At 38.6% G+C, this 144,179-nt stretch overlaps 2 protein-coding genes across 3 annotated transcripts; both read left to right on the forward strand.

Moving 5' to 3' along the window:
* The first annotated feature begins 1,457 nt into the window (after positions 1 to 1,457).
* LOC132140151 (RDS/peripherin-like protein xRDS35) lies at positions 1,458 to 10,996 on the forward strand. The gene is made up of 5 exons (XM_059548963.1): positions 1,458 to 1,461; positions 2,186 to 2,325; positions 5,153 to 5,340; positions 8,713 to 8,959; positions 10,769 to 10,996. The coding sequence occupies exons 1-5, from the start codon at positions 1,458 to 1,460 to the stop codon at positions 10,994 to 10,996; spliced, it is 807 nt and encodes a 268-aa protein (XP_059404946.1).
* Positions 10,997 to 44,024: 33,028 nt separating this feature from the next.
* LOC132140790 (ribosomal protein S6 kinase alpha-4-like) lies at positions 44,025 to 101,801 on the forward strand. Of its 2 annotated transcripts, none has more exons than XM_059549772.1 (19): positions 44,025 to 44,200; positions 44,808 to 44,909; positions 45,701 to 45,772; positions 46,866 to 46,933; positions 49,799 to 49,949; positions 56,971 to 57,086; positions 57,997 to 58,104; positions 58,226 to 58,306; positions 61,636 to 61,739; positions 61,915 to 62,065; positions 64,249 to 64,410; positions 64,991 to 65,116; positions 65,212 to 65,345; positions 75,412 to 75,505; positions 75,681 to 75,851; positions 84,728 to 84,925; positions 89,235 to 89,394; positions 97,609 to 97,772; positions 101,414 to 101,801. In XM_059549772.1, the coding sequence occupies exons 2-19, from the start codon at positions 44,822 to 44,824 to the stop codon at positions 101,624 to 101,626; spliced, it is 2,361 nt and encodes a 786-aa protein (XP_059405755.1). In that variant the 5' UTR covers positions 44,025 to 44,200; positions 44,808 to 44,821; the 3' UTR covers positions 101,627 to 101,801. The 2 variants fall into 2 exon arrangements, with proteins under 2 accessions (XP_059405755.1, XP_059405756.1); XM_059549773.1 differs by having other exon boundaries at positions 44,057 to 44,153.
* Positions 101,802 to 144,179: the final 42,378 nt, after the last annotated feature.

Below are 144,179 nucleotides of genomic sequence, written 5' to 3' on the forward strand. Positions count from 1 at the left end.
GAAAAGAATGCGACTTTTCAAGATCTATGCATGTTTGGCAGGAGTGCAACCTCTATTTTTTTTTTTTTTATTTATTTAATTAAATAATTTATATTTTGCTCAGCTACATGTAATTTTCTCAGCTTTTAATCACTGAATAGACTAATAAATCCCGTGGGTGAACTCTGTGTGATTTGGGAATATACTTGATAATGTCAGATAGCACATCATTACAACAACACTTACCATTTTATCGCAGACGATGCTGTATTGCACACTAAGACTCGATTTGAGTGGGAAATGAATCATTCACGGTTGTGCGCGCACTTGTTTGCACATGAGCAAAGGTGTTTGAAGCATATGTCTGAAGCATACTTTGAAATAACACCAACAAGTTAGCCGGTGAAAGCCTCTGACATCACTACCGGCGTGAGTATAAATCAGCACCAGGAGAGAACGCCATTCTCTTCTTCATCTTCATTGACTGTTTTGTTTGAAGTGTGCATCTGAGAAAACGACCACGGTAAGAGCGATCTTTTTCTGTTTATCATGGCATCCACTGGCAAGGGGTTTAGACAGTGTGTACAACCGTGTCTGCGTTATTTGACACCTGATGACACACAAAGTCTTTGCGTCTCTTGTTTGGGTGAAGAGCACGTGCGCGGTGTCCAGGAGAGTGAGATTGTGGGGATCGCAGGCGGATCTCACTAAGGAGTTTAGAGAGGGACTTTCCCTTTCGCGCTCTTCGGTGGCAGATGAGAGTGAATTTCAGGAGGAAGATGTGTTGTCATTAACCCTTTCTGATACTGAAGTTAGTGCTCTGCTGGGTTCTACCCAGGAAGAGCAGGAGATGTCTGAGGGTGGCAAAGAAGCTGAGGCTGAGTCTTCTCAATCCTCCTGCCCTGCGTATGTGGAGCTGTTAGAGGTTATGGATCACACTACGGCAAAGTTGGATTTGCCATGGAAGCGTGCCAGCAAAGTGACGCCTCGAGGTCGCCTCGACCAGCATTATTAGTCTGATCATAGCCCTCCTGCCCAGGTGAGCTTTCCATTCTTGCCTGATTTACATGCAGAACTCAAAAAAAGAATGGAAGAGGCCATTTTCTTCTCGCATCCATCGGTTTCAGCATACGAGTTATGCCAACATCGAGGCGATGCGTGAAAACAGCTATGAGAAAATGCCCCCTGTAGAAGAGATGCTGGCTAGCTATCTCTCTGTGGGGGAAACATCCTCTCTTAAATCTCCCTCTTTGCCATCTAAGCCCCTTCAGGATACATCCCGCTTAAATGGCAGAGGATACGCAGCAGCAGGTCAGGCTGTGACTTCGTTGCACACGGTGGCAGTGCTTCTTCAGGCTTATCAGACTGATCTGCTGAAGGACCTGGATAAAGGCGAGGGCTTTTCAGCTGACCAGGTAGCCGAGCTGCGCCACACCACAGACCTCTTTCTCCATGCTACCAAGCAGGCCGCCTCCGCCATGGGTAGGTCTATGGCGGCCATTGTATTAACGGAGAGACATGTGTGGGTGAACATGGCAGACATCGGGAGGAAAGAAAGGGGCTTTCTTCTCGATGCTCCGGTCTTGTCTTCCGAACTTTTCGGTACCTCCGTCAAGACGGTGGTCAAGAAGTTCAGTGGGGCAAGGGCACGGTCAGCTACCTTTAAATCCTTCATTCCACGAAGGTCCAGGTCCAAGCCCGAACAACATAGGGGTCCTGGCCCGTCTTGATCTGAGGATAAAAGACAGGTGATCGCGCTCCTCCCCCGCCTACAGGCAGGGGTTAGAGGAATCGTGGGTTACGAGGAGATAAGCAGGACCTGAGGTATGTGATTTAGACCAGGCAGCGTTTTCGTCTGAATCAGAGCGATACCTAGGTAGCTACTCATTCCCTTTGGGTGTTTTTAACTTCTGATTTTATCCCTCTCCTCTTAATTCCCCTGTAACCACCAGCTCTCCACCTGATCGAGGTTAGGGGGAAAATTCTTGCATATCAGTCTCCTATGCTGGACCTATTATGTTTTTGGCTGGTTCTATGTTCATAGCAACCACTTTACTGATAGTCCGGACTAATAGGAGGCGCCCCTTGAGCGGTGCTCCAGTGCAGGAGGGTGGTTGAGTATGTAACCCTTTCTGTACGTACTTATGTGTATTAAATTGCTAGTGGTTATGTGTCTACTAACAAACTCTGTGCATTTTCTTTACAGTGCTCAGTTACGGCGTTTACACCGGCCGTCCGGCCCTGTGCTCTGGTATTAGGCGAATGAGATCACAGGCTTCTTTGGAAGCCTCGCTGATCATCAGAACTGGCACAGCACTGCAGGGAATCTCATGGATGGCCGGCCAGGTCACCCTGAGGGTTGACGGAAGTTACGGAAGTCTTCCTGTATATACTGCCTCAGGTGATGCTCCCCTCGCCAGAGGTTGGCAAAATTTGAGCTTGCCTCTCCCGTGCGGTTCAGCACCTCTGCGATGCTTAGGAACCTTTAAGTAAACATGCAAAGCTCTGTGTACTTTCTAAAATCCACGTTAAGTGATAAGTGTGCACGCAAGAATCTGCGCACTTTTCTGAAATCCTGTACAGTAAGGTTTCCCTTTTCGAGATTGTTAGACCTTGGTTCCTTGGGCACCATTCAGCAAGAGTGTATTTGTTTATACACTTCAAGCATCACTTCCCTCAACATGAGGGGCTATCTGGGCGACTCTTGTGGTAGTTTAGCAGCGCTGACCTTTTCCAGAAAGGGTCGCCTATGAGTGCACTACTCTGAATTCGGAGTTCTCCTCTCATATAAGACTGAGTTCTCTGTTTTGCTCCAGCATTATTTCCACAGATCGAGTTGATAACTCTCATGCATATTGTTTGAGATGCACCATTCCATCTAGGAGCAGCTCGATCAGAGTGCTACGACAGTCCCTACTTAGAACAGTATTTAAAAATCCATGTTATGGTTAGTGTGCACGTGAAGGCTTTGCACACTTTCTGAAATCCACACTGTGGTGAGTTCGCACGCTACTGTTCTGCGTTCTTTCTAAAAATCCTTTATGATGAGGGCTTCACACAGTTGCTTCATGCCCTTTCTTGAGTTGGTAAAACTCTCCGTTCATCTTCGGCACCACTCCATTTATGTATCCTTGGATACCTATCCATCTAAACAGGGTGTTGCTACAAGGGATTGGTTGAGACAGCTCCTTCAACAAGCTTATGCGAGAGCAAGCGGTAGCCCCTGTGTGACAGGCAAGACCTTGTATAAATACTGGGTTCTTAGCCGTTATCCCATTAAAGGAATCCTTCCTGATTCCAAGCCTTTAGCTCGACCCCGGGCCGAGGCCCTAACAAAATAAAAACTAGGTTTATAGCTTAGGCCTTTGGCCGTAAGGGATAATGTCATGGACAGCCGTTTAAACGTCCCAGGGGCAACTCTCATGAAAATGGTAGATTTGGTACTTAAAGGGATAGTTCATTGCCAATTAAATTTTGATATGTTTTAGCTTACCTCAAGTGCATCTAAAATGTACTGTAGGTGTCTTGGTTTCCGCAGTAGGTCCCATTTTGATATTTTTAGATCAAACTGTTCTTGTCTGTGACTCATATAATGGAGGTCTATGGTCACCACCTCAAAGAGCATGCACAGAGAAGTCCAAATTAAACAATTTCCTATCGTAAGTACACATTGATGACCTAAGACACGAAACGAGCGGTTTGTGTGAGAAAACGAACAGTATTTATATCGTTTTTAGCTCTTGTACACAACCACGACCAACTGATCTGAGGGTCGCGCGTGCTTCCTGTTGTGTGACATGTGCGCGCATTCTAGTTTAGTCTGCACAAGCGCGGAAAGCGCCGGAAGTGATCTCTTGCGTGTGTACATGACTCATCACTCATTGTTAACTGTTTACCACATGAACGTGCACCAATCTGCACTGTCTGAAATATAATGCAGTAATTGTAATTAATTAATTGTTTTATAAAGCACCCTATAATCGTTGCGATTATAATAAAAATACAACACATTACTCACTCTATTGACAGCATGCCATAGGGTCCCTCTGGCCTTGGACGTCGCCTCCAGTTTATACGTGGCAAACAAAACACAACGTGCAAAATGCTGCGGCTCAACAGCATAACAAATATGCTTCGGGGAAATATATCGGAGTAAATGTATACATTTTAATTAGGAAAGTAGTGAAGTAAAAGTAAAAGTTGGCAGAAATATAAAAACTCAAGAACGAATACTCCCAAAAAATACTTAAGTACTGTAACAAAGTATTATTACTTACAATACACCACTGCCTACTACACCGACAAATCATCCTACTTATAACAACTGAACAAGAATAAGATAATATTACCCACTGTATTTTTATATTCAGTAATATTCAATGAGATACTAGCAATATGTTATTGCTGTGGATACATTATAACAACCAAAGCGTCTCAGCTGGAAAAATGCTGTGCCACCAGCTGGCTGTTTTCAGAAGAGCACCTGACATTTTTTCAACTGGCTAAAACATTTTGGCGGACACACGTTATTGAATATTTAGTGGGGGTTTTTTTGCATTTATGCAATATACTGGAGCCAAACCTGAGAAAGCAGTCCAGAATATTCCACTGCGTTCCTGGACACGCAATTTGTGTAGCTGTAATTCATAGGCGGGGATTGTGCTAATTGTGAATGAGTGTGCATAAGCGAATGATTGGAATTCATTAACATACATATGTTTAACTATCAAATCAGACATTTATGAAGCGTTTGTGAACCCGGAGGAGAGTTTTTGGGAAGGTCTGTTTTACACTCAAATTACTCAGAATTATTCCTATATTTACGAATGTTTTATGAATGGTACCCTCTAAACACCGCTTTAAAACAAAAATGCACCAATATAATGGGGGCCTAAATGACGAGTCCAAAAATTAGAATGACTCTGATTTACCCTAATATATATCCAAAGGCAAGTTAATCAGTTCATTCCGTGTAAAACAGCCTTACAGCCAGGCTTAACTAAAATAAATAAATAAACCTTTGTTTATTGGGTTAGTGTTGACTTAAAATAACTGAAATAATAAATAAGGAAAAGAACGAAATCGTTTCATGAAGTTTAATAGTTTAATGACTTATTAATTTGTTTACTACAGTCCCAATGGAAGATTAAATTCACCTTAATCAAAAAAAAAGATCGGCTTGAAGAATGGCATCCACTTCTACAAGGACACCGACACTCCGGGCCGGTGCTTCCAGAAGCAGACCATTGATCACCTTCAGATGGAGTTCCAATGCTGTGGTAATAACGACTACAAGGATTGGTTTGAGATGCAGTGGATCAGCAACCGTTACCTGGATTTCAGCTCAAAGGAAGTTAAGGAGTTATTCAATGGGAATGTCAATTCAAAGTATCATTTTCAAGTAACATTTTCATTTTGTGTTGGAGTATCTCTTTAAGACACCCAAGGACACTTGAGGAGAACTTAAAGGGTTAGTTCACCGAAAAATGAAAATTATGTCATTAATAACTCACCCTCATGTCGTTACGAACCCGTAAGACCTCCGTTCATCTTCGGAACACAGTTTAAGATATTTTAGATTTAGTCTGAGAGCTCTGAGTCCCTCCATTGAAACTGTGTGCATGGTATACTGTCCATGTCCAGAAAGGTAATAAAAACATCTTCAAAGTAGTCCATGTGACATCAGAGGGTCAGTTAGAATTTTTTGAAGCATCGAAAATACATTTTGGTACAAAAATAGCAAAAACTCTGACTTTTCTGGCTACACATCAGCTGCCTGACACCGTTGCAAATCCGATGATGATTGGCTGGGTGGGCGGTGCCCTGCTCACGCTGTCTCACTGCACGCTCTGACAACCACTAAACACAAGACGGCGTCAGCGATAATGGTGTTCTCGAACTGGAAGTACCGGAAATGAAAGGCAAGAATGTTTCTGTAACATGAACGCTATGCCCAGGAAAAAATACTTTATCCACGTCTGCCTCAAGCAACTCAAATCTTATGAACCACCTCACATCAACACATGGTAACATATTACTGTACTGAATATTTAATGCTGTGTTTAAACCAGCCGCGACTTGCATGAAAAAAATTTGCTATTCGCGCGTAGTTGGAAGCTTGAACATTTTGAGTTCATACGATTCATTCGCGCGTGAAATTAACTTCACAACAGGCGCAAATTTGCGTCATGGGGGGGCTTCTGCCAGTTGAGTTCACACAGCATTTTCAACCACCATTTTTATTAAGATCATTTTCTAAATATTACTGTTATCGTGTCATGAAATGTAGGTTTAAAAGTATTTCATGCGAGAATGTAGTTGTTTTAAACTGAAATATGCGGTTTATTTAAAAATGTGTTTAGCTGTTTTCGGAGGCTGTCTATTCGCGTCTTTGCATTGACTTAATATTGAAATCACTCGCTCCAGACGCTCTATTTGGTGCGTGTGTGAACGCACCATAAGAGTTGGATAGTGTTCTGTTTATTGTGCAGTAACTTTAGGCCTAATATACAGTTACAGAGATTTGCACTAATGGCCAGGTTTTCCTTTGTTTCTTTTTACCCAAGTTTAAATTAGTTTGTCTTGATTTTGTACTTGAATTTTATTTTCAATATTTATTTTTGTTATATGTTTTTATTTCTATGCATATCATATGGCATGCTCCAATCTATTGAGTTCAGATAAATACAACATTTTCTAAAATACTTAGTGTTTTTATTCTTCAATCAGTTAATATAAACATCTTATATATTAAAGATTTTATAGGACGTAATAGCGTTATAGAACATAAAAAAATAACGTCACAGTTACTTTGCTGAGTAACTAATTACTTTTACAATGTGGTAACTTAGTTACGGACTCAATTACATTTTGGGAGAACTAATTTGTAACTGTAACTAATTACTTTTTTCAAGTAAGATGACCAACACAACACAGTTCAATGATATCCGGTTCGCGAACGTATCACTCAATGTAACCGGTTCTTCTTGAACCAGTTCACCAAATCGAACTGAATCGTTTGAGACTATTCTCATCTCCAATAAGCATTAATCCACAAATGACTTAAGCTGTTAACTTTTTTAATGTGGCTTACAGTCCCTCTGAGTTAAAACAAACCAATATCCCAGAGTAATTCATGTACTCAAACAGTACACTGACTGAACTGCTGTGAAGAGAGAACTGAAGATGAACACCGAGCCGAGCCAGATAATGAACAAACGATTGACTCGTTCTCGAGTCAAGAACCGGTTGCATCAGTTTTCGGATCACCAGTAGTGATGGGAAGTTTGGTTCTTTTCCGCGAACCGATTCTTCCGGACATTTCAATTCAATAAACCAGTTGAAGAAAACGGTTCACTGGTTCTTTTGCACTCGACGTAATGACGTCATTGGCGATGATTGCCCTTCATTCAAGCCTTAGGTTTACCCGCGCTCATAACATTAGCACAGAATCAGTTCAGAATCAATCACCAAAAGAACCAGTTCAGTTCAGACGCAAACAGTTTAGTTCAGACGCTCTGTGTGTCAGTCTGCTTCATGCTGAATCACACATGCGCAGTATCATCAGCTCCTCGGTTCTTGAATCAGACACGTCCGACAGAAACGGTTCTTGACTCGAGAATGAGTCAATCTTTTGTTCATTATCTGGCTCGGCTCGGTGTTCATCTTCAGTTCTCTCTTCACAGCAGTTCAGTCAGTGTACTGTTTGAGTACATGAATTACTCTTGGATATTGTTTTGTTTTAACTCAGAGGGAGTGTCAGCCACATTAAAAAAGTTAACAGCTTAAGTCATTTGTGGATTAATGCTTATTTGAGACGAGAACCATCTCAAATGATTCAGTTCGATTTGGTGAACTGGTTCAAGAAGATCCGGTTACATCGAGTGATTCGTTCACGAACCAGATATCATTGAACTGTTGTGCTTTGTACTCGTTCACAACAGACACGGAAGAGAAGTCAATGCTGAATAAAGTCGTAGTTATTGCTATTTTTGTACCAAAATGTATGTTTGATGTTTCAAAAAATTCTAACTGACCCTCTGATGTCACATAGAATACTTTGAAGATGTTTTTATTACCTTTCTGGACATGGACAGTATACGTGCACACAGTTTCAATGGAGGGAATGAGAGCTCACGGACTAAATCTAAAATATCTTAAACTATGTTCCAAAGATGAACAGAGGTCTTACGGGTTTGGAATGACATGAGGGTGAGTTATTAATGACATAATTTTCATTTTTTGGTGAACTAACCCTTTAATACTTCATACATCCATTTTAAATCACTTTCAGACAAATATGGCTAAGTTAGTTTTGCTAAAGGCTCTAGCATAATTTATTAGACATTCTAATGCAGTGGCATTCATGATTTTAATCAATGAGTGTCTTTAAAGAGTGTCCAAAACCATTCATATGCAGTATAGTCACAAAATCTGAAACCATCCACAAATACGACCAAAAGTGTTTACAAAAATGCATTTAAGAGTCATGTTAATATATGGTGTGAATATTATCTTGGCTGATGACTTATCGTATCGCAAAAGAAAAATTCTAATACCAAGTTAAAATATGGTATATGTATATACAACAATCTTTGGGGGAAGTACATTGAAATTAAAAGCATGAAGTAAGAAAGTTTTAAGTATACTATTGTTAACTTTATGAGCAACAATCTCATAACAGTTTGCAATGATTCAAGGTTCTTTTCTTCCATTTCCTTCTCAATCTTCCAGCCGCATTAAGAGCAATGTGGATGGCCGTTACTTGGTTGATGGTGTGCCCTTTAGTTGCTGTAACCCTAGTTCTCCCAGACCCTGTATCCAGTACAAAATCACCAACAACACCGCCCACTACAACTACGACCACCAGACCGAAGAACTCAACATCTTCATTCGTGGTTGCAGAGAAGCCCTGGTCAACTATTACATGGGGCTGATGAACACCATTGGAGCTGTAGTTCTGTCTGTCTTCCTGCTTCAGGTACACTGTTAAAGGTTTGCGTGTAATGGACCTAATCAGGGTATACCTGTTTGTTTTCATTCTATTGAAATATACTACCCTGACTAAGATCAGATAGTTTGTTGACAATTTAATTTGCCAATTCAGTTCCCTTGAATTCCTTGTACCATGTATCATATGCAACAAAAGCTCAATTTGGGAACACTTTACAATAAGGTTCAATTTGTGAACATGAGTTAACTACATTATATAACATGAACTAACATTGAAAATAGTGTCACACTTTATTTTAAGGTCCAATTCTCTCTATTAACGAACCATTATCTACAACTTTTGCCTCAATAAACTCCTAATTTTCTGCTTATTAATAGTTAGAAGGGTAGTTGTTAAGTTTAGCTATTGGGTAGGACTAGGGATGTAGAATATGATCATGTAGAATAAATACTAATAAACAGCTAATATGTTAATAACAGTCATGCTAATAAGCAAGTAGTTAATAGTGAGAGTTGGTCCCTATACTAAAATGTTACCAAAAATAGTTATACGCATTTATTAATCTTACTTTCTTAATATCAACATTTACTAACACATTATTAAAATCAAAATTTGTAGTTGTTAATATTATTTAATGGATCTGATCTAACATGAACTAACAGAACAGTTGTATTTTTTATTAACTAACATTAAAGATTATATAACATACACAGTTTTACCTAATCTCATGTTAATCTTGAGTACCTATAGAGTAGTACTGCATCCTTCATATATCCAAAAAGTCTTAAGTTGTATCACATTTGTAAAAGAACAATACAACTTTCCGATTCTTTCTGGAAAAAGCCGAGCTCCTGGAGGCGTGCCGTAGTCGGAGAGATATAATACTGTTGTTTTGTGTTGTTCCCATTAACATATATTCACTTATGTGCTGATTTCCGAAAAAATACAGAAATCTGATGCAATTGTACTTACATGAATGGGGTCTTTTATCACAGGGACGGCTCCATGTTTTAATAGCAAAAGATGTGCAAATCCAGCGTCGACTTGGGCCTTGTTTATAAAACATTCGTCACTCAAATGACCAGAACATACAAAGGCACTTGATACACTCCGTTGCTGCCATGGAAAAACAAACTGCATCCACTGTTCATGTAACTCTGGGTTCTTGGGGAAGCTGAACATGGTAAACTTTCCCTCACATTCAAAAATGCACTTATTTGGAGGCATTCTCGAACAAATCCTACGCAACACTGCCATGTGCGTGGGTGGGCTTTTCCGACATAAATGCTCATACAAGGAGTTCTGGTCTATGTTCCGCTCTTGTCTACGTCATTAGATCCACAATCGAAAAAAAACAGCCGAAACTTGTACCAACCCAGAAGTAAGATTTTCGGCACAGAAATTCTCAGTCTTCTTCTCAGATTTAGCATAATTTATTGCATACCATTGGTTACAGTCACTGAAATGCATTTTTGCCAACCAGGTGGAAAAAACAGTTAGGGGAAGGGGAAGGGGAAGGTGTATAAAATAGAATTGGGATTGGGCCTAAATCCAAAATATGGGAAATAACCCCCCAAAGATTCATATCTTACATAAATTTCCACATGCATGTATATTTAGTTGTATTTTGTTGTAGGCTTGTATATGTAACTTACATTTACATTTGGGCATTAAACGGACACTTTTATCCAAAGTGAATAACAAAAACGATTCATCAAAGAGCGAACAAAATTTAAAATATTAAATGACAGGTTTATTAGACCAGATTTTACTTCTACAAACCAGCTATTTTTACCCATTTTGTCATATTCTATGTCAATTGCATTTATTCTACAGAGCTCAGTGTTGGCCAGTGTGCGCCTCCTTCAGACGTCTATGGAGGCTCTCGCTGGACAAGAGAATGTGGAGATTGAAACCGAGGGCTACTTGCTTGAGAAGGGAGTGAAGGAGACCTTCATGGAGTATGTGGATCCTGTGCTTAATCTCCTATTGCTGAATCGGGTAACACCTCCTGAAGCCAAATCGGAAGCAGGGGCCACTGGAACAGCCACCACCACCAGCTAAAGAGTCAGATTTATCTGACCACTGAAATGTTTCCATTTAAGGGCTGAGAGTGCTGACAATTTATCAAATAATTCATGTTTTGGTCTTAATGCTCTACATCTCAAAGAGTTGTATACTTTATTAATACACTAAAATGGTGGTTTCTAAAATAAATTAACATTCTAAAATAAATTAATAAATGATTTATGGCAAACATATGATATTGTTAGTTTTGGGGTGAGTGAACGTCTGTTCATTCCTGTCAGGGGGAGCTTGGTGCAGCTATGCCTGGGAAATGACTAGCACTATGCTTATATTTCCACCATGAATGGTTTAATATTGGAATGACTGAGCAGTTTCTTAAAAGAAAGTTGTATTTTATTTCTTCCCATTTACAAAATCATGTCACACAGCTAAAAGAGGCTGAATGTGTAATATAGCCTATGTTGCATTAGTACGCTACCACATGGATGTATGTAAATGATTGGAATAAAATCAATACCCTTGTGAAAAAGAAGTGCGCGTAACTGTAGTGAATATGCCAACCTGTCCTCCAACCAATACGCTCGTATAGGTCGTTTGTCCAAATCCCTGAAATATGACCCATAAGAGCGTATCCTACAATTGCGCCCCTATCGGCAAAACGTCGTTTTCATATTAATGTTTTGTATTCTTTTATTTGCACTCTGGTTTGTGTTTCGTGTAGCTCAGTTGGTAGATTATTGCGTTATACCTTGATATGTAATCATGCTATCATGGGTTCGATCCCAGGGAACGGATATGCACAAAAATGTATACGCTCAATAAATCATAATTTAGCATGATTTCTGTGAGGGTTAGGTTTAGGGGTGGGGTTAGGTGTGGTCATTCGAATGAATAAGAAACCTAGTAAAATATGTAGGAAATACTGTGAGATCGGTGTAAAAAGCCCACACATTGCATTTAAATAAACGTACGTTTTGATTGGTAATGACGTGATACGTCATTTCATGACGACAGACGCAACGGGATACTGTCATTATTTTTACGCCCGCTAGAGGGCGCTTAACTTTAAAACGTAAATATAGGTCGTAATAAGGTGCTTGCACAAACAACCTATATGGTCGTTTTTTGTTGGAGGACAGGCTCTAACATTAATAAAATAAAAGGCCACTTAAGTGTACTTAGTCAATTTTTATAACAACGTTTCTTAAGTACACTTTTAAAAAGTGCACTTTGTTATAATGTCAGTTTAGGTTTTTTCATGCTTTACCAAGGTACACTTATTTTGATGCATTGACTAGCCTTCTGAAATGTGTAAAGTATTTGATCTTAATTTCATCATTACAAGAATGTAATTACACATAAATTTAAATACATTGACATATGTGTTTTAATAGAAATTTTATGAAAGTATATTTTAGTTTTCCATTAATATTTGTCAGTGCATTTAAAGGGATAGCTCACTCTCAAATTAAATTTTGGTATGTTTTAGCTTACCTCAAGGACATCCAAGATGTAGGCTTCTTTGTTTCCGCAGTATTTCCCATTTTGATATTTTTAGGTCAAACCGTTCTTGTCTGTGACTCATATAATGGAAGTCTGTGGTCACCACCTCAAAGAGCAGGCACAGAGGAGTCCAAATTAAACAATTCCTCATCATAAGTACACACTGATAACCTAAGACACGAAATGAGCGGTTTGTGTAAGAAAACTAACAGTATTTATATCGTTTTTTACCTCTTGTACACAACCATGTCCAACTGATCTGACTGTGACGTGCACGCGCGCTCTGGCTTAGTCTGCGCAAGCGCAGAGAGCGCCGGAAGTGATCTCTCGCGCATGAACGTCAGTCATTGTTTACTGTTTACCACACGATACACCACCAATCTGCACTGTCTGAAATATAATGCAGTAATTGTAATTAATTAATTTGTTTATAATGCACCCTATAATCATTGCAATTATAATAAAAATACAACACATTACTCACTCTATTGACAGCGAGCCATTGGGTCCCTCTGGCATTGGATGTCGTCTCCAGTTTATACGTGGCAAACTAAACACAACGTGCAAAACGCTGCGTCTCAACAGCGGATAAAACTCAGGATTTTCAGTCAGACAGGTGTGTGATGCGATACTGTCAATGTCCTTGTCGTCGTCTTGTAGTTGTTCCATTCATGACAACATATGCTCTCCACTTCTGTTGGCATCTCACAACACTTGCTACTAAAACACCACCAATTTTGAAGAAATCTCTGTCTCTCTGAGGCTTGAAGACGTGTTGCTGCAGCGGATCGCTCCTGAGTACTTGGTCTGTGTATTCTGGTTCAAATAAATATGGTTGTGAAAAAAAATGTAACGTTGTCTATGGATATATTGAAATCGTCTTCCATTGCAATTTCCTGTACGTCTAAATATGTTTAGATCTCTGTGTAAACCATAGACAGTAAGTGTAAACAATGAGTGATGTACACGCGCGAGAGATCACTTCCGGCGCTCTCCGCGCTTGCGCAGACTAAGCCAGAGCGCGCGCGCGCACGTCACATCAGGAAGCATTCGCGCCCACAGATCAGTTGAATGTGGTTGTGTACAAGAGGTAAAAACTATATAAATAATGTTCGTTTTCTTACACAAACCGCTCGTTTCGTGTCTTAGGTCATCAGTGTTTACTTATGATGGGGAATTGTTTAATTTGGACTCCTCTGTGCATGCTCTTTGAGGTGGTGACCATAGACCTCCATTATATGAGTCACAGACAAAAACGGTTTGACCTAAGAATATCAAAATGGGAAATACTGTGGAAACAAAGAAACCTACATCTTGGATGTCCTTGAGGTAAGCTAAAACATACCAAAATTTTATTTAAGAGTGAACTATTCCTTTAACACACTTTAACCATGAACAACTCTATGTAATTATGAAATTACAAATAATGAAGTGGGTCAAAAAAAGCAGCTGTAAGTGACTAATTGCACATACATTTAAAATATATTTTCATTTAATTGTAAATAACATGCATGTAATTATCCAAAAACATTACATTTGCACAAGTAAATTTAAGTATATTATTTCTGTAATAAGTACTCTTTTTAAAAGCATACTGAAGTGAACTTCTTTTTCACAAGGGTAAGCTCCTTCTAATTATCTGAATCTTACATTTTATACTACCCAGGCGTGAGAAGATAAAACTTTCTATTCCAATACAAAGTTTTTGTTTTAACCAGTCACGACCTTCACAAATGCTAGGACACATTTTTACTTGGTTTCTATGTCTTTGACTTTACACTGGGTAGCCCCGCCCATAAAGAAATCTTACTGGCCTAAAATCTATCTCCACATTTCTGTACGGTATATTCAGTATGTTTTAATAGGTTTTGATTGCACTGTATTTTTGCTTTCAGTGTGGATAAGCAAATTATTTGATGCTGGGAATTATTCATTAAAAATTCATATATTATAAAATATGTGGTCCCACTTTATATTAGGTGGCCTTAACTACTATGTACTTACATAAAAAAATAAGTACAATGTACTTATTGTGTTCATATTGTATTGTAAAACACTTTTGCTGCTATTGAGGTGGGATAGGGGTAAGGTTAGGGAGAGGGTTGGAGGTATGGGTAAGTTTAAGGGTGGGTTAAGGTGTAAAGTATGGGTCAACAGTGTAATTATAAATGTAATTAGAGAAATTAAATACAGATGTAATTACATGTAGTTTTTTTTTTTTTAAATATAAGTACAATGTAAAAACATGTATGTACACAATAAGTACATTGTACTAAATTATTAATTAAAATGTAAGTACATAGTAGTTAAGGCCACTTAATATAAAGTGGGTCCAAATATGTAATATATCTCAAGATTTTCATATTCTCCATTATAATTTTCTCATCCAATGTTAATTGCGTGTTGTAAACATAAATACTTCACTGTCATTAAGCCTTTTTTTGTTTTGCATTCAGCATGGAATTAAATGCAATGTCAGTGTTAAAAGACGGTATAGATGATGCTCAGTGCTCTGCTATGAAACACTGTACTGCATTCGCAGAATTGTCAGAAAACTGTCAGGTCTAATAAAATCGGACATTTTGACTGCATTGTTGTTAGTGATATTTTGTGGAACTAGATGCATACTGTCAGGGGCGCTGCACAAGATCCCGGGGCCTATGCATAGGCAGTCCTAATGGGCCCCCCACCCCTTATTAAATATATATATATATATATATATATATATATATATATATATATATATATATATATATATATATATATATATATATATATATATATATATATTAAATATATGTTCCTGACTTTTCAAGGGCCCTCTCTTCCTTTGGGGTCCTGGTAATCAGTACTGGTTTTACCCCCAGTCCGGCGCCCCTGCATATTACCCCGGTTCTGTCTTTTTATTAATTCTTTCTTTCAAACTTCTACATATCTACACATTAGCATTCAAGTACATTTATGCACATAGTAAGCAAGCAGAAAGATCAGCAAAATCGCAGGAGCCAGGTAAACATGAACCAATTTTCTTACATACATAAATAGAGGGTTATCCGATACAGATAATGAAGGATGATGATTGCTGGCAGCATGTACAGTGACAGCCAAGTGTGTCTGCGTCCTTTATCCTATAACCTGTGCTAATCTCTTAATATGCAAACTGCTGTACAAGCACTCAAAGTCCCTGCATCCTATTATATCTAACAAAACATGTTAATACATAAGGGAAGATGAATATGCAGATAAATGAATATATGTCAAGTGATCATCTACAATTTATGAAATGTAAAAACACTTTTAACAGACCAATATTATATATTAATATTTTCAATATAATATAGGAGTCATAGGTTAGATGGCACAAGGGCTGTATCTCAGTAGTTAGAACATTTTGAGTCGAAGGTCCAGCTATATACAAATCTGTGGCTTCTCTAGAAGTGGTTATCATTGTTGGTTTTTAAAATGTCCTTCAAAACTGTAAGACCAAAGAATAGGTTCCTGTCATTCAATATGAAAATTCCAGTTTCACTATATACACTGACCGGCCACAATATTAAAACTACCTGCCTATGCCTATATGGTATAGGTCCATCTCATGTTGCCAAAACTGATGCATGAAGGCATGGACTCTACAGGACCTCTAAACATATGTGGAATGTGGCACAAACATATTAGCAGCAGATCCTTTAAATCTCGCAAGCTCCGAGGAGGAGCTTCCAAGGATCGAATTTGTTGGTCCAGCACATTCAATAGATACTGGGTAATTTTAAGGCCAAAGCAACACAATCTTAAAACTTTCCTGAACAATTTTTGCTGTTACAGATGGTGCATTATCAAGGAATATCATTGCCATGAAGGGGTGTACGTGGTCTGAAACAGTCTGTAGGTTGGTGGGTCGTATCAAAGCAACATCCACATGAATGGCAGGGATCAAGGTTTTCCAACAAGACTGTCTTTTTCAAATAGTGCATCCTGCTGCCATCTCTTGCCCAGGTAAACAATGCATGTACCCCCGGCCATAAACCTGATCACCAAAATGTGATCCATAAGACCAGGTAACCTTCTTCCATTTCTCCATGGTTGAGTTCTGATGCTCACGTGCTCTTTGTAATTGCTTTCAGTGGTTGTGACGAGTGGGGCGGGGCCGAGGGATGTGGGAACACAAGCGAGGCCGGTGGAGTGATTGGGAAATCAGCGACACCTGTGACCCACCACCGGTCTTGAGTCCCACAGAGGAGATGGAAGGATATAAAACTGGAGCGACGACAGTGAAGGACGAGAGAGGACCAGGCCTGGGCTTTATTTTATGTTTTGGTTTTATTTTGTGCACATCAGTCGTCCGTGAGGGGCTGATGCGCTGTTTTGTGTTTATTTTGATCATTAAAGTTTTCCGTTGATTGTGCGAAGGTTCCCGCCTCCTTCTTCCCGATGATTATTAAGGTTTAATTCATTACAGTGGTGCCGAAACCCGGGAGAAGGATGGACGCCCTGCTGAAGATAACTCACCGCTGTGGTGAATCCGCAGTGCCGTCGAGCAGGCGAGGAGTGTGCCGCCATGGACGCTCGAGGCGGTGGACTGGAGCGAGTTGCCGGGGACGGGCGAGCTCGCTACTGGCCGCCCGCGATGTGGAGGGGCGGTTGCCATCCGTGAGGGAGCAGAGGAGTCGGCGCCGTTCGCCAGAGAGCCGGAGCCTGCTGCCGTCTACCTGAACGGGGAGGAGCAGGGAACGGGGGACTCCTGCTGGCTGCCCAAAACCGGAGGAGCCGTCGCCGTCCACCGGGCGGCGGAGGAGTGTCGTGCTGTCTGCCGAGGGCCATCCAGTGCCACCGCCAGGCACCGCGGAGGAGATCACCCAGCTGGTGGAGGGCTGAGCAGCAGTGCGTCTGGGAACCGGAATTTTTTTTTTTTCTCTCTCCCCTCTCTCGTCTCTGTCGCTCCTCCTTCCATCTCCTTTTCTCTCGCCTCGTCTGTCCTACCCCCAGGTTCCCGCAGGTCACTGTGAGCGGTCCCCCCCGGAGGGAGGGGGGGGGGGGGGAGTAGAGCGCAGTCTCGAGGGTACCTCCCGGCCTGCGAGGGGCAATGGGGGTATGTGACGAGTGGGGTGGGGCTGAGGGATGTGGGAACACGAGCGAGGCCGGTGGAATGATTGGGAAATCAGCGACACCTGCGACCCACCACTGGTCTTGAGTCCCACAGAAGAGATGGAAGGATATAAAACTGGAGCGACAACAGTGAAGGACGAGAGAGGACCAGGCCTGGGGCCTCATTTATAAAGCGTGCGTACGCACAAAACGGGGCTGGAAACGTACGTACGCCAGTTCCCACGCAAAGGTTGTGATCTATAAAAAACAAACTTGACGGGAGAATGTGCGCACCTTTAAGCAAACTTTGAGCCGTGCGTACGCACATTCTGGAGACAAAGGGAATTGGCGACACCGATGGTGAGGTCGTGAACTGAAGTTAGATTGTAGAAAATAAATGTGAGAAGAACGATTATAAGAATGAATGACATTTAATTTTCACTCCATTTCATACGTTATATCCACATTATCATGAAGATTAAATCCAACAGTGTTATTTGTGCCGATTGTTTTAGGCTATATACATCTAGTAAAATCCAAACGTAATTCAAAATGTATTAAAAGTAAAATAAAATAATAATCAGCGCTGCCTTACAGTCACATTGTCCACAACGGGAGCACAGGAGGACATGGCGCGATACATGTGATAGCCTACAGAATAGCATGAAATACCCTTTTATTAGAGAACTGCAGAACACAGTGTAAAAAGGAAATATTTTCCTTAATGTACATAGCCTATATCATAAAATGTCAAAGTCTGCAAATACAGTCATGAAGCACAATCGCTACTCATCATCGGTCCTAACTATTACGGTGTTCATTACAAAACCGTCAAGAAGCATGTGTTCACTATAACATTTTCGTCTTAAATTTTCGCCCACAAATTAATTAAGTGATTTTGTCAAGGTGTTAACGATCAGTCTATTTGCTAGAAACATATAAATTCTCCGGTGACCCGGGTATGTAATGCTTCATGATGGCACTCCTGGCACTGTTGGAGGATTACGCTAATGGCAGAATAAGGAGAGAACGAGTTTTCAGGCACCATGATGATTTCCTGGCCCATGATGATGACTGGCTAATAAGCCGATTTAGATTCCCTAGAGCTGTGCTCTTGGATCTATGTGCTGAATTGGGTCCAGTATTAGAGAGGGCAACACGCCGGAACCATGCCATCCCAGTCCAAATACAAGTCCTCACCACTCTGGGGTTCTTGGCAACCGGCTGTTTCCAGCGGGAATTGGCAGACAGGTAAATTAATAATATAAAAAAACAATAAGTAATCCTCAAATTTGTCTCTAAGACCTTTTTGTATATGAAATAATTCTATTGGAATCTATCATCTCACCCTATAGGTCTGGTATATCACAGCCGTCCCTGAGTGCCATAATATCTGTCGTTTTAAATGGTATACTTAATATGGTTAGTCGATACATCAGGTTCCCCTACACTGTGCGAGAACAGGCCGAAATTAAAACGCAATTTGCAGCAATGTCTGGTTTCCCAAATGTAATCGGCGCAATTGACTGCACTCATGTTGCTATAAGGGCACCATCTGAAAATGAATTTGCTTATGTTAATAGAAAGCATGTGCATTCTATTAATGTGCAAATCATATGTGACTCCAACATGACCCTCACAAACATTGTGGCACGCTGGCCTGGTTCAACACATGATTCCTTTATCTTGACACATAGCAGTGTAGGGAACAGACTAAATGCAGGCGCAGTACGTGATGGCTGGCTTCTTGGTGAGTTTAACAATATTAAAAAGTAGAAACTGTAACAATTTTGTTTTTAATATAATTATAACCTGCAGGCGACAGTGGCTACCCCCTGAGACGCTGGCTCCTCACCCCATTTTTAAACCCGCAGAGCGCAGAGGAAACTCATTATAACGAGGTCCACTCTCGTGCCCGCGCAGTTGTGGAGCGTGCCATCGGCATCCTGAAATGCAGATGGCGTGCTCTGGATGCCTCGGGTGGCAGACTTTTATACCATCCAGCAAAAGTGTGCAAGATTGTCAGGGCGTGTGGTGTTTTGCACAATATAGCACTGAGAAACGGTATTCCTCTCCCTCCTGATCTCCCTCTACCCCAGCATTACGACCCCGAGCCACAGCCCCCTGGCCGACAAGAGGGATATCAACGAGGTGCAAGAATCCGTGAGGATGTCATGCGGCGTTTGTAAAGAAAGACAAAACTCAAGGTTCATGTTTTAACTGCATCTTTTAATGATTGTGCAATTTCTTGCATCACTTCTCTCATCTGCCGTAGCTCATCTGCAACCCTGTTGACAGCGTTTATTGTCTCTCGCTGTAACTGCAGGACTGCGTCAGTGAGTACCCGACCACTTTTGGACGTGCCAGACGCAGAAGGGGCACTGCTTTGAGCCGGACGCTGTGCATCTGCATCTGAGAACCCCTCACCCTGAACCTCCTGTTCATTTACAGCTTCAGACTCCGGAAGGACTGGAGGACAAACAATTGGCAACATTTATCCATTTATCACCCCACACACTCAAATGTACAGCGTTAATGATTAAAAATCGGTTTAACCTTGCTCCTCTGTGGTTTCAGTCACGTCAGTGTCTCCCTCCTTTTCCGACACAATACCACACACGCTGACCTCCCCAATTATAGCTGCGATTTTGCTGTCCACTGATGTGAGATCAGCTGTACATGGGCCCCCACCAGTTGCAGCCACGCTCTGGCGGTGGGAGGACAGTTTTCTCTTTGCCTCCACCTTGAATGAATGAGAATCTTTATTTCACATATTTTGCATACTGTAAGCACATGTAAATAAAACTTTTTGAAAATCAATATTGCTATTTATATAGGTATATAGCCTAATAAAACACAAATGTAATATGTTGGTAAAAAAAAAATTTGTATACCTTCAGGTCGGACCATTTTTTCTTTAATTCTGCAACTGTCCGTTCTGTCCCACTGACACAATTGACGGCAGAAGCAATACTTTGCCACTCGCACTGCTTCTTTTTATTAGTGACCCCACTGCTGTGGCCACCAAATAACACAGTTTTCCGAGCCTCCACCTCCCCTACAAGTGTTTCAATTACGTTTTTTTCCTCTTTTCTCACCTGTCGCCATTATTAAAATTAGGCTAACAGAAATGCACGTTTTCACTTTCTTGGATTAATTAATTGGCGGGTCGCATGCCAGTTTTCCAGGTATATATGGGATTCCACTCTCATTTACATGCTGATCAGCAATCATGAGGTGATTTGCATTGACTATTTATGGTTAAAAATGGGCGTGTACAGGGCGGGATATGAGGCTGGTTCACGTACGCACATCTGCGGGTGATCTGTGATTTATAAAGGGAACATTGCTTACAGGTGTGCGTACGCACGGTTTTATAAATCGGAATATTTTTTGGCGTACGCCATTTTTGGCTTTTGGGCGCACGTAAACTTTTAGTAAAGATCCTACGCATAGTTTTATAAATGAGACCCCTGGGCTTTATTTTATTTTATGTTTTGGTTTTATTTTGTGCGCATCAGTCGTCCGTGAGGGGTTGATGCGCTGTTTTGTGTTTATTTTGATCATTAAAGTTTTCCGTCGATTGTGCGCCGGTTCCCGCCTCCTTCTTCCCGATGATGCATGTTCCTGCATACTGGGAACATCACAGAAGTCTTACCATGTTGGAAATGCTGTGACTCAGTCATCTATCAATTCAATTAAAGTTTATTTGTATAGCGCTTTTTACAATACAATTTTATGTAAAGCAACTTTAAAGAAAATTAAGTTTCTACATTATTTAGTAGTAGCTTATCAGTGGTGACTGTCAGTTTATGTGCATATGGCAGAAATGTACAGAAAAATCAATAAAAGACGTAATCAAACAGACGATGAACACTATTAACAGCAATTATTATATGATGCAATAAAACTTATAAAACAATAAAACAAAATTTGGTAGTTATGTATGTTGTTTCAGGGTTAGCATCATCACCTCTGTTAACACCTCTGTTTATCAATTTGCACTGGCTTCCAATAGCTGCTCGCATAAAATTCAAGGCATTGATGTTTGCCTACAAAACTACCACTGGCTCTGCACCCATTTACCTAAATTTGTTACTTCAGACTTATGTGCCCTCTAGAAGCTTGCATTCTGCAAGTGAACATTGCTTTATTGTGCCATCCCAAAGAAGCACAAAGTCACTTTTATGGACTTTTAAATTAAATGTTCCCTCCTGGTGGAATGACCTCCGCAACTCAGTCTGAGCAGCTGAGTCCTTAACCATCTTCAAGAATCTGCTTAAAACCCATCTCTTCCATCTTTATTTGACCCTCTAACTTTGACACTCACTATTCTAATTCTATTCTTTAAAAAAATCTAACTACCTTTCTAATCTTTTTTTGTATTCTATTTTCTTTTCATTTATTATGCAATTGTGTGTGTGTGTGTGTGTGTGTAAAGACCTCTAACACTAGCTCGCTTTATTCTTTTTTTATTCTATCTGTTTTCTTTTTATTTATTATATTATTTAAAAGTCCATGCTACGTGTACTGTGTTAACCTAACTGAGACTTGTTATAGCACTCATATATCATTGCTCTTTTTGTTGTTTTTGATTGCTTCCACTGTCCTCATTTGTAAGTTGCTTTGGATAAAAGCGTCTGCCAAATGAATAAAATGTAAATGTAATTTAAAATTTAATCTGAGATCCTCTGAGGGGTTGGCATAATTTAGTATATAATAATAGACTGGAGCTTGTGTGGCAAAACAGAGAAACAAATAGAGACATAATTAGCATAGCTGCTGTTCCAGCCTAGTAAAATTAATTAGTTTAACCCAAGCTAAAAAAATAAATAATGTGTAATAATTTTGATTAGATATAACTGCAGTCCAAAATTATGAGATACATTATTTGAATGCTTGGCCAAACAGATGTTTTTAATCTAGATTTAAACAGAGAGTGTGTGTCTGAACCTCGAACATTATATCAGGAAGGCTATTTCCAGAGTTTGGGAGCCAAATGCCAAAAAAGCTCTACCTCCTTTAGTGGACTTTGCTATCCTAGGTACTACCAAAAGTCCAGCGTTTTGTGACCTTAGGGAGCATGATGGACTGAAGCGTGGTAGAAGTCTAGCTAGGTACGCAGGAGCTAAACCATTAAGGGCCTTGTAAGTAATAACATTTTGTAACTCATAAGGAACTTAATAGGTAGCCAGTGCAGAGACTGTATAATTGGGGTAATATGATCATATTTTCTTGACCTGGTAAGGACTCTAGATGCTGCATTTTGGACAGCCAGTAGCTTGTTTATTGAAGATGCAGGACAACCACCTAGCAGTGCATTACAATAGTCCAGTCTAGAGGTCATGAATGCATGAACTAGCTTTTCTGCATCAGAAACAGGTAACATGTTTCATAGCTTGGCAATGTTTCTAACATCGAAGAATGGTGTTTTAGTAATATGAAAAGCATGGTTTTTAAAAGACAAGTTGCTGTCTAATATAACAGCCAGACTTTTGACTGTAGAGGAAGTAACAGTACATCCATCTAGTTGCAATTTGGTCCATTAAGTAATATCTCTGTCTTATCAGAATTTAATAGGAGAAAATTATTGGTCATCCAGTCTTACATTTTTAACACACTCTGTTAGCTTAGATAATTTAGAAGTTTCAACTGGACTTGTTGAGAAATATAGTTGAGTGCCATCAGCATAACAGTGGAAACTAATCCCATATTTTCTAATAATATTACCAAGGGGCAACATGTATATTGAAAATAGCAGAGAACCTAGGACAGATCCTTGTGGCACTCCATATTTTACTGGTGATAAATTATATGACTCCCCATTTAAACAAAGTTGTAGCGATCAGACAGACAAGATCTAAACCATATTAAATATACCTGTAAAGTTTTGTAATCGATCTATGAGTATGTCATGATCTATTCTATGGTGTTGAAATCAGCACTAAGAACAAGTAAAACTAGCAATGAGATGCAGCCTTAATCTGACGCAAGCAGCAAGTCATTTGTAATTTTAACAAGTGCAGTTTCTGTGCTATGGTGGGGCCTGAAACCTGACTGAAATTCTTCATACAGATACGTTTTTTGCAAGAAGAATGTAACAAGGAGTCGGAGACGTTCGGATCCATATGCAGCATTTATTCCACAGAATGGTAATACAGGCAGAGATCAGGAATGGCGTCAGGTGTGTCAGGGATAACCAGAATCGTAGCCAAAAACAAACAGAGATCGGGACCATCTTGTGCAGCGGCGCTGGGCTGGTGGCCATCTTGTGCAGCAGTTTTGGGGCTTTAAAGTCCTCTGCCTCTCCCACCGTGAAAGGAGAACCACCTAACAAGAGTGCATAGTCCATTGTGTCCCTTAAGCTGCAATTAAACTCCCCTCTAGGCAACCATGATTTTACTGGTTCATTGAGTCCAAAACAGAATAAATTCTTAAACCAGACTTCATCGTCTAGAGGAACTCGATAAACCAATTCACAGAACTGTTGAACATAGTCCTCAATAGATCGATTTCCTTGCTTAAGATCTAACAGCAGGTCAACTGGATCTGTGGTTAGGCTGGATTGGTGATATGCTGATATTGAAACAGGAACCGATACCTCAGTGACAAGGGGATACCGGGCTGCTGGATCCTGGTATGGCGAAGTCTTCTGTAACAAGGAGTCGGAGGCATTCGGATCCATATGCAGCATTTATTCCACAGAATGGTAATACAGGCAGAGATCAGGAATGGCGTCAGGTGTGTCAGGGATAACCAGAATCGTAACCAAAAACAAGCAGAGATCGGGACAGGCAGCAGAGAATCAGAGTCGGAATACACAGTCCAAAGGTCAAAACACAGGAATAACAAACACAAGGAAAAACGCTCGGAAATGTCAGACTGGCTGAACAAGACTTCGCATTGAGTGAGAGTGCTGCTTTTATGTGTGTGTGTAAATGAGGTGCAGGTGTGGCAAGGAAATTGGCTGATGAATGAGGTGCAGGTGTGGCAGGGTGATTGTGATGCAGTGACTCATGGGTAATGTAGTTCGGGTGTGGTGCAACAGTATGAGAGGTGCTAGTGTCCAAGTGACATCTGGTGGTTGATGGGTGGAATGGTCCTGAGTGGAGTGCCCTCTAATGAAGTTCATGGGCACTCCATCTAATAATCGTGACATAGCCCACCCCCAAAGGAGCGGCTTCCAGACGCTCAAAACAATCTAGGAGGGCGGTGGAGCGGAGGCGGAACAGGGGGAGGGATGGAGGGCCAGGTCCATGAGGAAGTGCAGTGGACTGGGGCAGAGCAGGTGGAACTGGAGCCCTTCCTGGGCCTAACTCAGGAAAACAGGAGCCCCTCCTGGGCCTGGCATAGGAAACAGGGGCCCGCCATGGGCTTAACTCGGGACCGGGAGCCCGCCATGGGCCTAACTCTGGAACAAGGGTCCACCAAGGCAGAGCAGGTGGCGTGGCAGCCCACCAGAGTGGAGCAGGTGGAGCTGGAGCCCACCTGGGAGGAGTAGAGGACCACCACAGCTGAGAAGACGGGACAGAAGCCCACCAGGGCGGTGCCAGGATAGGACGAGAGCTCTGAGATGTGACGAGGCTCTGGGAGTTCGGCTGAGATGTGACGAGGCTCTGGTAGATCTGTGGTGATTTGATTGGGTTCATGAAGATCAGCTGTGACTTGACTGTGCCCATGAAGATCGTTGGTGACTTGACTTGGTTCCTGAGGATCAACTGTGACTTGACTTAGTTCACGGAGGTTAATGGTGACTTGACTTTGCTCATGAAGATCATTGATGACTTGACTTTGCTCATGAAGATCATTGATGACTTGACTTGGTTCCTGAGGATCAACTGTGACTTGACTTTGCTCATGAAGATCATTGGTGACTTGACTTGGTTCCTGGGGATCAACTGTGACTTGACTTAGTTCATGGAGGTTAATGGTGACTTGACTTTGCTCATGAAGATCAATGGTGACTAGACTTTGCTCATGAAGATCGTTGGTGACTTGACTTGGTTCCTGAGGATCAACTGTGATTTGAGTTAGTTCATGGAGGTTAATGGTGACTTGACTTTGCTCATGAAGATCAATGGTGACTAGACTTTGCTCATGAAGATCGTTGGTGACTTGACTTGGTTCCTGAGGATCAACTGTGATTTGAGTTAGTTCATGGAGGTTAATGGTGACTTGACTTTGCTCATGCAGATCAACGGTGACTTGACTTTGCTCATGCAGATCAACGGTGACTTGACTTTGCTCATGAAGATCAACGGTGACTTGACTTGGTTCCTGAGGATCGTTGGTGACTTGACTCGGTCCTTGAAGAACACCGGTGACTTAACTCGGTCCTTGAAGAACACCGGTGACTTGACTCGGTCCTTGAAAGTCCACGGTGACTAGCCCTGGCTCTGGAAAGTCCACGGTGACTAGCCCTGATTCCGGAAAGTCCACGGTGACTAGCCCTGATTCCGGAAGGTCCACGGTGACTAGCCCTGACTCGACTCTGGAGAGTTCACTGGAACTAGCCCTGACTCGACTCTGGAGAGTTCACTGGAACCTGACTCGACTCTGGAGAGTTCACTGGAACCTGACTCGACTCTGGAGAGTTCACTGGAACCTGACTCGACTCTGGAGAGTTCACTGGAACCTGACTCGACTCTGAAAATTCAACGGTCAACTGACTCGACTCTGGAAGGCCAACAGGAACTAACCCTGACTCTGGAAGGTCAGCGAAGACTTGACCTGACTCTGGATGGTCAACAGTGACCTGATTAGACTCTTGTTCAGGACGGTCAGTGGAGACTTGACCTGACTCTGGAAAGTCGACGGGGACCTGACTTGACTCTGGAAATTCAACTGAGGCGGCCATCTTGTGCAGCGGCGTTGGGCTGGCGGCCATCTTGTGCAGTGGCGCTGGGCTGGCGGCCATCTTGTGCAGCGGCGCTGGGCTGGCGGCCATCTTGTGCAGTGGTTTTGGGGCTTTAAAGTCCTCTGCCTCTCCCACCGTGAAAGGAGAACCACCTAACAAGAGTGCATAGTCCATTGTGTCCCTTAAGCTGCAATTAAACTCCCCTCTAGGCAACCATGATTTTACTGGTTCATTGAGTCCAAAACGGAATAAATCCTTAAACCAGACTTCATCGTCTAGAGGAACTCGATAAACCAATTCACAGAACTGTTGAACATAGTCCTCAATAGATCGATCTCCTTGCTTAAGATCTAACAGCAGGTCAACTGGATCTGTGGTTAGGCTGGATTGGTGATATGCTGACATTGAAACAGGAACCGATACCTCAGTGACAAGGGGATACCGGCTGCTGGATCCTGGTATGGCGAAGTCTTCTGTAACAAGGAGTCGGAGTCGTTCGGATCCATATGCAGCATTTATTCCACAGAATGCTAATACAGGCAGAGATCAGGAATGGCGTCAGGTGTGTCAGGGATAACCAGAATCGTAACCAAAAACAAGCAGAGATCAGGCAGCAGAGAATCAGAGTCGGAATACACAGTCCAAAGGTCAAAACACAGGAATAACAAACACAAGGAAAAACGCTCGGAAATGTCAGACTGGCTAAACAAGACTTCGCATTGAGTGAGAGTGAGTGTGCTGCTTTTATGTGTGTGTGTAAATGAGGTGCAGGTGTGGCAAGGAAATTGGCTGATGAATGAGGTGCAGGTGTGGCAGGGTGATTGTGATGCAGTGACTCATGGGTAATGTAGTTCGGGTGTGGTGCAACAGTATGAGAGGTGCTAGTGTCCAAGTGACATCTGGTGGTTGATGAGTGGAATGGTCCTGAGTGGAGTGCCCTCTAATGAAGTTCATGGGCACTCCATCTAATAATCGTGACAAAGAAGCACAATTGAGCAGACACAACGCTTTCTAAAATTTTAGACATAAATGGAAGATTTGAAATGGGCCTATAAATGGCAGTTCACTAGGATTGTGGTTTCTTAATAAGAGGCTTAATAACCGCCAGCTTGAATGGTTTTGGGACCTGACCTAAAGATAACAATGTGTTAATAATATTGAGAAGCAGTTCTTCTGCTACAGGTAACAGCTCTTTTAGTAATTTAATGGGTACAGGATCTAATAAACATGTTGTTGGTTTAGATGGAGTGATAAGTTTATTTAGTTCTTCCCGTCCTGTAGTTGTAAATCACTGCAGATTATCTTTGGGTGCAATGGATGAAACTGAAGTATTATTAGACTCTGAAGAATCTACATTTGTTATTGTATTTCTGATGTTATCTATTTTATCAGTGAAGAAATTCATAAAGTCATTACTATTAAACTATGAGGGAATATTTAAATCGGGTGGTGTCTGCTCCTCCTTGAACTGCCACCTTAACGTGGTGGAGGGGTTTGAGTACTCGAATGACCCTAGGAGCTATGTTGTCCGGGGCTATATGCCCCTGGTAGGGTCTCCCAAGGCAAACAGGTCCTAGGCGACGGGTCAGACTAAGAGCGGTTCACCAACTCCTTATGAAAAGATCACATAAAAGGACCGTGACATCGCCCGGTATGGCGCAGCCGGGGCCCCACCCTGGAGCCAGGCCCGGGGTTGGGGCTCGTATGCGAGCGCCTGGTGGCCGGGCCTCCCCCCACGGGGTCCGGCCGGGCTCAGCCCGAAGGAGCGACGTGGGGCCGCCTTCCCGTGGGCTCACCACCTACAGGAGGGACTGTAAGGGGCCGGTGCTTAGAGAATCGGGCAGCAGTCGAAGGCGGGGGCCTCGACAGCCCGATCCCTGGACACGGAAACTAGCTCTAGGGACGTGGAATGTCACCTCACTGGCGGGAAAGGAGCCCGAGATTGTGCGTGAGGTTGAGAGGTTCCGACTAGCGATAGTCGGGATCACCTCTACGCACAGCTTGGGCTCTGGAACCACACTCCTCGAGAGAGGATGGACTCTTCACCACTCTGGAGTTGCCCATGGTGAGAGGCGGCGGGCTGGTGTGGGTCTGCTTATAGCCCCCCAGCTCAGCTGCCATGTGTTGGAGTTTACCCCGGTGAACGAGAGGGTCGCTTTCCTGCGCCTTCGGGTCGGGGATAGGTCTCTCACTGTCGTTTGTGCCTACGGGCCGAACGGCAGTGCAGAGTACCCGGCCTTCTTGGAGTCTCTGGGAGGGGTGCTGGAAAGTGCTCCGACTGGGGACTCCGTCATTTTACTGGGGGATTTCAACGCCCACGTGGGCAACGACAGTGACACCTGGAGGGGCGTGATTGGGAGGAACGGCCCCCCTGATCTGAACCCGAGTGGTGTTCAGTTATTGGACTTCTGTGCTAGTTACAGCTTGTCCATAACGAACACCATGTTCAAGCATAAGGGTGTCCATGCGTACACGTGGCACCATGACACCCTAGGCCGTAGGTCGATGATCGACTTTGTGGTCGTTTCATCCGACCTCCGGCCGTATGTCTTGGACACTCGGGTGAAGAGAGGGGCGGAGCTGTCAACTGATCACCACCTGGTGGTGAGTTGGATCCTGGATGCTTGTTGGAGGAAGCTTGTTGGAGGAAGCTGGACAGACTCGGCAGACCCAAACGTACTGTGAGGGTCTGCTGGGAACGTTTGGCAGAGCCTCCTGTCAGAGAGATCTTCAACTCCCACCTCCGGCAGAGCTTCGACCGGATCCCGAGGGAGGCTGGAGATATTGAGTCCGAGTGGACCATGTTCTCCACCTCCATTGTCGAAGCGGCCGCTCGGAGCTGTGGCCGTAAGGTCTCCGGTGCCTGTCGAGGCGGCAATCCCCGAACCCGGTGGTGGACACCGGAAGTAAGGGATGCCGTCAAGCTGAAGAAGGAGTCCTATTGGGCCTGGTTGGCTTGTGGGACTCCTGAGGCAGCTGATAGGTACCGGCAGGCCAAGCGGACTGCAGCCCGGGTGGTTGTGGAAGCAAAAACTCGGGCCTGGGAGGAGTTCGGTGAGGCCATGGAGAAGGACTATCGGTCGGCCTCGAAGAGATTCTGGCAAACCGTCCGGCGCCTCAGGAGAGGGAAGCAGTGCCCTACCAATGCTGTTTACAGTAGAGGTGGGGAGCTGTTGACCTCAACTGGGGATGTCGTTGGACGGTGGAAGGAATACTTTGAGGATCTCCTCAATCCTGCTGTCACGTCTTCCATTGAGGAAGCAGAGGCTGAGGGCTCAGATGTGGACTCGTCCATCACCCAAGCTGAAGTCACCGAGGTAGTCAAGAAACTCCTCGGTGGCAAGGCACCAGGGGTGGATGAGATCCGCCCTGAGTACCTCAAGTCTCTGGATGTTGTGGGGCTGTCTTGGCTGACACGCCTCTGCAGCAGCGCGTGGCAGTCGGGGACGGTGCCTCTGGGATGGCAGACCGGGGTGGTGGTCCCTCTTTTTAAGAAGGGGGACCAGAGTGTGTGTTCCAACTACAGGGGGATCACACTTCTCAGCCTCCCTGGGAAAGTCTATGCCAGGGTACTGGAGAGGAGAATCCGGCCGATAGTAGAACCTCGGATTCAGGAGGAACAGTGTGGTTTTCGTCCAGGCCGTGGAACACTGGACCAGCTCTATACCCTCTACGGGGTGCTGGAGGGTTCATGGGAGTTTGCCCAACCAGTCCACATGTGCTTTGTGGATTTGGAGAAGGCATTCGACTGTGTCCCTCGCGGCGGCCTGTGGAGGGTGCTCCGGGAGTATGGGGTCCGGGGCCCTTTGCTAAGGGCTATCCGGTCCCTGTACGACCGGAGCAGGAGCTTGGTTCGTATTGCCAGCAGTAAGTCAGACTTGTTCCCGGTGCGTGTTGGACTCCGGCAGGGCTGCCCTTTGTCGCCGGTTCTGTTCATGATTTTTATGGACAGAATTTCTAGGCGCAGCCAGGGGCCGGAGGGGGTCAGGTTTGGTGACAACACGATTTCGTCTCTGCTCTTTGCGGATGATGTTGTCGTGTTGGCTTCATCAAGCCAGGACCTTCAGCATGCACTGGGACGGTTTGCAGCCGAGTGTGAAGCGGCTGGGATGAGAATCAGCACCTCCAAATCCGAGGCCATGGTCCTCAGTCGGAAAAGGGTGGCTTGCCCACTTCAGGTTGGTGGAGAGTTCCTGCCTCAAGTGGAGGAGTTTAAGTATCTTGGGGTCTTGTTCACGAGTGAGGGAAGGATGGAACAGGAGATTGACAGACGGATCGGTTCAGCTTCTGCAGTAATGCGGTCGATGTACCGGTCTGTCGTGGTGAAGAAAGAGCTGAGCCGCAAGGCGAAGCTCTCGATTTACCGGTCAATCTACGTTCCTACTCTCACCTATGGTCATGAGCTTTGGGTAATGACCGAAAGGACAAGATCCCGGATACAGGCGGCCGAAATGAGCTTTCTCCGCAGGGTGGCTGGGCGATCCCTTAGAGATAGGTTGAGAAGCTCAGTCACCCGGGAGGAGCTCAGAGTAGAGCCGCTGCTCCTCCACATCGAGAGGGGTCAGCTGAGGTGGCTCGGGCATCTGTTCTGGATGCCTCCTGGACGCCTTCCCGGGAAGGTGTTCCGGGTGCGTCCCACTGGGAGGAGACCCCGGGGAAGACCTAGGACACGCTGGAGAGACTATGTCTCCCGGCTGGCCTGGGAACGCCTCGGTGTCCCCCCAGAAGAGCTGGAGGAAGTGTCTAGGGAGAGGGGAGTCTGGGGTTCTCTGCTTAGACTGCTGCCCCCGCGACCCGGCCCCGGATAAGCGGAAGAAGATGGATGGATGGATGGGTGGTGTCTGGTTATTTGTTAATCTAGACACTGTGCTAAATTTAAACCTCTGATTGTTTTGGTTATTTTCTATGAGTTTGTGGATATGCTCGGCCCTGGCAGTTTTTAGAGCATGTCTATAGCTGGACATACTGTTTTTCCACTCAATTCTAAAAACGTTCAAGTTAGTTTTTCTCCACTTGCGCTCAAGACTACGGCTGCGTCCGAAATCGCATACTTAATGAGTAGGTACTTAATTTCAATGAGTACCTACTTAACGAGCGTTAAAAGAGTACGCACTCTAAAGCCAAATCTCGTTGAGTATGAATGCAGTCCGCCATGTTTACGTTATCATGTGACCTATAACGTTATTACAAGCGCTACAGCTTCAAAGATATGACTGACTGCGACAGGTTTAATATTTACTATCTAAATATTTTGATGTTGATGCAATTTGCTCCTTTTGTAGTCTTGTTGAATACACAGCCATTTTATTGTTATTGTAGTTTAACCAATACATTTTGCGTTGTTTTTATATTTTAACTCTATTGAAATGACCCGCAGTTTAATCTTTAAATATTATACACCTCATAGCATCAGCAACTGCACAACCGTACCTAGTACGGGTTTCCTCAGCGTTTGCAATATTTGTAATATCTGCACAAAGGAGATGTCGATCAGCTGCTAGAAGATCTCGCCTTTGGAGAAGATTGTTGGTTTTACAATTTAAAAAATGTAAGAATTACTACTTAAAAATTAAGATGACCTCAGAATGCATTTCTAGCCCACCCCAACACTTATCAACAATAATGATAAATGGTGACTAATAATTATGTATTTTTTGTAAAACAAATTGTAATTAGTTTTTTTTTCTAATGCTAGAGCTATGCATGAGATCAAACAAGACAAATGCAGATGAATACATCTAAACATTCAGTCAAGTAATGAATGAATGCATGTGTTAATGAAACAATTAGGCTATATTTTATTTACTGACAACAACAGGAGACATTAATAAACAAGTAAAATAATAAATAAAAGTAACAGTCACAATAAATAAATTAGGGCCGGGACTCGATTAAAAAAATTAATCTAATTAATTAGAGGCTTTGTAATTAATTAATCGAAATTAATCGCATTTTAATCGCATATAAATATTTGACCTGAGAACAGTGAGAAGTAATTTTTTTCACATGGATTTATAGTATACCATTGAATAATGACTAAATACATAAGCTTAAGCAACAAAATATTGTTTATTTTTGTTCAACCAAGTCTAGCAGACCAGTGCAATTTTTGCCATTAAGTGAAGCAATAGCATATTTAGAAACAATTTAGAAACAATTTAGAAATAGTACATTTCAGAAATTCAGGTAACTTATAGGTGCTGGAAGCTTCTGTAAACTGTTTTTTAAGTAAAACACAATACTGTCAAGTACATTCAGAACATTGGAAACCCTGACTATTAGAAAAAATCTCTCTGTTGCTTCAGAGGCCATAACATACTAAGTCCAACTCTCAATAACCTTGGCCAAAACAATAAAGAGTTCAACATAAAGTGCCAGTTGCACCAACAAAATAATACATAGTTCAACATAAAGTGTACCATTTAAAATAAAATAAAAAAAGTGCCAGTGATTGACCTCAGTCCCCATTCTTCCAATATCCTGATGAAAAATAAATCTCTCTGTTGCCTAGACCACTGTTTGATCAACATTTCAGTAACAACAACCCCATTGGCCTCAGGATACCTCTATGACTATTTCTTATACTTCTCTTTCAGCCAGTTGCTGAGACAAACTAGCTTGTTCACATTTTCAGAGCTCAAGGCTGCCCTTTTCTTTTGAACTACGTTACCTGCCAGTGAGAAAAGTCTCTCGCAAGGGACAGATAACAAAATTTCCCCTCCAAGGGTTCAACCAAAGCGATCTCGTCTGCTTCTTCGTTCATGTTCTCTGTGGTTTGTTGTTGTCTGAAGTCTTGAACGCTAGTTGGTGCTCCAGTATAATCGGTCCGTCGAAACTCATCCAGTGAGAAACGTTCCGCGGTGCAAAAATAAGTTATTAAAAATGCGGAAAATTTTTTGTGTAATTAATTAATCTCAATTAAGGCGTTAAAGTCCCGGCCCTAAAATAAATATAAGTCAACAACAGATGAAACAAAGCTTTATTCAAACATTGTTCTGTTTTTGACCGTTTACAGACGGTGAACATCCTTCCATCACGACCCTCACTGCTTCAATCAGACTGAATCTGATCATGGATGAGAGAGGGACATCGAGACTGTACTTGTCTGAGTGCACAGACAGGATGAGGAAGACCATGATGAAGACCCTGAACCACACAACCCTGAACAAGAGCAGGAGAACATGTGTGGGACAATCTGACTGCTGCTGTGTCTGCTCCAAACATCTGTGTCTGCTCACCATGAGCACCACTACCTGGAAAAAAATTACACAGAGTTAAACGCTTTATATCATGTTGTCAGCATTCTATTTATTGCTAAATTTAATTTCATATTTTTAAAATTGCATGTTAATTTGATATGAACAATGGTGGGGAAGAAGTGGCCTAATGGTTAGAGTTGGACTTGCAATCGAAGGGTTGTGAGTTCGAGTCTTGGGCCGGCAGGAATTGTAGGTGGGGGGAGTGCATGTACAGTGCTCTCTCCACCTTCAATACCACGACTGAGGTGCCCTTGAGCAAGGCATCGAACCCCCAACTGCTCCCCGGGCGCTGCAGCATAAATGGCTGCCCACTGCTCCGGGTGTGTGTTCATGGTGTGTGTGTGTTCACTGCTGTGTGTGTGCACTTTGGATGGGTTAAAAGCAGAGCACGAATTCCGAGTATGGGTCACCGTACTTCGCTGTATGTCACTTTCACTTCACTTTATAGCTTCATTACTTCTGTGGTGTAATGAAGTGGACTAGTCTGCAGAAGGTTGCTGGATCAATCTCCACCATGTGTCTTTACTCCATGTGCTCCAGAGGGATTGAGGTCCTTTAATAAGAGCACTGTAAGTCACTTCAGATAAAAATGTCTGGCAAATTAATACATGTAAATGTATGTAGCCTGTGGGCTGGGTTAGGATTGGGATCCTTTAGTTCACTCTCTTTCCCTGACGCTTTACTTTCATGTTTAATTACATCACTAATTTGGGGGTGGAGTAGGTATTTAGTAAACCACTTAATGTGATTGAAGCCAGCTTATATATAGACACCTGGGGTCCTTAGACCGGAACCGTGTCAATTTACTGCTGGTTCTGGTGTGGTGAACCAGTGATTCAAGGGCTGTGTTTGAGTGTTCAGGTACGTTCATAAGCGTTTTCCTTGTTTGGCGTTTTCACTGGGGTTAAGTTACCAAGCGACTGTTTGTTTTAATAGTGAGCGGATGAGCCGACGCTGACTGAACTGCTGTGCAACATTGTTTCCCTGTGAGACCGTGATAGGGCGAGCGAACTATGGCAAAGTAATGCCAAACGACTTCCGTGGTTAACAAGTGTCGACTGGATACCACGATTACAGTGGGATGTTTACATCCAATTTAGTGCTTTCTATTTCACTGTTAATGATACGACAGGTATGTTTAATTTCCCTTCGTTGTTTTAACATATATGTATATAGGAGGGTATTTGTTTTATATGCTTGGTATATGAAGACAGTTCAATGCAATATTGACCACCTTTGTTTGAGGCTATTTTATCATGTAATGTGTGAAGATTACATCTAAAACGTGAGTTGTATTGAATGTGAATCATGATCAAACAAATATTCTTAATGGTGTGGTTGTGCTTCCAGACCTGTACAGCTACACCTGAGTTGCTGGCTGCTGTTCTCTATATTGTGTGATTTGATTGTGTGGTGCTGCTTATAGTATATATTATTCTATTTTCATTTCTTTTGCTGTTGTTTGTTTTTCCTCTAGCCTTTTGGTGGTATGTTATTGTATGTGAGTGTATGAATTGTATGTCACAGGCTAAAGTGGTTTTATTTACTTTCTTTTTTTTCCATTTGTATTTCATTTATTCCCAATTCTTTTGTTGTTTAATTTTTTTTTTTTTGTAAACGGCCTCTGTGTGGGTGGAGCCAGGGTAGTGCAAGAGACTTCACTGTAAAGTGGGTTTTTGTTCTTTTCTTTTTTTTTTCTCTTAAGACATTTGCAGTGCTGTGTAGTGTGAACCTTAATGTCTCTTAACCATACTTATTAGTGCTGTGAGTTTGCGGTGTGTGTAGACGTTGAGTTCTAGTGTGTACTACTTATAAGGCTCTGTGCCTCTGTCCACTGGTGGTAGTGAGAACTTGGCCTTCTCTTAGTGCTTTCTCAAACCGCTCTACTGGCTCCCATGCTGATGATTTGTTGACTTCTAGTTATATTTATTTTGTTTGACTTATTTATTTTTGTTTACATTTAGGCCAACCAACACCTTCAACTATTTATTAATAAAGATTGTATTTTTATACTTATCTACGAACCTGTGTTTGTACCTTTTATTGGGGCAGAGTTCTCCTTGCTCTGACACTAGATACCTGCTAAACTCAAGGGGTGGCATAGTCAGTTGTAGAATTAGGGGGCGCCACATGTATTAAGCATTTTGTGAATGCTTTTTGGTGACTTGGGCACAAATGCTCAATAAAGCTGCTTATTTCTTAAAGCTTTTTTCTTCAAGGTGCTGCTATAATAATGCATGCATATATTTAATACAGTTTCTATTTGGGGTTTTAAAGGGTCAGGTCATCTAAACATACAAATTCAGTCATTAATGGCTTGCCTCCATTTAGTTCAATCTTTTGCCTGAACATGAAAGGTGATTTTGGCCAAGTTTCTCCTGCTGGTTTTGTGTTCATACAGTATCAGTCAATGGAGCCTGACTTTCAGATTCTTCAGGACCTTATTTGATGCTTAAGAAGCTTCTTAAACTCACCTCAATGTCTTTTGGTCTTACTCTAGATGCTCTCGCTGGATCTGGGGTCATTGAGGGTGAAGAGACCACAGCAACATCCGGCTCAGATGAAGCAGTAAGAGCTGGAGAGATGGAGCGTCTCATCCATGACACTCGACCATTTCAAGGATGCTGCTGTGGTCTTCTCCATCCTCAGTGCACACAGCAGTGTGCAGACATTTCAGATCCTGCAAAGATGCACAAACAAAAAACAAAAGCAGTCATTTTAACAGCACAGTGTCATTTCATTTCTGTATTAGAAGTAACAGAATGATCTTACTTTATATTTTGGTTTCAGGTTTTTTTTCCACAGATGCTGCTGTCACCTGCTCAACCACAAAAGATCTGCATCAAATGTACTGCAACCAAGAATCAGAAAAGTGCTGTAATAACGGTTTAAAATAAACTACAACTTAAAATGTAAAATATGTTTTATGGATGACTGTAGTGTACTCGCTGAGAGACTTTGATGGCATCATTCCTTCATCAGTCTCTCTTCATCAGATAATCACGTGTGTCTCATCTATCCCTGTAACATCCAGTCAAGAGTCAGTCTCCTCTGTCTTTTATCTGTGATTATACTGTATTAACATGTTGAGCTAAATGCTGATTTGCACTTTTTATCCAACACAAGAGTGCCACAATTTATCAACAATACTAATGGTCAAATGAAACAGATAACTTATGTTTACTTAAAGGGTTGGTTCACCCAAAAATGAAAATTATGTCATTAATAACTCACCCTCACGTTGTTCCAAACCAGTAAGACCTCTTCGGAACTTATCTTCGGAACAGAGTTTAAGATATTTTAGATTTAGTCCGAGAGCTCTCAGTCCCTCCATTGGAACTGTGTGTACGGTATACTGTCCATGTCCAGAAAGGTAATAAAAACATCAAAGTAGTCCATGTAACATCAGAGGGTCGGTTAGAATATTTTGAAGCATCAAATACATTTTGGTCTAAAAATAGCAAAAACTCAGACTTTATTTAGCATTGTCTTCTCTTCCGTGTCTCTTGTGAGAGAGTTCAAAACAAAGCAGTTCGTCATATCCGGTTCGCGAACGAATCATTCGATGTAACCAGATCTTTTTGAACCAGTTCACCAAATTGAACTGAAACGTTTTAAACGGTTCGCGTCTCCCATACGCATTAATCCACAAATGACTTAAGCTGTTAACTTTTTTAATTTGGCTGACACTCCCTCTGAGTTCAAACAAACCAATATCCCAGAGTAATTTACTCAAACAGTACACTGACTGAACTGCTGTGAAGAGAGAACTGAAGATGAACACTGAGCCGAGCCAGATAATGACTCGTTCACGAGTCAAGAACCGTTTCTGTCAGACGTGTCCGATTCGAGAACCGATGAACTGATGATACTGCGCATGTGTGATTCAGCGTGAAACAAACCGACACACAGAGCGTCAGAACCAAACTGATTCTTTTGGTGATTGATTCTGAACTGATTCTTTGCTAATGTTATGAGCGCGGGTAAACCGAAGGCTTGAATGAAGGGCAATCATCGCCAATGACGTCATTACGTCGAGCGCAAAATAACAGGTGAACCGTTTTCTTCAACCGGTTTATTGAATCGAACTGTCGGAAAGAACTACTGGTGATCCGAAAACCGATGCAACCGGTTCTTGACTCGTGAACGAGGAGAGGAGATCTTGGAGAAGGGATCGCCGGAGATACTCGGGAGAGACGATGGAGGAACACAGAAGAAACTCAGGAGTCTAGGAGAATTGATCAAATAGAGGTAAGTAGCAAGGTTAGTGGAGAGTCAATGCAGGTAGCTTAGCATCAGGAATGGTTCCGCTTTGCAGCTACGAGTGATGAGCCTGACTGACTTGTGACAGTACCCCCTCCTCCAGGGCCCGCTCCTGAGGGCCAAAAACTCTGACGACGTGGTGGTCTCCCTCTGCCCCGAGGAGCTGGATGATCCGGGTGGGCTGTGTGGAATTCCTCTAGGAGTGTGGGATCAAGAATATCGTCTCTCGGGACCCAGGATCGCTCTTCCGGGCCATATCCTTCCCAGTCGACTAGATACTCCAGTCTACCACCACGCCACCGGAATTCTAGAATTTCCCTGACCTTATAGATGGATCCTTCCTCCAGAAGTAATGGGAGAGGGGGATCCTCTGTCTGGTCAGGCTCTGTGGAGACAGTAAAGGTTTTAGCAGGGATACATGGAAGGTGGAGTGAATTCTATATTGTGGAGGGAGTTGGAGCTTGGTGACAGGATTGATCTGTTCCAAGATTGTGAAGGGGCTGACGAATCTGGGACTAGCCATACCTTCTGCCCAGGCTGGTAGGTCTGAGTGTGTGCCCTACGAAGGTCGGCTGCCATCTTCTGTCTGCACACTGCCTGTTGGAGATGGTGGTGAGCCTCGTCCCAGGCTCTCTCGCTCTCCCGGAACCAGTTATCTACAGCGGGAACATCAGAGGGGTCCCCTGACCAGGGGAAGAGAGGGGGCTGGTAACTGAGTACGCATTGGAAAGGTGTCAGCCCTGTGGATGGTTAACGGAGGGAGTTCTGGGCGTACTCGGCCCAGCCCAGGAAGTGGTTCCAGGAGTCCTGGAAAAGGTCCTGAGAAAATTTCCTTTCTCCTGTATTCCACTCCGTTTGACCATTTGATTGGGGGTGGTAACCAGAGGAGAGGCTTACGGTCACACCTAGGAGAGAGAAAAAGGCCTTCCATACACGGGAGATGAACTGGGGTCCATGGTCCGACACGATGTCTTCTGGGAGATCAAACTGGTGAAATACCCAATTGAAGAGGAGTTCTGCTGTCTCCAAGGCTGTGGACAAACCCTGCAGGGGAATAAGGTGGCAGAATTTAGAGAACCTGTCTACTATTACTAGGATACAGGCGTCACCATCAGATGGAGGCAGATCTATCATGAAGTCCACTCCTAGGTGTGACCAGGGACGTTTGGGAATGGCTAATGGATGAACTTTACCAACTGGGAGATGACGGAGACTCTTTGATATGGCACACTCGGTACATCCCCGGACAAATCTTCTGACGTCTCCTGCCATGTTGGGTAAGAAGTGCCAGAAGGGGTCTTTGAGCAGCGAGAGAGTTGCGTCATCCCCAGGGTGGCCAGTGCCTAAGGTTGTATGGGTGGTTAGAATGAGAGCAGTGCATTGGGTATGTGGGACATACCGACATCCTGGGGCACAGCCCGGCGGAGCAGCAGGAGGGACTTCCACGGCGACTGGTGGAACACATTTACATTCGTCTCCTTTGCGAATGAGGATAAGATTATATGCACTGCTTAGGTCTAGCTTGGTGAATATGGTGGCTCCTCTGAGCTGTTCCAGGGTGGCAGGGACGAGGGGAAGAGGATACCTGAACTTGACTCTAATCTGATTTAGTGCACGAGGAGAGGGGATAGATTTTCCCATGAGGCACTGGCTCACTCGGAATCAGATCAATCGCACAATCCCAGGGGCGGTGAGGAGGCAGACATCATGGAATTCTTTGTAACAGGAGGGAATGTTGATGGAATGTTTTTCTAATGGGCTTTCAATTGGTATTTAGGGGTATGATCTGAGGAGGTGGTTTTGTTGGAGCTGGAAGATTGGGGAAACACAAAAGGAACCACTGGTCACCCCCGTATGATCTCACCAGATGACCAGGAGAGGGTTGGGTTATGCTGCACCAGCCAGGGACGACCCAGAATAAAATCGGCTGTTGAGCCTTCGAGGACTAGGAGATTTGCCTGCGTTAATTTGACTGGACCCATGCTTAACCGGACATGGTTTGCCTGTGATAGAGACTATTTGGTAGGTGTTTTCTGTGTTGGAGGTCAGTAGGCGGAGCTGACGGCAGAGGTTCCCGAGATGAAGTTCCTGGCTGACCCAGAGTTGAGGAGGACGGTAACTGGAAGAGTGATGTGGGCAGCAGTAAGTTGGGCAGTAGTGGTGAGTGGATTCATCTTAATAGGTGTTGGTCTTAAGAAACTCACCACTGGTTGAGGAGGACGAAGGGGACAGGTTAGGATGTGATGCCTACTCATGATGCCTTGGGTCATTCTCCTTTGATGTTCTTTGGGTGTCAAGCGGTTGGAGTCAGAATGCATGGGCTCTGGGTCAGTTTCATGAGGAACCTGGGTATCGGTTCGGCGGTAACGTGATGTTGGGCTGGCTGGTGAGCACTCCTGGAGACAAGATTGTATGCGAACATCTGGTGGCTTGCTGGATAATGGGCTGGGCCTTGGGAATCATCGAACGTCGCCAGTTGGAGGTGGAGTCTGGGTTCTAAACCTTGGCGGAAGGCGGTGATCAATGATGCCTCGTTCCATCCACTGGCTGCCGCAAGGGTTCTGAACTGTAGAGTATCCTCGTGCATAAAAATTTTGCTTTGTTTAAGATGGTAAAGTTGCTCATGGATTGATGAATCACCTTTAGTGGTACTAATTGCCTCCCGGAAGTGTGCGATGAAGTTCTCATAAGTCTGGGCTGCAGGGCCAGCTTGCGACCAGATTGTTTTGGCCCACCGGAGGGTGGAACCTGTGAGAGTCGAGATCACAAAGGCAATTTGAGTGTTCAGAGTGATATAATTGAGGCTGGATGTGAATGGCAAGAAAGCATTGGAGGAGGAACCCGTTGCATTCATCTGCTGTGCCTGCGAAGGGCGCTGGTCTGGCAACTGGGCTCGAATACACAACTCGAGGTGGGGAACCGGAAGTAGAGTGTTGTGATGGTTGAGGCCGGTAGTTAGATCTAAGGTAGTTAGATTTCTTTTAAGAATAGAATCAGAATAGTGAGTGTTAAAGTTAGAGGGTCAAATAAAGATGGAAGAGATGGGTGTGACGAGTGGGGCGGGGCCGAGGGACATTTTTATTTCAAATAAAAACCAAAACACAACTAAAAGCCCAGGCCTGGTCCTCTCTTGTCCGTCACTGTCGTCGCTCCAGTTTTATATCCTTCCATCTCCTCCGTGGGCCTCGAGACCGGCGGGTCGAACAGGTGTAGCTCATCTCCAATCACTCCACCGGCCTCGCTCCCATGTCCCTCGGCGGACCCTCGGTGGGTTTTAAGCCTATTTTTGAAGATGGCTAAGGACTCCAGACTCTAAGGTCATTCCACCAGGAGGGAACATTTAATTTAAAAGTCCGTAAAAGTGACTTGTGCTTCTTTGGGATGGCACAATCAAGTGACGTTCACTTGCAGAATGCATGCTTCTAGAGGGCACATAAGTCTGAAGTAACAAATTTAGGTAAATGGGTAGTTTACCTAGGCAAATAGTTTTGTAGACAAACATCAATGCCTTGAATTTTATGCGAGCATCTATTGGAAGCCTGTGCAAATTGATAAATAGAGGTGTGACGTGTATTCTTTTTGGCTCAATAAAAATTAATCTTGCTACCACGTTCTGGAATAATTGTAAAGGTTTGATAGAACTGGCTGGAAGACCTGCCAAGAGGGCATTGCATTAGTCCAGCCTGGACAAAACAAGAGCTTGAACAAGGAGTTGTGCAGCATGTTCCGAAAGAAAGGGCTTGATCTTCTTGATGTTGAATAAAGCAAATATGCAGGATCGAACAGTTTTAGCAATGTGGTCTGGGAAAGTCAGTTGATCATCAATCATAACTCCAAGGCTTCTAGCTGTTTTTGAAGGAGTTATGGTTGATGTAACTAACTTGATGGTGAAATTGTGATGAAACAATGACCTCATCAAATTGTGATGAAACTATGAAATTTTGACCTCACTATTCGGGGAACAGACATAGTCTTAATAGATTGGACAGCCCAAGTACTTCTATCATCTAAGCGGGTATAACAAAAGCCATCATAGCAGTTACTTGAGAATTGGTTTACTAGTCATATGGAGCATAGCGTCCGGAAGATGTTATTCGACAGGAGTTCTGCTCCAACTCTGCTGGGATGCAGGCCATCAGCGCAAAAAAGCACAGGACACCCCAGAAAAGATTCCAATTATTAACAAAGAGAAGTTTCTGTTCTTTAGACCATGACAATAACCATTAATTTAAGGCAAAAAGTGTACTGAACCTTCTGTGTCCTCATCGATATGTGGGAAGTGGTCCTGACATGATTGCCGCCGGGGGTGTTGTGCTGTGCACCGTCTCGATCAGGCTCTTGAAGTCCCTCTTCAGTGTCTCCGTCTGCCGCAGCATGGTGTTGTTAACCCTGGCATGAAGTAGGACTGCTCAGCGGCTCTCATTGACCTTCAGGATCACAGGTATCTGCACAGAAACATAGAGAACACAAGCACCAGGGAAACAGTGAGTGTGCACTTTAACTTAGGCTAACGCAGCACGGACGTCTCGGACAATGGAGTCTTGGATAAACACAGTGTGGCATTCCGTCTCGCGGAGGGGAGCGAAGGGGGTCCGGGTGGAGATCTTGAAGTCTGGAGGTGGCAGAGGGGGAGAAGTCAACGCCAACGGCCTGGCTTGCATCCTATATAATAAATAAAAAGAAAATAGAATACAAAAAGATTAGAAAGGTTTTTTTTAAGAATAGAATTAGAATAGTGAGTGCTAAAGTTAGAGGGTCAAATAAAGATGGAACAGATGTGTTCCATCAGGAGGGAACATTTAATTTAAAAGTCCATAAAATTTACTTCTTGTGCTTCTTTGGGATGGCACAATCAAGCGACGTTCACTTGCAGAATACAAGTTTCTAGAGGGCACATAATCTGAAGTGATGAATTTAGGTAAAGGGGTGCATAGCTAGTGAAGGAATTAATATTAATAAATTATAATTAATTAGTATTTAAATACTTTTAATCTTAGCATTTTGTAGGTTCAAAATACAAAAAATACTTTTTGCCAATCAACCTCTTTATTAAACTGCATCGACAAGTTTACAAAAATACTAAAAACAGAAATTACTAAGATTAAATGTATTTGAATACAAAATACATTAGACTTTTCTCTAGGGTATTTAAATACAAAATACTATTTAAAATACATGTATTTTAAATAAGGCAAGGCAAGGCAAGTTTATTTATATAGCACATTTCATACACAATGGTAATTCAAAGTGCTTTACATGAAAGTAAAATAGTAATGAAGAAAAATAATAACAAGAATAAAACAAGCAATTTTAAAACTTTTAAAATTATTAAAACTGTACTTATTTAAAATGAATTTAAAACAGTTAGAAAATGATTTTACATAAAATAAAATTAAAAAAACAGTGAAAATATATATTGCAATCAGTTCGGACATTGCACAGTGCTCATTCAATAAATGCAATAAATCAATCAATAAATACTGCCCATCCCTGCAGGAAATCAGCAGTTTAATAAGGAATTTGATACCTTATGTATTTAGAAAATTGCAATACACTGCAATTCTGAAACTAAACCAGATAGGCTAATAAAATGATTCAGACAAGCTCAGAAAGTCAAAAAGTGCTAGATGGTGCCCCGTATTGTTGTTATTATATCTGTTATATCTTAGCGATTACTCGCTTAATCGATAATTAAACGATAACAGCTCAAAACGACCTCACATATGACATAGAAATTACACAGATACAACTTGAGATCCAAAAATGGTGTGCAAGACAAAAGCCCTGCTATCGTTAGTGGGAGAGGCTGTGCTTTGTTGGCAAGTTGGATTGCACCAGCTTTTCTCTTTCGCCACCTACACAGAGAACCAACCCACCCAATCATACGTATCATACGTATGATGTACTCTGAAACTGATTCCAATAGCGGCATTCCGGCTTACTATCGTAAAGTCAGAATCATTTTAGCGAGTCGGTTCGTTCGAACTTTTAATTCTAATGAAACAAATCAAAATGAACACAACCAAGTCCACAACTTGAGTGCTTTAAAAAGCGAATCGATTCTCTCAAATCAACACAAAGAACCAGTTCAAAACACGGTTGGTTCGCTGTTCGAACAGCACTACTTCGGCTTCCGTAGCTGAAATTATCCTTACTACACTTTCTTCCAGGCATTTATCATTCAATTAATTTCCTTTCCAAAAGAAACGCATATTTTAACGCGAGTCAGGTACAACTACACCCGGAAGGAAGGAGCAAAGGAGTAAAATACGCCTGGTCAGCTTAAGTGAATCCGCTGTTAGGGACATTTTTAACGTGATCTGTCATGGTTGATAGTTAGCACGTACGCTACCAGGGTATAGCTCGCTAGAAGAGCTAATATCGTTTTATTTTTAAATTTTTTTTTTTTGCAATACAGTGGTAACGAGATCAGCTCAAATGTGAACAGTCGCATTTGATGGACCGCGATCTTCACTGCAGTTGCGGACGACCTCACGACAGTTGAGTCGAAGTTGGAAATACGGAAATAACAGCCATTTATGGCCCACTTTATAAACACTTAATGTTAGCTGTAGTGTTAAAATACCATATATCGCCGTTTTGTTTTGAAAGGTATTAAAGTGTATGGTAGTGCGCGCGTCTATCAAAAGTGGAGATTAATATCTAGGTCGTGCGCGAAGATTAGTGTTCACAGCAGGATGTCAAAGGGATTTGTGAGCTGATATAATAACAAAAACAAAAACATATCATTCTCCATGTCATAACGTGCAAAATTTCGCTTTATAAAAGAAATCAGTGTGTTGAAATTTGCCGTACATAATCTAGATGTTTGCACATTGGAAAAGCAGGCCGTCAAAATAACTTTACTGATCAAATACTCTAGAAATCAGATACATCATGTCAGGGGAAAGTAGTGGTAGTGGCGAGGACTCCGACCAAGAAACCCGCCGTAAAGTTTGCACTGTTAAACACGAGATCACTAATGGTAAGTTAGTTGACTGAAAGATTTCACCTGGTGTGTTTTGTTTTCTTTACAAAAGCGGTCGTACTAGGTCTTGGTTATGCTCATATGTATTTTGATTTGTATCATGGCATTTAATTATTAATTTATTTATTTTATTAATTTATTACATTTAATCATGTACCATGATATTTAAATGGAACTTAAAGGTACTTCAAAATCATGCTGTGCAATGGTGTGTTGTGAGCATAATATTTCTAATTTATTTTACTCTTAAGTACTGTGGATATTTAAAAAAAGAATTGGTATGGCATCAAGTAGCTTGGTATGTTATTATTATTATTTTCCTATTACTTGGTATTTCAAAGAATACCCATAAAAACATTGTAATAATGTGGTATGTTTTGTCACATTTTCTGTCAGTTTCCTTCTGAGAAACTTGGCAATTATCAGATTGCATAAAACAAAACAAAACTATTTGTTTCAAGTTGGCATATCTGTTTTTAATGATACATATCAGACAGATTATTTTTCCAGTGTAAACCAATTTCTTTTTCTGTGCTTGGTTTGAGAAAAAAAAAATATTGCACCCTTTCGTTTCTAATATCTCTAATATTGGAACTGGAAAATATATATTTGGGGTTGCGCAAATGTCTATTGCATCTGCATGTACTGTGTACTATATCAAATGTATTTGAAATAGTAGTGAACTCGTGTGTGTGTGTGTGTGTGTGTGTGTGTGTGTGTGTGTGGATTTAAGTGGTTGAGAGTATGATTTTTGTTGTTGTGTATATTCACCGTTTATCCCTTCTCAGCAAACCTCACAGGATACACTGAGAAAGTTGGCATGGAGAACTTTGAACTTCTCAAAGTACTTGGCACTGGAGGTGAGAGCACTGCTTTGAACTTACAAAAGTCTGTCTTTATTTGTTTTGTCCATCCATCCCGTAAAGGTCATTGGAAATATTTATACTTGCCTGATTCTGAAAAGAACACCTTTATGAGATTACAGTCCACAATTTCTCTGAAAAATGGGCTGTACACTTCTGTACACATCAGTTTTTCAGGGTAATAATCAGCTAGACCACTAGAGACACCAGACACCCGTAATCAGACCTAGTTTATGCTAGGGGTGGCACGGTTCGCTGAAAAAAACCCGTACCGTTCGGTTCACCCCACACGGTTCGGCACGTGCTGGGACCGCGGTTCAACTTAAATCTGACAAAGCATCTGTAATATGGTTAGCATGTAAAACTGAACGTAGGCCTGCTGTATCAGTGCATTCTCTTAAAGTGACAGTCTTTATATTAATCGAACAGCAACAACAAAGAAATCACTCACTGCTCTTGATTAAAAAGCTTCTATAACTTTAATAAAGAATAATCTTTAATTTATACAGTCCATTATGCAATGCTGTTTTACATTTGATTATTTATCCAATTTCTGTACCCAAAAACTTATGCTAGACCTGCCTAAAAAAAAGAAAAAAAAGGAAAATCACTGTTTATTGTTTGTATCTTTACTCTATTGTATTTATTTGTGCTGTTGCTTGTAGTTGGATAGAATGTTATTCTTCTTTTTTTATTAGAAAGTATAGTTTTTCATAAACATAGCACATACCGAACTGTACCGAAAACCGTGACTCTAAAACTGTGAAACAAACCGAACCGTGCCACCCCTAGTTTATGCTCAAACAGTTTGTGCATGTTTAATGTTGGCTTATTAACAACATATGAAATTACAAGAATCATTTAAGTAATAATTGTATACTTTTGCAATTCATAATAAAAAAAAATTTCTCCAGTTTACTAAGCATATGCAATTGCAATTAAGATGTTCAAATGCTGATTTGCATAATGTGTGGCTCTTTGGGGTGTTTGAAACATAGTTTAAGTGCTTTAAGCACTGAAATTACTCATGCAGCTTGGTTGAGTTGTCTCTTTAAATAGCTACATCTCTGTTTTTCCCTCTCTTTATCAGCTTACGGGAAAGTGTTCCTGGTCAGAAAAATCAGTGGCCACGATAAAGGCAAACTCTATGCCATGAAGGTTTGCGCCATTTGTTATCACACTTTAATATTTGCTTGTCCTTTAGTTAGTAAAAGCTAAAATATGCACTTAAAGGGTTAGTGACTTTCTTCTTTAAGACACATCCAGTTGGTCTTATATATGCACTTAAAGGATTAGTTGACTTTCTTCTTTCAGACGAATCCAATCGGACGTATATTGAAAATTGACCTTGCTCTTCCAAACCTTTCAATGGGTAAATGGGGTGTTTGTTTTCAACGTGAAATAAAATGCACACGTCTGTCATAAAACATTCCTCACACAGCTCCGATGGGTGAATAAAGACCCACTGTACCGAATTCATGCGCTTTTGTATAATAAATATCCAGATTTCAAACTTAATAAACACTTTTTCCTCACTACTGCTGACTGTGGGACACGGAAGACAGGTGGATGTCTTAGTATGTCATTGCTGCATGGTTAGTGATGAGTGTGGAAAGAGAACAAAGCAAAATGCAGGTCACGAATTAGAAGCCCAAAACGAGGATTTGTAAAGAAAAACGTTTGCTCCTACATTTCCCAGAGGCATGCACAAGACGCATACGTCTTACGCCTGCAAGTCTTCTGCATCCCACAGTCAGCAGATGTGAGAAAAAAGTGTTTATTACATTTAAAATCTGGATAGAATCTGGATACATTACATGTGAGGGACATTTTATTACAGATGAGCGCACTTTATTTTACATCTTCTGAACTGTTGACAACAAACACCCGCTTACCCCATTGAAAGGCTTGGAAGAACAAGGACAATTTTTAATATAACTCTGATTTGATTTCTCTGAAAGAAGAAGGTCACATACACCTAGGATGCTTGAGGGTGAGTAAAACAAATTTTCATTTTTGGGTGAACTAACCCTTTAAAGGTGTGTGGTTAAAGGGGTCATATGATGCAATTTCAATTTTTCCTTTCTCTTTGGAGTGTTACAAGCATAACTTGGTGCATAAAGAAGATCTGTAAAGTTCCAAAGACTAAAGTCTCAAATCCAAAGAGATATTCTTTATCAAAGTTAAGACTGCCATGCCTCCCTAAAACGGCTCGTTCTAACACGCCCCCACATCTCTACATCACTATGTGTAAATGTTTGCGTAATGCCTCCCAAATGTTCACGCAAAGAAAGAAGGCATGGTTTCAGTAACCGCAGTTAGTGATGAAGCAGCCATGTTAGGGAGATGCTCTAGGCCAGGGGTTGGCAACCTACGGCACGCGTGCCAACAGTGGCACGCAGAGGGATAATCGCTGGCACGCAAGCAATAAGGAAAACTGTATAATGACGTACAGTTTGATGTAATAACTTCTCATAGTCACACAGCCTGTTAGGAGCTACAAATACTATTAAAGTGTGAGAATTAACTTGCATGGATGCACGTGCAAACACTGCACATACTAGGTGCTTCAGATCAAAGCCTCGGTCTAACAGCACTCGTCAATGTCAAAATGACTGAGATGGCCAATCAGATCAAAGTAGGCGGGGTTTACTGTTCACAGAAGCAGAGCGCGAAGCGTCAGTTTAACGTTAAAGAGAGTGAGGTAAGATGAAGCTGCAAATCAATTAACATTAGTCAACTTTTAATAATACGTTTTACCATAGAAATGTTAAATGACCTAAAGCTATATCCAGTGATGAAAAATTTTCTGAAATATGGCCATTTTGAGAGAAAGAAAGTGGGGGGTGGGGGGGTAAATTGTCTCTCTCTGCAGACAATGAAGCGATTTTGCCCCTTTGTTGTTGAGAAATATAATGTAGCGATTCAGTATCGATTAATAAAAGTAGCGTGACAACACTCTGAATGCTACTTTTTGCACAGCACGATCTCAGATCTCTGTGTGCGAGTGGTGTGTGTTGTGTGTGTGTGTGTGTCTGTGTGTGCACGTTCATCAATTAAAGCAGTGCATTAACGTTGATTAAACGTTAAAAAACCGTTTTTTTTTTATCGTATAATAAAAAATTGTGTATGTACCGTTTAAATACAGAATTATATCGGGGTGTGTGTGTGTGTGTGTGGGGGGGGGGGGGGGTGGCGCTGTGTTGGCACAGTGGTTAACCATAAAAATAAAAAATGGCACGTCATGCCGAAAAGGTTGCTGATCCCTGCTCTAGGCGAACGCAAAAGCACTTTATTTGGCCTTCCGAAAGTAGATGCATTTAGGAATCTTTTAGATTACTTACAACAGAACAGCAATGCATTTTATGGATGACCGTTTCGTGAACCTAGGAAACGGTCCTAGGTTCACGAAACTGTCCGTGGCATAGGAGACATAGGAGCTTCATCATTGTTCTTTCTGAGAAGAGCTATGGGAGCTGTTCCCCAATCGGGCTTGAACTGATGGAAAAACTAAGGACATTATTCACTGTCTATACATTTATTTTGAAAGATTGCGATTATGGAAAGGGGTGTTACATTTCTGGCGAGTGCTAGTGGTGTTCGGACAATCATAATGCACTGGGTCAGTTGGCCAATCAGAGCAGACTGTGTTTGTCAGAAAGAGGGAGAAAACTGCGTTTGAGAGAGGTGGAGCATAGAGGACCTACAATAATGTACAGTATTTGAAAAATAATGTGTTTTTTTGAACATTAAAGCATACCAACATATTCTGGTACACCAAATGTACAAAATAATTATCTTTAAAAAAAGCATCACAAGACCCCTTTAATATAAAGAACTGTGGATTTTTTTAAAACACAGTTTTGCCATTGTGCCCTGATTCTTCGAATAGCAAACGCCAATATCTACTATTGGGCTAATAAAATCAAAACAAAGTGACAGTTTGAAGTTAAATTTATTTCTTTTCCATTTCTCAAAATAATTTTTTTTAATGAAATTATTTTATGATATTTTTCCCTGTAGGTTCTGAAGAAAGCAGCCATTGTTCAGAAGGCAAAGACTGCTGAGCACACTAGAACAGAGCGGCAGGTACTGGAGCACATCCGCCAGTCACCGTTTCTGGTCACCCTCCATTACGCCTTTCAGACGCAAACCAAACTGCATCTCATACTAGGTAAGCACAGGATACAGACTTCATCCTGATTCACTTGTGCGTGCTGTTTTATGGATGGCATCTGTATCATAGTTGTGTTTCAAGTAGGACTGGCGTGTGTCATCCAGCAGCAATGTTAATATTGACAGCAAATTTTGATTGAGTTTTAGTCAAAACTAAAATTTTGATTGAGTTGTAGTCAAAACTAAAATTTTGATTGAGTTGTAGTCAAAACTAAAACTAATTTTAGTCTTTGGACTTAAATGCCATTTAGTTCCATCCATTTTTTAGTCATCTGAATTGTTTTAGTCTAGTTTTAGTCAACTATACATCATAAAACTTTAGTCGACTAAATCTACAGTAGATTTAGTTGTCTAAAATCAGATGGGTTTTGTTACAGTGTGATGCATTTATTAATAATTCTTTAACATTTCCAAACTCATATGTTCTCTGAGAAAACATATTAACCTGATATATTAATGATATTAAAGTTTGAATATGGAATATAGACCCAGATTTAACTCCTGTGACACATAACATGTCTTTATCTCAAAATTAAATAAAACCACTACTCATAAAGAAACAAGAATATGGTCCTCTTTTCAATGAAAAAACAAATGGTTATATATATTATTTGCATTCTTTATAACAACTTGTATACAACATCCAGACATTTATTTATAGCAGACATATTTATTTATATACATTAAACGGTTAGTTCACCCCAAAATGAAAATTAGCCCATGATTTACTCACCCTCAAGGCATCCTAGGTGTATATAGCCTTCTTTCAGATGAATCTAATCTGAGTTATATTAAAAATTGTCCTGGCTCTCCCAAGCTCTGAAAAGGCAGTGGGCTGGTGTTTCTGTTCAACAGTCCAAAAAAAGTGCAATAAAGCGTATCCATCCATAATAAAACATGCCTCACACGGTTCTGGGGGGTGAATGAAGGCCTCCTGTAGTTAATTGATGCATCTTTATGAGAAAAAAATCCATATTTGAAATGTTATAGGCACTCTTCTCTTACTTCCGCTGACTGTCATATGTGCAAGCCGTTCTGGGCAGATGACATTGGACAGGGGTGTCCAAACTCAGTCCTGGAGGGCCAGTGTCCTGCAGAGTTTAGATCCAACTTGGCTCCACACACTTGCCGCAAAGTTTCTATTGTGCCTAGTAAGCTTGATTAGTTCAGGTGTGTCTGATTGGGGTTGGAGCAAAACTCTGCAGGACACTAGCCCTCCAGGAATGAGTTTGGGCACCCCAGATGTAGAACGTATGCGTAGTGCTTAAGTTCACTGTAGTGTTTGGCTGCTGAAAAAAATTGTCCTACAATTTAAAAAAAAAAAAAAACTTGTTTATCATTTTCAAATCCATGAGTTCACCTTCCAATGGTATGAGAGGAGCACAGCTTTCACTCTCAACCAAACTAAGGGTGTATTCACACCTGTCTTGTTTGGCTCTATTGAATCGAGCTCAAGTTGTTTCCCCCCTTGGTGTAGATCTTTTAGGCAGGTATGATTACAACAATTACACTTAGGTGCGCACCAAACAACCGTTTCCGAGACTCACCTGATGAGATGGTCTCGGTCTGCTTCCAAACGAACTCTGGTATGGTTGAATTGATAAAACAATGAATGAATGACATTAAGTACATAATATGACTTTGTTTACAGTTTCTGGTTCAGAACTAGCAGATTTTCCTACATTACTAGCCAATCAGAATTTTTTTCTCTTATAAACATGAGACGCGCATAATAGTATCCAATTGCAGAGTTGCAGCCCTTGATGCATGGAGAAGCGTGACAAAAAGCCGTGATGTGCATTTGTCAAAGATGTCCATCTAGCGCATATTTACATAGAAAACGAATTAAAAAGCAGCAGAGCTTTGTAAACAGCTCAGAGTAATCACGTCAACTCCATAAGAATGATATGATTGGCAGAACAAATTTACCGGGATTTTTGAAAAGGTTCTGTTCACTAGAGGTGTCAAAATGAATCATTTCTACAACACATCGCGATTCAGAAGAGGACGATTCGGTATTGGTTCAGAAATAGACCATAACCGGTTATAACGTACTGATACTTTTCTGACATCATTTGTCGCAGTGGCACACATTAGGCGCGTTTGGCTTGAAGCCCCGTTGCACAGAATGATCATTGTGTATGACATCAAGTACATCGAGAGCGATAAGAAAACAGATGAATCCTTCTGCTTTCAAATCGCTCTTGCGGTTGATGTCATACACTGATCATTCTGCGCAGTGCTGCTTGGAGGATGGAGACGTGAGATGCAAGTGCGAGTAATTAAAAATGTTCCAACTACTTTAAAAGCTGACATCGGGCCACAATTTGGCTTTTATGAACAACCTGGTAAGCACGACCTGGAGAAGACACAAGCTGTGTGTAAATCATGTCTCGCACAATAAAATACACAGGGGGAAATGCCACTAACTTGAGATATATCTGACTGCTTGTATTTATTGAAAAAAATGTATACACGTGAAGTAAAATGTAAAATTGAGGATGTAGTGCATCATCAATGCTTTGTGATGCATTGTGATATCGAATCGAACCGAACCGTGAGACCGAACCGTGAGACCAGTGTAGGTTTACACCCCTACTGTTCACGCATGATCTTGCGTGAAAGACTGTATGTGTGAAAGGGGCTAAACTCTTCCTCTATGTATGCTGTGAATTTGAATTGCTTAATGTTCATCTGGAAAAACAGTAGGGCTTCCCTCAACTAAGGATTGTGCTTTTCAGTATTGGCCCAGGTTCTGTTGGTGCCTTAGGTGAGATTTTATAACCGCCCCCCCCATTAAAAAAAAATTCAGAAAACTTTACAATATCATACTAAGTATAAACATAAATACGTAAATAAATTGTGATAATAAACAAATGTGACTTACAGTCACCTGAAGAATAACACAAAAATGTAATTAGAAATAATTAAATCTTTTGTGCAAAACAAAAAACAATTATAAAAAAGTTTTTTTTTTCTTTAACCCCTGGAATATGCTAGTCTTGCAAGTTTGTTTACAGGATCAAAGGAATCAAAGTTTCCTTACTTTAGCAAAGAAAAGCAAATCCTCATTTTATACTTTTGATTTGTGACTTGGATTTTGATCTCCTCCCTGCTACTGCATTCGTCACTTCTCACTGGCGCATTGGCTATGTCTACATCCTGTGTCATCCGACCTGAACTGCTTCTGCATACTTCTGCTTCTGCATCTTTAGTAGAAGTTAGAGGAAAGTATTTATTACATTTTAAATATGGATGTTTTTCTTACATAAATGCATCGTCTTGCCACAGGTTTTAGGTACAGATTCAACCCCCACGCTTTATTGCACTTTTTTTGGACTGTTGAACAGAAACACCTGCCCACTGTCATTATAAAGCTTGGAAGAGCAAGGACAATTTTTTATATAAATCCAATGCCTTGAGGGCGAGTAAAGCATGGGCTTATTTACATTTTTCAATGAGCTAACCCTTTAAATTTAGATTAATCCTTATTAATTCAGTATAAAAAAAAAGAAGTGAATGATTTTCTCTCTTTCTTTTGTTGATTAATTACTGGTAAGAATACAGGCAACAAAATTAGACTGCTGCCCCTTTAAAACTTACTGCACCGATTAAATATACTGGAGACCCATTTAAACATAACCAGGTGTGTTTTTATGTGAATACTCATCAAAACTGACAACTTGACATAATTGTGTGTGCACTTCTCCATTTAGATGTGAAAGAGAACTTAGAACTGTTTTATGGCATGTGCACGTTAAAATTTGTGTGCATCTACTCTCCCTTCCAAGCAGGAGATTCGTTCTGTCTGGATCTCTTCCCAAATGTCCTTCCCTAACATTTTCATCTCATTTTTTTATTCGTTGATGATAATGTCAGTTGATTTTCATCATTGTTTTTGTCATTCAAAAATAGTTTGTATTTTGTCATAGTCTCATTTATCAAAAAATTCATATTTTTTGTCAACGAAATTAACACTGTCCAGCAGTAGATATATGCTAACTAGGGGTGTAACGGTACGCAAAAATCACGGTTCGGTACGTACCTCGGTTTTAAAGTCACGGTTCGGTTCATTTTCGGTACAGTAAGGGAAAGAAATGCAAACATTAAACTGCAGGTTATTACTATAAACTTTTTTTAACAATTTTACACTTTTTTTTAATTACTTTTTAATAAAATATATATAAAATAAAAAAAGAATAAGAAACAAAATACTGCTGCAAAGTTCTCCACTAAATAAAATACTCTCAAACCAATATCATATAATAAAATATAATGAAAAATATAAATAAATAACTATGATTACAGTGCAGCATTACCAATCCCTTGTAGGCCTGCTCATATTTAAAACATATATATAACTTTTCCAAAGTATAAAGTGCAGCATCAACAGTTTCAGTTTATTAGACCTGCTCAGATTTCGTTATTGCGTTGGCCCGATCGGAATTAAGAGCAAAGGTCTGTTTAAAAGCCGACGGGAGCTGCGTTTGAATTACAATCATTTTTTCCTAGTTGTAGTGATGGTCACACTCGCGTGATGCCTTTTGAAAACCTTACCCCTCTTTCACACCACAAGCGTGAATGGTGCGCGAGCAGCGCGTCCGCACAACTACATCGTCACTGCAGCAGCAGACTCTCGCGAGTATTCACACTGGAAGCGTATAAGTACAGCATCACAGCAGCGGCTGCAAAGCGTGTTCGGCAGACAGTATAACCATTTCAAACAATGGGTATAATTCTTTCAACATTTGTTTTTATAACAATACACCATACTTTCACCCAGAACGATTAATTAAAAAGTTTAAATGGGTAAATACATATTTGTTATAATTAATTTACTTTTCTGGCATAATTGTTAAAACACTAGACATTGGCATTGTTGTTAAAACTCTTGACATGCTTATTCTCTGCATTTTGAGCACGTTTTGTGTTAAATCACATTTATTTTGTCCATCAAAAGTGTGCTTTCACTCTAATTGAGCGTGAGCAGCACAGCAAAAAAAGAACGGACGACGAAACCCCTGCTGCACTGCTACTCTGCTGTTCACGCGACGCTCCTGCTTGATGCTCACGCGCTGCTCCTGGTCCCGGTGTGAATGCACTAGGGATGGGACGATAACCGGTTTTATTGATAACCGTGATAAAATGTGCTGAAGGTTAGTAATATCGTTTAAAAATGAATTATCATTAAAACCGTGTTTGATTATCGCGGTTTTAATAACTCACTATTAAATCATGTCCAGCCAGCAACAGTCTGACGCAAGCGCAGCGCACAATGTTTTTTTTGTTTTTTTTTTTTGAAGGAATGGCGAAAGTCAGTGACTTTTCTATGCTTTTCTATGCTTCTACACTTTTCATTGTAAGGAAGGAAATGCCACAGAATTTAATCTTTCTTTAAATTAAGTGCATAGAGTTGCTTGTTTTATTAGTTGTTTGTTGATTATTAAATATAAAACTTGCTGAAATGTTTTCAGTGTGAGCATCAACTATTTTTGAACAGTTTCATCTCGTTTCAACAAAACCGTGATAATATTAATAATCGTGATAATTTTAGTCACTATAATCGTGATATTAAATTTTCATACCGTCCCATCCCTAGAATGCACTCATTGATTAACATGGACGCCGAAAAAAAATACGCGCTGCTCGTGGCCATCACGCTTGCGGTGTGAAAGAGGGGTTAGGCCGGTGACACATTGGCATATTGCACCTGTCAAACATAGTCTATTTTGCCGTCAATACTGTTGACGGTGTCCTTTATCAGTAGGCTTTATATTTATGCCCAACATGAAGTATAGATATTGTTGTCGTGAAGACAAGATCCTGGTCTGTCGGCGGCCTCCCTCTATGTCACCTACAGCAGCAGCGCGCCAGCACCACGTCAGGAACAATTCTGGTGTGTAAAGACAGAGAAAACGCGAGGCAGCCGTCACGCAACTGACACGCAGCAGAAACCCCATGCTCACGCCACACAGCCAGTGTGTCACCGGCCTTAGAATCAGCTGCAGGGCGGGATTTGCGCTGAACGCGGAGACTTCTGCCACTTAATATGTTCGTTTGGAAACATGAAAATGTACTTATGTTCCGCACACAAAATATTGCATTCCGTCATTCGGTACACACGTGCACCGTACCGAAAGCCCTGTACCGAAATGGTCCGGTACGAATACACGTACCGTTACATCCCTAATGCTAACTAGTAGTATTTCTACTAAACCGTGGTAAATCTGTGGCATGATTTAAAAAAAACTAATCACGCAGAACATATGGCCTTCTTGTAAGCTTTATCAATTTCATTTTACACATCTCTGGCCATTTAAGTTTACTGCTGAATCTCAAATACTTTTGTGTAAATAAGATATCACTTTTTTTTGTTTATTGAAAGCCAAGCTAAGCTAAAATAAATTTAGGAATTAAAATAAATGTAGTAAATTGGGAATGCTTCCTTGGTAAATAAATGTAATAAGTTTAAGTAAAAAAAAACTAAAAAAAAAAAAAAAAAAACTAGAACTAAAATAAAACTAAAACTGAAATAAGCTCAACTTAAATAGTAATATAAAAAGAGCAAATACAAATAAAAATAAAAATCCCAAAAGCACACATTTACAAAAATGATTTTTTTTTAAAACTGAACAAAAAAAAATAGAAGCTTAAATATTAAAAAATTTGAAATATGAATAATCGGAATAGTATATAAATGATACTAAAATAGCAAGCTACAGTACTTATTATTTATTTGTTATGAATCATATTAATTCCTGTTCAAAATAAAAATTTGAATATTTGAAATGCTATTGTTGGTTATGCCTATGACATTACTATAAAATTGGGTAAAATGTTTATTTCTTTTATTTTTTTGGTTCAGCAAAATTAACTATGTTGTGCTATTTACCATTACTGTGACGTAAACTGACTTGTACACCATAATGTAAGACACTGGTCATGCCATTATTTAGCTCTAGCTGTTTGTCTTTTAGTAAATTGGTGTTTTTGGAAAGTTTGTGTGTTTGTTTCGGTAGACTATGTGAGTGGAGGAGAGATGTTTACTCACCTGTATCAGAGAGATCATTTCTCAGAGGATGAGGTGAGGATCTATGTGGGAGAAATTATCCTGGCCCTGGAGCATCTGCACAAGGTACTAACTGGAGTATCTGCTGCCCACACTTTCATTGACAATCACTATTACTATATTATTATAGCACTCTTTTGCATCTATAAGTTAGTGGAGTTAAATTCACTTGTACAATTAAATATGCTGAAAATCATACAAATTTAAAATAATTTAATTGAATATTTTTATAATATTTTATTTGTAAATTAAATACAGGCAGGAAAATAAGTCATTTATAATTACTGTTGGGGAGAAATGTAATTATTTAGAATTATCAGTAATATTTTATTATTCGAGTTTAAAGGGTTACTCCATCTCAAATAAAATTTTTGTCATTAATCACTGCGTACGCTCTTTTGTGTCAGCCGTTACACAAGGATACATTTTCTACATGTATTTACAGTTTGATTTGAATGAAAACAGCGCTTCTGTGAAGGGCGGCTGACACAGAAGAGCGTACGCTGCTTGTGTTCAGCGGATGTTCTCCAAAATGGTGCTACGGTTATGCGGAGAGACACAGAGGAGACAAATTGTTGAATAAAGTCATTATTTTAGTTTTATTTGAATAAAAAAAGTATTATTGTCACTTCATGAAATTCAGATTGAACCACTGGTGGCAGATGGACTACTCTTATGATGTCTTATGTTTGGCAGTCAATGGGACAGTCACAAGACTCCCGGTTTTCATCCAAAATATCTTAAATTGTGTTCCGAAGACGAACAAAGATTTTACGGGTTTTGAACGAATGACATGGTGATTGATGATTAATGATTAATGATGATTAATGACATAATCTTCGTTTTGGGGTAGAGTGTCCCCTTAACAGTTCAAACTGCTGAATCTATGAAAAGAGATTATGATGATATTTATTGTTTAAATTAAGGTATGAATATTATCAGTTTTACTGTATTTTATTTGATCTTACGTTTTCAGCTTGGCATTGTATACCGGGACATTAAGCTGGAGAACATCTTATTAGACAGCGATGGCCATCTGGTTCTGACCGACTTTGGGCTGAGTAAGGAGTTTCTAGAAGAGGAGGTGAGAAAATAAAAGCTAGTAAATGATAACTGTAATTTTGATTTATGTTTTTTCCCCACATTGTATCCATGTTGTTATCCAGTGTGCAGTTCTCATGCTGCTTTGTTTTGTTCATGTGTAGAAAGAGAGGACTTACTCATTCTGTGGCACTATAGAGTACATGGCACCTGAGATTATCAGAGGGAAAGCTGGCCATGGCAAGGTGAGAGGAGAGAAAATTAGTCAACAAATCTCACAAAAGAATTTTGAGTCATATTAAAACATTTAATTGAACACAATAATGATAAAAGTGAGCTATAAATATAAATCTATATAAACAAAATGCATTGTGAAATTTCTTTTCTTGATAATTAAGCACTTTGCCAAATAAAATATCTATAATGTATTCTTATTTTTTTTAGTTTGTATTTATCATTATTTACTAACATGATTCTCATTATTGTATTTACCTACAAATGCCTTTTTCATGCATGTGAAGCTGTGAACCTTTAATCAATAAATGATATGCTATGACACACCTCAGATAAAATAAAACATTCAGATGGCATGTTATTCATGTTAGAGGAGCAAATTTATTTGTTAAAAATAGCTAATACAAATAGCTAATATGCATATCAGAGCAAAAACCAAGTCCTGAGGTCAAAATAACTGCTTGTAGAGATTAGCACCAAACCATACATTTAGAGAAGATTTCAGAAAAGCATTATGCTTCATTGAAGGTTCACAGAAACATATAGTCTCTGTTACCCTTAATGGAAGAAGTTTGAAACAACCAGGACTCTTCATAGAGCTAGCCTCCTGGCCAAACTGAGCAATTGATGGAGAAGGGCTTTGGTTTGAGTGTTGACCAAGAACCTGATGGTCACTCTAGTTGACCTCCATGATCATATGCAGAGATAGGAGAAATGTACAGAAGGACAAACATCACTGCAACACTCCTCCGATCTGGGCTTTATGGCGGTGTGGCCAAACCCAATCCTCTCTTCAATATAGAGACATGAAAACACACTTAGAATTTGCAAAAAAATAAAAATAAATTACTCCTAAAGGACCCCCAGTAGGGTTGTGCAGATAGACGATAGTATCGTGTATCGACGATAGTCACAGATATCGACATAAGCAGATTTCTCTGTCGATAATCAAGACGATATTAGGCTCATTTTCCTATTAATGTATTAGATCATAATAATAATAATAATAACTATTATTTTTATTTTTATTACACTGCTTATTATAACTCTGCTATCAAACTGCCCAGCTATATCACTTCAGCACCGCATTTTTCACACACACACACACACACACACACACTGCGTCGAGAGCAGGAGAATTAGAGCCTGTAATCGCAGTTGACCGCTTTGACTCCGATAACTTATTAAATCCATGAAATGAAAGAGATAGAAAATGAGGAGTTGGTGTCCCACACATTTAATGGCTGGTACACGACAACGCGCTCTTCTCAAACATGAGAGATTAACTCTTTCTTGGCGTTACAAATAAAGTAAAGACAAAATAATAACAAGGCGGCAGAGCAAACTTATCATCAATAGTGGTTCTCACGTAGTCCTTCTCTTAAAGACTGATAACTTAACTTATAAAGCACATTATGTGGTGATGACGTAGAAGGACTACGTGAGAACCACTATTGATGATAAGTTTGCTCTGCCGCCTTGTTATTATTTTCATGCACACCGCATTATAATGTGATGCATGCAAAATACATAGTTTGGGCCGTTACAAAGTCTTGTTCCACAAACAGACGTACATCGTCATAAGGTATTTCATTGCACTTTAACAGGTAATCTGAATGGCCTTTATGTGTGCAATATTTTAACTTGAGTTTACCTGAACCTAAGTTTAAAGCCACAGTTATGTTAGAGTGCATCTCATTCTTGTTTCTGTGGCGGTGCGTCGAGCTCGTCATGAGGTGCGCGGTCCGTAGCGCTGTATGACTGCACCTGCGCGGTTTAAAACACCAAATAGTTGTGCTATGACAAGTACAGAGAGACTCTCTCTTGCTCCACCCATGCACCATAATATCATGTATCGTCGATCTCACGGGCTGACGATATGGCGATTTGAAAAATGACCATATCACCCAACACTAACCCCCAGACTGTGAGAAACAAGATTCTCTGGTCTGATTAACCTCAATTCCAGGCATTGTGTTTGAAGGAAACCAGGCATTGCTTATCACCTGCAGAGTACCATCCCAAAAGTAAAGTGTGCTGGTAGCAGCCTCTTACTGTGGAACTGTATTTCAGCCGCAGGGACTGAGGGAATCATCAGAGTAGAAGAAACACTCAATGCACCAAAATATTGAAATAGCCTTAATGAAACCTAGTCTAGAGCATTCAGAACCTAAGACTGGGCAGAAGGTTAACCTGCCAGCAGGACAATGACCCTAAACACAAATCAAGAGTGGCTTATAGACAACTCTGTGAATGTCCTTGAGTGGCCTAGCCAGTGCCCCGGATTGAACCCAGTCCAATATTTCTGGAGAAACCTGAAAAAGAAAAAAAAAGTGCCCCCATCCAACCTGACAGAGCTTAAGAAGTGAAGAGATGAGGCGAAGGATGGCATCAAACAAAAAAGGCTTGAGGCTGTAAAGGTTTTTCAGCAAAATATTTAGCTATATGAATACTTATGCAATGTACTTATTTCAGTTTTTTTTTATATCAATTCTGTTTCTACTTTGTCAGTATGGTGTATGGAGTGTAGAATGATGTGGGGAAAAAGGTAATAAAGCAGGTTAACAAAAGGAAGCAACATAACGAAACGTGAAAAAAATGAAGGGGTATGAATACTTTCGCAAGGCACTGTAATATCCTGTTTATGATTTGGTTATTTAAATATCCTTTTTTTTTTAAAAAAAAAGCAGTTTAGTTTAAATGGTTTTGTGTCTTGCATTTTATTCTCAAAATTTTTGTCTTTTAAAAAAAAGTGGAAATGACCAGGAATAAGTTAATTCATCTGTTTAACTAGTATAATGATTAGTTGTCTAAGCCCTACATTATATAAATGTATGTAATGAATATTAAAAAAATATAATACACAATATTATGATGGGCCATTGCAAAAGTTTTTTTTTTTTTTAAACAGCTCCTACTCACTGTATTGGAGCAGTGATGTAATATTATTCTCATTAAGATTTCAGCTTTTCTGTAATAAAATAATATGTATTTAAAATGCATACATATTATCACAAAGCACTTTAGTTACCATACAGTTCTTGGTTGGCAAAAAAGATTTATAAAACAGATTTTGGACAGTCAAAACCAGCAGGTAATTTGGCTGGGAATTTTTATGCTGGTAGTGGACAACAAACACAAATATTTTGGATTCGAATGGCAACAAAAACACTGTCTGGCCCTTGTAAATGTTGAAATTACCATACACCCCCATGAGAAACAACTACTGTCTGAATAGGTCTGTTGACAGGATTTTGTGAGATTCACCAAATTCTGATTAATGAGTGATAAAGCATGACGTGTATGATAGTAGTGATAGTTCCTTCCTTCCTGTCTGTAGGCAGTGGACTGGTGGAGTTTGGGGATTCTTATGTTTGAGCTGTTGACGGGAGCGTCTCCGTTTACTCTGGAGGGAGAGAGAAATTCCCAGAGTGAGGTGTCCAAGTGAGTCTCCCCCACACATGGGCAAACCTCCATGACTCTAATGACTTTCTCCACACGTCCAGATACACAGTGTACTCACACAGTGTTTGAACTCCAAGTGATAACAACTTATGTTGTTATGGCTGCATCAGATAAGTTATTTCCCAGAATTAAATGAACTTTCTGTCTCTGACAGGCGCATCCTGCGCTGTGAGCCTCCATTCCCCTCGATCATTGGCCCCTTGGCGCAGGATCTACTGCGAAAGTTACTGGTGAAGGACCCTCATAAAAGACTCGGCTCTGGTCCCAGAGGAGCCGAGGAGATTAAGTCTCATCCTTTCTTTAAGGTTCTCTCTTCATTCCATCTGCTTACTTTTTGCTTTTCAGCTGTTTTTATTCCTCACACCTTAATTCTGAGTTTAATGTTGTTGTAATCATTGTAGTGACTAAAAATGGATTTTCAGTTTCGATCAAAACTGTTTTGTAAGGGCCCAAATCATTGATCACAATGGTGACATATCTGTTTCGTGGATACAATGTGGATAAGCTAAAACAGGTTGTAAAATTTTATAGATTGTATTAATCTCAGGAAAGCCATTCTACAGAGACCGTAATGGGGCATGTTCAGTTAATTTAGTTTTGTCGTAGCCAAGGCATATTAACTTGTGGGAATGTGATATGTCGTGGCCACGAGATCATTTTGTCGAGGTAACAAAATCCCTATGTTGTAGCCATGCAATGTGAAGTCGTGAACTTAACTGTAATATAATAATACTATAATATTCTTATAATTCTTATAATAATATTATAATAATATTAAATGGTTAGGGCTATATTTTTATATTTATTGTTATATATTTTTAGGGCTGCCCCAATGCTTGCCAACCTCAAATATGGCTTGTTATCTGAAATATGTTAGTAGCAGTAACTTTTTATGACTGCTTAACCCAGAAAAATGTGCACTATTAAAAGTGTCAGTGCAGAGTGTGGAAGCTGAATTAGCACGCCCACTCACAATAACAACAAAAGATTGTGTTTTTGTGAAATAATGAAAGCAAACCGAATGCGCTCTCTGCCATCTTGGTCTCTCTGAACTTGAGCGCGATACTCCGTGTATATATAATAAATTATTAAAATGTTAATGGAGACTTCTTACTGTTTTTCCCTCACACATTCATAATCATTACTTCTGCCGGTGCACTCTGGCAAGCTTTATGTGTACGCTTGAGCAATTACTAGGCTATGTAGGCAATTATAGACTTATTATAATTATTTAAATGGTTTATTAATAAACGTGCGATTAGGCTACAAATGCTTAAAATGAACGACTGCTAGTCAACCAGAAAAAATCTTTAGTTTAGGGCAGCCCTACCCATTTCCCCTTTTAGGCTAATTTGTGTAGTGCTTTACCTAATGTATAACCTTCTGTATAATTATGCTAGTATAATTAATATGCTACCATATATTTAGCAAATACTGTAACCACCTGACAATTGAGGTAAGCCCTGCCCCCCCCATAGTTTACTGTTGCTCCTTGGGACAAGCTGCTCACTCTCTCACAATGACAGCTGACAATTAAATTAATGTACATTTAACCATTTTCAAATGGATAGGCACTAAAATGTAGACCTTCGTTTACGTCTTTTTGACCTCCACTGTACATGATGTGAGAACAGTCCACTACCTTATTTTTCGGACTATAAGTCGCGCCTAAGTAGAAGTTGAATCAGTCCAAAAATACGTCATGACAAGGAAAAAAACATAAGTCGCACTGGACTATAAGTCGCATTTATTTAGATCCAAGAACCAGAAGGGAAAACATTACCGTCTACAGCCGCAAGAGGGTGCTCTATGTTTTCAGTGTAGACTACAGGAGCACTGAGCAACATAGAGCGCCCTCTCGCGGCTGTAGATGGTAATGTTTTCTCTTGGTTCATTTCTCTCCGTTCATGGCAAATTAATTTTGATAAATAAGTCGCACCTGACTATAAGTCGCAGGAACTGCCAAACTATGAAAAAAAGTGCGCCTTATAGTCCGGAATATATGGTATTTAGATTTGTATGTTAGCATGGACGCACTAAATGTAATGTTAGTTTTAGCCAGAGATACCTTGCTGAAACACAAGATGACATTAGCATTCTGCTTAAGCAGATTAAAAAGGTAATTTGATGAGAGTATAACAACAAGAAAATTATCGTTTTCATCTTCAGTTCTGCTCCCCATGCAACTGATACTCGACTGCCATTGTCTCATCTGCTGTTTGGGCATTAAGCTCGTGGCCACTAGAAAAAGATGTTGTTCCCTCAACATAGGAAGTCATGGCCATGAGAAATGGATGTTGTTCCCTCAACATTTAAAATGCCAACAATTTTCTTCATATAAAATGTTTGATCTGATACAATTAGAATCTTTAAAACAAACACACAAATCAAATGACACTTGATAGTTGATCTGATACAATGACAAGTGATTTAAGTATCCACATACTTTTTAAGGCTGTCACGCATCTCATCTGATTGATCTCTTCAGGGTTTAAACTGGTCCGACTTGGCTGAGAAAAAGGTTCACAGTCCATTCCGACCAGAATTACGTAATGAGTTGGATGTGGGTAACTTTGCGGAGGAGTTTACAGGAATGGAGCCGCTCTATTCTCCTGCCAGCACACCACCTAGTACAGACCGTCTGTTTCAGGTGCTCACACATACAAACGCACGTCCCAGTGCTGTTTTCATGGAGACAAACACATGCATTCAGTAAATTACATCACGTTTCCTGCCACAACCCTCCATTATTAATATCAACAGATAGTGTCACTTCACACGTATGCACAAACAGATGCAGTAATGCTTTGTAACTTAATACTCAAACACCCGATCATGTCACAAACACACAAGCACACATGCACATGCACACACTTCATTGTAACACCTTCTTTGGCATGTATACCCTGTTCCATGATGTTTTTATATGGTTTTTATACAATCCTGCTGAAAAGTAGAGTTTAAACAAACCTTAGCTGGCCAAAACAGACCAGTCTAACCAGATAAACACCAGCTTAACCTGTCTGGAAGACCAGCTAGACCATCTTAAGGAAATTATTGACTTGTATTCATATAATTTCAAATACATTTTTTCCCCCATGGAGCTTTTTTTTTTTTTTTGGAGAATAGAATATTCTTTCAGACTAGCTAAGACCAGACAAATTTTTTCAGAAGGGATCTTAGATTTTACTCTGTAACTCTATAGTGATTCTGTCCTCTCTTGCTCTCAGGGCTACTCTTTTGTGGCTCCTTCTATCTTGTTCAATAAGAATGTGGTGATGGCGGATGTTCTAGATGCTCATGTGAATGTTGACAGGCCTGGTTCTGCTACAGTTCAGCGCAGTGCTATGCTAAAGGTAAACAGCATCTCCAAAACAATATTTGAAAGATCATTTTTTTATATTTTTTTTTAGGTGGTAAAAAACAGCATTGTTTCTTCTGTCTTTTTCAGGACTCCCAGTTTTTTCATCACTATGAGCTGTGCCTGCAGGGGGCTCCACTGGGCGAGGGTAGTTTTTCTGTCTGCAGGAAGTGCAGACACAGGCAGAGTGGCCAGGAGTATGCTGTAAAAATCATCAGCAGAAGGTAGAGACATTAACCTGTTAGCCAGCACTCCCCATTATGGGACAGCTGAAAGTGCTCTTCCAAACTTATAATTGTAACAGTTTCTTACTTCAGTGTGTTACAAACATAATTTTGGTGTCTTTGGAAAGAAGACCCTTTGGGCTTTACTTTTTATCAACCAGATTTGATAATGCTCAAAAATATTAAAAGTTATAGACACTGAAGTGCCTTGAAAATTTTTTTTTCCACACTTAAATATTTTGTTATTTGATATGAAAATACATGAAATGATACCTGGAGCAATCTAGAAAGTAATGTGTTGAAAGTCACATGTCTCATGAGTTTCTATTTCAAATCTAAATAAGATATCATGAAAAATGAGACTCCTGCAAATATTTTTATGAGACTATGTCTACACACACCCCCCCCCCCCCCCCCCACACAAATTTAAGAAAAATATTTATCAACAGTATTGAAGGCTTCTACAAACTATTTAGTCATTAAACATACCACTGCATAGTTTTTTTCCATTATAAAACACTAGACAGAAACTTCATATATCATATAAGTGATTTATCTGAGCACTAGAAAAATATAATAAGAATTTTTGAGTAAGAAAAATAAGAATAACAAGAAAAAAAAAAGATTTAACTTTGTTTGCCAGTTACAGAAAATCCTGAGATTGCTAGAAATGCAGCATTTACTATGAATTACGATGCAAATAAGTGCTAATGTGCTGATGGACACTTATTCAGATGGTTATAACACAAATGTGCCATTGAAGTAAATAATCCACTCTCTCTATTCACATAGACGTGTTCACTTTGATAGCCCTGATCATACAGTAATAGCGAGCTGATTTGGGCTGATTTGCACTCAAACAGATGGTAATCATGCAGATACATTCACATTCAACATAAAACACACTCTCACATATATAAAAACTGTTGAAAAATAAAAGAAATAAAGATAAAGGCGATCGCTATAAATTCCGCCTCCATCAGCTGACAGGTGCGTCAGAGAGTGTTACGAGGGAGCGCCAGAATTCAAATATACTATCTTTCGCTTATCTTTCATTCATTCTTTTTTCTGGTGGATTGTCTCATTCTGTTTGGGACATTGTACGCTGCAAAACCATGCCGTTTTTTTACTACCAAGATGCATTTTCCGACCGTGAGTTATTTCATAACGGACTCAAACAATTCTGTCGCTGAAGAACTGAAACATAAACTAAGGAATTATGATCCATATTACAACGTTATTGCTTTGTTGGACTAAACGTGCTTCATGAGTAGGGCTGGGACAACGTGTCGAGGTCATCGATGACGTCGACGCAAAAAATACGTCGATGCAAAATATGCGCATCGATTCGTCGACCTGTTTTTATTTCTCTAAAAAACGTCTGCAAAACGTTTAACTTATGTGCGCTGAATATACGCGATGGCCGGATCAACATTCTGTCCAACGTTATATAACCAATCCAGGGGTTTTTCTGCATTGATCTTTTTTTTTGGCGGGTGTCAAAGCCTTATTTGATCGGTGAGTGACAGTGACAGAGCGCGTCAATGTCAATGTCACCTTTATTTATATAGCGCTTTAAACAAAATACATTGCGTCAAAGCAACTGAACAACATTCATTAGGAAAACAGTGTCAATAATGCAAAAATGAGAGTTAAAGGCAGTTCATCATTGGATTCAGTTGTGTCATCTCTGTTCAGTTAAATAGTGTCTGTGCATTTATTTGCAATCAAGTCAACGATATCGCTGTAGATGAAGTGTCCCCAACTAAGCAAGCCAGAGGCGACAGCGGCAAGGAACCGAAACTCCATCGGTGACAGAATGGAGAAAAAACCTTGGGAGAAACCAGGCTCAGTTGGGGGGGCAGTTCTCCTCTGACCAGACGAAACCAGTAGTTCAATTCCAGGCTGCAGCAAAGTCAGATTGTGCAGAAGAATCATCTGTTTCCTGTGGTCTTGTCCTGGTGCTCCTCTGAGACAAGGTCTTTACAGGGGATCTGTATCTGGGGCTCTAGTTGTCCTGGTCTCCGCTGTCTTTCAGGGATGTAGAGGTCCTTTCTAGGTGCTGATCCACCATCTGGTCTGGATACGTACTGGATCCGGGTGACTGCAGTGACCCTCTGATCTGGACACAGACTGGATCTGGTGGCCACGGTGACCTCGGAACAAGAGAGAAACAGACAAATATTAGCGTAGATGCCATTCTTCTAATGATGTAGCAAGTACATAGGTTGTTATGGGAAGTGTTTCCGGTTCCGGTTTACCTAATTAATGCAGCCTAAAAATCCTTTAACGGATTTGGATAATAAAAGCATATTAGTATGTTATGTGTATGCCAGGTTAAAGAGATGGGTCTTTAATCTAGATTTAAACTGCAAGAGTGTGTCTGCCTCCCGAACAATGTTAGGTAGGTTATTCCAGAGTTTGGGCGCCAAATAGGAAAAGGATCTGCCGCCTGCAGTTGATTTTGATATTCTAGGTATTATCAAATTGCCTGAGTTTTGAGAACGTAGCGGACGTAGAGGATTATAATGTAAAAGGAGCTCATTCAAATACTGAGGTGCTAAACCATTCAGGGCTTTATAAGTAATAAGCAATATTTTAAAATCTATGCGATGCTTGATAGGGAGCCAGTGCAGTGTTGACAGGACCGGGCTAATATGGTCATACTTCCTGGTTCTAGTAAGAACTCTTGCTGCTGCATTTTGGACTAGCTGTAGTTTGTTTACTAAGCGTGCAGAATAACCACCCAATAAAGCATTACAATAATCTAACCTTGAGGTCATAAATGCATGGATTAACATTTCTGCATTTGACATTGAGAGCATAGGCCGTAATTTAGATATATTTTTGAGATGGAAAAATGCAGTTTTACAAATGCTAGAAACGTGGCTTTCTAAGGAAAGATTGCGATCAAGTAGCACACCTAGGTTCCTAACTGATGATGAAGAATTGACAGAGCAACCATCAAGTCTTAGACAGTGTTCTAGGTTATTACAAGCAGAGTTTTTAGGTCCTATAATTAACACCTCTGTTTTTTCAGAATTTAGCAGTAAGAAATTACTCGTCATCCAGTTTTTTATATCGACTATGCAATCCATTAGTTTTTCAAATTGGTGTGTTTCACCGGGCTGCGAAGAAATATAGAGCTGAGTATCATCAGCATAACAGTGAAAGCTAACACCATGTTTCCTGATGATATCTCCCAAGGGTAACATATAAAGCGTGAAGAGTAGCGGCCCTAGTACTGAGCCTTGAGGTACTCCATACTGCACTTGTGATCGATAGGATACATCTTCATTCACTGCTACGAACTGATGGCGGTCATATAAGTACGACTTAAACCATGCTAATGCACTTCCACTGATGCCAACAAAGTATTCAAGTCTATGCAAAAGAATGTTGTGGTCAATTGTGTCAAACGCAGCACTAAGATCCAATAAAACTAATAGAGAGATACACCCACGATCAGATGATAAGAGCAGATCATTTGTAACTCTAAGAAGAGCAGTCTCAGTACTATGATACAGTCTAAATCCTGACTGGAAATCCTCACATATACCATTTTTCTCTAAGAAGGAATATAATTGTGTGGATACCACCTTTTCTAGTATCTTGGACAGAAAAGGGAGATTCGAGATTGGTCTATAATTAACTAGTTCTTTGGATTCAAGTTGTGGTTTTTTGATGAGAGGCTTAATAACAGCCAGTTTGAAGGTTTTGGGGACATGTCCTAATGACAATGAGGAATTAATAATAGTCAGAAGAGGATCTATGACTTCTGGAAGCACCTCTTTCAGGAGCTTAGATGGTATAGGGTCTAACATACATGTTGTTGGTTTAGATGATTTAACAAGTTTATACAATTCTTCCTCTCCTATAGTAGAGAATGAGTGGAACTGTTCCTCAGGGGATCTATAGTGCACTGTCTGATGTGATACTGTAGCTGACGGCTGAATGGTTGCAATTTTATCTCTAATAGTATTGATTTTAGAAGTAAAGTAGTTCATAAAGTCATTACTGCTGTGGTGTTGGGAAATGTCAACACTTGTTGAGGCTTTATTTTTCGTTAATTTAGCCACTGTATTGAATAAATACCTGGGGTTATGTTTGTTTTCTTCTAAAAGAGAAGAAAAGTAATCGGATCTAGCAGTTTTTAATGCTTTTCTGTAGGATATGTTACTTTCCCGCCAAGCAATACGAAATACCTCTAGTTTTGTTTTCCTCCAGCTGCGCTCCATTTTTCGGGCTGCTCTCTTTAGGGTGCGAGTATGCTCATTATACCATGGTGTCAAACTGTTTTCCTTCACCTTCCTTAAGCGTAAAGGAGCAACTTTATTTAAAGTGCTAGAAAAGAGAGAGTCCATAGTTTCTGTTACATCATCAAGTTGTTCTGAGGTTTTGGATATGCTAAGGAATTTGGATACATCAGGAAGATAACTTAAAAAGCAGTCTTTTGTGTTAGAAGTGATGGTTCTTCCATACTTGTAACAAGAAGTAGAATTTACAATTTTGGCTATATGAATTTTGCAAAGAACTAAATAATGATCTGAGATATCATCACTTGGCTGAATAATTTCAACACCATCAACATCAATTCCATGTGACAGTATTAAATCTAGAGTATGATTTCGACAATGAGTAGGTCCTGAAACGTGTTGTCTAACACCAATAGAGTTCAGAATGTCTATAAATGCTGATCCCAATGCATCGTTTTCATTATCAACATGGATATTAAAATCACCAACTATTAAAACTTTATCTGCAGCCAGAACTAACTCGGATGTAAAATCACCAAACTCTTTAATAAAGTCTGTATGGTGCCCTGGTGGCCTGTATACAGTAGCCAGTACAAACATAACAGGGGATTTATCATTAACATTTGTTTCTTTGGATAATGTTATATGAAGTACCATTACTTCAAACGAGTTATACTTGAAGCCTGCCCTCTGAGAAATCCTGAAAACGTTGTTATAAATTGAAGCAACACCTCCACCTTTGCCTTTTAGACGTGGCTCATGTTTATAACAGTAATCTTGGGGGGTGGACTCATTTAAAATAATGTAATCATCAGGTTTTAGCCAGGTTTCTGTCAAACAGAGTACATCTATATTATGATCAGTGATCATATTATTTACAAATAGTGTTTTCGTAGAAAGGGATCTGATATTCAATAAGCCAAGCTTTATCATTTGTTTATCCATATTGCTTCTGTTTTTTATTTGTTGAACCTCAATTAAATTGTTAATCTTAACTTGGTTTGGACGTTTTTTGTATTTTCTAGTTCGGGGAACAGACACAGTCTCTATAGTGTGATATCTAGGTGAAAAAGTCTCTATGTGCTGAGAATTAACTGACCTCTGTGACGGGAGGCAGCTAGCAGACGGTCGGTTTAGCCAGTCTGTCTGCTTCCTGACCTGGGCCCCAGTTAGTCAAGTATAAACACTAAGACTATTTGCCATATTTCTAGAGAGAAGAGTGGCGCCACCCCAGGAGGGATGAAGACCATCTCTTTTAAACAGGTCAGGTCTGCCCCAAAAGCTTGTCCAATTGTCTATGAAACCTATGTTATTCTGTGGGCACCACTTAGACATCCAGCCATTGAGTGATGACAATCTGCTATGCATCTCATCACCACGGTAAGCAGGGAGGGGACCAGAGCATATTACAGTGTCTGACATCGTGCTTGCAAGTTCACACACCTCTTTAATGTTATTTTTAGTGATCTCCGACTGGCGAAGTCGAACATCATTAGCGCCGGCATGAATAACAATCTTACTGTATTTACGTTTAGCATTAGCCAGCACTTTTAAATTTGCCAAGATGTCAGGCGCTCTGGCTCCCGGTAAACATTTGACTATGGTGGCTGGTGTCTCTATATTCACGTTCCGTACAATAGAATCACCAATAACTAGAGCACTTTCATCAGGTTTCTCAGTGGGTGCATCACTGAGTGGGGAGAACCTGTTTAATGTTTTGATCGGAACAGAAGAGTGGTGTTTTGACCCACGACTACGCTGCCTCACCGTCACCCAGTTGCCCTGCTGCTGGGGCTCTGTTTCCGGAACCGAACAATGTACAGGAATCCCTGAGCTAGACGCATCCAAAGCCGTATCTAGAGCCCTAACATTCTTACTGTCCTCAATTAAAGGATGCGTGTCTCTAATTCTGAAATCTTCTCTGTCAGCCTAACTATTTCCCTGCATTTATCACATGTGAATCCCTCATCAGCGACAGAGATAGATAAACTGTACATGTGGCAAGAGGTGCAAGAAACAATGATAGGAGAAGCCATTACTCACCGTGCTTGATGAAAATTCTTACTGCGGTTGTTTGATGAACTTGTGATAAAAACTGGAGCGAGGGAGAGGAGAAAAGAAAACAGCGATAGGTTCGAATGAAAACGCTAATGACAAGCTAACGAGTGCTAACGCTTTGCAGGTGTACTGCACTCACGTAAATAAAATAAAAGTGAACGATCAAAGTTAATCTGATAAGATTGATCGATAATATCAGAAATATGGTGTGAATTAAGTTATATTTTACCACTTTAAAAAACAGAGAGTGATAGTAAGATAAAGATTCTAGAGAAAAAAATAAAATAAAAACAGCTACACGGAGCTACAATTTGCTACAGAAGGCCAACAGGAAGTAGAGAAAACACTGTCCAACCAGAAAACACTGTCCAACGCGCGTACGAGAGAGAGCCCCGGCTGCGCGCGCACTCACAGTCTTCAAACAACACAAGCGCTTCTTGCTCTCTCTCTCCCTTGTGCAAAATCAAAATCATTAAACACGATAGAAAAAGGGCGAAACACCAAAGTTTCACGCGCAGTTTCACTCACAGTCTTCAAACTACACGAGCGCTCTCTCTCTCTCTTCCCCCACCCCTCGTGAATATTAACCAAAATCATTAGACACGATAGAAAAAGGGCGGAACGCCAAAGTTTCACGTGGAGCAATCGGAGATTTTTTTTTCTCCATGACAGGCTGCTGGCTCCCACTGTTAAATTTTTTTATTTTTATTTTGGAAAAGCACTCTCTGTATTAGCTTAAAGTCCTAAAGTTTACATTGGTTACTGTATTCTTTCAATTGCTCTAAACAAGTATTTTGGGTGAACTTTTTTTATTGAATGCTAGACATCAAGTTGTTGTTATTTTCATCTGAAAGAAGAACTTTTTTTCAGTAAGCTAGGCCCTATGTGTTCAGTAAGCTTGTTTCAGTAAGCTATGTGTTTTCAAGGCTTCAAGGTTTTATTGAATGCTATGCTCTATACAATTGCAAAGTAATCCATTCTTAGTCAGTCTTTTATTTTGTAATTTTAAGAGCAATAAACATATATTGCAATGTTAAGGAATTCATGTTTTTTTCATTCAGATATGAAAATCAACATGTATAAATTGTTAGTAGTCAATTAATGGGGAGATAATCGAAATCGAATCGGCCCGAAAAATTAATCGTTAGATTAATCGATGCATCGAAAAAATAATCGCTAGATTAATCGTTAAAAAAATAATCGTTTATCCCAGCCCTATTCGTGAGATGTTGTTCAGTGGACCCTTACCTTTCTAACTAAACCGGGATTTACAGCTGTGGATGTGTTTATGACTCGTTATTACGACGGATCTGGTATGTACAGCGTTTCCATTGCTCATGTTTTTATGTGTACTGCTTAAACAAATATAGCAAATAGAGTCTTTATAAGCTTTTCATTGAAAAACAGAGGTCTGTCGTCGATGCTTGAGGCTTAGATCTTTATAATGATACATAGTTTGTCAAGCTCAAATTTATCCCGTTTCATTGAATCTATTAGTAAACACTGACACGTGTAAGTTTCAGGGCATCAAAACTATGAATTAACGCATTCTCATCCCAAGGCGTCATATACTGACCCTTTTGACATTTCGTCAACATCCTACGCATATGGCACCCTCTAGCGTCAATATGAGACACAGATTATGGGTTAGGGTTAGACCGCTAGGAGGCGCCTTCTGTCCCATATTTATCTGCGTCTAATATTGACGCTAGAGGGTGCCATGTGCGTAGGATGTTGACGAAATGTCAAAAGGGTCAGTATATGACGCCTTGGGATGAGAACGTTCTGGAATTAACACATGTGGAATTATATATGGACTTATATACATAACAAAAAAGTGTGAAACAACTGAAAATATGTCATATTCTAGGTTCTTCAAAGTAGCCACCTTTTGCTTTGATTACTGCTTTGCACACTCTTGGCATTCTCTTGATGAGCTTCAAGAGGTAGTCACCTGAAATGGTCTTCCAACAGTCTTGAAGGAGTTCCCCGAGAGATGCTTATCACTTGTTGGCCCTTTTGCCTTCTGTCTGCGGTCCAGCTCACCCCTAAACCATCTCGATTGGGTTCAGGTCCGGTGACTGTGGAGGCCAGGTCATCTGGCGCAGCACCCCATCACTCTCCTTCTTGGTCAAATAGCCCTTGATGCCTTCAGTGTGACTCTACAATTTTCATAGTCATGAAAATAAAAAACCCTTTGAATGAGAAGGTGTGTCCAAACTTTTGGTCAGTAATGTGTGTGTGTGTGTATATATATATATATATATATATATATATATATATATATATATATATATATATGCGCACAGGAGAACTTCTCGCTAAAATTTCAGACTAATTCATAACACAACAACTCCCCATAGCATAGTACAGTGGGCCTATACAGTGTGTTCCCAAACACCAGCCATAAGACATTTTATTTCCAACATTGCTTTAGTCTTAGCACTAGAGGTGTTTGATATTGACAAAAAATATATATATCTTGAAATCTTTTGGGTTTTTGTCAGTAGAAAATATTTTCCTGATTGTGTTTTTGTGCTAGTATTTGGATGAATTTGGCCTGCCATGGATCACTGACTTCTAATGCTTTTCCTATTCTTCATATTCTATGTGATGGTTAGTTCACAGCAGTGACAGAAATAAACTTTTCCAAAAGTGCTCCCATTAGGTGTATACTAGTGTTGGGTGATAGGGTCATTTTTCAAATCGTCATATTGTCAGTCCGTGAGATCAACAGTACACAATATTATCGTGCATGGGTGGAGCAAGAGAGAGACTCTTTGTTCTTGTCATAGCATAACTATTTGGTGTTTTAAACCATGCAGGTGCACGAGAGAGAGCCTATGAGCATTTTTTTAATGCATTTAACCACATGAGCATCTGTACTATACTGTAAAAGCAATCCGATCAAATTTGTATTTGAGTACTTTTGTATCATCCCACATTCACATCTGTATGTACACCTGTTGTGATAGGATTGACAAAAATGATACTTAATACCATGTGTAAACAAGGCCTAAAACGGCTGATTCATTTAGAAACTAAGCAAGTAACTGTCTTTATGAATGGGTTATTGTAGGGCTGCCCCCTAATAGTCAATTAATCGTTAGTCGATTGGCCAACCAAAAATTTACTGGTGCAGTCATGCTGTCCGTAACTAACAGATCGTTAACAGCTAGTCTATGGTAATACAGTACATCGGGCAGGACATCCAAACATGGCCGTTCAATGTAATGTTAACCTAGAAATGTGCAGGACAGATGGAGGCACCGGTGTGGTCACTTACTCCTAAAATACTGGTCCTTTTTGGTCATACAGATAAGAGTAATGCATCTTTAGAATCTGTAAAGACTGTTTATTTGTGTGCACTCACAATAAAAAACAAATCGCACTTTTGTAAAACGTGTTCAAACAAAGGCTCATAATAATCTAAATGGTTTATTAATAAACGTGCAATTAGTCGACTAATGCTTAAAAGGAACAACTACTAGACAAATCCTTAGTTGATGACAGCCCTAGGTTATTGATCCATTAAGAAATGCAGATTCATTCAGTGATGAAACACCTGTGTGTTGCTCTAAGATGTCTTCTAACTGTGTTCTAATAGGCTACATCATGCAGTGAATATGTGAACTGGTTTTTGCAAAGCAAGTGACATACTCAATAATGCACATCATTAAAACAACAATTACGATTTTATCATAGATGAAACATATCATACACGCCTACTCATAGTTGTTCTGCCATTGCAGGATGGAGGCCATGACTCAGAAAGAGATAGCAGCACTACGCCAGTGTGAATCTCACCCCAACATTGTCACACTCCATGAGGCCTATACCGATCAGGTATGCCACACATACAGTACTAGCTTTCAAAATGAAGACATTCTGCTGTTTTAAGCAAAAAAGTAATATGCATATATACCTGATCACGTATGTTTACACTGTTACTTCTCTTTTTACCTGTATATCACCTACTTTCTGTTTTTTTTCCCTATAATCTCTGTTTCATCTCTCGCAGTATCACACTTATCTGGTTATGGAGTTGTTGCGTGGTGGAGAGCTTTTGGAGCGAATAAGGAAAAAGAAGATGTTTGCAGAATGGGAGGCTAGTCAGCTGATGAAGAGTCTTGTGTCTGCGGTCAGCTACATGCATGAGGCTGGAGTCGTACACCGAGACCTCAAACCAGAGGTAGAAAGACAGATACTAGCAAAAAGAATTACAAATTAGAGCTGAAGATCTTTGCCCGGACCCGATGGGTTCGGTCAGGTTCGGGCTTAATTTATATCATCTTAAGCGGGCTCAGGTTGGGCTCGGGCTTGCGCTCCGGTTTGCGAGATAAATGAGCGGTCATGTGATGTGTTTCGATTAGCACGAGAAAGATGCAAAAATGAATGCAGAGTAGGTGTAACGGAGGCTTGCCTCTGGTGATTTACGTTTTGGTTGCAACTAAAGCAGAGTCTGAGGTGTGGAAAAATTTTGGCCATGTTTATAATGAGAATATTGAGTGAATAATGACACACCATCAGTGAGCGCAGGAACGCGCTGAAGCCATCTACAGTGGATTCAATCATTTTCCTGGACAAAAACATGTAGGCTTAGCCTAATCTCTGTGAGTAATGGTTTTTCAAATGATAACAAATGAAAGCAAATCCGGCGGAGCCTTTATCTTAATTTCGTTAATGCCAAATACCCATCTTAATTTAAAATTTATCTTTATTTAATTTGTTAAAAATTACTCGTTTAAATTGGTGAGTTGGTCTATTTATAGGCTAAATGAGCCTACGTCTAGAATGCTGAGATGTTACGATGTCACAGAGGACTTATTTCTTTATTCCAACTTCCAAGTGGTCTAGTCTACGTTAGTTATGAATAAATTATGTTAAAACATGTATAAATGACTCATTGACAAAAGGCAAAAGAGTTGTGTGTGTGCGCACCTTTAGATAATGCCGGGCTGTAAACGGGTTCAGGCTTTAAAAAAGCTGTCAATCAAAATGTACTTGTCGGGCTCGGGCCGCAACCTGTCGGGCTCAGGTCCTGTCGGGCCTAACTTTTAAGGCCCGATTACAGCTCTATTATAGATATAAACTATTTTGTTTCTAGGGCTGAGGGAACTAACTAGCTACACCCGAGCAGCTAATCAAAACACTGGCAACTACGGCAGGGTGCTAAAAATAACTTTAAATGTAAAATCTAGTTTAGTCTACTTATGATGGATAGATGGAGTAAATCAGCATGAAAGTACAGCAAAAGGAATATGTCTTCTTGATGAATTGAAATGTTGTCATTATATTTACATTTTTAGCTTTGATGGAATGCCTCAATATAAATATACATATTCAAACCACAGGAAAATATTAAGGGAATACAATTTGAACTATATCTAAATTAATTTGCTGTTGAATTGGGTTAGGAAATACAGATTAAAAAAACATATTTTTCCAATTTTGATTATATTTGATCTGTTTATCAAAAATGTTCAATTGTTCTCGAGAATTGTAAAAAGGTGGTGTAGTAGTTGTTTTTTGCCCTGGAAAGAACAGCTATGGTTACAGAGTACATTACGGATCATTTACTGCAACAACAATCAACATTGTTAACAAAAATAATCAATCGTTAACAAAATGCTTATAATAAATAGTGATCACTTTTTGCTTTTTGCCAAATTAACACAAAAGGAACATTTAAAATATAAAAAAAATATGAAAATGCAAGCATAATAATAATAATTATTATTATTAGACATAATATAATATATTACTAATGTAATACAACTGCACTGTAAAATTACAAGTGCTTTATCATTTAATTACTTTTCACTACAGTATTTAAGTGATAATATTTGCATCTTAAATGATTCACTTGCAAGAGTTAAATCCAAATTATTTTGACTTCAGAGAGAACTTTACGTTTCTGTGAGGTTTATAAAAGTTTATAGTGGACAATGGACATATTTAAATAAAACTACCGGGTCTTTTGACAACACTACTATATAACTTATATACTTAATTAAAATACACACACACATCTCTGTATGCCAGTTTACTGTTAGAGAAAAGAAAGAGTAAAAAAGCAGAGCTGGAATCAATGTATCGAAACTGTATTGAAACAGTTTCTATTATTGAGAATCATTCAACGTATATATATTTTAGGGGTGTTATGGTACACGTATTCATACCGAAACCGTTTTGGTACTGGCCTTTCAGTTCGGTATGCATGTGTACCAAACAAATACAAGTTTTGTTTTTTTTTGGTGAATTATTATTTTTTTTTTACGTCTTTGTTGTAGCATGACAGATCGCTGTATAAACGCATTGGAGAGCTGCTTCTGGGATGGTTCAGAAACATGCTGGTATAATCCCGGTTCCCGTGTCTGAGCCGTGACGCACTGCAGACTTGTGCAGAGTGCAGCGCGAGTGAATGTGATCAATGTGATTTTTTTTTTTTCTGCTGTAAAGTTGGCCTTTTTAGCATGGGAGTCTATGGGACTGACTTTGGAGCCAGCCTTAAGGGGCCAGTCGATGAATTACAGGTTTAGTCACTTCTGTGTATGCTTCATGAGAGAGAGCGGGAGGTTGTCGCTTGGCTACAACGCAACATAAATTCACATCAGTGTTAACTCTGTGGTAGATTTACTCTCACGGGACATTTAACACTTATTTTCAAATACAAAAGTATTTTATATTCATCTGCTATAAAGCCTTACCTGTTAATTGTTTTATTTGCATGCTGTTCTGGCATGCGCTTTTTTTGAATGCCTACACCCAAAGCACGCAAACAAAAAAAAAACTGTAAAACAGCACTTTTATTTATTTTAATTTAATTTAATACTAATGCTAATACTGTCAAAACACAACAGGTTTATGCACAGACTTAGTTGACTGTCTAAAATGAAAGTAAAAAGTTGAGAGAAAACTGAGTGTCTGTATATTAGATGTGTGCAGGCCTTAAAGGGACAGTACTAAACATGCTGCCACTTGTCATTAAAGGGATAGTTCACTCCAAAATTATTTTCTGTTAATATTTACTTACATGTTGTCCCAAACCTGTATTAATTTCTTTCTTGTGCAGAACACAAAAAGATGATATTTTGAAGAATGTGGGTAACCAAACTGTTGCTGGTTCACACTGAATTTGATAGTAGGAAATAAATACTAAGTTACTGTGAATCAGCAGCTGTTTGGTTTCCCGCTTTCTTCAAAATAGCATTTATGTTCAGCAGAAGAAAGAAACTTATTCAGGTTTAAAACAAATTTTGAATGAGTAAATGATGGTATAAAAATAAAACCCTATGAAAACCCCTAATTTTTGTTTTTGGGTGAACTATTCCTTCAAATTTAATAAAAACAACAAAATACAATGAAAAATCACCTCACTACTCTTAACTGAAAAACTTAAATCTATAGTGTTTTATTTTTATATCATTTTATTTTATTGAATGCTCCTGCTAAATACACCTGTTGTACCTTAAAATAAAGCACTGTTGTTTTATTTGTATAATGTGTGTATTTATAATAATTTGTAATCCTATCAAATACCAAAAGAAAAAAGAAAAAAAAAATCTAAACCTAACTGTTTCTGTTAGAAATCTTATAATGGGCCGTGACTTGATCAATAATCCAAAACAAATATCCAAATCAACACAAAAATGGATCACGGAGCTTAAAATTAAGCTTCTGCCATGGCCTTCCCAGTTTTCTGAAAATAGGGGTGTGCGATAAATATCGTGCGATAATTAATGCGAATCTTATCAGTAAAGCTGGTTCTCTAATCAGCGCTAAATTCCATCAGGTGTGTGATTTCACATACAGTAGGTGGACAAGCTAAATGGGCATTGCCACCGTGCGTAACTGTTACTGTAATTCAGTCATGTGTTAAAATCATTCGCGAAACTACCGCCAGGTGGTGCAAAGGGACGGATTGTGAAATGAATGTAATTTTAAAATGGGATAAAAGGAGGAAATAGAACAACAATAACATTATTACATTGTAACATCTTTAAAAATATTAAAACATTTACAGTGAGTTAATTTCAAAATGTAGGATAATCTTAGGCTACAGTCTACTCATCAAAAATTAATTGTATCATATGCATGTTAATGTTATTAAACAATAAATAAATATAAGGCCTATATATATATATATATATATATATATCTATATATATATATATATATATATATATAAGCTAAATGTTTTCATTTCAATTTCATTTTGGTTCATTCTTGGTTTAAAAAAAATCTTCAGGTTCCATATGCAGAGCGAAATGAGAACGGTCCAGCATTTAGCAATAATTATTATTAACTCATTAAATGTCATTATTCTTGATTTTTTTCAAACTACTAACACTTTGCATTTTTGAATTATGCCTTATGTGTAGGGATGGGTATCGTTAAGGTTTTAACGTTATTACTACTCTTACCGATACTGCTTAACGGTCCGGTACTTTAACGGTGTTCTTATCAGTACTTTGTGTTTCAAAATGCACTTTTGAAAGATGCTTTGACATATTGCTTGTGTTTCCGCACTTACATGCAAAATTTATGTTGCACTTTGGAACGTTTTGTTCTCTCCGCCATCGTCACTTTTTGTATTAAGCGGTTTTCATACATGCGCGCGCGTTCTTGTTGTGTGTGTGTGTGACTGACAGCCTCCGCGGCGCGCATGAGAGATCTTGCAGATCTCACAGACAAACTTCTTAATATGATCGCACATTAGAAATGTTTGGTGAGATAAAATGTGCACGATAACATTAAGCAAAAATTATATTATTATACACTGCGATTATATTTATCAATTAGAATTATATATTTTTAATTCTTGTTTTGTTCTGATATATTTGTTAAATTTAAAGTATTTGTTGTAAAGTGAACTAAATATTTCCTGTTGGTACATTATAACATTATTAGGCCAGCCGTTATTATTTCTAAATGTAATAAAATGCAATTTATACATGAATTATATCAAAAATTAAAAAACATGCAGCAAACGAAAAAAGGTGATTAATCCGTTAAAATGCAACCTATACACGACTCTCACAAACTTTCTTTTTTAGCGTGTTTAAAATAAATTAAGAAAACGTAGCAAATGAAAATAGGCGATTAATCCGTTAAAATTTGTTACTCTGAGTTAACAGAAATTATAATTATTAGATGATTCAGAACAGAGCCTGCATGGGCCTAATCTTGGCTATCCAGGATTTCTTTTTTTTTCTTTTTTTCATTGCATCTGAAAATGACTTCATTCATCACATTCACTTCACGCGCTCTGGCGCAGATCAGCCTCCCGCGATGCTCAGCTGTGGACGATTTAAAAATGTTTGATATAAAGCTTGCTGTCCAATTTTATACAGGAGTTGTTCATTTAAAAAAATCTAATTATATTGTTAACACAAGTTCATTTAGGCTATTTAACATGCACTGTTACATTTTATCCTTTTAAACTGATAAACTCCTTGAGATTTTAAAGTTAGTTTAATAGTATTTAAATTCAAGTTTAAAAATAGGTTTTAACTGCTTAAATTATTTCTTTATGAATTAGTAATATGTTGTTTATTCTTGCAATTATCCAAAAAAAAACCAAACAAGATTTGTAATGAAGATAAAAAGAATAAGAATAAATGCTGCACATCTACCATCAGTGTAGTGCAAATCTTGCACATATTTTGTACACCTGCATTTAAATGCAGCTGCATTTTTTAAATTATATGAAAGCAAGTAGGGCTGTGTGATAAATCGATTTTTTCGATTAACTCGAATTTGTAATTTACATCGGTTTGTTTGAATGAAAATCGGTTTTCTTTTTAACATCCACCGACGCACCACTCAGGGCTCCCTGAGTAGTACCGAGTTGCTCAACCCTCCCCGCGAGTCTGACAGAGACACGCTGCTGAGCAGAGGATGATCGGAGCGGTGTGATTCTGACTGGTGCCAGGAGCGGATATTAAGAGTCTGAGCATCGGTTTTCACTCGCTTCAAGAGCCTCCATCACGCGTACAATTCATGCCAACAGCCCGTAATATAACTGCATATTCAGCAAGAATTCATGTTAAACATATTGAGCTATGGCTTGATCAGAAGGTTATAATGACTGCAAGAGTCAAGCGGGATGTTAAAGGCTAAGGAGTTTTGTCTGTTTCTTTTACTGATTATTTTCAGGTTAAAGCATGATTTAAACAGATACAGCACATTCACACGCAATCGCTTTAGCAATAATGCATTCAAACAAATGTATCAGTAGGCTGATTTTGAAATCTTGAATAAATTCATCGATCTGTTTAGATAAAATAACCGACAAAAATGTACTGTTATTTTCCTCACAAACAAAATTTGCACAGCAGAAAGCAGATTTAATGCTTACAATGTTATTAGTTTGGCATGTGATAGGGAAAAAAAGTTTACACACAATAAGCCACTTTGAAACTCTCCTGTTATTTTAATTTTTTTATAGGCTACGTTATGAACATAACATTTCAAACATACTGAAATACTTTATCCACGGAGTGAAGGCGGCGGTGTTTCTGGTATCAGTGAGCTCGGATCGGAGTGAATATTATAAATGCTCTGAGCGCGGAGGGGAAGTTGTTACTGCTTCACTCTCACAGACTCTGCTGCCAAGTGAGAGAGATGTTTCACCCGACTAAATCAAGACTACCGCAGCAGCACAAGCACAGCATATCCGCCAAAAATCAACCTGCAGCAATGCTTGTTGCTCGGCTCGCCAAGCCTTACTTTTGTAGGTCACATGGCAGTAAATAATGCGATGATATGATCATGCAGTCAATACAGATATTTAATAAAAACATTAAAAACAAGCAGGGCTGTAACATAACCCATTAAAAAAGCACGCCAGGTCTACACCGGACACAAGTGGCGTGATGCGACAAAAGACAACAGAACCCAGTGATGGATACACTGGACACGATCCCCATCAGTGAACTGATGCTCGTTCTGTTTATGACAAAATGTACTGATACTGTATTCAGATGATTTTACACTGCAGTGTGATGTCTTCAAGTTTAGACACACTTTTAGCGCAGCGGGGCACAGATGACAACTCTCGCATCCGGTGTAGATACAGACAGTGACTGCTCTATTTACAAATAAGCTTTGAAAAATTTCTTTTTCATTTGAATATTGATTTTAAAATCGTTTTAAATTATAAATCAGATTTTTTTTTTAGGCCATATGCTATCGCCCAGCACTAAAAGCAAGTAAAGAAGGCTTCCTTTAAAATCACTTATGTTGTCAGTTAATGAAGCTCTTTTTTACATTGTGTGCATTTTGTTGTTTATAATGAGAGAACTTTAGTTTAATCGTGAGGACGGTTTATTAATCCTTCCATTCTTTAGAGTTTCAAAGATTTGCAGGTTTAATTTATTCATTTCTTGTTTTAGACTAATTAGGCATAAATAATGTGAACGAAATTATACAGTGTTTCACGTTTAAACATGCAACAATTTCTTAATCAGTTTACAGACAAATGTCTTTTTCCCAAGAAGTTATCTGTCAAACTAAAGGACAGGTAACGAATAACAAAAATGCATGTTGTTTTATTAAAGGAATTTTAAAACGTTAATTAAAATATAGGCATAATAGATGAAAATATTGACATTGCATGCATGTAGCCTACCCCCCTAAAATAGGCTACCATTTTTTATGCTCCGATGCAAATTAAACCACAATTTCTTTTGAATAATATAACACATAATTCATATAATATAAATAATACTGCACACCTTTTAAATGTATCCAATCTAAAATATGGTTTAATAACATGTAGCTTAGAGAAAATATAAGCACAGGCTCAGGCACAGGCTTGACATTTATCCTGCTTGAATTCGTTCTAAGAAATTCACATAACTTCATAAGTACCAAACTTTCATCTGTGAATATTACATATTAAATATATTTAATATTTTAACTATAGTGTTTTTCTTTCATTTTCCGTGACTGAAGCCGTCAAATGTAACACATCAGCGAGGCAAAACTGACGTCTATTTGCGAAAATGTACTTTGATGCGCTTGTTTGATAACTTGTGGTTAAAGCGCCACTCAGCGGTCAAAAGCTGCAAATGCACTTAACAAACGCTGCGGCGGTGGTACGTGCGGCGGTAAAAGAGGCGTTTTCGATGTCTACCTACTGTAGAGCAGCTGTTACTTCACGGAGCCATTGTTAACTGACTAGCTGCGCAAATCCATGTTCATTATCAGCGTTGATTTGCGCAACTAGTCCGTTAACAACGGCTCTGTGTAGTAACAGCTGCTCTATGTTAAATCACACACCTGATGGAATTTACCGCTGATTAGATAACTGGCTTTTTACTGATGAGCTGCGCATTAATTATCTCACAATATTTATCATGCACCCCTATCTGAAAATGTGTGTATATATATATAATATTTTTTATTTATTTATTTTTTTTTTTGACAACACTAATATGTAGATTTGTTGATGTTTGAACAACATAAGGACGGACATCCTGATATTTGAATGCTTCAAAAGATCAACTAAAATGCAATGACAAAATGAGCAGCCTTAATGCTTTTCTCTCTCTAAATGTATAAAAAGATGCTGTCATGTGTTCAGAAAAGCATTATGCTCACATCTTTTGCACCGCTAACTGGCCGTGTTCTATTCAGTATCTCATTCTGTAATTCAAATCTCCCGTCAGCTGTGTAATCATCACTCTTAGTTTGCTTGATTTCACTCTGATATTATACATTCAGCGTTCACTCTATGCTCAGCTGTCCATGTGCTGATTTGTCTCTGTGCAGTGGAATTTTAATGTGCCTTCCACATGCAGGTAAAAGAACTGTAGACGAGAGGCTGTCGACATTCATCTTTATCAGTGGGATTCATTCCTAAATAAGATCTTTCAGCCATCGCTTAGACCAACTGCCTCCAATATGATATGCACTGCACGTTTTAATACATCGTGGTGCATCATAATTGGATCAGTAATGTCAAATCATTGTAACCCAGAACCTCTTGTGGTTATCAATGCATAGCTGTATGTCACATAGTCTCCCTTTTTCTTTTTTCTTTTTTACCTCCTCTGGCAGAATGTGCTGTTTGCTGATGAGTCAGATGACTCTGTGTTGAAGGTGATTGATTTTGGATTTGCGCGGTTGTTTCCAGCGGGGAGCGGCAGTGCACCTCTGCAGACCCCCTGCTTTACCCTGCAGTATGCTGCACCGGAGCTCTTCCACAGCTCGGGATATGACCAGGCCTGCGACCTCTGGAGCCTTGGGGTGATCCTGGTAGGTTTGAGTGTATATAAGTGTGCTTGAGGATATTTATGTTTATGGATGAAGTACTGTTTTAGACTGGACTGCCATATGTATTGTTTTATTCAGGGGAGAGGTCAGTGTTAAAAAATCAATACCTTAACTTGAATAAATAGAAAAGTAACAAAAGTTTCGATAAATTCCAAAAGTAGACTTAGAGGTCATATGACAATGCTAAAAATAACATTATTTTGTTTATTTGGTGTAATGCAATGGGTTTACATGTTTAAAATTCATAAAACACATTATTTTCCACATACTGTACATTATTGTTGCTCCTGTCTGCCACACCTTTCTGAAAGGTGTTAATTTTTTACAAAGCTCATTGTTCTGAAAAGCGAGGTGTGCTCTAATTGGCCGGCTAGCCAATGCATTGTGATTGGCCATATAACTCAAGTGTGTGATGGAAATGTTATGCCCCTTAGCATATTTGGAAACACACAGTGTATCCATGACATGGTGGCGTCAACAAAACTACAACGAGAATAAAAGTTATGCCTTCTTTCTTTGTGTAAACATTTGGGTTGTGTTATGCAAGCCATCCATCACTGACATAGATATATAGGGGCGTGTTTAAACGAGGGGTTTTAGGAATGCATGGATGAGTCTTAACTTTTATAAAGAATATATCTTTGGGTTTGAGACTTTAGTCTTTACAACTTTGTACATCTACAGCTTGTAACACTCCAAAGAGCAAGGAAAACTTGAAATTGTATCATTTGACCCCTTTAAACTAATTGACTACTTAAATCATTGGGTTAGTGTAGCATATGATCTATAAAACACTTTTTTTTTAATTGATCTGGCTTACTTTCTGTTTGTCTGTCCATCCATGCATCTATCCAATCTGATAGATTGCATGACCTTGAAACCACTTGAAACCCAAAACCTTCAAATATAATATTTTAATCTTTCAAAATACCAGGCTTTTTCAAACCAACAAGATTTGTCTGGACCATTTTTTTAAATCTAGTTTCATTTTACACTCCAGAACAAAATTATAGGACCAGGGGATACATTACAAGTATTTGCATTTCATGCTAGTGGATCGTAACCAATTTGCAAGTAAGGATGCACCGATACCATTTTGTTCTGATCCGATCCAATACTAAAAATTCTGAGTAATCAGCCGATACCATTTTTTATAATCGATGTAGAATTTCTATACCTCAGTATGTTGGTAATCCCTGATAATCACTGTTTTGTGTGTTAAACACAATCTACTAGACAACTTAATTTTAAAGAAAAATAAAAAAATATATTTATGATCATAATATATGACAAAAATACTATTATAAAAGGTTAGTGGTTAGTTAATATAGGTTAGTGGATAATTCAGCAGCAAAAGTTATTCTAGGAAAATCATGACAGCAACTTATGATAAATAGGACAAAACAAGAAAGGCTATTAATAATCTTTCATTGCGCATTATTATAACATGAAAGCCTCTAATACAGAGCGGCACAAATCACTTATGCGCATCCCATGCGAGAATGATGTGCTTGAAGCAGCATGGAGTCACAGCGCGCTGTGCTCCGCATAGAAAAGTTCAAAGCACAAAGGAAAGATATATTAATGCGTAGTGTTGTTATTCTGTGAGATAGTTTAATGATCCTTTTCTTTTAACAGTTTTACATTTCAGTTACTGCGCTCTTGGAGAGAGTTTAATCTTTTTGACTGTAGTTACTAAATGCAGCACGCAGTTTGAATGCTGAATGGAGAATGACAGACAGCCGCAGCGGAGAGAAGAGCTTACGTGAACTTGATTTAAATATTCACCTGTACTGCACATTATACTATGTAACATTTTAGAACATTTGGAATATAGTGCAAGAAAACTTTATGGTGCTTTATAATGTTTTTGTGACTTTCATGGGGCTTAACAATAACCCAGAATAATATACGCACAATATCGGATTTAGATCGGTCTTGTCTGACCGATACCCGATCCAGCAGAAAATGACCATTTTGGAGCTGATATCGATACTGTGTATCGGATCAGTGCATCTCTAGTAGTGTTGTCACGGTACCAAAATTTCAGTATTCGGTACCGATACCAGTGAAAATCCACGGTTCTCGGTACCAATTTTGGTACCAAAGCAAAACACAAAAATATGCTAATTAAAAAAAAAAACTTTTTAGCACTGAAAATAAAACCAATGCCATTGTTTATACTTATTAACAATTGTGTTTAAAGTTTTTCTACAAGTTATATAATTATGAAAAACAGTAAACAAGTTTCACCCAAATTTAATTTGTCTTTTAATTTATGAAATTTAAACATTTTATTTTTGGTAAATAAAGGGGATTTGCTATTAAAATTAAAACATGGAAGAAATATTGTGATAATATTTCTTTAAAAAATAAAGTTTTATACATTTTTTCAACAGTAGTAGCAGTATCACATACATTTTACTAAATAATAGTAATATTTCTAGCACAATGCCTTTACGTAAAAATTAACTTTTAGGCCTAATGAATGCATATTTGTCATTTTAACTGAACTTAAGACTGGTGGTGATGCTTAAGATATTTTTGGTCATTGAGGGTTTCTGTAAAAAAAATAGTAATAGATCATATTAATTATTATTAAAAGATAATACTACTACTAATTCTACTATCATACTAATGTATATACAATGAACTATGAATTGATGAGCTGCTGGGTTCATGAATATTAATCACGTTGTCTGCATTCGGTCAAACTGATTTGCTGAAATCAAAACAGGGACGGTACTAGATTAGCGCCAGCCAATGAAATTGCCATTTGTGCATTAGCTCCGCCCACTACCTGAGAAACCGGTATGTCTTCTGCTTGTTCGAAAATGAATATGAATAATTCTAAATGAACTCCATTATTTTGACAGGAGAAGACAACAAAGAATAGTTTACATATAGCGTGTCGATTCAGCATGGTAAGACTCTTACTCTCTCTCTCTCTTTGCATGTGTGAGAAACAGCGCTATCAGTAAAGCGACGGTGAGTCGTGCGCCTTCACAAAGAGTTTACAGAGCATCAAAAACAGGTGCGCTGTGCATCCATTGAGATGAACTGAAAAGTTCAGATCGCTTGATGGAGAGAGAACTCTGAAGCTCAGATGCTGAAATTAATGCAAGCGTCATGCGCTTCAGTCTATGTAGTAAACAAACCCGCACGTCTCTGCCATTTATTAATTAACACAGAGACGCACAGAACACGGATTCATTTCAAACCACTTTTGCGGCTTAACATTTACAGATACTGGTCCATATGGAGATTTGATTTGATTAATTTATATTAACTTTGACAAATTCCATGACTGTCCATATTAAAATGTAAGTTTCATTTTCATGACTGGATTTTGAGATTCCGTCCGCGTTTTCTGCTTCGCGGAAATCATAGCGCTGAACCGGGTTTGAACGGGACCTCGGTACTACCGGTACTTAAAGAAACCTGGTACCATCACATTTACATTTTTTTAGTACCGACTTGGTACCGAAGTACTGGGTCTTTTGACAACACTAATCTCTAGTTGTAAGTACTGCTTCAAAATGCCAAATGAAGAAACAGGAACAAGACACAAAAATAGTGAATAAGCTATTTATTGAAAACTGGATTTAACAGGCTGTTCATCAGCTGAATAAATGTTTAAGAACATAGCCTTAAAAAGCTAAAATCTGCACAAAAATATAAAACTGCATATCTCCTCCCATGCCACAAACTTGTCTGTTTGGAATTTGCAAGGGAGCACCAAACATGAGACATTGAAAGATGAGAAAAGAATTAACCTGGACAGTCATGATGGCTTCCAACATAACTGGCATGACAAGGATAATCCCACTGGAGATGTTTTCTATGCGGCACAGTGGAGGAGGCTCCATAATGATCTGGGATGCTTTTTCGTTCACTGGGATATTGGAGTTTCAGCCATCAGGAGGTCATGAAAATGTGACTGCCTGAAGGACAATGACATGAAAGCCATATTTTTGCACAGATTTGAACTTTTTAAGGCTATGGTCTTAAACTTTTGATCAACTGATGAATAGTCTGTTAAATGCAGTTTTAAATTTTAAATGGACTATTCTCAATTTTTTCTCTTGTTCCTGTTTCTTCTTTTGGCATATTGAAGCAGTACTTACAATCTGGTTACGATTCACCAGCACAAAATGAGAATATTTGTATTGTTTCCCCCGTTCTTAAGATTTTGTTCTGGAGTGTATAATTTTGACAGTTTGTTCAGAAAAGTTAAACCAAAAATGTAATATAAAATGCTGATAGTATTAGTGTCCTTCTTTTTCATCAGTACACCATGCTGTCTGGCCAAGTTCCATTCCAGAGTGAGAAGAAAGGAATGACATCATCGCATGCAGCTGACATCATGCACAAGATCAAGGAGGGCAATTTCTCATTGGATGGAGAAGCCTGGAAGGGTGTGTCTGAAGAGGCCAAAGATTTAGTGAGAGGTACTTTTACTGGAAAAAATCAAAACTTGCTTGGGTGTTGAAAAATCTTATTCCAAGGTAGGGCTGGGTATGTATGCCATAATCAGAAATAGCCTAGTTATTAGTATTACTATAGTAGATAAGTTACAATAACCTCAAACTTTTCTCATCTCCACACGTTACATGTTAAATTAATTTATTTGGTTATTTCAAATTAATTGCTAATTAAAGGGGTCCTATTATGCCCTTTTACAAAATCTTTATTTGGTTTTTTGAGATGTACTAGAATAGGTTTTCATTTTTGATTGTTCCAAAAATGCATTATTTCTTTTTTACATCATTGCAGCACCTCTCTTCCCAGAGTGAATGCACTGTTTAGTTCCTGTTGTGTTCTCTGATTTGTTAGTTGTGATTGTCCAACCGCTTAGAGCATGTTTTGTATCGTGTATTTTATTATTTTTTTGTGTGAGTGTGTGTCTGTGTATTCTTTGGTTGGAAATTAAGCAAGTGATTAACACTTAATAGGACCCCTTTAAGCATTACAACATAACACTAGCTACAAATAATACATATTATTGCTACTACTAGGGATGTGTTCTGAGGTGACACCAATGAAAAATAACTTAAGCAAAGAATTTTCATGATTATGTTTGAGGTGACTTCTCCTGAATTTGAACTTTATAAAAACTAGTCAAATAAGTTTTTTTTGTTGTTATTATATAATTACAACATCACTTTTAGCAGCATTTAGCATACATGTGAGAATCCATAAACAAGATGCATTTTTAATCTAGCAGCGAGTTTTACATTGACATTTATGTATTTACCAGATGCTTTTATGAAAAGACTTACAAAAGAGGTACAAAAGCAATTCTTCAAAGAGCCAACAATATTTGTAATATACAATGCCTTTGAAGTAGAGGGTCTGCACTGTGATTGGGATCCTGTGGGAGCAGGGGGTTTACCTTTACTGCAGGCAGGAATGGATGGTCAAAAAAATAGCTCAAATTTGGTGCATAACAAGAATAATGGAGTTACGTAAATACTGTGCTTGCTGTGGTAGTCTGAGTTAAATGGTGTTTGGTTGTACACAATTATATTATTGCCCACCATGGCACTGTCCCCACTGTCTTTTTGCTTTTTCATAGAAATTAAACTCATTTAGAAAACGTAAGCTACAGTTTTAAAACTGGAAATGTCTGATCAGCTCCATACAAGCCATGGCTGCCAGGTCTGTGTGACAAAACTGGCCAAATGACCAGTCATAAATAGCCCGAAGTAGAGCAACGACCATGGCCAATGGTTGCAAAACTATTATTTCTTTTTGAACATCGATTTGTACTTCAAATGTTCCAGTATCCAAGTACAACAGCAGCCTTCGTTTGAGCGAACAACTTACGCTGCTTATTTTGGTTGACTGCATTTTACTTTAATGATTAATAGGCTGCAATGTAAAGTTAGCCAGGACAGATAATGTTGTTTGTTTTTGTGCATATTTCTGGGCATTTTACAACCCCAATTACAGAGAAGTTGGGATGTTTTGTAAAAATGCAATAAAATCAAGAATCTGTGATTTGATCTCTTTAACTTTTATTTAATTAACAAAAATACGCAAAAAACATTTCCAAAATTTTACTTACGTAAATGTATTTTGTAAATATGAGCAAATTTTGATTTTGATGGCTGTAACGCACTCCAAAAAAGTTGGGACAGAGGCACGTTTAACACTGTGTCACATCATCTTTTCTTTTAATTACTATGTTTCATTGTTTGGGAATTAAGGATACTAATTGTTAAAGTTTTGCAAGAGAAAATGTTGTCCAGTCTCTCTTGAAACAAGGCTTCAGATGCTCAGCAGTCTATGTTCGTTGTTGTCTGATTCTCCTTTTCATGACTGGTCATACATTTTCAATTGGAGACAGGTCTGGTCTGATCTAGCACATTCACTCTGTTTCTACGAAACCACGCTATTGTAGCACATGCAGAATAAAAGCTGGCATTGTCTTGATCTAATAACCATGGACTTCTCATGAAAGACATCATCGTGACGGCAGTATATTTCTCTGTACAACTTCAATATATGCCTCCATGTCAATGGTACCTTTGCACATATGCCAGTCATCCATTCTGTTTGCTCTGCTGCACCCCCATACCATGATAGTCTGGATGGTCTAGTTAGTCTTTGAAACTGAGAACTTGAAATCTGATCTCTGGCCCAGAGATTCCGGCAGCATCACTGCATATAATTAGAGATGTTCCAATACCCTTTTTCTCTTCCCGATACCGATTCCGATACCTGGGCTCAGGGTATCGGCCGATACAGAGTACTGATCTGATACCTGGGTGTGTATCTGTATATACAGCTATACTACTAGCCCTGTGTAAATTGCTAGAATTATTTTATGGTGTGCTTCAGACTTATCCCTTAATAAAACATGAACAAATACATGGTGAACTACTGTATTTATTACAGTATTTTTATTATATGACATGAATTTGACAGTAATATTATTTATTTTCTTAAGCGAAAAAGAACTTCAAATGCAGCCACAAATCTAACACCGCAAACTAAAAAAGGTATTTTAGTGTAACTGTATAAAAGACTGCAACAAATAAGACTAGGAATATAAAAAAATATATATTAATCAGATAATCAGAGACGCTGGTATCATCAAATTTTTACATTTTCAGCACCGACTTGGTAGTGAAGTGCCAGTAATTGTGGCATCCCTAGTCGCCGTTTTTCTGTCTGGTTGGTCCAGTCTGAAATACTGCTAAACAGCAGACATACTGATAACCACTGATCTATAATATAGAATCAGCTTCACTGTCTGTTGGCAGTTTAGAACGCGATGAGCGATCCAGTCATATATAGATCAGTGCTGCTAGCGCGTTTTCATTTCTTCGTTGCTGCTCTAAACCGGGGTTGCTTGTGGCAACACAACACAACTTCCTGTGTTTGCAATGCATTTTGAGCAGCGAAGAAGAACCGTGCAACGGTTAAGCAAAGCTAGCAGTCATAACTAGGTCTTGTTTAAGAAAATGGTATCGGATCGGTATATGGGTTCATGTACTCGGCGATGTCAGAATTTGTTGTGGTATCGGTGATATTTCCGATACTAGTATCGGAACAACTCTACATATAATTGATATATAGCTTTCTCCTAGAGTAACAAGAGTTTCAGGTTACATTTCTTGATGCAGCAGCAGACTGTGTTAAGTGACAGTAGTTTTCTGAAGTACTCCTGAGCCCATGTGGCTATATTTAACTAGGACTGCAATATGGACAAAAAAGACCTATCGCAATTTCTTTTGATTTCAATTTTAATCACTATTTTGACACACACAGACATGCTTCGCAGTCATAAATGCATTCAGTATGAATTTGAAACCTATTTCCAAAAGAAAACCAATTACACCTTTATCAAAAAGTTGTAACATGTCTCTAGAACAGACCTAGGTCAAAGTAAAAGTGTGACAAAATGTCTAGACATATGGTAAAATAAATAAATAAATCCTGTGTCCAGGGATATTTGTTTTTCTTTTTTTGCCATGCATTGGTCATAGAGCTCATTGTAGTGGTGCCTCAGGTGTTTAAATATATTTGTTGCACCAGGTTCACACATACTCCGTCTGGAGTGCGTATACAGTATGTGTATGCGGTGCAGAAGCAGCAGCGAGAGCGCATTATTCAAAGATGCCACCTACGTCACTACAAATAGAACGCCGCCATATTTGCGACCGACTCGCCCGGTATGGCCACCCAAACTGCCCATTTGAATGAGAGAGAGAGACAGAGATACCTGGAGAAAATTTCTATTTTAGGCTCCGATCCTTATTTGTTACCCCCAGTTTTCTTTTGTCCATTATTATCTGCCCCAGACTTGCCCAAATTGGCCTTCCATGATATATATATATATCTTGTACATAACCCCTCCCCATACAGTGGGGATCGCTTGAAGGCTTTCAAGAGTACAGATGCGTATCAATATGCTGTGGCTGGATGGGTGAAAAACGTGAAAGTGCGGCACCTGGCCACCAAGGATTTATATTTAATCATGGGAAATGTAGGTATTATAAAAACAATTTCAAATGTATGATTTTGGTGGTAGTTTGCTCTGACTAGGTAGCGAGTTGTTAGCTAGCTAAGTGGCTAACAGCTGGTAGCCACGGGCCGGCACACGGCTAGCTGTCATTAATCTAGGGTGACCAAACGTCCTGTTTTCCCAGGACATGTCCTGTTTTAATGCCCTGTCCTGGCCGTCCTGGCTGGTTTTTAAAAAAGTGATGAAAATGTCCTGGTTTTCATTATTTTAAATTCACGCTTGCCTTTGCACACAAAACATATGAAACCGGCTTCGGCTTATAATCACCTAAATACAAATAGCAAATAATACAACACAAACGCATCACATGGGCTGAAGGCTTAACTTACCTGACACGAAGTGTTCATTGCATAGTAAGGAGTGAGATGTGGGTGTCCAGTGATCTCTTCGAATGGCAGCTAACCACTTCTTTCTTCTATCCTTTTCTTTAGGTATATAATAGAATAACAATTCGGGGTTCCTCTTTCGGCTGTTGTTGCAGCCAACCGCACAACATATTGCAGGCATATTCAGACCGTCGTTCGCAAAGATGGCGGCGCAAAGCTACAGTGACGTCATGTGAATCGAATGAATTGTAACGCGAAAGCACATTAAAATAATGCGTGAGCGCGAATCTCTCCGCTCGCACGCAGATTTCCTTTGCTCGGTCACAAAACCAGACTTGGTGCTCAGATACATGCTGTTCTTACCCCGGAGAGTGTGCGCACTTAAAACGTGTCTCCTCTCGCTCAAACTGCATCCTGTGCACTCACAACTCTCTCTGTGCTAATGCGCTAGATATAAGTTATTTTTGCACCTTTATATTTCTAACCTTTTCTGTTCACATCTTCTACCGTGTGCTGTATGAACGCTCTGATCCGTTTACATGGGCTCGGAAAAATACGTCCCACAGACAGAGAGTGTGAACCTGGTGTTACGTAGGCATATGCCCAGTCTGTTCTGTTCTCACGTTCCTTTTTTTTTTTAGAAATCGTGCATGTTCAAATCATGATTTTATGATGATTTTGATTAATCGCACAGCCCTATATTTAACATAGCAGCATGACGGTTTCTTATCCAATGCCATCTGAGGGCTGAAAGGCCATGCACATTCAACTGAGGTTTCCTGCCTTGCCCTACATATACGTAAATTTCTCTGAATTTCCTGAGTCTTTCACCAACTACCACACGTAATATTGTGAAAAGAAAGATCTAAATTCTTTGCGATTTTGCATTGTGAAGTGTGATTTTTGATTTGTTTGACTCTTCTCTCATGAAATATGGCACAAAGTGTTGAGACATTATCCAGTTTTGCTTACAAAGACGAAGACAAAGATGCTCCTTTTATACCCAAACATGATACCTTGACCCATTACCAATTCACTTGCTTACTGTGAACAGTTACAAAACATTTTAAAGTGGATATTCTATAACATTTTCACTTTTATTTTGCCTCTGTCCTACCTTTTTTGGAATGTGTTGTAGCCATTAAAATCAAAATTTTTGATATTTACAAAATACATTTACGTTGAAAGTTTTGGAAATGTTTTCTTTGTACTTTTGTCAATTAAATAAAAGTTTAAGAGAATGAACAAATTACATAATTAATTCTTGATTTTATTGCATTTTTACAAAACATCCTAACTTTTCTGGAATTGGGGTTGTATGTGTTTGATGTTAATTTCACTTTGAAATACATAGAGTACATAGAAAGCAGAAAAAATTTTTAATTCTTTGATGCATTCTTTTTCCTCAGTTCTTGTCCCAGTACTTCAAAATCAGTTGGAAGTTCTCCTATGATTGGATATTAAACTTACATATACAGAAAATCCATTTTTGGTAACCTAAATGTGTGTCCTTTAACCCTCTGAAGTCGATTAACGCGTATATACGTATACGTTATGAGTCATTTTCTCCTGATAACCCCGAAAAGAACTTAAATTACACTTTCAGTTTTGATCGTACAGATAAGAGCAATACATCAATCGAATCTGTAAAGGGTCTACTTTTTTGTATACAGACATAATAACAACAGAACTTTGTGCACTTATAAAATAAAGATAACAAACAAGGTGTGCTGTCTGCTCTGATCTTCATTTACAACGTCATTAAAATGAACTAACTCCGTGAATACTAAACGAAGAGACATGACAGAGATATCTATAGAAAGCCTGACATGTCTACTTTTAAACTAAACAAGTGCTGCTGAAAACAGATATTCTGTGTTAGTTATCCATTTGAAAACAACGCGATGTCCGTTTTTCACGTCTCCCTTCATTATCTTCTAATGTGACCACACACCCGCACTGAACGCGCTATTCAGATTCTAATGTATTACTGAAGCCCGCGGCTTGAATACGCCCATACAACATAAGACAACACAGCGAGACTGTTCTTCAAGTTCTTTTTGTTTTACTATTTGCTTCGCGATGACAGGAATAAGACATAATTCACCCCAAAAAGATGGGATATGGTTGAGGATTTGAAATTTGGATTTCCTCAGAAAAAAAGAATGAAGCACTTTATTCAGCAGAGATCATAAACATGAGTAAGTCTCTTTTTATTTATTTATATACTTGTATTAGCTTTCACTATTAGTATTAGTTTAACGTGTAAACATTTTACTAGTTAGACGTTTTCCAAAGACTTTTTCCAAACTATAATTCCTGACTAAATGTATAATCAAGTTAAATATTATGAAGTTTCAATAACAATATACTATAATACTATACAATTCAAAAGCTTGATGTAAATAATATAAATGTAACAAATAAATGTAACCGTAACAAATGTAACAAACAATGCTGTTCTTTCAATTTATCCCCCCTAAAAAAAAATCAGCTCTTTTCAACATTAATATTAATAATAATAATAACAATAATAATGATAATAACAATAAAGGTTTTTTTGTAGAAAATAAGATTGTTAAAAGGATTTCTGAAGGATTGTATGACTGGAGTAATGATGCAAAAAATTCAGCTTTGAAAGTCAGCTTTGAATGTTCCTAATAAACTGTTTATCTGCACTCGCAAATGGATATTAAATTATGTTGTGGGATAATTCAATATATTCTAAATAAACTACAAACATGAAATTATATAGATTTATTTTGTCTTGCATTCTGTCTAGTAACTCCTCCCGCTCAGAGACACAGCTGACTGAAAAGCTCATTATGCAGCTCATTATGCAGGCCTTAGTCTTCTCAGGTGTAAACCACAGTGATATTCATGATAGTTGACACCTGCTCACATATGACTTTTACCAACAAAAAGTGTCTTATAAAATTTAAATCAATATATTGTTTTCTGTAAGTGAATAAACAATATTTTCACATAATTTAGAAAGAAAAAGTCTAGGCTACAAGCTCCAGTTTTTAAAAGTCCCGGGAACCAATGTTCTTTATGTGTTTTATTGCCTTATTCAAGTGTTAGTTTTTCACTAACCACGCATAACATTTTTTTTCTCAAAAACACAATCATGTACATACATGCTGCTCACATTTTATTATTATAGCCAAGTTTGTGCTGATTACAGTGAGATTAGACTTTAGCCATTTAGATGTGTATAAGAAACTGAAAAAAGCACAAATGTCAGGGCATGACAAAACTTCTCCAGGCCCCAAAAATACCCTTAGACTCCAGAGGGTTAAATCAGATTTAAGATTACTGTCCAAATTGAGGGTTCAAGTTAGAAAAGCCCTTGTAACAGGATCTGCTAGTTTAGGAAATCTTCTGTGAAATAGTTGGTGATCGTCCATATTAACTGAATTGAATCTTTTATGGGTTTAGAGCTCGGAGACCTATGAAATTTACTTGTGTTCACCCAATACTTGGAGTCTCTATTGATTTACCACCTGAAATAGCAGTGAAATATGTTGTAATAGTTTTATACCACTCCAAAGCTTTTGATGATTGATTCCTGACCCAGCCGTCAGGGACCCACAGGCACTCGAACGCATTTCAGTCCAATTTCAGCACAAGTGCTTATTATTATAGCTGTCATTTGATCATCTAGATTGAGATGGACAAGGTTCAGAGCCCTGGTGGAAGGAAAGAGTGTGATGGTCCCTGAGGATGCTGCTTTATTGGCTGAAGGATGATTATATTGGCAGCCTCCAAATTAGCTTTTATCTCCCTCTTCATCTTCACAGGTTTGTTAACCGTAGATCCTGAGCGACGGCTGAAGCTCTCGGCTCTGAAAGAGAATGCCTGGCTTCAGGGAGGTGGCGTCATGTCCTCCACCCCTCTTTGCACCCCTGATGTTCTGGAGTCCACCGGCCCGACTGTCCGTACTTATGTCAATGCCACCTACAAGGTCAAGTATCTGCATTTTATACCTATATTCAGGTGTGATGCATCCAAGTAAAATCCTTGCAAGCACATATGGAATAAAACTACAGAAATTATTTATTACATGCTAGTAGTACCAGATGGAATTACAAAAATAATGACTGTTTTTTTTTATGATTGCTGATGTTTGTTAATCCTTTCATTCCCCAACATGTTAGGTAATATCTGGAATAAAATATAAAATGCACTGATGACAAAAGATTCACACGGATATTCACATTAAAAGATCAATACATTCTGTCACAATGTTAAAACATCTAATTAAAAGCAAAATATAGTATATATCATATATATTATGTATATATATATGATGCGATGTAGAAAAACCCGTCGGATGACGTGCTGGTACAATTTCAGGAAATGAAATTTCAGGAATAGAATGTCTTTTTTTTTTTGTCAAAATTAGTGTCTCATTCAATTATTATTCTATAACATCTTGTGAAGCATCTCTTAAAATATCTTGGCAAATTTCACTTGTTTAGTGTAGAAAAATAACGATTTATTGCTGCAAGCAGAAAGACTTTTTCTAATGTTAAGAAAGCTGCGGAGGTGCTTTCTCTTAACACCACAAAAACAGTTAACCTATCAAAATAAACCACGTAACATATATAATAAATGTGTATCAATGCATATTTCCTGCCAGTCCTGTGTAAACTATGGCACGCAATGTTTTTTACATTTGTTTATTAATAAAGTGAGAAGGCGGTGTGCAAGAAAGCAACAGTCCGAAGTAGCTGCTCATTTAAATGGTCTTTCTCATCTCAATCTGCTCAATCTTGGTGTTGTCAGTGCCCTAAACGATTGATTGAATGCCCCGTCTCAATTTAAACCCAATTTTCTCAAAATTCCATTCCGGAAAATCATAGCTATCAGTCAGCTTCAGATAGTCATAACTTTTGTTATGTTCAAGCTATAGACAACATGTTTCAGTTCAGGAATCAGTTTTGGAAGGGGCTTGAACCCAGCTTTCACATGGCATGGCATAACAACCTAAAAAAGTTAAATTTCACCATGTGTTGGGTACTGGGATGGACCCCCTTTTGCTTTAGAACTGCTTTCATTCTTCATGGCATAGATTCAACAAGATGTTGGAAACATTCCTCAGAGTTCATATCGACATGATAGCATCACGCAGGTGCTGCAGATTTGTCAGCTGCACATCCATGATGCGAATCTCCCGTTCCACCACATCACAAAGCTGTTCTATTGGATTGAGGTCTGGTGACTCTGGAGGCCATTAGAGTAAAGTGAACTGATTGTCATGTTCAAGAAACCAGTCTGAGATGATTTGAGCTTTGTGACATGGTGCATTATCCTGCTGGAAGTAGACATCAGAAGATGGGTACACTGTAGTCATAAAGGGATGGACATAGGCAGCAACAATACTCAGGTAGGCTGTGGTAGGGCTGGACGATTATGGCCTAAAATCAAAACCTCGATTAATTAAACATTTTACCTCGATTACGATTAATGAACAATTATTTTGTTTCTGTTTTGTTTTTTTGCCCTCATAGTTCACTGACAAGGTTTGGGGTTAGCAGGGCCCCAGTACAGGTTGTAACAGTGGGCCCTGTTTAAAAGTGTTTAATTTGTATGTTCGTTCTGTTTATTTGTTTGCGCTATTTACACAGTGTTTAAGTTTTTTCAAGCTTGTAAGTGTCCAGGTACAGAAACCGAATAATTAAATGTAAAATAGCACTGTAAAAATTAAACATAGTCAAACCAAAATTTATTCAGACACCTTCAACATTTCTCACATTATCAGTTTATTTGCTATAGTTTAGAAAATGGTAATAAAATATGACAAGAATTCATCTTGATAATTTGAGATAACTTTGTAATTCATTACATATCTTTCTATCAAACAAAACTTCAGACAACAGTCAATACTTTGTTGGCCAATTAATACCAAGCAATGATTAATTGTGTTCAGCCTGTGGTGTGAAAAGGTTGAATTAGCAATTCCGCAAAGGAGAGCTCAGTTCAGTGTTACCGTGAGACGCGTCTCTCTCTCTCCGCGTGCGCACCGAGCACAGCGTGAGTAACCAGCTGCTCAGTTCAGCTTTTCCACGTCTTATGTTTGAATGCTTTAAAGTTTTTTGAATGGTTAAATTGGCAAGTGGCAAGGCTTAATAACACATGAAAATGATACGCTTTCATGACGACACGCAGCAGTGGCCTGTCAACTGTCCTGAGCATCTTTTTAGACTGGCCTCAGACGGTTGAGATCGACTAGTAAAGGTGGGATATTTTTTCATATTGAAAGCGCGATCTGACATCATAGCTCACTATCAGCAGTTATTTTATCTATGTTAGTAACATTTCTTACAGATTATTGCTCTGTGTAGGAGATAAATAAAGATCAGATAAAGATAAATTAGCAAAGTACCAGTACGAGTGATTGAGTGTGTGAATTAGTATTACTGTCTCTATATTATTGTGAAGCTGTGGGTTGTAAATAGCCTAGTTCCTTCAAAAGTAGAAAAATATGCTATAATAAGTTTTGAGATTCTAAGCTACTTTAGTAATAAATCACAGAACAGCGCTGACAACTAGTTTTTGCGTTCCTCTGTGCGCGCGATCTTCACAGCTGTTTATATGAGTGTTCGTGCCACAATGCAGCTGCGCGAAGATGTGAGCTCGAAATAATAATAGGCTGTGGTGTTTAAACGATGCTCAATTGGTACTAAGTGGCCCAAAGTATGTCAAGCAAATATCCCCCACACCATTACACCACCACCACCAGCCTGAACCTCAAGGCAGGATAGATCCATGCTTTCATGTTCTTTACGGCAAATTCTGATCCTACCATCTGAATGTCGCAGAAGATATTGAGACTCATCAGACTAGGCAACATTTTTCCAATCTTCTATTGTCCAATTTTGGTGAGCCTGTGCGAATTGTAGCCTCCGTTTCCTGTTCTTAGCTGACAGGAGTGGCACCTCGATGTGTTTGTGTGTGTGTGTGTGTATTTGTGTATATATATGTATATATATATGTGTGTATATGTAAGACCGTATACTTAATTGGATAGTTTACACAACAATTATAATTCTCAATTACTCACTATAATGTCATTCCAAACCCATAATATTTTTATTCATTTGGAGCACATCAAATATTGTAAATGGAAGCTCATATGTGCTTTCTTGATATGTGAACAAAAGCTTAAAGTAAATTTAGTAATCATTGATTTCTTTTATGAAATATTTATGAACTTTCTGAAACAAAAGTTTTGGGTGAATAGACTTTTAATGGAGGGTCAGAAATCTCTCAGGTTTCATAAAAAAATATTTTAATTTGGGTTTTGAAAATAAATGCAATTTTATTTTTATTTTTTGGCTGAAAAATTACCTGATCTGATGTGATAATATTCTAGTGAATATTATTAATATTTGATTCAATTGTGGCTGTAGTTCATATCAATTTTTTTGATTGAGCCCGAAATGATGAGCAACTCAACTGGAATAACTATCCTGATTGGCCACTCATTAAAAACATTAAAAAAAAATTTGCTGTGAAAATTGTATACATTTTTTTATTATGTTCAAAAACTCTATGCTTTATACTAATGCTTTGCATCATGATATCTCTTTATAACCACAGGCATTTAACCGGGGGAAACGTGAGGGCTTTTTCCTTAAAAGCGTTGACAATGCACCTCTAGCAAAACGTCGGAAGATGAAAATGACCAGTACTGGTGTGGAGACGAGACGCAGCTCATCGTCCTCCTCATCTTCCTCCTCTTCTTCATCCGCTTCCCATTCCAAGACACAGAATTGCCAATCTTTGAATCCCCATGAGGGCCCCAAACTGTGACAGCATCTGTTTGACTGAAAGCTGTTTTGATGTGGTGAGAGAATGTATTGCAAAAGCATTACAGGGCGAAAAAGACCTATAAAAAAAGACTACACAAAATAATGTAACCTTGATGTGGCAAAAAATTCAAAATTAATTGAAGTCTCTGCTGGAGTAAAGCACTGTGCTGACCAGATCAACTTGGATTTTCAAGTCATTTGGAGGAAAGAGGAAGGTTTTTTTTATATATATATATGTCAACGTGGCTCTCAGTAAACACAATGCCAAGGAAATGATCTACATTTTTATATATATATATATATATATATATATATATATATATATATATATATATATATATATATATATTTTTTTTTTCATCATTTGAGACTGTAGACATTTGAATGGATGTAAAAATGTTATATCATGTGGTGGGTATATACCCACCTTTAGAGAGATCTTTTAACTGCAAGTGACGATTGAAACACAGTGAAACTGAGATCAGGGAAAGCTGAAATTTTAGGGAATAGTGGACAAGAAAGCCACAAGAGAGCAAAGCCATATGTGAGAATTAGAGTGGACTTTTATTTTAATGTATTTTAATGATCCACTGAGCAAAGCTTTATGTGAATCATGTACAGGCTATTTACATATCACTACTTTCAGAAATTATCTTGATGTTTGCATGACTATAGTATTTTGAATGTTTTACATATTTTAACAGTTGACCTATGAAGTCAGACCACACAAAGATACTGAATCACCAGTTAGAAATAAATCCTCTCCAAATTTTTGGGTGAATCTCATAAAGACATGTCAGTTGTATTTCTCCTCAAAATCAAAAATATAAATATTAAAAATTATTTAACCACAAGTCCTGCCTGCCATATTTGCTGTCATTGCAATGTGGGAAAAATTCATTCATTCAGATTTCTTTATTTTTAATTCAAATCAGCACAAATGCAGCAATATATACTGTACTTAACAATTGTACTTTAATAATGTGGGGAAAAAGTTCACATTTATTCATGTGAAATATGAAATAAAAAAACTATAGACAGAAATTTCTTGACTGTTTCTGTGAGATTCACCTTTTTTTGTCTCAATATTTTTACCCTTGTGAAGTATGTAGAGATCACTTTATATACTATCACTAACTTAGCTGATTGATTTAAAAAGGTTTGGATATGTGAATCTCTGGTTTTGAAAACCAGACGTGGCATTTGCTTTTATCAGTGTACTTGAAATGTTGTTCTTCATTAATAGTGTGCAGAGTCTTGTCTCTTCTACTGAGCTGAGGGATCCCGCCATCCACTGCATATTCAACTCTGCTATCTGTTGACCATAAGGGCTGAGGTTCACAAGACCGCAATCAATCCCTCACATTCTTAAGGGCTTTCACAATCGCACATCCACGCTATAATCGAGTGACCCTCTTGAACTGTAATGAGTGTGAGAGATGGCACTGGTATCCGTCCGTTTTTCCCTTTTTTTATTAACCATCTTCATGGCCATTAGTCTTGCAATATTTTTACTTGATGTACAAGCATTCAGACTTTTTAGTGTGGAGTCTTTCTGCTATTTGTGCGGTGTAAATCCACCGAAGGACACTTAGGATTCAGACTGTGTGTTGAGCTGACTGTTTTATTAAGATGCAAACAGGTGTCGAGGCCCAGTAAAACACCTTCAGCAATGTTATATAAACTCTGCTTTCTTTTAAGATGAGTGAAGCTGGCAGGTATGAAAAACTTAACAGTCAAATGGATTGTTTGACACTGTTTTTATTGAAATAACATTCATCATTTATCTGTGCCAAAATAATCAGTTAATGGAGGGAAATACTGTTCTGTAATATAGTTTTGCACATGAGATGCACTAGGCTGGGTTTATTGTTCACAAGCGATGCTTTTGTCAGCTTATCTTTGATGGAAACAGTGAAACAGACTGGAACAAATTCAGCACATTCAGATGCTTATCAAGGGGTTCAAATGCAGAATTTTGCTCAGCATCAGCAATCAAAGTATCTTTCAGATGCAATCAGCACAGTTACATTATGCCGTGTGATGAAAAAAGTTTTTTTACTTCAGGCCTCGACTTCAGAAATAGTTCATCCAAAAAATGAAACCTGTAGATGAGTTTGTTTCTTCATCGAAACAGATTTGAAATAAATTGATGTTGATGCAAATGAAGAAAAATGTTTTCTTCAGCAGTTTCAGACTTTCATTCTGAGGCCAAGTGCTGTGATGCTACATTTCTCCAGATTTGTTCAGATGGAGAAACAAAATCATCTACATCTTGGATGGCCTGAGGCTGAGAAAATTTACAGCAATTGCAGCAAGGGATGATTTTTCAAAGAACACAGTGATTTTACACTATTGTTTTAAGTAAATCTTAATCATTTTTATTTCTTTTGTTGCACAAGTTTGTCATGTCACTTTGTTTTGGGCTTTAAAAACAGTAATTTTTTTATGTATTTCTTTTAACTTGCTCTTTATATCTTTATTCACAGTGTTATGGCTTTTTGCTAAATGTAGTTTAGTTTATTTTTGTTTGTTTAATTTGTCAGTAAGAACAAATCGTCTGCTCTTATTAGATCATGCACTGGCTTTTTTTTCTGGAAGTTTTACAAATGTACATTTTTGATTGCAAAAGTTTTACTAGACATGATTTTGAAGTCTACAGTTTAAGGGTGAGCTTGCCGTGTCTCTTTATGGCTCGAATGTGGTCTCAGTATATTATGTTAGGTTTCTGATTTGCATGTTTTGTTTTCTTTATTAAAAAAAAAAAAAACCTTTTCCTGATAACTTAAATGTTCCGTCTCTGCCAAAAAATGTTTTGTATTAAAAAAAGAGATTTATAGAACAAAAATTAAATACACTGTTATAAGAATAAATGAGATGCATTGTTGTGCGAACATTGCTGAATCCAAAGCATAAAATATAAAAATAATCCACACTATTACTTTCTTTTCCCTTAAGAGAGTAACATTTTTACCTTTCTTCTTTTTTTTTCTTTTTTTTGATATTATGTCTTTGGTGTTGCTTTAATAGTTCTGATCCATTGCATTATCTTTTGAGTGTTATCTTAAAGGGATAGTTCACACACAAATGAAAATTTTCATCATTTACTCACCTAGATGGACAACACTTCAAAGTATGCAACTGACTGTTGGCAAAATCTGAAATAAATGAATGAAATATTATGTCCCCGGCACCTTCACAGCCATGATCCTTTATTCTGAACATCTTATTGCAGCTTTGAGAGTGTTTGCCACCAGAGGATGTAGCCACAGGCCCTTAAAGGAACATCTTTGATAGCAATGGGGAGTTTGAGGCCAGCTGAGAATGTCACAATGTAAAACATACTGGACACATCCGCAAATGTTTAATTTTATTTTTATTTTTTATCAGCAAATGTCATTTCCACCACATTTTAAATAATGTATTATGTTTGATATGTGATGGAAAAGATTTGAAATATTTGTTTGAAAAAAAAAGGCTTTTTTTAACACTTTGTACCACATTTCATAGACAATGTAATGCAAAGTGCTTTACATAAAAGAGAAGAGAGAAAAAATAAAAGAATCACAACAATAAAACAAGGAATTTAAACTTAAAAATTATTTTAAATGAATTAAAAGGTTTTAAATCAATTTAAAACGTTTAAGAATAGAAAAATGATTATACATAAAATACAGTGCAATCAGTTCAGACATTCCACAATGCTTATTCAATAAATGCACAGCTAAACAGATGAGTTTTGAGTCTGCATTTAAATTTGATTAATGTTTTAGCAAATCTGATCTCTTCTGGAAGCTGATTCCAGCTGTTTTGTGTGAACCTTTAGTATTTTTTACTGATCGATTCTAATGATCTGAGTGGTCTGTTAGGTATATATTCAGTGAACATATCTACTGTGTATTAAGGTCCTAGGCCATTGAGTGATTTATAAATGAGTAAAAGTACTTTAAAATCAATCCTAAATGTAACTGGAAGCCAGTGTAAGGACCTGAGGACTGGTGTGATATGCTCAGATTTTCTGGTTCCAGTCAGAATTCTGGCAGCAGCGTTCTGGATGAGCTGCAGCTGTCTAATGGTCTTTTTGGGAAGGCCGGTGAGGGGACCATTACAATTGTCCACCCTGCTGGTGATAAAGGCATGAACAAGTTTCTCCAAGTCTTGACTATACAGCAGCTTTTATTTTTGCATGATCTTCTAAATAGTCTATCTTCTAAAAATGCCTATACTCACAAAAGCAATTCTTCTATGAAGTAATGTTGATTACATTTATTTAAATTTAGATTGGTCTTCAAAATAATATGTATTTTTTCCTATTACTAATGATAATGTGGCAGTCCAATTTTGTTAATAACATTGTGTGTTCTCTACGAATCAAAACTAGCAATTCGTAAATGAATCACTAAATCTAATCCAAGAGTGTCAAACTAAATTCCTTCAGAGTTTAGTTCCAAACCTGCTCCAAAATGAATACCATGTAGTTTTCAAATAAGCCTGAAGGACTTTATTATTATATATATAACGACTGTGTGTGTGTATACCGGTATATATATACACACATACATACATGCATACACCCCGGTATACACACACACACAGTTTATATATATATATATATATATATATATATATATATATATATATAAAGAGTGTACAATATGGTGATCCTTTTCGATTACTGGGGTCTGTAATCAAAGTGTCATTAATCAAAGTGATGTGTAAGCGGATCATTTGCATAGGAAATTGTGATATATGGGGCATGACACAAATGGATATGAATGGATCAGTAAATCAAAGAGATTCCATCAATTATAATTGGCCCCTTCTGGCTGTGACCCAAGGTCTGGTGTCTGCTAACACGCAGCAGCGCTTATTATTTCAGAAGCTCCTTGCAATGAGGCAGACATACAAGCACATGTGCGTGCACAGACACATTTTCACATCGATGGCCAAAATGAATGAAACGTCAACTGCTACAATTCAGCCTGACCTGTAGTAAGTTAAAGTGTTTCACACTTTTAGGTTTACTAGTGTCTTCTCTCACTGGCTCTCACTGCTGAATTATTGAGCTCACAGAGAGTGAGTGTGACCCCACCAGTGTCAGTAAGAGCATTGAGCTTGATTTCATGACATATTTTCAGATTTCTGCTTGAATTTTTCATCTTGCCTTTCCAAAAAAGCTTTTCATTATTAAAAAGCCAAATATGAGTACAGCACTATGGCCCACCCGGCACACAGAGTGAAAGTGCATGATTGCTGCTTACTATGACACCTCACTATTTTAACAACATCTTCTTGAACCAAAGCCCTGGAGGAGGTATAAGCTTGATGTTTCTAGATAGTAATGGTTTAAACAGTCTCACTGTAAAAAATGCTATAGTAAAAACATAAATTGGGAAATAGTACTTTCGCTTAGTATGGTAAAAAAAAACTGTAATAGATCATGGATCTAATGGAATATTTAATGTAATTTTACAGCAAAACACTGGAATTGAAAAATAAATTGTCTTAATTTATAGTGAAAAAAAATAAATCAACATTTTCTGTATCCTGTATCCTTTTCTGTATTTTTTTTTGTTATGTACATTAACGTTTTCTTATATTTTATTTTGTTAAATTAATGTTTCTTGCATTATTTTAGGTGTCATGTACCATGATGTTTTGTATTTGTGTTTGACACAACAAAATGTCTATATAGGACCACAGCTTGTTTAAAAGCTGCTAGTGATGAATTTGACAGTAAGCTTCTTTGATGTATCGTGTGGCATAAAAAAAAGTTCTGTCAGGACCATTAGCATCATAGATGACTGTCAATTAGCATCAGAGGTGGGTAACGAGTTACATTTACTTCGTTACATTTACTTGAGTAATTATTTGGGGTAACTAATACTTTTAGGAGTATATTTAAAGATGGGTACTTTATACTCTTACTTGAGTAAATTTTTGGGGAAAAGTCTGTACTTTTACTTCGTTACTGTGGGCGACGCTCCTCTCGTTACTTTATCTTAATGCAATAAACGTTATAAATGCTTCAGTTTATTCCAAACGCGCCGTCTACTTTTCTCTGGGCAATGAGCGATGCCCATTCGCGAATGATTCATTCTTTTGAGTCAATTCTGTTCAAAGGCTTGATCAACCCAATTGGCAAACGAGTGAATTGGTTCATGAATCAGTTTGAATGAGTCGTTCAGTTCCCTGCCGCACGCGCTGAGCGTCTGAAGTGGTTCACTCGGAGTTGTAACGTTTAAAAACAGAAAGAGCGTTGAAAACGTGGCTGGAACTGCACTGAATTGAAAGCAAATCTGCAAAGGCTATTATTTGCTAGCGATGGAGATCCTTATTAGATGAACACCGCGTGTGCTGTCTACTGTTTAACAGGTAATAACTTGGGCTACATTCGATTACAGTACAAGATACCACTGTGACATTAAGTTGTATGTGTGTGGCTTAACAGAGGGGAGTCAAGTTGAATGCAGCTTCCAAAAGACAAAAAATAGCCGATTAAGATTTTATACATTTTAATACAATCACACCGGCGAGTACGTTCAGCAAGTCATATCATCAGCTGCTAAATTCAGATCTGTGATTGCTTGCTGGCGCTGAGCCAGAGATAGATGTGTTTTTACAGCATTGCGCATTATAACCAATCACACATGATTCTTTTGAGCTTATTAAAGCATTGGCCAATCAGAGGTCCGATGAGTCATCGCTAAAATGCCCGTGTGCTTCCTTCACTCGCTCACTGACTGAATACCTCTTTCTGTCGAATTCTCTCGTCAGAAACAACAAAGTGCAGATGTGTATACGAATCTTTAATTAAGATATTGATTTCACAGTGTTAACAGTTTCAGTGATTTTAATGGGAGTTTCTGAGAGTGATTGAAATCTAGACTGTCAGTGAAAATGATCTTTGATAATGTAAATGTTATTTGCCCTCTTTCTGAACAATGAAAGATTAGTACGCAATATTTATATCAAATTAACTTTCAATGTTAAATTCACATTTAATATAAAGTCAGTCGTATTAAAAATATGTTATGGCATGACACCTATATCTGTTACTTAAGTAAACAGACAGGGTTTTATAATAAATTACATAAATTGGAGTAAAGGCTGATGAAATATATACATTTATACACACACACACACATACATTACATACATTTTATCTATATATCTAAATAAAATTAGGCTCAGTATATATGACCCAAAGTAACTAGTAACTAACTACTTGAGTAGATTTTTTATCCGATACTCTTTTACTCTTACTCAAGTAACTATTCAAGACTAGTACTTTTACTTGAGTAAATATTTCTAGAAGTACTTTTACTTTTACTTGAGTACAGTTTTTGGGTACTCTACCCACCTCTGGAAAAGACTGTGCTGAAGGTGGAGCGATTCGACCAGTCAGATGAAAGGAGCGCTTCAGCGCCGCCCACAAGTGCGAATGAAATATTGAAGCCATAAACCGAAATGATCAAAACGTACACGGACCAACGGTCTTGTCCATGTTGTCTCACTTGAATCCTCTTCTTGAGATTTGAGTCTATGACCTTCTGCAAGCCCCGCCTTGTTCACGCAGAGATTGACATGGCGGGAGGGGGCGGACACGTGATCGGCTCGGAATGCATTTTCAATGTGCACATTGAATTTTGCTACATTCATTGCGGGACATTGAATGAAAATGCAATCGAAGTGTCTTGACTGTGAGTGTTAATGCATTTAAGAAATATAGCATTTAAATGATAATTTTGCCACAGTTTTTGCTTGAACATGTTATACATATCTAATCATTTCTGTAATACATTTTCATTTTAATTTTGCAACTTATAAAGCGTTAAAATTAGTATTCATTTTACATATTAAAACTGGTGTATGAAATGCCAAATGAAAATTATGTAATTTAATTTTCATTTTGCACCAAACGTTGCACAAATGTATTGGAAAATGTAAATGTAAATACAGAAATGCATTGCCATTTTACATATTGCATTGTCATTTTGCATATTACATTCCAAATTGAATATCGCTACCCATATGCTTCCATATTTGAGTTTCCCTTACATATATATATTTTTGAAAACTAGCAGAGGTCACTTACAGAGGATCATTATTATAATAGGGGGCCTTTGGTATCAAAAACCCCAGACTTGGATCTACATTGTAAAAAGTCATAAATAAATAAAGGTGACTTGATTTAACTTACTTGATGCCTGAACTCTTGAGATATCCAGACACCGCATATCCTGAATTTGGACACTGTTGAATTAATTCGCTGACCACCTTTTTCAGGTCTTCAGCTGATATCTGGGTGTATGTTTGTTTCACAGAAAGCCTATATTCCTTCATTCTTCTCTTGACAGTGCTTAAACTGACATGCAACTGGCGTGATATCTCAGGAATCATGAAGTCTAGCTCAAGGAGGTATTCCAACTGATCCATGCTGATGTCAAAGGCAGGCCGTCCCTTCTCGCCAGTATGTTTAAGCACTGGAGCTTTGTAGCCATGAGATGTGGATTCCTTTGTTGATTCAAGCAGCTCATGTGCCTCCTGTAATTTCTCCAATGCACTGTCCATGTTTCCAAAAGATGACCGGTCAGCACATTTGCCAAGCAGAGAGATTACATTCTTGTGACGAGTGGGGCGGGGTCGAGGGACATGGGAACGAGGAGTGAGGCTGGTGGAGTGATTGGAGATGAGCTACACCTGCGACCCACCACCGGTCTCGAGTCCCACGTAGGAGATGGAAGGATATAAAACTGGAGCGACGACAGTGAAGGACGAGAGAGGACCAGGCCTGGGCTTTATTTTATGTTTTGGTTTTTATTTGTGCGCATCAGTCATCCGCGAGGGGCTGATGCGCTGTTTTGTGTTTATGTTGATTATTAAAGTTTCATTTTGATTGTCCGCCGGTTCCCACCTCCTTCTTCCCGATGATTATGGAGGTTTTATTATTACAATTCTCTATTTGGTAGACCACACTATCAACACCATCTTCTGAAACTTCAGGGCTTGAAATTCTCAGTCCTAAAGACGTCAGAAACTCTGCTATGTGGGCTGCAACATCCTGAGACAGCAAAGTCCTAGAGTAAAGTTGATAGCAAATGTGTATAATTAAAAATAATAATAATTATTATTATTTAACAAATTCACATGTGACCAGTTGGAGAGATTGACTGCCTGCTAGCTTTCCACACTGAAAAAACAAAAACAAAACTTAAAATCCTCGTAACAATTTGCACAAGCATATTTTAAGTTAATATTACTGCTATAATATCAAGTACAACTCACTTGTCAATATCAAGTAAAATCTACTTACTATTGAAATAAACATACATAAAGAAATAAATTAAATATTACTTAAGAACCTTGCTTTCAGCAAAATATTAAGTAAATCTGGCTGTTTACTGTTATGAAATAAGTAGATTTTAATTTGTGTAATTTTATTTACTTAGTTTTTAACTTATATTACTCCTTATAATTATGTAAACATGACAAATTTCTTTTTTCTAATATTTCCACATAAATAATATCCTGTTCTTTACCTTTACATAAACAAAAGTATATCAGTCACATTAACATGAGCTAGTAAAGTATGGACAAGTTTATAAAGGTGCATTCACAAAAACCATGACAAGCACAACAATTGTATTTGTCACCAGAGACTGGAGTAAAATTCAATTCAATTCAATATAGTTCTATGTACTTAATGTGAGAATTAAAGCAATCACTCCTGCTATATAGTTTTAATTTTACACTCTACTGGTTCATTCTGCAGTGTATCCAAAGCCTGATCCAAATCATGTTGAAACAAATAAAACGATAAATAAAATCTTCATAAGTTTCTTTCACAACAAACAATTTACATATTGTTTGAGCAGTACAAAAAAATTAATTTGACATGACTTAGACTGCTCTCTAACCTGTAAATGATTTAATTCGGCTAACGTTGCAGCGATACCCGGATGTCTCTGTATTTTCGAGAAGGGTCTGGCTGCAGACTTGCACTTGCACTCTCAGACTTGCACTCAGACTTGAGTTGCGTTCCATTCGACAGGGTCCCTACGCAGTGTTCACTGCTCCCTACTCCCTGAGCACGGTATATCAGTTGAAGTGGACTTCACTGACAATAACCGCTCATTTGGAACGCCCTGCAAACGTCATCAAAAAAAAAGTCAACGATGGGGTCGCGCAGATTATGATATAACATAAATATATAGGACTACATTCATATTTTCATTTTTATTTACAATCACATTTTAAATATGTACACTATACAATAAAAAAAAGAAAAAACATTGAGTACTATATAATGAAAAACGTATGTTTATTATACACTTTAATTGACTATTGCTGCTATTACTTGACTATTAACAGAATTGAAGCCCTGCTGTAACTGTCATGCAAATATGAAAATAAACTTTTATTTGGTTAACTGTGTATATATGTGTTTTTAATAAATGGTCATATAATTGCATAGCGGTCTTGTGCGCCGCCTTCCCGCCCACAGCCGTATAGTAAACACTGAGGAAAATAAAGTAAACTAAAGAAAAAATGGCAGAGCCTCATCTGCTACTAGTCGCTTTTACATTATCATACCTTTTTACAATCCGTAATGAATATGAACGAAGATAACTAAGACGGCCGTTCTGAGCATAGACAGTAAAAGAAATGGACACAGCGACCCCATTGGAACTCAATTGAGACAAGTGAAGCCCATTTTTAGCGATTTTTAGCACTTCCGTTTCTGACGCGCAGACTCAAACTAAGCTTGATGACGTCAGCAACCCGTCTGACAGATGTAAATCTTCTAGTAGCTGTGCGTGCAAACTGCCATCGTTAATCTTGCAGAGATGGCGAGCTTGAGCGGGGAGTTCTTTGGCGTGAGTGAGCAGGAGTAAGTATTCTGATTAATTATTTTGTATAGTATTTTAAAATGTAACGCCAGGGCTTGTATCTATGGGCTTCTCTCTTGACATCTCCCCGATTGCCTGCGAGCTTCTCCTCCTGTCTGTATGGTAATTTATCTACTGTGTGACAGAGAGTCGAGTGGTTATGACGCAATCGTTAGCCTATTTTTACAAAAACTGTTTCTACGGGGCCATAATGTAACATAGAAGGTAATGGAGCCCTTTATACATTGTCGTGTATCTTAAGAAATAAATAATGGACAAATGGAGTCTTTAAACGCCTCAGATGTAAAGTTATTCGCTGTCAAAGTGACGCCAAAATGAATGGGAGTCAATGGGATGCTAACGCAAGTGAAGTTCTGCTACAAGATGGCTGCACGCGGCCGACTTCAACTTCCGGTCGACTTCCTTCCCGCCTGGTTCTGACTGGTGGTTACATGCTGCGCGCAATGACAGTTGGGGGATAATCCCTCTCCACTTCCTGTGAAGTGATGTATCGATGTTCCCTTATTCCCTGTGCCGTGCGCAGTGCCCTTCAAACTGAACATGTTCGCTCCCTTCGGATTGGAATCTCACTTAAGATGGCGGAATACCCTGTGAAGTCCACTTCGCAGTACACTTACGGTCAAATGGAACGCACCGTTGCACTCTCAGACACTTGTGCTTCCGCTAGCAACGTCACTTGCAGTCTTTATTTTTTTTATTTTGTTCTATTTATTGATAACTTTTTGTTTTTTATCTCTCAACATTTTACAACAGTAGTCAGGTGGTGAAGAGTTGACAAGAAAAAAGAAACTAAATTACAATGTCACTTGCAATCGCCACTTGCACTCTCCACTAACGTTACCTGTGACGTCACTTGCAATCGACACAAATCGTGCATGTTGCCAATGGAGACATGACGCTGTGGTGGTGATTAAACGATTAAAACTAAATTAGTAGACCTACTACTATAATTTACAGGGTCCTGCAAGAAAAAGACAAGACCGGCAAATCCGTGGCCACAGAACAGCTGAATATAAACGCAATGCACAAAGTCTTTCGTTAAGCGTTTTCCTCCTGTAGAAAAAACAAACACTGAATATGGCAAAATGTATTAAGATGTATTAAGTTCAATTAAAAGACCAAACTCGATATATAGTTATTATTTAATGTACTACAAAGCAAGCAGATGGCTATGAACACAATGCGCAAACTTTGTCTTCCCATACAGCAAAACGCTTAATGTGGCCTAATAACAGACTAAGATGACAAAGACAATTCAGTAGGCCTAGCCTATATGTCTTGTTGTTGACTCAAAGTATATACAGACCAGAAAATATGAACGTGCATTATGCATTAAGTGATTTTAAAAGAATCAACTCCGTACAGGCAAGCAGACGAGTACAGAACGCAGTGTGTTAAATTGTACATTAAACGTTTTCCTCCTATAGAAAATCATTATAAATAAAACACATAATGTATCTTAATGGACAAAGACAGTGAAATAAACGAGTTGTAGACAGTTTATTTTATATGGAAAAATGCTTAACACAAAACTTTGCGTGTTGCGTTTATTCTGGGCTCACCTGCTTGTATTTTAATAATTTTAATGTATTTTTAATAATGTAGAGAAGCATATTGAGTTTGGCCTTTATCATCTTAGTCCATTATGCCACATTTTGCGGTATGTGAGGAAAATACTATATGCATATTCATTAAAATAATGAACTGTATATTTCATTTGATATTTTAATAGCATCTTAATACATTAATCCATGTTAAGTGTTTATGTTTTTCTACGGGAGGAAAACGCTTAGCTAGAGACTTTGCGCAAGCGTTCATATTCTGGTGTTCTGGCCACGGATTTGCCGGGCTTGTCTTTTTCTTGCAGGACCCTGTACGTTATAGTACTAAATTAGGTTTAATCCTGTTTTTATACAGTCTATGGTTTAATCGTTTAATCACCACCTCAGCGTCTTGTCTCCATTGGCAACTAGGGTGACCACCTGGCTATTGCTCTGTTGCAGGTCAGCAGACCTGATTTTGCGGGACAATGCGGGACACGAGGGAGAGAAATTACTATTATTATACTTGGTGAATAAATATAGATTTTTTTATTAGATATCTTTTTGCAGTGATGTTAACATGTTTTAAATTGCTAAAAGGGTTTATAAAAATGTTAATGACGGCGCTGACCGGCGCTGTGAACGTCACTAATAATATTTAATAGTAATATCAGTAAAAAATTATTTTAACAGCACGTGTCTATTCAATCAAAATAATTAAGTGAAAATAATAATCCAATCGCTACAAAGCACATTTCCAAATAAGCACATAAATTCCATTAGGAAAGACTAGAAAGATTAAATGCGTTCTTAACGGATTCAGTGCATCTTGAATTTATATTTTTTGTCTGATCTGGCAGCTTTGAGTAGGGCCTTCTCATTCATTATGTGTCTGTAGAGCTCCTGGCAGGCGTAGCTGTAGTTCACTTTCACCAGGAGTTCACTTTTTATGAGGTCCACAGTTGCGCGGTTCATTGTCTCTGTCCACGCAGCAGTCATGAGTGAAAACACCCTCTCCACGAACGCATTGGTGACAGGAATGCTCAAAGCCAAAGATACCAGAGCTGTTATGTTTGGGGCACGGACGTGCTTCAACAGAACTGTCCACTTAGATGCAACAGGATTTGTTGTTGTTGCGATTTCCTTTACGTGCGGCATAAGAACACAGAATTCATCATACAACTGGTTCATGTCCAGTTTAAAGCTCATTTTTAATGCTTCAGCTGCTCCACGGAGGTCTTGGAAGCTAAATTCCCTCTTGATAGCCAGGCATGAGATGTGCTTTAGGTAGTTGCCATCAGTGAAATCAAACCACTTGTGTAGGTAAGCAAGCGCTCTTTCATAGAACATAAGAAAGTCCTGCTCTATAACAGCAACCTGTGCGGTGGGAAACTGTTGCAGGAGAGTACTGGTCTCAAATCCAAAGAATCGATCATTTTTCCTTTGCTCTAGTTTCAATTTGAGATTGGTCATTAACTCGAAAAGTTCACACACAGTTGTCTCGTCTCCCTCAACTTTAAGCACTGTGTCGAAAAAAACTTTGAGGCTATTTTGCAAAAACAGCAAGTATGCCTGGAGTTCACAGGGCACGTCTTCTCCATCCTCACAATTTGCGAGCAATTTCCAAAGTGCTGATGGACAGCGCTCTTCTCCAAGAGATAAAAAATAGCTTTTGACAGCTGGCCAGGAGTCGTGCAGACGTTTGACAGCAGGCCACAAACTTAGCCACCGTGTCGGCACATTCTTGTAAAGAGCCGTGTACTCCTCGTCCACAAACTCAAACACTTCCTTTAATTCTTGCACACGTAGCTGAAGACGAAAAGTGGTTGCAAACTTTTGTGACTATGTTCTCAATGTCAATTCTCAGCTTATCGCCTGCATACCTCCCACAGTTGTGCAGAATATGGGCGACGCAGTTGGCCTTGATAACTGATGCATTCTTGTCCGTCAGTTTTTTATACACAGAGTTATGCACACCATAATTGACGCTGGCGTTATCAGCTGAGTATACAGAGATCTGTTCTAACCCCAGGTTTCTCTCCTCGAGCCTTGAAACAACCTCGTTGAAAATTGCATCAGAGTTTTCATTGCAATCATCATAAAAGTCCAACAGTTTGCTCTGCACTCCTAGGTCGGGTGTGTAATATCTTAATGCTAACGGGAATAACTTGGTTGTTCCATGGTTTGATGCATCAGACGCAATGGAAAAGTGTGGAAGAGAATCCGGTCTATCTGCAATCATTGGCGTATTTAACTGTTTCAAACATGTTTCTAAAGATGCTGGTGCAAGCACACCTGTAACAATAGATGGTTCCCATCTTTCGGTGGAGAGAAAAAACTTGTCATGCTAGCGTTAGCATTTCTTTGTTGTGCATTTCTCTTGTGACTTTCCCCATCTCTGTGCCTCCTTACATCCCCCTCACCTCCATTCGTGATGGTGAAACTTCGGTGGCATACACTGCAATCTCCTTTCTTAGGGTCACCTATAACTGGTTCTAACCATGTATATTTTTTCTCCCATTCCTTATTATACGAACAAAGACGCTTTTTCTTCTCGGGAGATCCGGATAGATACATTTTTCTATTGCGTTTTTTTTTTTTTTTTTTTTGTCTGTGTGGGGGTTTTTTTCTCAGTGTTTATTTTCCCGCTCTGGCTAGAACCAATAATAACGGCTGCGCTGCGCATGTTCAGTGTTTTCTTATGAAATTTTTTTTTTTTTATTGTAGAATTGTAATTTAAAGGACGATGAAATAAAATGACGAAGACAAAATTAAAATGCGGGACACTACTTATGACTTGCGGGACGCGGGACAAAGCTTCAAATTTCGGGACTGTCCCGGTGGTCACCCTATTGGCAACACGCACGATTTGTGTTGATTGCAAGTCTCGCAGAGAGTGCAAGTGGCGATTGCAAGTGACATTGTAATTTAGTTTATTTTTCCTTGTCTTCGCCACCTGGCTACTGTTATACAATGTTGGGAAATTCAAACAAAAAGTAATAAAAAATTCAACTAAATAAAAAATAAATACTGCAAGTGATGTCACTAGCGGAAGTGCAAGTGTCTGAGAGTGCAAGTCTGAGAATGCAAGTCTGAGAATGCAAGTCTGCCTCTTGGTATTTTCTGTAACGTTAACCGTATGACTTCTATGATATGCAGAAAACTGTTAAAATGCACAGGGATCGACGCATTATCACAAACTACAAACTTACTTTAAACAGGAGAAAATCGAGCCACGGAGCACCGTCTCTTATGCGTGTCTTGTCCAAACACGCATGCGCGGCTTCTAATGCGTTACACTTTAAGATTAAAATGTACTTAATATTTCTAGGTTTATGTGCAGTGACTATAAAATATGTAAATATTACAAGAAAATGCAAAATAAAAGCTACTCTTTCCACCCAGTTAATTTATTCCATGAAATAAATCTGTATATAAGTTCATTTAATTTAAATTTTACTAAGTAAAAATTAAGGCTGTCAATTTAATATATAGGCCTATTACTATACCAAAAAAAAAAGTTAATTTTTAATATTATTATTTTCACCTAAAATAGGCAATACAACAGAAAAGTAAAAGGTCTAAACTGTAGTAAAATAGATTATTAAAACCTGGATAGCTCTCTTACCGCTCAGACATGATGCAGGAAACAATTTCTCAATGAGTCAAGCAAACGGCAACAAACAAAAGACCGGCCAGTCAACTTTTCTTACCACAAAGTACACCACGAGCACGTTGTGTTCTTTCCCCCGCATTGTATTCTGGGTAGTGTCCCACGAGTTGAATAATGAACGAAATAGTTATTAAACATACATTTTATTTTGCAGTTCAGTTGCAGTACTGAAATAGTTATATATTTAGGTCCTTTTTATTAGTAATAAATTATTATTATATTCAAATTGTATGGTTTCCTTATACAATAGTGAATGTGGACTAAGACGCTATAATTCACAAAAACCTGTTCAAGAGATGGTCCAAATCAAATAAAATATTTGTGGACAATACACTAAATAGCAAATGCTTCCAAGATTGATACACATTTATTGAGAATGAACAGATAAATTTAGCAATACATTACATATGAAATTTTACACAGGTTTGTTATATTTCCCCAAAACCAGCTGATCCATGAACTGCCTCTATTAGGATCTCAAGAAAATTATTCAAAATTTATTGAGAAACTCCATAAAGGTTAAATTTGTCTCATTGTAATAACTGAGATTGAGAATTGACAATGAACAGATAAATTTAGCAATGCATTACATATTAAATTAACAAGTTTGTTATATTTTCCCAAAACCAGCTGATCCATGAACTGCCTCTATTAGGATCTCAAGAAGGTCATCCTCAGAAGAAGTACCTCTTGGTAGATACAGCACTGTTGAACAGGTAGAGGCATAGGGAAAACGTTTAGATGCACTCTCTTGGTCGTAGAATTGAATTTCAGGCTGCTGTGGGAATCCAAGGGGTGGAACCGCATCTGCTCCAGTCACAAAAGCAAGCAGGTCTTCAAAGGACAGTTTTTCTGTACAATAAAGATTACAACTCAAAATGTAGTTTACGAGCTCAGTTGTTCCTTTCTAGTACTAATCTATTTATTAACTTAATGTTAATTATGCCTACACACAAACAAATGCCAAATGTATTGCTTATTATTTGTAAAGACATGCCATGGTGCAGTAGTACTTCACCAACAAACATTGAGAATGCATGTTCAGTCCCTGAAAATAAGTACATCCTACTGTTTACAAGTTATAGGCACCCCAGTTGTACACAAACAAGCAATCATACAAAATCTAAACAGGTATTATAATATTGTAAACGAAAGCTCAAATGTGCATTCACATTTTGTAGAGCATTTGGAACATGATGGTCAGCAAATGACAACAGAATATTTATTTTGTTGAAGTATCCCTTGAAGTTACTTCAAAACTATTTCTTATAAATGTACCTTCGATTGAACTGAGAAGACATTCCCAAGAGAACATGGTGTCCTCCTCTGCGTCCTGCCTGTTGGAACCCATCTCACTCCAGACAACTTTAAATAATGATCTGAATGATGTCATTTTCAGTTGCCCCTCTTTGTGGGTGAAGATTTTCCTGAAGGAATTCCAGTGCTTTTCCACTGTCTCCCACAGTTTACCACAAGAGATAACCCCTTGTTTAAACTGGTTGATCATGTTAGAAGATCTAAAGCATATGAAGACAATACATGAAAAATGTATACAGCTTATCATAAAAGTTTACATCACCATGGGGATGTCGAGGCCTAGTGGTTAGAAAGTTTGTCTCCTAAGGCACCAAACCCCCCACAGCTCCCCGGGCGCCGCAGCATAAAAAGTGTGTTCATGGTGTGTGTGTGTGTGTGTGTGTGTTCACTGCTGTGTGCGTGCACTTTGGATGGGTTAAATGCAGAACACAAATTCTGAGTATGGATCACCATGCTTGGCTGTATGTTATGTCACTTTCACTTCACTTTCAATAAAAACAATTTGGTGTAAAAAACAACATGGCATTTTGCTTGTTCACTTAAAAAAATAAATTAACACAACATCCAAATGTCTTGGGTTCTCTTTTGATAACATTTTGATAACACTATGTAGGCTATCATAATAATGTTTCACAAGTTTGTTTGCCAAGGAAACCTTTAATCTATTGAGGTTAAATGTATTTGGCTTGATGTCAGCAATGGAGGTGCTCGAGGGAGTGGCTTTGAGCTCTGATATATCGTAGGGACTACTAAAGGTTGTAAGATAAGTATGGATAGCATGAAAATTAAAAAAAATTTAACCACTAAAAGCACTAAAAAATATTTATCAGGTAACCTAAAATATGATTCATTTAGCGACGTGACATTAACTGCTTGTTTTTCAGAATATAATTTAAGTAATAGCACATTTAAATTAAAAGTTACAACTGCATGATGTTACCACTTTTTGTGGCAAAATTGCTAACCAATAGAGAAAAGTTTTGCTTTGCAAGAAATAAAAAAATAGAGGGAACATTTTTTTTCTTTTTCAACAATCTGTTTCACCCAGATGTACATCACAATAATGAAGAAAATATTTGTTACTACTTCTGTTTCATTGTGACTTTAAAACCTCAAATTTAAACTATGAAATCGGTAATAATAACTGTGAAAAATGGGGGGGTGGGGAGAGTGCGGGGTGGGGAGAGTTAAACACAAATATTCCAAACAGAGACATATAATTTAAAAATGTTTAACAAAATATGTTATTTATACCAATCTACTTGAATTTTTGGAACATGTGAAACAATTAGTAAATACCTTAAGGACATTTTCCTGCACCTCCACGTCTGGCAACACCTCACACTGGAAGTTCTCTACATCTGCATCCTGACCGCACATTAGCAAATACAAATTTTAGGCTAGTGCTTTAAGGCCTGGTCCTCCATGTATCAGAGACCAGGCAGTCAGTTTCCCTGCTGTATAGTACCTGCCCTGATCTAGAGATGACTGATCATAAGTAAAAAAGAGGTTTCCTTCCTGTCCCTCAAAAACTCCCAAGGATGATTGGACCTCCTTCATCAAAAGCCTATAACAAATTAAAGAAATTGCTTTGGTTGTAATAATCAAACAACTACATAATTTAACAATTCAATACACCCTTTACAGTTTTAAGGATAAAAAAAAAAACTAACACACAAACAAACCCACCAAATATAACAATCAGTACTCTTTACATGGACACCAGAAATCTGGAAGATTTTCAAGTGTATATCAGTGTTTAATGATACAAGTGTAATGTATATAAGTGTATATCAAGTGTTTTTTTTTTTTTTTTTCACAAGTTCATCAAACAACCGCAGTAAGAATTTTCATCAAGCACGGTGAGTAATGGCTTCTCCTATCATTGTTTCTTGCACCTCTTGCCACATGTACAGTTTATCTATCTCTGTCGCTGATGAGGGATTCACATGTGATAAATGCAGGGAAATAGTTAGGCTGACAGAGAAGATTTCAGAATTAGAGACACGCATCCAAACTTTAATTGAGGACAGTAAAAATGTTAGGGCTCTAGATACGGCTTTGGATGCGTCTAGCTCAGGGATTCCTGTACATTGTTCGGTTCCGGAAACAGAGCCCCAGCAGCAGGGCAACTGGGTGACGGTGAGGCAGCGTAGTCGTGGGTCAAAACACCGCTCTTCTGTTCCGATCAAAACATTAAACAGGTTCTCCCCACTCAGTGATGCACCCACTGAGAAACCTGATGAAAGTGCTCTAGTTATTGGTGATTCTATTGTACGGAACGTGAATATAGAGACACCAGCCACCATAGTCAAATGTTTACCGGGAGCCAGAGCGCCTGACATCTTGGCAAATTTAAAAGTGCTGGCTAATGCTAAACGTAAATACAGTAAGATTGTTATTCATGCCGGCGCTAATGATGGTCGACTTCACCAGTCGGAGATCACTAAAAATAACATTAAAGAGGTGTGTGAACTTGCAAGCACGATGTCAGACACTGTAATATGCTCTGGTCCCCTCCCTGCTTACCGTGGTGATGAGATGCATAGCAGATTGTCATCACTCAATGGCTGGATGTCTAAGTGGTGCCCACAGAATAACATAGGTTTCATAGACAATTGGACGAGCTTTTGGGGCAGACCTGACCTGTTTAAAAGAGATGGTCTTCATCCCTCCTGGGGTGGCGCCACTCTTCTCTCTAGAAATATGGCAAATAGTCTTAGTGTTTATACTTGACTAACTGGGGCCCAGGTCAGGAAGCAGACAGACTGGCTAAACCGACCGTCTGCTAGCTGCCTCCCGTCACAGAGGTCAGTTAATTCTCAGCACATAGAGACTTTTTCACCTAGATATCACACTATAGAGACTGTGTCTGTTCCCCGAACTAGAAAAAACAAAAAACGTCCAAACCAAGTTAAGATTAACAATTTAATTGAGGTTCAACAAATAAAAAACAGAAGCAATATGGATAAACAAATGATAAAGCTTGGCTTATTGAATATCAGATCCCTTTCTACGAAAACACTTTTTGTAAATAATATGATCACTGATCATAATATAGATGTACTCTGTTTGACAGAAACCTGGCTAAAACCTGATGATTACATTATTTTAAATGAGTCCACCCCCCAAGATTACTGTTATAAACATGAGCCACGTCTAAAAGGCAAAGGTGGAGGTGTTGCTTCAATTTATAACAACGTTTTCAGGATTTCTCAGAGGGCAGGCTACAAGTATAACTCGTTTGAAGTAATGGTACTTCATATAACATTATCCAAAGAAACAAATGTTAATGATAAATCCCCTGTTATGTTTGTACTGGCTACTGTATACAGGCCACCAGGGCACCATACAGACTTTATTAAAGAGTTTGGTGATTTTACATCTGAGTTAGTTCTGGCAGCAGATAAAGTTTTAATAGTTGGTGATTTTAATATCCATGTTGATAATGAAAACGATGCATTGGGATCAGCATTTATAGACATTCTGAACTCTATTGGTGTTAGACAACACGTTTCAGGACCTACTCATTGTCGAAATCATACTCTAGATTTAATACTGTCACATGGAATTGATGTTGATGGTGTTGAAATTATTCAGCCAAGTGATGATATCTCAGATCATTATTTAGTTCTTTGCAAAATTCATATAGCCAAAATTGTAAATTCTACTTCTTGTTACAAGTATGGAAGAACCATCACTTCTAACACAAAAGACTGCTTTTTAAGTTATCTTCCTGATGTATCCAAATTCCTTAGCATATCCAAAACCTCAGAACAACTTGATGATGTAACAGAAACTATGGACTCTCTCTTTTCTAGCACTTTAAATAAAGTTGCTCCTTTATGCTTAAGGTAGGTTAAGGAAAACAGTTTGACACCATGGTATAATGAGCATACTCGCACCCTAAAGAGAGCAGCCCGAAAAATGGAGCGCAGCTGGAGGAAAACAAAACTAGAGGTATTTCGTATTGCTTGGCGGGAAAGTAACATATCCTACAGAAAAGCATTAAAAACTGCTAGATCCGATTACTTTTCTTCTCTTTTAGAAGAAAACAAACATAACCCCAGGTATTTATTCAATACAGTGGCTAAATTAACGAAAAATAAAGCCTCAACAAGTGTTGACATTTCCCAACACCACAGCAGTAATGACTTTATGAACTATTTTACTTCTAAAATCGATACTATTAGAGATAAAATTGCAACCATTCAGCCGTCAGCTACAGTATCACATCAGACAGTGCACTATAGACCCCCTGAGGAACAGTTCCACTCATTCTCTACCATAGGAGAGGAAGAATTGTATAAACGTGTTAAATTATCTAAACCAACAACATGTATGTTAGACCCTATACCATCTAAGCTCCTGAAAGAGGTGCTTCCAGAATCATAGATCCTCTTCTGACTATTATTAATTCCTCATTGTCATTAGGACATGTCCCCAAAACCTTCAAACTGGCTGTTATTAAGCCTCTCATCAAAAAACCACAACTTGACCCCAAAGAACTAGTTAATTATAGACCAATCTCGAATCTCCCTTTTCTGTCCAAGATACTAGAAAAGGTGGTATCCACACAATTATATTCCTTCTTAGAGAAAAATGGTATATGTGAGGATTTCCAGTCAGGATTTAGACCGTATCATAGTACTGAGACTGCTCTTCTTAGAGTTACAAATGATCTGCTCTTATCATCTGATCGTGGGTGTATCTCTCTATTAGTTTTATTGGATCTTAGTGCTGCGTTTGACACAATTGACCACAACATTCTTTTGCATAGACTTGAATACTTTGTTGGCATCAGTGGAAGTGCATTAGCATGGTTTAAATCGTACTTATATGACCGCCATCAGTTCGTAGCAGTGAATGAAGATGTATCCTATCGATCACAAGTGCAGTATGGAGTACCTCAAGGCTCAGTACTAGGGCCGCTACTCTTCACGCTTTATATGTTACCCTTGGGAGATATCATCAGGAAACATGGTGTTAGCTTTCACTGTTATACTGATGATACTCAGCTCTATATTTCTTCGCAGCCCGGTGAAACACACCAATTTGAAAAACTAATGGATTGCATAGTCGATATAAAAAACTGGATGACGAGTAATTTCTTACTGCTAAATTCTGAAAAAACAGAGGTGTTGATTATAGGACCTAAAAACTCTGCTTGTAATAACCTAGAACACTGTCTAAGACATGATGGTTGCTCTGTCAATTCTTCGTCATCAGTTAGGAACCTAGGTGTGCTACTTGATCGCAATCTTTCCTTAGAAAGCCACGTTTCTAGCATTTGTAAAACTGCATTTTTCCATCTCAAAAATATATCTAAATTACGGCCTATGCTCTCAATGTCAAATGCAGAAATGTTAATCCATGCATTTATGACCTCAAGGTTAGATTATTGTAATGCTTTATTGGGTGGTTGTTCTGCACGCTTAGTAAACAAACTACAGCTAGTCCAAAATGCAGCAGCAAGAGTTCTTACTAGAACCAGGAAGTATGACCATATTAGCCCGGTCCTGTCAACACTGCACTGGCTCCCTATCAAGCATCGCATAGATTTTAAAATATTGCTTATTACTTATAAAGCCCTGAATGGTTTAGCACCTCAGTATTTGAATGAGCTCCTTTTACATTATAATCCTCTACGTCCGCTACGTTCTCAAAACTCAGACAATTTGATAATACCTAGAATATCAAAATCAACTGCAGGCGGCAGATCCTTTTCCTATTTGGCGCCCAAACTCTGGAATAACCTACCTAACATTGTTCGGGAGGCAGACACACTCTTGCAGTTTAAGTCTAGATTAAAGACCCATCTCTTTAACCTGGCATACACATAACATACTAATATGCTTTTATTATCCAAATCCGTTAAAGGATTTTTAGGCTGCATTAATTAGGTAAACCGGAACCGGAAACACTTCCCATAACAACCTATGTACTTGCTACATCATTAGAAGAATGGCATCTACGCTAATATTTGTCTGTTTCTCTCTTGTTCCGAGGTCACCGTGGCCACCAGATCCAGTCTGTGTCCAGATCAGAGGGTCACTGCAGTCACCCGGATCCAGTACGTATCCAGACCAGATGCTGGATCAGCACCTAGAAAGGACCTCTACATCCCTGAAAGACAGCGGAGACCAGGACAACTAGAGCCCCAGATACAGATCCCCTGTAAAGACCTTGTCTCAGAGGAGCACCAGGACAAGACCACAGGAAACAGATGATTCTTCTGCACAATCTGACTTTGCTGCAGCCTGGAATTGAACTACTGGTTTCGTCTGGTCAGAGGAGAACTGGCCCCCCAACTGAGCCTGGTTTCTCCCAAGGTTTTTTTCTCCATTCTGTCACCGATGGAGTTTCGGTTCCTTGCCGCTGTCGCCTCTGGCTTGCTTAGTTGGGGACACTTCATCTACAGCGATATCGTTGACTTGATTGCAAATAAATGCACAGACACTATTTAACTGAACAGAGATGACATAACTGAATCCAATGATGAACTGCCTTTAACTATCATTTTTGCATTATTGACACTGTTTTCCTAATGAATGTTGTTCAGTTGCTTTGACGCAATGTATTTTGTTTAAAGCGCTATATAAATAAAGGTGACATTGACATTGACATATCATTAGTGTGTAGATGTGTAGTGCAAATATTTATCAATGCCTGGCCCTCTTTAAGCATAAATGTTTAGATTTATATGAAATTCTAACACTTTATTATACCATTTTATTTGTAACATCAAATAAGGTAACAGATGTTGTATAAATACATGTAATTTTTAGTTTGTTAATTTAAACAGTGTTATGTTTTCATTCAGTATCCATTTTAAATAATATCAGTTCAATAATCTGTTATCGGCCAGTAAGATCCAACTTAGTTTTCGATATCTGTACATTTTACGACCTTTAATTTAAACTTAAGTGCATGTCTGACCCATATGTGTTCCTGTGGCTCAAGTGGTGGAGCATTGCATTAGCAGCGCAAGGTTGTGGGTTCGATTCCCAGGGAGCACATGTTAGGTATAAAATGTTAGCCTGAATGCACTGTTAGTCGCTTTGGATAAAAGTGTCTACTAAATGCATAAATGTGAATATGAACACACCTGAAAAACTCCCTTGTGGGGCCACCATGGTCTTCAGCAAGCTCACCCACAAATTCAACCTGTGGTAGTCTATGCCATGCAAAGCATGTTTTGCAAAGGGCAGTGATGGCACTTTGCAGTACACGCTTTCTTCTAACCACCACAGTTAATGTAGTTTCATGATTAATGTTTTCATTTCTGAAGTTACTTAAAACCTTAGTGGGGTCATCCTCATCCTTCATAAAACAGAACAAGACAAAGATTGGGTCAAACATTTAAAAGACTGCCTGCTAAACAAAAAGCACAGAATGACAATTCACTCACATGAGCTGGACTGTAAGGTCGAGTAGGATATGATAGCATCTCTAAATCTTCCTCTGAATCGCTATCCAGCAATACGTCTCTATAAGAAAAATTGTGAAAACAAATACTAATAAAAATACAATGATTATATAAATATACACAGGTATATACTGTATAACTTTTTATTTAAAGATAGGGTTCATTATGTAAAGTTTACATGTATCTCTGACATGCAAAGGCAGCACAAGCTATTGTAACCGATGTTAGGGCCGAGGGACAATTACCACACTCCAGAGGAGCAGACACCAGAGGGCACCAAGAGGCGGACAACAGAATGACTTTAAAAGGTAAGTTTCTTTTATTAATTTAAAACAACAAAAACAGTGCTGAGAATGTTTGTGGCTGGAACCCGGTTTGGGAAGAGGAACTGAGGGGGCAAGGGGCTCAGACTCGGCTTGTGTACGTGTTCATAGAACAGCCGATCGAATGACAGCAGCTTCCTCACCTCTCCAGAGGAACGGACAGTGAAGGGGCTCAGACTCGGCTTGTGTAAGTGTTCATAGAACAGCCGATCGAATGACAGCAGCTTCCTCACCTCTTCAGAGGAACAGACAGTGACGGGGCTCAGACTCGGCTTGTGTACGTGTTCATAGAACAGCCGATTGAATGACAGCAGCTTCCTCACCTCTTCAGAGGAACAGACAGTGACGGGGCTCAGACTCGGCTTGTGTACGTGTTCATAGAACAGCCGATCGAATGACAGCAGCTTCCTCACCTATTCAGAGGAACGGACAGTGACGGGGCTCAGACTCGGCTTGTGTACGTGTTCATAGAACAGCCGATCGAATGACAGCAGCTTCCTCACCTCTTCTGAGGGACAGACAATAACGGTAGATCAGGCAAAAACAAGTGATACAGGACTTTGGTAATTTACCCGCCTTTGCTCTCATTCCGTGCGTAGCGGAGCGGCGTCGTTTGGGGAGTTTGTGAAACTGGACTTTCGTGGACGTGAAAGACAGTGCTCGTGGAGCGTGATACTCGGAGAGCGTTTAGCGCTTTCCCTTCACACCGTCCACTCGAGTGGGAACCTGGACACCGCTTAGACAGATCAATTTGGAGGAATCTTCACAGTCACAAGTCAATTTTCATCCATCAAAGTTTCAGAAGAAACACAGTCGTTTGATTCTCACCACACTTGTGCATAAATCACTCTTGTAAATCTTCACACTTGTGCACCTCACTCTTTCAGACACTGCAAACTCACTTCACCTCCACAGTGATTAATCAACTCGTTTCTCTTCTCTCTGTAGGGTGGATGACTCAAGGAATAATGGTTTCAAAAGATCAGCATGAACACATCAGCGATCCTCCCAGCTGTTCCAATCACTACGCTTCGTTCTGTCAACAAGATCACACACACTGCCCGCAAACAAAGGTTAGTTGCACACTGGTGATGGTCAATCTTCAAATGTGGTTTTCCTCAACAGGTAATCAATGGAAGAGTGCACTTAACTTTTCCTCGGTGAGTCACTCAATATCCTGCAGTGGTTTCCCCTCTCACTTCTGTATAATCCTCTCACTTACTTTATTGCATTGCTTAAGGATGGCTGAAGCGAAACAGTCGTTCCGAAGCTTTGCGAGATCCCGAAGCGCAGATGTGTCGAAACACTGATCCGAAGAGTGATTCGAAACACCCATGTCACGTGACTATGACCAAACGAAGCCTCGAAGTGTTTCACTAATTGTTTCATCAGGTGTGGTCCGCCGAATCAGCGTTTGATTGGAACGGTCGGGAACAGACCACACAATCGCACATCTGTATAAAAGTGAAATAAACGCATTTTGACCTCGTGGGTTTTTGTGAGAGGAGTTTGACTTTGAGATAGCGGATTTTTGGTGATATAGTGACATAGTGCGATTTGATTAGTTATAGGCAATTTAGACTTACATTTAAATTTACACAACACATTGACTGAGAGGCTAGAGACAGACAGAGTATACATATAGTGACACATTAATAGATACATAGATATAAATATATATAGACAGCTAGATTAATAGATAGATACATATATAGATAGATTACAGATACATATATAAATACATATATTATAGATAGATACATATATAGATACATAGATTATAGATACATATCTAGATACATAGATCGATTCATATATAGATAGATAGATTTGGATAGATAGATAAAATGGAAGCTCCCCAGAAGAGATGCCGTACATCTGTGGTGTGGGAGCATTTCCATTTAGAAACCCCAAATAAAGTGAGATGTGTGTATTGTGATCGGCAGCTAGCCTACTGCAACAATACATCATCCATGATGCGCCATTTGAGGAGCACTCATCCTGCCATTTTGCAGGGTGCAGAGGATGGCATTCCCCCTGTACCTAGGCCTGCTACTGACACTGCTGGGCCATCTAAGCAAGGTATGCATTGTTTGGGATATAATTATAATTGAAATATAATTACAACCTTTTGGGACACTGTTTATAAAGTTTATAAGTTATATAAAGCACTGATTATAAACACTGGAATGTTTCCAAATAATGAACCAGTAGGCTATACTTTTAATAGATGTGCACTAATTGAAGCTGTATTTTTCCAATGTATTTGTCTGAAAGTATGTTTTGTCTTCTCTTTTAAAAGTCAGACAGAGGGAATTGGATGAGGCTCTTATAAACATGGTGGTGAAGGATCTGCAGCCCTTCACCATCGTGGACGATGAGGGATTCAGGGCATTTGTGAACAAGCTTGATCCAAGCTATGTCCTCCCATCCCGGAAGGTGCTTAAAATAATGGTCAGCGAAAAGTACAACAAAGCCAAGGAGAAGACAATGGAGGACCTACAAAAGGCCGAATTTGTTAGCCTTACAGCTGACATGTGGTCCTCCATTAATATGGATGGATATCTTGGTGTGACTTGCCATTACATAACACCAGAGGCAAAAATGGCAACTGTTGTACTGGGTGTAAGGAGGTTTTACCAAACCCACACAGCCCAGAATCTCATGGAGGCTAAAGCCTTGCTAATGGCTGAGTGGGGAATAACCTCCAAAGTTCAGTGCATGGTGACTGACAATGCATCTAACATGATCCTAAGTGCCCAGCTACTCCACCTTCGCAATGTCCCATGTTTTGCTCATACTTTAAATTTGATTGTGAAAAAGGCACTAGATCAAACCCCAGTCATCAATGAAATACGCCAGAAGTCCAGAAAGATAGTGGGGTTGTTCAGATCCAGCTGCAAAGCAAAGGACAAGCTTGTGGAGATGCAGAGCTTGATGGGAAGACCAACTCTGAAACTGATACAGGAGGTTGACACGAGATGGAACAGCACATTTGACATGCTACAGCGCTTGTATGACCAACGTGAACCAGTGGCTGCTGCACTTTCCAACTTAAACAATGATACTGCTCCCCTGACAAGTATTGATTATGACATTATTGAACAATCATTGTCAATACTGCAACCATTCAAACTCGCAACAACAGAGATGTCAGAGGAAAAGAGAGTGTCTGCTTCAAAGCTTATACCACTGTACAGGATGTTGCAGCACAAGCTTGCACAGAAAAAAGGAAATGCAACGCAGGAATCAACTGTTCAATTAGGTAGGCCACAATGACCGTACTACCCATGTGATTGGCCATAACTGTCATATTATTGTCATTATTATAAATATGTGTTTCTCCTGTTTTGGCTCATAGGCTCACATCTGCAAGAAGGTCTGCACTCCAGATGTGGAGGTTATGAGAGTTTTAGAGCCTTGGCACTGGCTACACTGCTGGACCCAAGGTTAAAAAATGTGGCATTTGGAAATGCTGCCAAAGCCCAGGAAGCTGAAAAGCATATCACACTGGAGTGTGCTTCACTGATGCGTTCAAACACAAATCCTGGTGAGCAGTTTCAGTCTGTGTTATGTTATGTAATCTTATTTGCCCAGAACTCATGATCCACTAACTTACTGGAAAGAGAGAGCAGTAATCTTTCCTCATTTGTATGTCCTTGCAAAAAAAAATATCTTTGTATGCCAGCAACAAGTGTCCCTTGTGAGAGGATCTTTTCAAAGGCTGGAGAAATTATCTGTAAAAAAAGAAGTAGGCCAAGTCCTTCCACAGCAGATAAATTAATATTTTTGAATAAAAATCTCTAAAAAAGTGAGACATTGTGGCTGGATTTCTTTTATTAATATTCATTTTTCATGACCAAAATAACATTATGCACAGTGAGGAGCCTATAGGTTACAAGCTTCACATATTAGAACATTATAATAATAATAAAAACACATTTTTTTAATGGCTCGTCAAGGTTGTTTCAGATCAACACCTGCAAGTGACCACTAGGTGTCACCGTTGAGACGGGTGTCGGATTGATTCGAAGCCTCGAAACAATGGCACATTTGCTTCAACGGTTTCATTGGTTCACGAGGCCTCGATTTTGCCATCACTAGCGTTGCTGTTCGTGGTTTCTCCAGAAAACTCACCAAGTGAGCATGCCTCAGGAAATCTCACAGTAGAACTCCTGATCTGGCATTAAACCTCCAGCCTTCTTGCTTCACCGCCGTTGTCAGCACACACACAACTGCCTGCCCGTCCCTGGCATTGAACCTTCAGCCTTCTTGCTTCACCGCCGTTGTCATCGCACACACACACACTACTGCCTGCCCGTCTCCTCTCACACTGCTCAAACACTCCCTTTTTATTCTCCTCTTCCAGAGCACGTGCTTCAATGAAGCGCAGCTGATTTGCTTCAGCTGGCGCTCGTTATGGCCAACACTCAACAGAGCCAGATTTAAAACAAATGAGGAATCTTTTTAGATTCACCAGGTTTTCACCCGGTGACACTATCACACTAGCAAAAAAGGAAATTAGTTGTTAATCATTACTTTTTAGTTTAAAGAGCAGAAACAACAAACCCCAGTGCTGTATACAAACACCCTGTATTTAGTCCTGCCGCATGTGGTGTCTGTTCTTCTGCCTATAAATAAAGAGTTACCATCACCACATAGTAACTAAAAAGAAAATATTAATTATTATTTGTTACAATGAAACATCTACTTGATTTCACACAGTTTCTTTAAACTATTCAGAATAATGCCGCCATAACATTTTGGATTGTAATTTACACTCACAGTTTTGGGTGATGTTGTCTGAGGACATGTATTTTCATTGTCTTCTGCAAATGTCTCCAGGTCATATCTGGGTAGAAACATGTTGAATCATATATTTTCAGAGGAAAATGTTCCTTTAAATGTGACTTTGATTTGTGAGCCCAAATAGCTTACAAAAAAGTAACCGCAAAAATAAATTTTATTGCAATATTGCTATTGACTACTTACTCTTCCGTTTCTGACACTGAAGCAGATGAGTCTATACTTGCATCTTTAGGTTCAGTGCGGTCCACTACTGTGCTGCAAGTCCTAAATCAATAATCAAACTAAATTTAAATTTTATCTAAATACATTTGTTGCTTTGGCCAAAAATAAAGTTAAGCATTCTGCATCAGTTTCTTAATTCTGTTAAAACATACCTTGAACAACTGTTGATATGTTCTTCCAGTTTTTGAACAGCTACATTTTTAAGGCACAACCTGCACATCTCAACAGCTTCCTCCTCCTTCATCACAGGGCAAATAATTTTTAAACTGTATTCACATCTTACAGCATGAAGTGCAATTGCACAAGATATTCTGTAACAAACCTTTACTTCAGGCTCTTCTGGTTCTATATAAATAGCCTGCTGTAGTGAAACAATATAAGCCAAAGCTTTGTTCAGACTACTCTCACTTCTAAGAAATTTCACGCTGTAGCCAGAATTTGGCACTGGTATATGTGTCAATGCCCGGCTCCTTCCGCATCTCATTATTTTAAACCCTCCAGCCTGTCTCAGCAAAGGATAAGCACTGTACAGTTGTTCACTAAATTCGGTGTATGAAGAGCTGTTATTATTGGGGAAAGTGATTTTCTGTTTTCCCAGCCCAACACTTTGCAATACACTACGCTCTTCTGTTAAAGGAGCCATTTCAGCCTTAGGGTCAGCTAGACAGAAAAAATTATGGGACCAGGGCAGGGGCGTAGCCATCTTTTCAGAAGTGAGGGGGATAGAAATCACACACACACACACACACACATATATATATATATATATATATATATATATATATATATATATATATATATATATATATATATATATATATATATATATATATATATATATATATATATATATATATATGTGTGTGTATGTGTGTATATATATATATATATATACATGCGTGTGTGTGTGTGTGTGTAATTTCATTACGATATAACATTTCTGTAATCTATATAGCCTAATAGTCAAAAGTTTTTTAACAGTAAGATTTTTTATGTTTTGAAAGAAGTCTCTTCTGCTCACCAAGTCTGCCTTTATTTGATCCAAAGTACAGCAAAAGCAGTAATATTGTTAAATATGTATACTATTTACAATAACTGTTTTCTATCTTAGTATATTTTAAATGTAATGTATTCATGTGATCAAAGGTGAATTTTCAGGAATTCCTCCAGTCTTCAGTGTCACATTAATCAGAAATCATTCCTAATATGCGGATTTGCTGATTATCAATATTTAAAATAGATGAGAATTTTTTTTCAGCATTCTTTGATGAATAGAAGGATACATAGATCAGCATTCATGTGAAATAAAAAGCTTTCGCAACATTATACACCATATCATTCAAAAGCTTAGTATACTGTATATATATATATTTTTTTTTGTTAAATAAATTATAGAAATTAATACTTTTATTTATCAAGGATTCTTTAAATTAATCAAAAGTGATGATAAAGACATCATTTTACAAGAGATTTCTATTTCAGATAAATGCTGCTCTTCTGAACTGTTTATTCATCAAAGAAACCTGAAAAAATTCTACTCAGCTGTTTTCAACATTATCATAATAATATTTTTTTTCTTTTTTTTTTTTAGCAGCAAATCAGTATATCAGAATTATTTCTGAAGGATCGTGTGACTGGAGTTATGATGCAAAATAAATCAGTTTTGAAATCTGAATAAATAACATTTTTAAATAAATTCAAATAGAAATAAGCTATTTTAAATAGGCTTGTAAATATATTTTACAATTTCAGTGATTTGCAGTGCTTGGATCAAATAAATGCAGGCTTGGTGAACAGAAGAGAATTAAAAAAAACATTAACAAGCTTACTGTTCAAAAACTTTTGACTGGTAGTGGATACTAAACGCAACTAAATTTTCTCTAATTTCTAGCTTTTTGTTTGTTTGTTTGTTTGTTTTTTGGCTTAGAAATCTATGACTGCTGGACAATAACAAATAATAATGATTTGTTTATATACTACAAACAAATATGTGATAAATATGTTTTTATCACATAATAAGGCAGAATAGTTTATATACTGTAATAAATGCTATGTCAATTAGCACTGCATTGTTCATATACTTTATTTATCACCTGCTGGAGATTTTTTTGGACTTGAAAAAAACAAACCCGAAAACAACTGTTTTCATACAGCGATAGCTGGACGCTGTTGCCCATATTAGGAATTTCCTGTTATGACTTTCTGCGCGAAAGCGCCCTCCGGCTTCGAGCATGAATGAAACACACACTGTAGGAGTGTTTAGCGCTCTATGATGTTCATTTCGCCTTCTCTTTTCGAAAAAAACATCAGGTCATGCGCAGACCAGGCGCGGAGCTGTGGGCGGGCCTGGACGGGCCTGGGCCCGCCCACATTGACAGCTGGCCCGCCCAATCAGAAATAAAAAAATAAATAAAATACTACTCTGTATTGTTAAATATGGATACTACTTTATGTGGTGTATTTCATCTATAACATGTTATGTTAAAACAGTAAAATTATAAGTAAGCCTGATAACTATTTAATATTTAAGTGTGTTGGTGACTTGTTTTCATTGGTCAATGCAACATCGTAGCGCGCTCTATTGTAATCTGGCGCGAACCATCTATGACGCGAACAACCAACGGTTATAACGTTCGCTAGAAGTGTACGGTATCTTGATTTTTCTTAGTATGGCCAAACAAGTTACTCTCACTCATTTTTTTAAAAAACCTCGTATTGAGATTAATAATTATTTGGAGGACCAATCTGTGGATCGTAATGGAACAACCACTGGCTCTGAGAATGGAGCGGAGATTAACTCCGAACCGACGACCTCCACTGATGCTAACCGGCAAGCAGATCTGCCTATGGCTAATCGACGATCACTGCTACACTTAATTGCACCGTCGGATCTGTCAGCTCTGGGGGAACCTGCTACCCAACCTCATCTACAGGCATTCCAAATTAGTACCTACTGTTTTTTGACAAACAGGTCGTGTGGTGATTTAATTGCCGTCTGAATCCACATCTCTGAGTTTACAAGAAGAAATTCAAAATACACTGTTAAAATCCTTTTTGATCACTGCCGAGCACCATACGTAAGATGTACACTTTTATTATTATTGAAATGCTGTAAAGTATTTACAAGAACAAAATTTAATCGCAGCTCCACCTCAGCGAACAAAAATGGGAAAGAGACGAAAGCACATACAAATTGGGTTTATTGGGTTATTATGGGTTATTATGGCAGCAATATATGATACAATTTAAAAATATGTAGGCTAGGCTATTATAGTTTGGATTATTTTTTATAATATCCCATGAGTCCTAATAAATGAAATTTCAACTATTTCTGAAGCGCTTCTTTTATAAAGAACACCGCTTTCTTACATAAAAAGCCCCTGCACGAGAGAATAATTGATTCTCGAGCCATCGATATCAACCAATTCAGCACCATCGCCATGGACAGCACCCGGTAACATCGCACATAAGAAGATATATCAGCTTCCTAAAGAGGGCACACACCGGACGCGCAGCTCAGCGCCGCGCCACGTCTAGGACAACGCTCACCTGAAAATCCGATAACATCAGCAATTTTCTGATTTCTGTAAATAAATATATAATATAATGCCCAGCAACGGCTCAGGACCGTGTTTACATTTATGTGTCTCAAATCGTAGTTAATGTATATACGGACTTTACCATGTGCTGCAATATACATTTAGTTTTATATTTATTTACAGAAATCAGAAAATTGCTGATGTTATCGGATTTTCAGGTGAGCGTTGTCCTAGACGTGGCGCGGCGCGGCGCTGAGCTGCGCGTCCGGTGTGTGGCCCCCTTTAGAGTCTTCGCGCTAAGAAACAACCGTTATCGGGAAACCCAGCCTTGATTTCGGAACACCCATAAATTCAGGCCCACCTCGACTTAATCTAGGCCCACCCATCTGTCACGTTCTGCATCCGCCACTGGCGCAGACTATCCTGTCTCTTTGAGTTTAAATCTATATTTATTCACACCAGCTCTTGGAAACCTCTATGTGAACACACTTGCCCGAAAAAGTGCGGGGGACGAATTTCCGTGATGTTAAAAGTGGGGGGACACGTCCCCCGCGTGATCTATGCCCCTGGACCAGGGTGTTTCATACACTCTGCCGGACTGAGTAGAGCGCCTTGCTGCTGGCTGTCGATAAGGCTGGAAAAGTCTTGAAAGATTAGCCTGCACAAAATCTGGAGGTTGATGGCTGAGGGAAAATTAATGGAATTTCGAAATTGATGAGATTCATTTGTTCTCACTGCCAGATGAGAGGAAATAGACCTTATTTGCAGAGGTGGGTAGTAACGAGTTACATTTACTTCGTTACATTTACTTGAGTAATTTTTTGGGGTAACTAATACTTTTCGGAGTATATTTAAAGATGGGTACTTTATACTCTTACTTGAGTAAATTTTTGGGGAAAAATCTGTACTTTTACTTCGTTACTGTGGGCGACGCTCCTCTCGTTACTTTATATTAATGCAATAAATGTTATAATGCTTCAGTTTATTCCAAACGCGCCGTCTACATTTCTCCGGGCAATGAGCGATGCCCATTCGCGAATGATTCATTCTTTTGAGTCAATTCTGTTCAAAGGCTTGATCAAACCAATTGGCAAACGAGTGAATTGGTTCATGAATCAGTTTGAATGAGTCATTAAGTTCCCTGCCGCACGCGCTGAGTTGTAACGTTTAAGAACAGAAAGAGCGTTGAAAACGTGGCTGGAACTGCACTGAATTGAAATCTGCGAAGGCTATTATTTGCTAGCGATGGAGATCCTTATTAGATAAACACCGCGTGTGCTGTCTACTGTTTAACAGGTAATAACTTGGGCTACATTCGTTTACAGTACATGATACCACTGTGACATTAGTTTGTTGTACGTGTGTGGCTTATAACAGAGGGGAGTCAAGTTGAATGCAGCTTCCAAAAGACAAAAAATAGCCGATTAAGATTTTATTAATTTTAATACAAGCACACCGATGCGAGTTCGTTCAGCAAGTCATATCATCATAAATTCAGATCTGTGATTGCTTGCTGGCGCTGAGCCAGAGATAGATGCGTTTATACAGCAATGCGCATTATAACCAATCACACATGATTCTTTTGAGCTTATTAAAGCATTGGCCAATCAGAGGTGTTCCGATGAGTCATCGCTAAAATGCCGGTGCTTCCTTCACTTGCTCACTGACTGAATACCTCTTTCTGGCGAATTCTCTCGTCAGAAACAACAAAGTGCAGATGTGTGTACGAATCTTTAATTGAGATATTGATTTCACAGTGTTAACAGTTTCAGTGATTTAATGGGAGTTTCTGAGAGTGATTGAAATCTAGACTGTCAGTGAAAATTATCTTTAATAATGTAAATGTTATTTGCTCTCTTTCTGAACAATGAACGATTAGTAGCAATATTTATATCACATTAACTTTCAATGTTAAATTCACATTTAATATAAAGTCAGTCATATTAAAAATATGTTATGGCATGACACCTATATCTGTTACTTAAGTAAACAGACAGGGTTTTATAATAAATTACATAAATTGGAGTAAAGGCTGATGAAATATATACATTTATACACACACACATACATTACATACATTTTATCTATATATCTAAATAAAAATAGGCTCCGTATATATGACCCAAAGTAACTAGTAACTAACTACTTGAGTAGATTTTTTATCCGATACTCTTTTACTCTTACTCAAGTTACTATTCAAGACTAGTACTTTTACTTTTACTTGAGTAAATATTTCTAGAAGTACTTTTACTTTTACTTGAGTACAGTTTTTGAGTACTCTACCCACCTCTGCTTATTTGGCATGTGGTCCCCATACATGTATTAGATTCAGTAGTTGCTGCAGTGTCAGCAGGGTTTGAGTGTCTGGGTGTTTGGTTATTCAGTAACAGCTGAAAAAAAAGAAAGAAAGAAAAAAAAGAGAAAAAAGATGTGACATTACAATAGTTATACAGATTACATTAACCTATATGAGATATAAAGATTTTTAATAAATGTAATAAAAAGATTATTGTGATTAGATGAACAGTAATTGACAATAGACTATGCATGTACAAAAACAGACTATGCCACAGAAACACAATTTCACATAATGGGCTCAAATTATTAATAGTTTCTAGTTTCTATAATTAATTGGCTAGCTACTGTCCAAACTCTAACAGAACCAACTGTTGATGACAAGATCATACTGTGCAAAAAAAGAATAGCAACCAGTAATTCATGGAAAAAAAGTAACAAATGGAAATTAAATAATTAATCTAGTAATGTGCAGCCAAAGTGATAATTTATTTATGTAAATACTTACTTCGAACTGGCTTACATTTTTAAGCAGTTACATAAACCTAAAGGATGAGAAAGTGGGAGCCAAAATTATCATGTGCTTTGCCTGTGAAATTCGACTATATTTAATATTCATATTGACTCATGAGTTGAGTATGGCAGATTAAGTTACATACAAGTTAGCCAGCAAATTGAGTGAACATAATTTGTGAAATATAACCCGCCAAATTGCCTAGGGATTTGACATCATTTTACCCATCAGTTATCGTTCAACTTTAATATAATATAAATATAACTTAAATATATGTATGAATACAATATAACGTGATGTACTTTGAACTCAAAGAGATGCAGTTTTCCCAATATTAACCAGCAAGCAGAACCGCAGAACCATACCTCAAAAAGGCGCCAGGACATCAGTCTGGGATCGGAAGTGGGCAGCAGAGTAGAAAGACCAGGAAAAAGCCCTTCTTCAACTTGGACGGATGATGAAAGACAACTGGCCAAAACGCCCTTAGTGTTTTGATTCCAAATTAAGGATGATAATGGACAGTTTTCTTAATTAGTATTTGGACAAAAATATTCTGGGAATTAATTGCATATTTATAGAAGTTTTTTTATTTAATTTGTCATGTACCTGCTTTGCTATATTTGTTGGTCAATTTATTTTCTTTGGTATGATTTCGTAAAAGCAAAGCAAAGCTAATTTAATGGCTTTGCTACTTTATGGGAAAACTTAATTGTATTAAAAGTACATAAAACACTTTTGTGTTTTGTTTTTTTGGGTTTGATGGATCTGAATTTGCTTGATTCATGCAACCCAGTATAGAACTGTGTTATGTGTATTATGTACTATGAAAAAAGGCTCATTCTGAAATGCTTAAGAAAAATAAAGAACAACAAAAAACAAAACAAAAAACAAAACAAAAAAAAACATTTTATTTCATTTTTATGAGCATTTGAAAACAAAAATAACACTAAAATTATAAACTTTACTAGATGCAGTTAGTTATTGCACCATCACAGTATTTGAAAAGAAACGTGAGGAGATTCTATAGACCCCTTAATCGCCACTGTGAATGTCACTGTGACGTCACCGCTCTAGCTGGTGGCAAAACATAAGGCAGAACTCATAGCAGGTGCGCTAAAAGTTTGAGGTTTTGACTTTAAAATGTCTTCTTGTTGGGTTTTTGGCTGCCAGAATAGAAGGAACAGCACTTTTGTTTCAAAACTAAATTTTTACCGGATCCCGGCAGACATTCCTTCACAGAAATCAAGATTGGTTGAATGCAATACGGCGTACAGACTGGACGGAGATGATAATAAATAAAGCTTGTGTTTGCATTGCACACTTCATATCATGTAAAATAATCTATGCATATGAACTGGTGTGTTGTTTTTATCTAGTAAATTAGCAAGTTTCATTTTTATAGGTGAAAAGTCGCCAACCTTCAGCGCACTTGCTAGTTTAAATGTTAAACAAACATACAGCGATAGATGTGTGTGCCATCCTTTGAATGGTCTCTTAAAATAATACACATTGCTAATCATATTTAGCCCAGCGTTAAGTTACATTAGAAAATAAGCCTTGACAAAATTCCCCATACCACCCAAAAGTAATTCATATGGCCGTATGGCACACGGGTCAGGTAGCCTGCTTCCATCCGCGAGAGTTAAAGTGACGTGACATTTAGCCAAGTATGGTGACCCATACTCAGAATTCGTGCTCTGCATTTAACCCATCCGAAGTGCACACACACAGAGCAGTGAACACACACACACACACACACACACCCGGAGCAGTGGGCAGCCATTTATGCTGCAGCGCCCGGGGAGCAGTTGGGGGTTCGATGCCTTGCTCAAGGGCACCTAAGTCGTGGTATTGAGGGTGGAGAGAGCACTGTACATGCACTCCCCCCACTATGGCGAGTGGAATGTGACAGGATTACCTGCCGAAGTCGGCAGTCGTGTACTTTTACGTGTACTTTTACTTTTACCTCAACTGACGTCGCCTCAACTGACGCGTGATAAGCACGTAGCCTCAACTGACGTGTGATAAGTATGTCGCCTCAACTGACGTCTGCCAAAAAAAAAAAACCTGCATGATTTTATTTCTTCTGTGGAACATAAAAGTTATTCTAAGACTTTCCTATAATCCAATACTTTTTCCATGTCCCTCAAAGATATGATTTTTGGCTTCTGATAAGTACAATGGCTCGTTTCACTGAATTTGACAAAAAACTATCATGTCTAGTAATATTTATAAAACATATCATATATGGATACATTTAAAAAAAAAAAAAAAAAAAAGGGAGAGAGATGAGATAACATGATAAACAGCCAAGTATGACTCATACTCAGAATTCGTGCTCTGCATTTAACCCATCCAAAGTGCACAGTGAACACACACCCGGAGAAGTGCCACTTTGTCACTTTAGTAGTTGATCAATTTATTTTCTGGTATTTTTTCCCCCATTTAAATTTGTTGACTTCTGCTGTTTTCAGATTTCATTACTTAAACATTGTTCGTACTCTGCTTGCTCATGGAATAAAGCAAAGTATAAAAAATTTACGCTGCTTTATTTAATATTGTGGGAAGGTCTTAAAGCCATCACAATTCACTGAATCATAATTTTGGATTGTGAGAAATCTAGATAAATGAAAAAAATTCTAAGAATAAATATCAAAGTATACTTTCATATTATGATCCAACTGTTTTGATGACTTAAAAAATACAAAATAGACACATTCTTTTAAATGGTTATTAAATATTTAAACTTGAGTAAAAGTCACAACAAGAAAACCATGTGATGTTTCAGGTGAAAGTTTAATCATTTAATAACAAATATATTATTGGTTGGAGTTTTTGTAAATGCTTTACAATAAAATCTTAAATCTTTAACTGTTATTTAATTAACAAAAGTACAAATAAAAGAATTTAAAAGATTAAATATATTTTGTAAATATAAACACATTTAAATTTTAATGTTTGCAAAAAAAAAAAAAAAAACAATAATAATAATTTAAAAAAATAAAATAAAAATGAAAGTGAAAGAACACCTCCTGCATGAAAAATAATCAAATTAGTAAGTAACCCCTGAATGAAAAAAACAAAAAATTATTTAAAAGCTTAGAATATCTCAGCTCTAATGAATGTAAGTAATATTATTTTTGGGCTTTATTTTTTTTTTGCTCATAAAACATAAAACAAAAATAAACACCATTATTTAGATTCTCCTGATTAAAAAGAGCCCAAAATCACCATAATCCGTCATTATTTAAAGATATTCCTCATGAAGTTATAACACGCATTAAACTACACAGGAGCTTGGCAAAAAAAAAAAAAACTTCAGGTAGGTATCTGTAATGGCGATTTCATTCGTAACCTCATGAAACATCATGTATCATAGAAAAAGGCAGGTCATTATTTTCAGAAAATCCATCTTTGAGATCCTAAGATATCTCTCATAAAGCTATAATACATACAAATGTATTATGACATGTAGATGAGCAAAATATAAATTAATTAATTAAATAATATATATAAAAAAAATCAGAGGTTGCACTCCTGCCAAACATGCATAGATCTTGAAAAATGGCACATTCTTTTCAGAAAATTCTTCCGATTAATAATCGAAAATTTACCATAATCAGTCGACCAGATCGATTCATAGATATTCCTCATAAAGCACAACACATTTAATCAGACAGGGTCACAGGGGCACATATGGCGCAGCAAAGAAAAAAAGGCCCAATGCTACAAGTTTTTATTCGTAACTTCTCGAAACATGCTCATAATTGGATGTCATTATTTTCAGGAAATTCTCCTTATTAAAAAGAGTTTACCATAATCTGTCATAGATCTAAAGATATTCATCAACGAATTATAAACTTCAAGTGTGCACATTGTGTAACTTTCTCGTGGATTTTTATGCTGGTCATGTCATAACACATGCTCTGATTGTGGAAAATGTCATATAATTATTTACAGCAGATTCTCACAATTGAAATGAGTCTAAAATCAAGACAACCCATTTTGTCTTGCGTGTGAATAATAATACCTAAACCCATGAATTACAGAAATTAGTTTGAAATATCCTTTGAACACTTGGCAAGCAGAATATAAAACCTAGAATGTTTCTGTATTTTATCTTTTATATAACTTATATAACTATATATAATTAAAGAAATAAAATCTTTTTTTTTTTGTGCCATGTACCCTAATATGTCAGAAACATCATACAGCTCAGTTAGTCGTTGTCATATGTAATTTGAAAGGTCTCATAGTAAAATAAAACAAGTATAATTATTTAGGACTTTGACTAGACTTGAAATTCAAAACAAAAATTTCTAAACTGTCAAGGACTAAGAGAAAGGCTAGCTTGGTTCCAAATGCTGTAACTTTTGATTACTTCATGATATCACCATAAAATGTAATTCACATACATGAATGAATCATGTAGAACATCAACAAAAATGAAATTTTCTCCTACCTTATTTCAGACAGGAACCACTTTGGCAAGTTTACTTGAGTATATTGAACACAATTTATCTTTGGCGGTATGGTTCCTTATGGGGGTCCTTGCTCCAAGAATAATTGAACATACAAGAGCTTTAACACTGGAACCATGAATTTAGAAATGCATAACAATTAAGACTTTTAATAAAGTCTTTAAAGCAAACAGTGATAAGCATGTGGATGTGGCAGTGGTACGTCTATCCTGTAGCCTGGTTATGAAGATGAGTGTCTCTCAGCAGTGAGGTCCATACCAGCTAAGATTTTGGAAGCCTTGGTGATCTGAAACAAAGAAGACGACAGCCAGAAGGTGCACAGTAATATGCTCATGCTTATAATGGGGAGGGAGGGAGGGTTGCAAGCCGTTGAGCATACTTACCGAGCAGTGGTGCCACGTATATATATATATATATATGTCCCGTGTCTAATAGGAGAGAGGTGGTGATTGGAGCGATTTGACAGCTGACAGCATCAGCTTTTCACAGCCTTGCCTCCATGGCCTGACTGAACTAACGCTGCGCTCGATTTATCTTGAGATAAATATTGGATGCCAAATAAGAGAGATTTAAAAAAAAATCCCTTGACCACGCAAATTTCTCTTTCATTTTATCATCTATTTCTCCACATGAGAATATTCAGAGGGCAAAGATTTTTCCCCTAAAAATATAGAAAGATTTCTATCAAATGATACCATCCTTTTGACTCTCCTTGCTACAGTTTTTGAGTTAAGAGTCATTATTTTTGTGTATGTCAAAACAAAAACAATACCTTCACTGAGGTGAAGCCACAGGGCTTAAAGGGTTCAAACTGTCTATAATCAGAGTAAATTGGTAATAGGTAAGGGTATCAGGTTTGACTCATCAGAAAGCTATACATCAATTCTATGCAGTGATGCCACGGATTCTCTCAGATAGTCAGAGACAATGGAAATGTGTGATGTGCTCAGAGTCCAACATTTGTTATTGGATGGGGGTTTATCAGAGCAAGAGGCATGGGTGACTGGCATGTGTGAGGGTACACTGACATGGAGGCATTACATGTCATTGGCATTGTACAGAGACATATACTGCCATCAAGATGACATCTTTCAAGAGAAGTCCATGGTTATTAGACCAAGACAACGCCAGCTCTCATTCTGTCATTCTCTCATTCATGTGCTACAACAGCATGGTTTGGTAGAGACAGAGTGAATGTGCTAGATCAGTCCAGATCTGTCTCCTATATTGAACATGTATGACCCATCATGAAAAGGACATCCAGGCAATGATGACCACAGACTGATGAGCAGCTGAAGTCTTGTAAAAAAAAAACTATAAGTATCCTTGATTTACAAACAATTAAACATTGTAATTTAAAAGAGAGTTGCTGGGAAACAGTGTTAAACATGTCTCTGTCCCAGTTATCTTATATTTACAGATTACCAATTATTTGGTCAGTGAAAACATTGAAAATCTTTTCTTTGCACTTTTGCCAATTAAATAAACAATAGAATTA

Source organism: Carassius carassius, chromosome 5 (assembly GCF_963082965.1).
Source record: "Carassius carassius chromosome 5, fCarCar2.1, whole genome shotgun sequence".
Taxonomy (NCBI): domain Eukaryota; kingdom Metazoa; phylum Chordata; class Actinopteri; order Cypriniformes; family Cyprinidae; genus Carassius; species Carassius carassius.

What these genes read in the sequence shown, in the direction of transcription:
- LOC132140151 (XM_059548963.1), top strand. An exon ending in TCTCATGGATGGCCGGCCAG is followed by an intron (nt 2,326 to 5,152) that starts GTCACCCTGAGG and finishes TCAAAAAAAAAG; the next exon opens with ATCGGCTTGAAGAATGGCAT. An exon ending in AGCTCAAAGGAAGTTAAGGA is followed by an intron (nt 5,341 to 8,712) that starts GTTATTCAATGG and finishes TCAATCTTCCAG; the next exon opens with CCGCATTAAGAGCAATGTGG.
- LOC132140790 (XM_059549772.1), top strand. Translation starts at nt 44,822, where the DNA reads ATGTCAGGGGAAAGTAGTGGTAGTGGCGAGGACTCCGACCAAGAAACC. An exon ending in CAAACTGCATCTCATACTAG is followed by an intron (nt 49,950 to 56,970) that starts GTAAGCACAGGA and finishes TTGTTTCGGTAG; the next exon opens with ACTATGTGAGTGGAGGAGAG. An exon ending in GGAAAGCTGGCCATGGCAAG is followed by an intron (nt 58,307 to 61,635) that starts GTGAGAGGAGAG and finishes TCCTGTCTGTAG; the next exon opens with GCAGTGGACTGGTGGAGTTT.